The sequence below is a fragment of the Symphalangus syndactylus genome, chromosome 11 (assembly GCF_028878055.3).
Source record: "Symphalangus syndactylus isolate Jambi chromosome 11, NHGRI_mSymSyn1-v2.1_pri, whole genome shotgun sequence".
NCBI lineage: Eukaryota > Metazoa > Chordata > Mammalia > Primates > Hylobatidae > Symphalangus > Symphalangus syndactylus.
This window is the reverse complement of record NC_072433.2, coordinates 49,885,240-50,029,418: the sequence shown is the minus strand read 5'-3', so window position 1 is coordinate 50,029,418 and position 144,179 is coordinate 49,885,240. Positions and strand designations below refer to the sequence as shown.

Sequence of the window (144,179 nt, the reverse complement as noted above, 5' to 3'; positions counted from 1 at the left end):
GAACAGAGCCCTCAGAAATGATGCCGCATATCTACAACTATCTGATCTTTGACAAACCTGACAAAAACAAGAAATGGGGAAAGGATTCCCTATTTAATAAATGGTGCTGGGAAAACTGGCTAGCCATATGTAGAAAGCTGAAACTGGATCCCTTCCTTACACCTTATACAAAAATTAATTCAAGATGGATTAAAGACTTATATGTTAGACCTAAAACCATTAAATTCCTACAAGAAAACCTAGGCAATACCATTCAGGACATAGGCGTGGGCAAGGACTTCATGTCTACAACACCAAAAGCAGTGGCAACAAAAGCCAAAATTGACAAATGGGATCTCATTAAACTAAAGAGCTTCTGCACAGGGAAAGAAACTATCATCAGAGTGAACAGGCAACCTACAGAATGGGAGAAAATTTTAGCAACCTACTCATCTGACAAAGGGCTAATATCCAGAATCTACAATGAACTCAAACAAATTTACAAGGAAAAAACAAACAACCCCATCAAAAAGTGGGCAAAGGACATGAACAGACACTTCTCAAAAGAAGACATTTATGAAGCCAAAAAACACATGAAGAAATGCTCATCATCACTGGCCATCAGAGAAATGAAAATCAAAACCACAATGAGATACCATCTCACACCAGTTAGAATGGCCATCATTTAAAAAGCAGGAAACAACAGGTGCTGGAGAGGATGTGGAGAAATAGGAAAACTTTTACACTGTTGGTGGGACTGTAAACTAGTTCAACCATTGTGGAAGTCAGTGTGGCGATTCCTCAGGGATCTAGAACTAGAAATACCATTTGACCCAGCCATCCCATTACTGGGTATATACCCAAAGGACTATAAATCATGCTGCTATAAAGACACATGCACACGTATGTTTATTGCGGCACTATTCACAATAGCAAAGAGTTGGAACCAACCCAAATGTCCAACAACGATAGACTGGATTAAGAAAATGTGGCACATATACACCATGGTATACTATGCAGCCATAAAAAATGATGAGTTCGTGTCCTTTGTAGGGACATGGATGAAACTGGAAAACATCATTCTCAGTAAACTATTGCAAGGACAAAAAACCAAACACCGCATGTTCTCACTCATAGGTGGGAATTGAACAATGAGAACTCATGGACACAGGAAGGGGAACATCACACTCCGGTGACTGTTGTGGGGTGGGGGGAGGGGGGAGGGACAGCATTAGGAGATACACCTAATGCTAAATGACGAGTTAATGGGTGCAGGAAATCAACATGGCACATGGATACATATGTAACAAACCTGCACATTGTGCACATGTACCCTAAAACCTAAAGTATAATAAAAAAAAAAACATTTCTGAAAACAAAAAAAAAAAAAAAAAAAGAAATTAGTTTCTATGCCCTTTTATAAATCACAGACTTTTAGAGTCTGGAGAAACTACAGAGATAATCTATTTCTGCCCCTCATTTTATATATGATTAGGACTAAAAGGTTAAGTGATTTGCCCAATGATATAGAGCTGGTTAGTGACAGATCCAGGATGAAAACACATTTCTCTTGACTCCAGTTCAGTGATTTTTCTCACCATACAACTCTGGCTCTCTTTAAAGGATAACTAATCATAAGCTGATTTGTGATAAAGCCAACCAATTGCTTTTCCCCTTCCATAAGCCATTGACACTTCTCTCAACTAATTTTCATTGTTTGTGATTCAGCTTATTACTTAGGCTGCAAAAAAATGGAACAGGAATTTAGTCTCATGAAAATCTGTGGTGCTTTATTGAAACTCTCAGCAACAAAATATTTGGTATTCTCATTTTAATTTTCTAGAGCTGTGACTTAACAATTCCTCTGGAAAAAATGTATTATTCTTTGTTCATATGAGCATACATTAAAATAATATTTTTCACTCCTAAGAAATGCAAGTTTATTGAAGGAACATTAGAAAATAGAGGAAAATGGCATAACCTTCGTAACCCCACTGCTCAGGAAAAATGACCATTAATATGTTGGTGTATAATGATATTATATAATGAATCATATTACACATACTGTTCTGTAACTTACTTTTTAAAATAACTAGTAGCAAACATTTTGCAAGTTAATAATTATATCGACTATAAATTAATAAACTATAAGAAATTTATATCACCAATTTGAGTGGCTCGTTGTTTGAATTAACCCTTATTTATTTAAACTATTCTCATGTTGTAGGACATTTAGATCATTTCCAGTTTTTTTCACCAGAAGGAACAATATGATGATGAGTGCATTATATTTTTGGATTGTATTTCAGTTGGGATCACATATTGTAAGAAACAGAAGTCAATCATGACTAGCTTGAATTTGAAAGGGGATAAGAGGAATTTGTGGGAATGATTGATGTAGCTCACAAACTTACTTGGATCACAAATGGAATAACTAGACATCAAAAAGGAGGTCCTGAAAATCCAATAGCAGAAATAATGGGAAATCTGTTGATGCAACTACCATGCAGCTGTGTCCATTTCAACCATTTTCTGATTGAAGTCCAGGAAGAGGATCCACCAGGTTTATCTTGCATCGACATTCACCATTTGGCCAAGAGGACACATGGCATCTTTATTTAGAGTTCCACCAAAATAAGAAAAAGAAAAAGTCATGGCCAAAATAATAATAATAATAATAAGGGCATCAATGAGAAAAACTGGGAATCCCTCCTAAACAACAAGAAACAACACCAGAATACACTTATTCGGTTATTTCTTAGATTAAATTGCTAGAAATAAAAATGATTAGTCAGGGAGATATAAACTCATTTTTAAAATCTAAATAATGCAAAAAATTATTGGCAGCTGAAGAACTAATAAAGAAAGCTATTGTTCATAATAATAGATTTATAGTAGGTTGTTACAAGAAATCCCTGGAGGTTTGTCTCACTCTGCTTTTCATATTATATTTTAGAGTTACCATAAAAGACAGAGGGAACATGGGAGGGATCTCGTGCCAAAATTCATCATTCTATGGTTTATGAAATATGTAGCTAGTGCCTTAAAGCAGGAAGTTGAAAATAGAGGAATGTGAGTACTTTTATTCTATTGCAGAAAAGAAAAAAAATTGAACCTTTTGTACACATATTCTTATGTTTAAATACAATTATATAAAAGTCAGGAAAGCATAGTGGTTAAGAACTAAGGCTTTGGGTCCAAACATACCTAGTTTGAGTTCAGGCTTTGCTACTTTCTAGCTTTTTTTTTTTTTTTTTTTTTTTGAGATGGAGTCTTGCTCTGTAGCCCAGGCTGGAGTACAGTGGCACAATCTCGGCTCACTGCAAGCTCCGCCTCCCAGGTTCAGGCCATTCTCCTGCCTCAGCCTCCCGAGTAGCTGGGACTACAGGCACCTGCTACCATGCCCGGCTCATTTTTTGTACTTTTAGTAGAAACGGGGTTTCACCGTGTTAGCCAGGATGGTCTCGATCTCCTGACCTCATGATCCGCCCGCCTCGGCCTCCCAAAGTGCTAGGATTACAGGCATGAGCCACCGCGCCCAGCCAACTTTCTAGCTTTTTTACTTTAAAAAAATATTGATATATTTGAGATTCAGTTTTCTCATCGGTAAAATATGTCTAATATTAGAACCTAGCCTTATAAGGGTATTGTAAAGGTGAAATTAAATAATTCTTATAAAGAGACTTAGGAGAAATGACTGGACTATAATGTGATCAGCTAATATTCAACACTTAAAAAAATAAAAAATACATCATGTTTTGGTTTATTACTAGTGGAGTGAAGTGGCTTCAGTCTTTCCTAAAAGAATGCAGAATTCTTTCTCATTCCCCACCACTATCTGCAAACATAATTGTGAAAGAATGGCTGGAGGATCATACAACATTGTGGGATGAGCCTTTCCTAGTCCATCCTCTCCTGAAGGGAATTTTTGAGCCATCTCCTTCCTTAGTAGTACTCTACAACAGCCATTTTCATAATAGCTTGGAAAGGGTCTTACTGCCTTATAACTACTTCACTTTTTTTTTTTTTTTTTAAGACAGAGTCTCACTCTGTTGCCCAGGCTGGAGTGCAGTGGTGCAATCTTGGCTCACTGCAACCTCCACCTACCAGGTTCAAGTGATCCTCCTACCTCAGCCTCCTGAGTAGCTGGGATTATAGGCGTGCACCACCCTGCCCAGCTAATTTTTGTATTTTTAGTAGTGACAGGGTTTCACCATGTTGGTCAGACTGGTCTCGAACTTCTGATCTCAGGTAATCCACCTGCCTTGGCCTCCCAAAGTGCTAGGATTACAGGCGTGAGCCACTGCGCCCAGCCACTACTTCACTTTAAAATTATTTTTTATTTATTATTTAAAATATATCTTAGTATATGAATATATAAAAAATATGTGCAGTCTCTTAAACAAATGTTATTGGGAAAACTAGATCTCCACATGCAAAAGAATAAAGTTGGACCCTTATTTTACACCACAGATTTAAAAAACCCTCAAAAAGAATAAAGTTGGACCCTTATTTTACACCATAGGTTAATGTCCTAAATGAAGACCCCAAACTATAAAACTTCTAGAAGAAAACATAAGGGAAAATCTTCATGACGTTGGATTTGGGAATGACTTTTTGTGTATGACACCAAAAGCACAGGCAAGAAAAGTAAAAATAGAAAAATGCATCTACATCAAACTTAAAAACTTTCACGCATCACATTCTACAATCAACAGCATGAAAAGGCAACCTAGGGAAAGGGAGAAGGATATTTGCAGATCATATATCTCATAATGGACTAATATCCAGAGTATATAAAGAACTCCTACAACCTAACAACAAAAAGTCAAATAACTTTAAGGTGACCACCTATAGCTTGGACTAATGGTCATCTGTAATTCTTTCACTTTGAAAAATGAGTGACTCCACATACCCTCCCATGGCCTAAGCCTCTTCCAACCTGCTTCCAAAATATGGTTGAATCTTCACACACCAAATGGCTAAATTGTTCAAATGTTTCTTAACTACTAACTCTATAATGAGCCTTTGTGTATGTATATTTGTGTGTAATGTTTGCCCATGTTCCAGTATCCACCATGATGTTGTGGGAATTACAGATGATAAGGCTGTTAGTGAATTACACAGAATGGCTCTGCTGATTACAAACCATTTTGCTTCAGGATGGAGTACTGACCTGCACATAACACTTAGGGCCTAGACGTTACTTAGAATTATGGCCCATTTGAGAACTGACAACATGATCTTAGAGCAGCAGGCAAGAGTGCAATTGTGATCTGTCAATCTGAGAGGATGCTTTGGCTTTATTTATGTAGTTGGTTAGAGACATCAGATTTTAAAAAATCGCCAAGCTGGAAGCAGTGTCTTAATTGCAATTGTCATAAAGGAGCTCAAATAAGAGAGGTTGTCAGGATTAAGAGTGGCATTCAACCAAAAGTCTATTTGACCAAGAAGGCCTTAATTACTGTGATTTACTCTAAAGTTGCCTGTATCTGCAAGTCAAACTCCTTTATTTCCTCAATTCTGCACAGAATAATATATACCATCCTTTCTGTAGGACTTCCAATTAATGACCAGCTATATTGGTAGTAGAACATACATGTGGAAACATAAAGCTGGCATAGGACTCCTTCCATTGATTGAGCCTGGTTCACAGTCCGCTCACCTCTTCCCTGGCCATTTGCTCCTTTTATTTTTATTTCTTTTATTTATTTTTATTTTTTATTTTTATTGAAACAGAGTCTCGCCCTGTTGCCCAGGCTAGATTGCAGTGGCACGATCTTGGCTCACTGCAACCTCCACCTCCTGGGTTCAAGCAATTCTCCTGCCTCAGCCTCCTGAGTAGCTGGGGTTACAGGCACCCACCACCACACCTGGCTAATTTTTGTATTTTTAGTAGAGACAGGGTTTCACCATGTTGGCCAGGCTGGTCTCAAACCCCTGACCTCATGATCCACCCGCCTTGGTCTCCCAAAGTACTGGGATTACAGGCGTGAGCCACTGCGCCTGGCCTGCTACTCTTTTTTTAGGCTTAATCTGAAAGCTGTTTCCTCATGGAAGGGTTTTATAAGCCCCTTGGTCAGGCAGATTCACTTGTTTTATGCTGTCTTAGCATCATATATTTGTCCTAATACAACCCTTCTCTTCTTTGAAATTGCTAGATTATTGTTTGTCTTTCCTTTGCGAAGAGCAGACAGCGAGTCTGTCTTGGGCTCTACTGTATCCCCAGGGTCTAGATCAGTGAATGGAACCTAGTATATGTTGAATTAACGGGTGTTGAGTGACAGAATGAGTAAATGAGTGACTGAAGGGTCAGGACTAAATATAGAAATGAAGTCTCCTGATTTCCAGGGTCAAGACACTTCTTTTCCATCCACTGGGCTTATTTTAAGACTCCAGGCTCTTCTAAGGGAGTCCCAGAAGATGCCATAATTCCTCCCCATGCTTGTGCCTTTCGCAAAGCATTTCTAGGTAAATTTCCCAAATGTCCATTGCCTACATTGGGCCATGTCCTATGCTCGGATTGAGGAACAAGGGGTGTGTAAACACCACTCTTGAAGTGCTTTTTGTTTAATGGAGGTAGAATACAAGTTCTAGAGCCAGGCTGCTTGGATTTGAAGTTCAACTCTTTCATTTCCCAGCAATAAGACCTTGAGGAAGCTGTTTAATTTCTCTCTGCCTCCGTTTTCTTATCAGATAATAGCAGTATCTATCTCATAGTGTTACCATAAAGATTAAACGGTCAATAATTGCACAACACTTAGAATAATGCCTAGCTCATAGTGAACACTAAGCATTAACTGTTATTATTATTATTTTTGCAAATAGGTCTTGGACAGAAATTTAATTCTGGGGAAAAATACCTTTTCTCTAGCACCATTTTCTTACCTTTTTATGGGTAGTCAAATAAAAAAACAACCACTGTATTTTGTTGTCATCCTGTCTCCCTACTTGCTGGCTGTGTGAACTTGGGCATATCCTTTATCTTCTCTAAGTCTCACTGTCCCCACCAGCAATATGGGACCAGTAATAATACCTCCCTCCTAGGCTGTTTTAAGAGCTAAAACAGAAAGTAAAACACCCAATACTTCCTGGTCCATGATAAGAGCTCAGTAAAGGGTAGCCGTCCATAGGAGCGGTACCTAAGAAACAGGGATATGTCCCAGTTGCTGGAAAAACTGGGCCACCATCAGTCCTTTGTCCACGAAGTAGCCTTCTCTAGAAAACCAGTGACTTTCTTGATGTCACAAAGACGTATGTCTAATTTCAGCACTAACAGTTGATAGGCAACAAGGCTTAGTTGCTCTCCTGTCCATCCAGTTTTCAATGGATTTTAAATTAGCTGAGCATCTTACTGTTTCTCAAGGCAATTCACTAGGTGTTACGGAGGAGACAGTAATGAATCTGACTTCCCTTCTTCAAGTCAATTAGAAAGTATAAGGAATTCACAAACAGATCAAAGGTCAAAAGAGAGTAAAAATAGAAAACATGCTTTGTAGACATCTTATATAAATGGTATCATACAATATGAACTCTCTCTCATTCATGTGTGTGTGTGTGTGTGTGTGTCTGGCTTCTTTCACTTCACGTTTTATTTTCATGGTTCATCTATGCCATAGAATGTATCGGTATTGTCTCCATTTTTATTCCTGTATAGTCTTTTGTTGTTTGGATACACCATGGGTCTGGGAGTGGGGATGGGAATTCACTGTAACCAGGCGTAAAGAATATTATTGGGGTGATGAAACTGTTCTAGAACTGGATTATGTTGACGGTTGCACAACTCTTATTCAAATGATTAGATTATATACTTAAAACGGATCCATTTTATGGTAGATAAATACCTCGATAAAACCATTAATCAAAAATTAATTGCAAACATAACTGAGAGTGGAGAAATCATTTCTGGTTTTGGACATTAGGAAAGGCTTCCTGGAGGAGGTGGCATACATGGTGGGCTTGATAAGTTGAACTGGCCCAAATACTAATAATGTCCAGAATTGCCTGCTATGAGCCCTTCATAAGACATCTCACTTAATTCTCAGAACAACTGCATTGTACAGATGAGGTAACCTAGAAGCAGATGTTGAGTGGCCAACTAAAAGCTACACAAGTAATACGTAATGGAACTGAGCCTGCAGCTCATATCCCTTCAGCATCAAAGCCCATGCCTATAACCACTCTAGAATCCCACATCTGGTCACTGCTCTTAAATCTCTACAACTACAGGGATGCAGTGGTTTTTTTTGGAACAATGTGTCATAATCTCGTTTGCCGAAAGACGGCCTAATTTGCCACTATCTAACCAAATTCAAACCTTATGGCAAGGTAACGTAATAAAACCACCCTCCTAATAGCGCACCTGCTTAAGGCAAATGAATTGCTCAGACATAAAATTAGAATTGCGCTCTCAAAGTGCATGAGAACTGGAGGATACATTGTGCTTTAACATTGATTTCAATTACGTCTTAACCTTCAGCATGATGATGTGACATTATACTCCTCTCTCACTGACTGCTGCTGTACTCTTTCTTTTATTTCTCTTGTTAAATATGAGCTTTGCTGTGCTCCATCGATCTCTGCAAATATTCTGCTGTTTACAACTTTGATAATCTTTGTGTAATCTGTAGGAGTAATTGGATTCCTGCAAACGTGGCTGAATTTTCAATGGCACTGAGATGGGGAAAAATGGGGAACCCGACACAATGGAAGCATCCCGGGTTCAGAAACCACTTTTGTTCTCTAGTTAAAGTTGACCTTTTCTCTCAGGTTTGAAAGGTTATGTCCTAATAAGTTTGGATGCTGTAACAGAAAGGATGTGGTTTCTTTAAAAGAAGCAAGGCTGTAAAAGTCACAGCTCTGTGGCCCCTTAGATTCTATTACTGCTGTGGCTGGTTATTATCTTATTCAATAAAATAAGGATGAAGCGGTTCTCATCTGTTAAAAAACATCACTCTCTTCTGGCAAACAGACACACACACGCACGCACACACACACGCACACACACACGCACGCACACACACACGCACACACAAAACTTTTGAGTCCTTAGTTTTGTTACTTTTTGTGCAATTAGCCCTTCCTAGGGCTCTTTTCCATCAACAAAAGAAACATGGAAGGGAAAGTGGCCAGTGCTGGTTTCTTACCTTTTAAAAATTTCTTCTTGTTTTAATTTTTAATTTTCATCAGTACATAGTAGGTGTATACTGGTTTCTGATCTTGACTCTGCTACTTGCTAGCTGGGTGACCTTGGGCAAAGTAACCTCTCTATGCTTTACTCCCCTGTATTTAAAATAGGAAATAATAGCAATATTTACATTATAGAGTTGTTAGGAGGATACATTAGTTAATTTTTCAAATGCTTAGACCATTGGCATAGAGCAAGCATGACGAATTTGTTAGCTAAATGGAATAAAAGGAGAAAAATGTCACATGGATACTATTTTGCTGGAGTTTAGGTTATGGAGGGGCTTGGTATTTTTATATCAGGCTCAGAAAAGTACCTTGAAAAGAAGGGAGCCGCATCAAGGAGGGTGACCTCGGGGCCTGTGAGACAGAGAGCTGATGGTGTAGAAGAGATCATATGTGACAGACAGCATTCCCACAGCCTGGCCTCCACCTGCAACACCCAGCACTGTCCATCATCACTGTCCCATTACCAATGAATTATTTTTACTCTTTTTAAATAAGTGAAGTATTAGCTTTAATGTTTTCTGATCATGACAATATTTTTAGATATGAATATTTTAAACATTCAACAGTAAGAGACTATTGAAAATAAATGAAATTCATTGAATAGAAGTAATTAAAATAATAATGTAACTCTTTAAGCATTGCAATGGAAAGATGTTAATGATACATTGTATGAGCCCATTATTGGGAAAAATGTATTTAGGAATAAGTATGGATGGATATATGATAATTTGGCATTTTATTTGGGTTGTAAAATAGTGGCTGATTTTTTTCCCTTTCTTTATTTTTACCCTTTTTTTGGTAAATTTCTTTATTGTTTGTCCCATCCTTCTCAATTCATGTAAAAGCTTATGCATCGTTTAAATTTACGCCAACTGTTGTACCATCTTGTCCACCCACCACTTCATTGCTATCTGACCTTTAGACATTCTCTACGATGAATAAAGACTTTGGCATCTTAGTTACAGTCTTCAACTTCATCCCAATTACTACCACTTTTTCTGGGACTTCAATATGCAAAGGTGGCTCAAGCCAGCATCCTGTCCTCACAAGACCTTGACTTCCTGAGAGCCAAGGAGGAAGTCTTCTGTATCCCACCAACTCAGCCAGCCACACCCACCCAGAACCACTCCCTGCATGGTCCTCATTAGAAGCTGCTCCTCTCTGGAATTACTGATTCAAACACCTCAGGCTGACCACCCCCTTCTATCCCTCCAATTCTCTATGGGATATATCTCTGTCGATGTGTCACAGATACCTCCAACATACAATGACTGAAACTGAGAGGAGTCAGATGTACACCCATAGATTTAAACTTTAATCAAATTTGCTGATGTCAGAAGATTGGGGCTCCCTTTCCTGTGAGCAGTTTTGAGGTTGAAAGGAGCTGCAAAGACTCATGCCAAAGTAGACTTGTGTCAATAATTCTTCATGGATCAGGGCATTTTAATAACTGCAAGATAAGTACATTCTTAAATAGGTGGCTGAGCTTGGGTTTTTTGTACACTACCGTAAACACATGTATTAGAGTGATGAGCCTCTAGTTGTTGTTGCTGTGAGTCTTGTTGCTTCAGATGTAAGTGATCAGATACGCAAGAATGGCAGCAAGGACACCACATGTGGACACTGCAATTGTCTTTTGAGCCAGTTATAACATCTATCCATTCTCTCACGAGTTGAATGGAATATTTTAAGACATGTTCGTTTTATATCTGTATGCCTGGCCATGATTTTAACTTGTCTTAAAATATCCTTTACTTCTTTTAGATTTCACAACATGCTGAATGGATTTACCTACCATAGCTAGGTAAATATTGTTGACAGAGAAGTGTACCTCATGCATGCTTCAAGCCCAGGAGTGTTTTTTGTTTTTTGTTTGTTTGTTTTTGACTCCTCTTAATTGAATCCAAAACACCAACAGAACTTTGTTGATGTTTCGTTTTTCTATATTTAATTTTCCTCTCAAATAAATTTATATTATTCTTTGGTTTTTGGTATATTTATAGCAGATAAATTATTCCCAATTTTTGGCAGCAGTGGTTGGGAATTTATTTTTATGGTCTGATCATTGGCGATCTTTGGAAATAGATTAATGGTTTATAGAAATCTAGTCTATATTGGGTGAGAGACACAAAGAACTGGTTTGTCATTTTTGGGGTCTTTTTAGTTCAAGTCAATTAAGAATTTCATGCCTTCCAGGAGGAGAACAACTCTTTCACGTGTGGACCAGTGAGTTTTTCTCTTTCTGTGTTTACTCTTGATCTATGGACGAAGTTGTAGAATTGAAGATATAAGCTCTATTTCTCTGTACCTGTATGTCTATGTGTCTGAAATTCAGAAATGCCTTTACTTCTGATGGTGTGCATAATGTTTTCCTACCTCTGCATAGTATTAAAACATGGGCATATAAAATCTCTTAAAGGAGCTGTTTTTATTGGCATATATATGCTTTTATAAATGTAATATTTTTAAAATTACATGAAAATAAGGATATCATATTATGGATATTTTAAATATGCTAGATTTTAAAATCTTCCACAAACTATTTTAATGATTCAAATTCACATAATTTAGGTAAATCCTTGGCAAAGAAAACAAGGTTAATCTTTACAGTTTAATAAAAACAACGATTTCTTCTTTGATCTATCAATATTAAATATATTACAAATGCACCTTTAAAAATTGGGTATATTTTTCCTAAACTTATATGTGTACATTGATTACATAGATTAGCATTACTTCTAGTTATTAACATTATGAAAAACATAAATGTAGGTTTAACCAAATTGAATCATTTTTCTGATGAACTTATATGTCCGTAGTAACAAGGGTTTTGCTTCAGATTTTGAGACTCTGTTGCTAGGTGCATATATGTTTATAATTCTTATATATTCTGGATGGATTGACACTTTTATTAATTTATAAGGTCCTTCTTTGTCTCTTAAAACAATTTTTGAATTGATGTCTGTTTTGTGTGATGTCAGTATAGCCACCTCAGGTATCTTTTCTTTGCCATATGAATGGAATATATTTTTCCATTCTCTCACTTTCAACATATTTGTGTCTTTGAAACTAAAGTAAGTCTCTTGCATAGACATCATATAGTTAGGTTGTTTTTAAGAAAAAAAATCATTCTTCCAATTAATGCCTTTTAATTAAATATTTTAATCCATGGCATTAAATATAGTTAGTGATAAGAAAGGACTTACCTTTATGATGTTAAAATGTATTTTCTTTAGGTATTATATCTTTTTTCCCTTAATTCCTTTATTTATACCTTATTTTGTGATTAACTGATTTTTTACTAGTAAACCATTTTGATTCCCTTCTCATTTATTTTCCTTCTCATTCATTTCAGGTTTTCTACCTGTTAGTGGTTACATGGGGGATTACAATTAACATCTATATTTTATAACAATCAAGTTTGAATTAATACTAACTTACTCTCAGTAGTATGCCAAAAAATACTCTTTTACAAACTGTACTCTCAAGTTGTTATTATCAAATATACAACTTAATACATTTTGTGCCAATCAACATATATTTAGAGTTATTGTTTCAAGTATTTGTCTTTTAAATTATACAGGAAAAACTCATTTTTCTTATTTGTATTACCTTATTCTACTACTTTTAAATATCTTTAGTAGAATCAACAGATAATCAAAAGATAATCAAACCTTTAAAAATTCTAGTCTTCAAAAACATTGTGAATAGAGTGAAAAAAGCAGCTACAGAGTAGAAGAAAATATTTGTAGATGATTTATCTGATAAAAAAATTCAATGCCCAGCTAATTTTTTTTTTTTTTTTGTATTTTTAGTAGAGATGGGGTTTTACCATGTTAGCCAGGATGGTCTCGATCTCCTGACCTCATGATCTGCCCTCCTTGGCCTCCCAAAGTGCTGGGATTACAGGTGTGAGCCACCGCGCCCGGCCAAAAATTCAAAATATGTATATATATTTTAGAAACATCTCAAAATTCAATGATAAGATAATAAGCCATCCAATAAAAAACCAGTAAACATATTTGAACATTCATTAATGAAAGAAAATATGAAGATTGCATATAAGCACACAGAAAGATTCTGAAAATCATTAGTCATAGGAAAATGCAATGAGATGTCACAATGAGATACACCTACCAACCAATTAGCATGGCTAAAAAAATTGACAATACTCAGTGCTGGTGAAGTGAGGAGCATATGGAACGCTCATGTATTGCTGGTAGGAAAACAAAATAGGCCACTTTGCAAAAGGATTTACAAGTTTCTTATAAAATTAATCGTATACCTACTGGTCAGTAGTCCATTCCCATGTATTTACTAAGTAAAACGAAAACTTATGTTTTTTTTAAAAAAAAACCTCTCCCAGTACTTTGGGAGACTGAGGAGGGAGGATCTCTTGAGGACAGGAGTTTGAGGCCAGCATAGAAAACATAGAAAGACCCCATTTCTACAAAAGCTTAAAAAACAAAAGCCATACTTGGTGGTTCATGTTTATAGTGCCAGCTATTCGGGAGGCTGAGGCGGAAGGATTGCTTGTGTCCAAGAGTTTGAGGCTGCAGTGAGCCATGATTGTGCCACTGCACTCTAGCCTGGGCAACAAAGTGAGACCCTGTCTCTAAACAACAAAAGAAAAAAAAACTCTATGAGAATATTTATGATGCCTTTATTTGTAATTTCCCACACTGAAAATAACTCAAATGTCCTTCAACAGATGAATGCATAAATAAACTGTAGTCAATTCCCTCCAATGGAATACTACTCAGTAATAAAAAGGAATGAACTATACACGTAACAGCATAGATAAATCTCAAATTCATTATGCCAAGTGAAAGAAGTCAAAATTAAAGGCTGCATTCTATATGACTCCATGTATATATAATTCCAGAAAATGCTTAATTATAAAGACTTGTGTTTGCCAGGGGCTGTGGGCTGGGGAAGAAGCTGACAAGGAAGACACACAGGGAAATTTGGGGGAAGAGATGAAGTGTTGTATATTTTGATTGCAGTAGTGATTACATGGCTGTGTACATTTATCCACACTCAAAGAACTACACACTAAATCGGTTGAATTCTACAGTATGTAATAATACATTAATAAAAAAATGAAAATAATGCTGGGCATTGTCCTGTAAGTCTAACTAACTAAATAGTCAGTCATCCTATGCTGTAAATACCATAGTTGTTCCCAGTTTTTTTTTTTATATTTAGTCAAATTGCCTACAAGAAGAAACTGAGGCAAAAGGAAGTCTTTCCCTGGATCATCAGCCATTAAGTAGGACACGGGCATTATGCCTTTGTTCTTCACCTCAAGGATTTGCCATCAGACAGATTCATGTGAGTCTGTTGCAGCCACTATTTTACAGAGACAATAAATTCCTAAGGACCAGAATGCCACAGCCTCTATCCAAGGCATGATCTTTTATTTACTATGATGCCTAAATAGTTACAGTATCAAAAATGGGCAGAGGTGTGAGAAGAATAGATGAAGTTTGAAGAAGTTTAATTCCAAACTGTGGAAAAAGATGATGACATGAATTCTCATAAAGTAGAAAATCTTTCTTAATTATTGTATTGTTTTGCCACTCAAATCTAAAGGTTAGCACTGCTAAATTCACACTGTTTAGTTTTGTTGAGCTCCTTTTTTCTTCTATGTTGAAGACAACTGATTAATTAATGGCTATAAATAAGAATATGTATGTGGATATAAATAACTCCTATTTATCCCACTGTTTAGAGTATACCAAATCCCTCTTAGAAGTCCGGGAGAAATGATCTCCTCTATCTATGTATATAAATTTACATAAATGCATGCATATAGCTTTCTTAAGACAAATTCAAACCCAGAAAATTGCAGACAGTCTCACCAAGGGAGGTGTTCACCCTCAAGTTCTCTCCAATGAATACTGTCCCATTAATTTGAGATGGTTCATCCATTAGCAATCATAGTTTTAAGAGCTGGCACAACACAGAACTCTACGGTTGGATTATACACAAAGGGATGATTTCATTTTATCTTCCAGAATACAGATTCAAAAAATATCAAACTATTTATTTTTATGTCAATGTAAAAATCATCCAAATAGTTACTTCATGAAGGTTGGCATATCAATTTATTTAAAAGAGCACTGTCATCTCCTTTTCAAATTCTAGAAACCTCTCACCTTATTTGAGAATTTAAAAGATAACTACCAATTTGGGGAGAAATAGACTCTGCATATAGCCAAATAGAAGGTGAATTATTTGTCGAATAAAAGCCTGTTTTTATACAGATATAAAAAAATTGTACAGATAAAACATATTCATTGTTTTATCTACACAGAATACAAAAAAAATCTATAATCTTACACCACAGACAGAACATATTTTACAAAATTAAGATCATAGAACACATAATATATCCCAGCTTACATTCAGATTATTTTGCTTAATAGAATACCATATGCGTTGTCTTGTGTCATTAAATATTCTTCTGCAACATGATTTTAATGGCCTTATAATCTTTCATTTTATGACCATATCATAATTTATTTTGCAAATCTTCTATTGTGAATACTTATGTCTTTGTAATTTATCACTATTATAAATAATACTGTGATAACACCCCATGTGCATTTCTGAGTATTTCCTTTGGATAAATTCCTGGAAGTAGAATTACTAGGGGAGAGGATATAAGCACTTTTATGAACTTTTGGATACATCTTGCCAAATTACTCTCAAAAAAAGATAAAATAACTTATTCTCCTATCATCAGTGACTGTAAGTATTATCCCACCACACCCTTGACAACAGGAGATTTTCCATATGTAATTTTATTCTTTGTCAATTTGATAGATGAATAATAGTATTTCATTGTTTTAATTTGCATCTATTTGATTACAAAATAGGCTGATTCTGTTAGGTCTATATTATCCATATGTATACTTGTGAATTTCAATTTATGTCTCTTGCATCTTTTTTTGTTAGATGTTCCTCTTTTTTATTGATCCACTAAGGTTATTTAAATATTAAATATATTAGCTTTGGAAGAAAAGCTGGTGATAAGAATGTGCATAGAAAACATTCTGATAGCATAAACCCCTGATGATTAATGCTGGCTATTTTATCTCTGGGGATGAGGATAAGTGGCAAGAAAGAAATGATGGTTATTCTCAGTAGACCGTTTCAACCTGACCCATTCTCCAGCCTCTCCTGTTCACTATGCCCCAGGAGGCTGACCTCTATGTATTAAATTGCTAAGGCCCCTCTTGCCCTGTATTTTCCCATTGGTTTTGCCTAATGGGCATCCATGAAAATAGATGAGAGGGCAAGAACAGAGAGAGGAGGGGTATTTATATCCTCTCCCACTCTCTGCATGTTCTTTCTTTCTTTTTCTTTCTTTTTCTCTCTCCTTCCTTCCTTCCTTCCTTCCTTCCTTCCTTCCTTCCTTCCTTCCTTCCTCCCTCCCTCCGTTGTGCCCTCCCTCCCTCTCTTTCTCTTTCTTTCTTTCTTCTTTCTTTCTCTTTCTTTCTTTCTTTCTTTCTTTCTTTCTTTCTTTCTTTCTTTCTTTCTTTCTTTCTTTCTTTTTTCTTTCTTTCTTTTCTTTCTCTTTCTTTCTTTCTTTCTTTCTTTCTTTCTTTCTTTCTTTCTTTCTTTCTTTCTTTCTTTCTTTCGTTCTCTTTCTTTCTTCTTTCTTTCTTTCTTTTTTCCTTTTTTTGTTTCAAAATCTTCCTCTGTGGCCCAGGCTGGAGTGCAGTGACATGATGTTGGCTCACTGCAACTTCCATCTCCCAGGTTCAAGTGATTCTCCCACCTCAACCTCCTGAGTAGGTAAGATTACAGGCACTCACCACCAACCCTGGCTAATTTTTGTATTTTTAGTAGAGACGGGGTTTCACCATGTTGACCAGGCTGGTCTCGAACTCCTGACATCAGGTGAACCACCTGCCCCTGCCTCCCAAAGTACTGGGATTACAGGCATGAGCCACCACACCCAGCCCTCTGCCTGTTTTTCTGTGATTCTGGTCTATCCTGCATTCCTCTGTGCTCATAGCTTCTGTCAGATGTGGATCCAACTGTTGGTCTAGAAACTCACCTCCTTTCTTATGGCCACTGTCAACCTGGGTGACACCAACTTCCGGCTGCTGCTGGTCCTTAGGATGCCACCATTCTCTGTTGATTCCCTTCTTGGTGCCACCATCTCTGCATATTGCACCTTTATTTAGCTTTCTGTTTAAAGTGTGTCCATTGAGTGTGTCACCTGCTTCTGGCAGGAACCTCTCACACAGCAGGTGATTAATTTTTCACCTTAAATATTCCTGTAGTGTTTGTTGATTTCATTTTTTCACAATTATGTAGGAATTTTGTAATTAATTGTAATTTCCCTGGCCACTGAGATTTGTTTTTCTGCCATTTGATAAACATTGTTCATTTTTCTATTGAGTTATTGGCCTCTTTATTGTCAGTTTGTAAGAGTTCGTTGGCTATTACTGATTTTTAGCCATTGCATGTTATCTACACTATAAATATAAATTTTCCCCCAAGTCTAACATTTATATTTTGATTTTGTTTAAAATACGTTTGGACATACAAACATAAAATTATATTTAGTCAAATTGCCTACATATTCTTCTGTAGCCTCTGGGTATGCTGTCCTGATTAATAAACTTCATTATCCTAAATATATATAGCCTAAATATATATATAGTTTCCTTCTCGTTGATGCACATTTAGGCTATTTCCAATTTTTGGTTATTTTGAATAATGTTAAGAATACTTGTGTGCAACTCTTTGTGTGAATATAAAGTTATTCTTTTATGTAATGTAAGGTAACAGTCATTCGTAGTCAGGAATATTAAACTAATGCAGCAATTGGAGGAGAAGCAAGATGGCAGAATAGATGGCTCCACCAATTGCCCTCCAATAAGGACCCCAATTTAACAACTATCTACAAAGAAAAATCACCTTCATAAGAACCCCAAATCAGGCAAGTCCTCATCATATCTGGTTTTAACTACGCATGCCTGAAAGAGGCACTGAAGAGATAGAAAAAGCAATCTTGAATGACAGACACCACCTTTCACCCACCAGCAGCAACAGCATGGTGCAGAGAGCATCTCTGGGCACTGGGGCAAGGAGAACACAGCAATTGTAAGGCACTGAACTCAGTGCTGTCCTGTTAGAGCAGAAAGGAGAACTGGACCAGACTCAACTGAGGCCCACCCACGGAGGGAGCATTTAAACCCGCCCTAGCCAGGGGGGAATCACACATCCCAGGGATTAGAATGTCAGTCCCTGCAAACCTCACCACTGCAGGCTACAGCACTCTGTGTCTCTAAGCAAACCTGAAAGGCAGTCTAGGTCATAAGGACTGTAACTCTAAGGTGAGTCCTAGGGCTGAACTGGGCTCAAAGAAAGTGGAGTGGGGGAGAATGCAACCTACTGAGACAGCAGCTGGGGTGGTTAAGGGAGTGCTGGCATCGCCCCTCCCCTAACGCCAGGCTGCACAGCTTGCAGTTCTAAAAGAGACCCCTTCCTTCCACTTGAGAAGAGGAGAGGGAAGAGTGGGGGAAATACTTTGTTTTGCATCTTAGATACCAGCTCAGCCATAGCAGGATAGGGCACTGGTCAGAGTTGTGAGGTCCCTGTTCTATGCCCTAGCTCCTGGACAACATTTCTGGACACACTCTGGGCCAGAAGAAAATCCACGGCCTTGAAGGGAAGGCCCCAGTCCTGGCAGCATTTATCACCTGCTGACTGAAGAGCCCTTGGTCCCTGAAAAACCATCAGTGACACCCAGATACTACATCAAGGGCCTTGGGTGAGTCTCTGAGACTTGCTGGCTTCAGGTGAGATTCAGCACATTACTAGCAGTAGTGGCTATTGGGCCAAAATTCTTCTACTTGAGAAAAACAAAGGAAAAAGTAAAGAGAACTTGGTCTTTACCCTTAGGTACCAGCATGGCCACAGTGGGGTAGAGCACCAAGCAGGCTCCTGGACTTGACTTAGATGGCATCTCTAAGTGCCTTCTAAGTGCATCCCAGAAGGGAGCCCACTGCCTTGAAGGGTGAGTCCCAGCCAGGTAGCATTCTTCACAAGTTGTCTTAAGAGCCCTTATGCCTTAAGGGAACGTCAGTGGTAGTCTGGCAGAACTCCTCAGGGCCTGTGGTGGCAGTGGCTATGGGGTAGGCTCCTCTGCCTTTCGAAAGGGAAGGGAAGAGTGGGAACAATTGCATCTTGTGTGTTGAGTGCCAGCTCAGCTGCAGTATAATAAAACACAAGGTAGACTTCTAAGGATTTTCACTCTAGTCTCTGACTCCTGGGTGGCACCTCTGGACCACCTGGGCCTGAGGGAACTTGCCACTCTGAAGGGAAGGATGCATGTCTGTCTGGCTTTACCACCTGCTGATTATAGAGACCCAGGGCCTTGAGCAAACATAGGTAGTTGCTAGGGAATGGTTATAGCAGGCCTTGGGTGAGATCTAGTGCTGTGCTGGCTTCAGGTCTGATCCAGCACAGTCATAGTGGTGGTGGCCACAGGGGTACTTTTGTCACTCCATCCCCAGCTTTAGGTGGCTCAGAACAGAGAGAGAGACTTTGTTTGTTTGTGAGAAAGTAAGGGAAGAGAACAAGAGTCTCGGCCTGGTAATCCAGAGAATTATCCTGGATCTTGCCCAAGACCATCAAGGTGGTACCTCTAAGAATCTGCAAAAACCATAGCATTATTGGGGTTGGGGGTGCCCATAAAGCAGTTACAGCTTAGACCACAACATCCAAGTCTTTTCAAATATCTGGAAAGCCTTTCCAAGAAGGACAGGCACAAACAAGCTTAGATAGTAAAGACTATAATAAATATCAAACTCATCAATGCCCGGACAGCAAAGAACATCTACTAGCATCAACACCATCCAGGAAAACATGACTTCTCAAATGAACTAAATAAGCCACCACGGACCAATCCTGGAGAAAGAGAGATATGTGACCTCTCAGACAGAGAATTCCAAATAGCTGTGTTGGGGAAACTCAAAGAAATTAAAGATAACACAGAAAAGGAAATCAGAACTGTATAAGCTAAATTTAACAAAGAGATTGAAATAATTAAAAAGAAGCAAGCAGAAATTCTGGAGCTGAAAGATGCAATTGGCATATTGGAGAATGCATTTGAGTCTTTTAATAGCAGAATTGATCAAGCAGAAGAAAGAGTTAGTGAGCTTGAAGAGAGGCTATTTAAAAATACACATTCAGAGGAGACAAAAGAAAAAAGAATAAAAAACAATGAAGCGCACCTACTGGATCTAGAAAAGAGCCTCGAAAGGGCAAATCTAAGAGTTATTTTCCTTAAAGAGGAGGTAGAGAAAGAGATAGAGGTAGAAAGTTTATTCAAAAGGATAATAATAGAGAACATCTCAAACTTAGAGAAAGATATCAGTATCCAAATACAAGAAAGTTATAGAAAACCAAGCAGATTTAACCCAAAGAGGACTATCTTAAGGCATTTAGTAATCAAATTCCCAGATATCAAATATAAAGAAAAGATCCTAAAAAGCAACAAGAGAAAAGAAACAAATTACATCAAACGGAGCTTTAATATGTCTGACCACAGCAGACTTTTCAGTGGGTACCTTACAGGCCAGAGTGGCATGACATATTTAAAGTGCTGAGGAAAAAAAAAAAGAAAAACTCTTACCCTAGAATAGTATATGTGGCAAAAATATCCTGGAGAAATAAAGACATTCCCAGACAAAACAAAATCTGAGGGATTTTATCAACACCAGACCTGTCCTATAAGAAATGCTAAAGGGAGTACTTCAATCAGAAAGAAAAAGACATTGATGAGCAATAAGTAATCACATGAAGGTACAAAAGTCACTGGTAATAGTATGTACAGATAAAACACAGAATATTACAACATTGTAACTGTGGTGTGTAAGCTACTCTTATCCTAAGTAGAAAGACTAAAAGATAAACCTATCAAAAATAATAACTACAACAACTTTTCAAGACACAGATAGTGTCTTGAAATATAATAAGATATAAATAGAAACAACAAAGTTGAAAAGCAGGAGGATAAAATTAAGGTGCAGAATTTTTATTAGTTTTCTTTGCATTGCTTTGTTTTTGCAAACAGTGTTAAGTCTGTATTAGGTTAAGATAATGTTTTATAAGGTAGTATTTGCCAGCCTAATGGTAACCTCAAGCCAAAAAAACATACAATGGATACACAAAAAATAAAAAGCAAGAAACTAAACCATATCACCAGAGAAAATCACCTTCACTAAAGTAAGACAGGAAGGAAAGAAAGAAAGAGAACACCAGAAAATAACCAGATAACAAATAACAAAATGGCAGGAGTAAGTCCATACCTATGAATAATAACATTGAATGTAAATGTACTAGACTATCCCATAAAATGACATGGAATAGCTGAACGGATGAAAATATGAAACCCATTAATCTGTTGTCTAAAAGAAACACACCTCACCTATAAAGGCATACATAGACTAAAAATAAAGGGATGGAGAAAGATATTCCATGCCAACAGAAACCAAAAAAGATCAGGCAGGAGTTGTTATATCATACAAAATAGATTTCAAGACAAAAACTATAAGAGGAGACAAAGAAGGTCACTATATAATGATAAGAGGGTCAATTCAGAAAAGGAATATAACAATTTTAAATATATATGCACCCACACTGGAGCACTCAGATATATAAAGGAAATATTATTTGAGCTACAAAGAGAGATAGGTCCCAATACAATAATAGCTGGAGATTTCCGCATCCCAATTACAGCATTGAACAGATCTTCGAGACAAAGAAACTGCAGACGTAATCAGAACTATAGACCAAATGGATCCAATAGATAGTTACAGAACATTTTATCCAAGAGTTGCAGAATACATATTCTTTTCCTCAGTACCTGGATCATTCTAAAGGATAGACTATGTTAGGTCACAAAATAAGTTTTAAAACATTCAAAATAATTGAAATAATATCAAGCATCTTCTCTGATCACAATGTAATAAAACTAGAAATTAACAACAAGAGGAATTTAGAAAACTATACAAATACATGGAACTTAAACAATATGCTCCTGAATGACCAGTGGGTCAATGAAGAAATTAAGAAAGAAATTGAAAAATTTTTTGAAACAAATCATAATGAAAATAGAACATATCAAAACCTATGGGATACAGTAAAAGCAGTACTAAGAGGGAAGAATATAGCTATAAGGGTCTATGTCAAAAAAGAGAAAAAACTTTCAAATAAACAATCTAACAGTGCATTTTAAAAAACTAGAAAAGCAAAAGCAAACCAAATCCAAAATTAGTAGAAAAAAATAATAATAAAGATAAGAACAGAAATACATGAATTTAAAACAAAAAAACACAGATCAATGAAATAAAAATTGTTTTTTAAAAAAGTTAAACAAAATTGGAAAACCTTTAGCCATCCTAACTAAGAGAAAAAGAGAAGATACAAATAAGTAAAATCGGAAATGAAAAAGGAGACATTACCACTGATACTGCAGAAATTCAAAGAGTCAGAGTCATTAGCATTAGTGGCTACCATGAGCAACTATATACCAATAAATTGGACAATCTAGAAGAAATGAATACATTTCTAGACACATACAAGCGATGAAGATTGAACCAGGAAGAAATAAAACACCTGAACAGACTGACAAGATTGAAGCCATAATAAAAAGTGCCCCAATAAAGAAAAGTCCAGGACCCTAAGTCTTCACTGCTGAATTCTACCAAACATTTAAAGAAGAACTAATACCAATCCTACTCAACCTATTCTGAAACAATAGAGAAGGAAATACTTTCCAACTCATTCTACACAGCTAGTATTACCCTGTACCAAAACTAAAGACACATCAAAAAAAAGAAAACTACTGACCAATATCTTTCATGAATATTGGTGCAAAAATCCTCAATGAATTTGCAAAACAAATTCAACAATACATTAGAAATACCATTCATCATAACCAAGTGGGATTTATTCCTCAGATGCAAGGATGGTTCAACATAGGCAAATCAATCAATGTGATACATCATAGCAACAGAATGAAGGGTAAAATTCATATCATCATTTCAACTGATGCCAAAAAGGCATTTGATAAAATTCAACATCCTTTCATGATGAAAACCCTAAAAAGGTTATGGAAGGAACATAGCTCAATCTAATAAAAGCCATATATGACAGACCCACAGCTAGTATTATACTGAATGGGGGAATCCAAAAGTCTTTCCTCTAAGATCTAGAACACAACAAGGATGTCCACTTTCATCACTGTTATTCAACATAGTACTGGAAGTGCTAGCTAGGGCAATCAGAGAACAGAAAGAAATAAAGGGCACCCAAATTGGAATGGAAAGGTGAAATTATTCTTGTTTTCAGATGACATGATCTTATATTTGGAAAAACCCACAGACTCCACACAAAAAACTATTAGAACCGATACATTTAGTAAAGCTGCAGGATACAAAATCAACACACAAAAAATCAGTAGCATATATGCCAACAGTGAGCAATCTAAAAAATAGATGAAACAGTAATTCCATTTATAAAAGACACAAATAAAATTAAATACCTGGGAATTAACATAACCAAAGAAATAAACAAAAAAAAAGCTCTATAATGAAAATGACAAAACACTGATGAAATTGAAGAGGACACCAAAAAAAAAAATGGAAAAAATATTCCATATTTGTGGAATAGAAGAATTGATATTGTTAAAATGTCTATATTCCCCAAAGCAATCCATAGATTCAATGTAATCTCTATCAAAGTACTAATGATGTTCTTCATAGAAATTAAAAAAAAATTCTAAAATTTATATGAAACCACAAAAGACCCAGAATAGCCAAAGCTATCCTGAGCAAAAAGAACAAAACTGGAAGAATCACATTACCTGACTTCAAATTATACTGCAGAGCTATACTTACCAAAATAGCATGGTACTGGCATGAAAACAGACACATAGACCAACGGAACAGACTAGAGAAACAAGAAATAAATCCACACACCTACAGTGAACTCATTTTCAACAAAGGTGCCAAGAACACACACAGGGGCAAAGACAGTCTCTTCAATAAATGGTGCTGAGGAAACTGGATATCCATATCCCTGTCTCTCACCATATACAAAATTAAAATCAAAATGGACTAAAGACTTAAAGCTAAGATCTCAAACTATGAAACTACTACAAGAAAACCCTGGGGAAAATCTGCTGGACATTGGTCTGAGCAAAAAATTTTTGAGCGATACCCCACAAGCACAGGCAACCAAAGCAAAAATGAACAAACTGGATCACATCAAGTTAGAAAGCTTCTGCACAGGAAAGAAAACAACCAACACAGTGCAGAGACAACCCCCAACAGGGAGAAAATATTTACAAATTACCTTTCTGACTAGGGATTAATAACTTGAATTTATAAGGAACTTGAACAACTCTATAGGAAAAAAAAATCCAATAATCCAATAAAAAATGGGCAAAATATTGGAATAGACATTTTTCAAAAGAAGACATGCAAATGGCAAACAGGCATATCTGATTATCAACATCATTGATCATCACGGAAATGCAAATCAAAACTATAATGAGGTATCATCTCACCCCGGTTAAAAGGGCTCATCCAAAAGACAGAAATAACAAATGGCTGGGGAAGATGTGGAGAAAAGGGTACTCCTGTACACCGTTGGTGGGAATGTAAATTAGTACAACCACTATGGAGAATAGTTTGGAGGTTCCTCAGAAAACTAAAAATAGAGCTACCATATTATCCAGCAATCCCACTGCTGGGTGTATACCCCAAAGAAAGAAAATCAGTGTATCAAAGAGATATCTGCACTTTCCTGTTTGTTGCAGCACTGTTTACGATAGCTAAGATTTGGAAGCAACCTACATGTCCATCAACAGATAAATGGGTAAGGAAAATGTGGTATGTATATGCAATGGAATACTATTCAGCCATAAAAAAGAAGGGAATCCTGTCATTTGCAAGAATGTAAATGGAACTGGAGATCATTATGTTAAGTGAAATAAGCCAGGCACAGAAAAACAAGCATCACATGTTTTTAATTATTTGTTGGAGCTAAAATTTAAAACAATTGCCTGGACATAGAGAGGAGAGGAAGGCTGGGAAGAGCAGTGGGAGGTTTGGAGGGAGGTGAGGATGGTTAGTAGCCACAAAAAAAAAAAATAATAGAAAGAAGGAATAAAATATTGACTGCACAACAGAGTGACTATAGTCACAAATAACTTAATTGTGCATTTTAAAATAACTAAAAGAGTATAATTGGATTGTTTGTAACACAAAATATAAATGTTTGAGGGTATGGATACCCTATTCCTTATGATGTGATTATTTCACATTGCATGCCTGTATCAAAACACTCTTGTACCTCACAAATATGTACCTACTATGTATCCACAAAAATTTTAACATCAAAAATAGAAAAAAAATGCAGTGACAAAATATGACTTTAATTTCAAGAGTCCGGAGAAAATTGAAAATTATAAAACTTATTCCTGGTGGACATAATGGGAAAAATGTTGTCTCAAAAGTTACTGGAGAAAGTATAAATTTTTATAGTCTTTTTGGAAAGTAAAATGGCAACAGCTCTTCACATTAAAAGTACACATGCTGTTCAACCCAGCAATTCCACTTCTGGGAATCCAACCCATAGTAATAAAAGCATCAATATAGTACGAGACATATACCAGGATGTTCGTTGCAGCATTGCTTGTAGTAGCAAAAATAAATGCCGATGACAAAGACAGGCTTGAAAAATCCATGTAATGGAATAGTTTGAAGCCACTTTAAAGAATGAATTATAGCTGTAACAGTTAGAAGAATTTCTATGAGGTATTGTTGAATAAGAAAAGAAAGGTAAAGAAATATATTTGATATAACATTTTTGTTAAGGTAACAATGATAAAAATGTGTATGTATGCACAGGTATGCATAAATTTGCAAATAGTTACATGAAAATGAAGAAAAGTGGAGAAGAACTTACAACTGTTTTGTTAGCACAGTTAATTGGTTATTGGATTTGGAAGTGGGGCAAGAAAAACACTGTAATAGAAAAATAAAACTCACCACCTATGATATGATCCCTTATTTGTTTATTATAGTAAAATGAAAGTCTTCTTCATCTACTCACAACACTTCTGACACTAAATGTGTGGGTTTTCTACACCAAGCAATTTAATTCTCTGCAAGCACCAGCTGGATGTCCTACAATTAAATTCAATTTGACACCAATTACCTGAGCTAGCACAGACCCTGCAAATTAAAGGCTCAATCTCACAAGGCTGCCCCCGACCTCAGATACCAATTTCAAGTAGTGTGTCCCCAGGATATCCACACATCTGTCTGACTTGGCTACAAATTGTGGGTTCCCCATGACCCTCTTCTCGGGCTTGATAAATTGCTGTAATACCTCACAGAACCCAGGGAAAACAGCTCACTATTAGCAGTTTATTATTAAAATTATTATACAGAATACAAATGAAGCCAGATGAAGAGGTACACAGGGCAAGGTCTGGAAGGGTCTCAAGCTCAGGAGCTTCTGTCTCCCTAGAGTTATGTATATGCCACCCTCATGGCATGGGGATGTGTTTACCAGTCTGAAAGCTCCTGAACTCTGTAGTTTAGGGTTTTTGCACAGGTTCCATTATGTAGGCATGATTTATTACACCATTGGCCACTGGTGACTGAACTCAATCTCCAGCCTCCCTCCCCTCAGAAGTCAAGGGATGGGGCTGAAAGTTCTAACCCTCTGATCACATGGTTTGTTCTCCTCATGACCAGCCCCCATTCTCCATGAGCCAACTCATTAGCATAAACTAGGGTTTATTATGAAAGGAGCTCATTATGAGTAACCAAAAATGCTCCTTTCACCCCTATTACTCAGGAAATTACAAGAGTTTCAGAAGCTCCATGCCAGGAGCTTCTACATATGAAGAATATATTCCTTCCTTTTATGGGGAGAAAAACAAAATACATACTCATTATCTCCCAATGGAAATATGCATATGTACCTATAAATAAATTAGTAAAAGGACTAGATTTGTATCTATTGACTTATAGCTGAGCAGATGCCAACATCATGCTTCCTGTACAGCCTCAGAACTGTGAACCAATTAAACCTCTTTTCTTTATAAATTACCCAGTCTAAGGCGAATGAATTTAGCATATCCATATTTCTGCTCATGCCAGTCCATCCTATTGAATCTGTCTCTTTCTTTCTTCACTTCCTTCTCCAAAAATTATTTAAGTTCTGTATCCTAGGCACTGAGTTTGAAATATGAACCAGAATGCAATTTGTGATTTTGAGAGATTCACAAGTGGAACAGATAGAATATTGGGGCATTGTAATATAGTGTTATAAGCACCATAGACTTGGAACCCAGAAAAGGAATCTTCAACTCTGCCCTAGGATGGGCAGAGAAAGAAGGCTTTCCTGAGGAGGTGAAATGTGAGGCAGATCTTCACAGATGAGAGGGAGGAGAAAAAGAATTCCAGGCTATTCCTTTATAGGGCTTCTCTCCTTTTTCCATTCCAGGTATTTATAGCAATATGAGAATGGCCTAATATAGGAGGCTATCTGAAGCAGAGCTTGGAAGGACAGAAAACATTCCTCAGGTAGAGAAGTAAGTAAGTCATTCCAAGAAAAGCAAACAGCATGTGCAAAGACACAAAGATATGAAAAAAAGTGTCTTAAAATTAAATGAGACTGGAGAGAAAAAAAGTAATTTGGGACTCTATCATGGCATACTGAGAAGCTTGGGTTTTTATACGGTATCTCTGGGTATCTCAGACTCAGCTTCATTGACATTTTGGGTCTATGCATGATAGGATGTTTAGCAGCATCTCCATTAGATGCCAGTAGCAACCTTCTCCCCTCAACTCCCTGGCCAGTTGCAAGAACCAAACCAAAAATATCTCCAGACATAGTGAAATGTAACCTTGGGGACACAATGCCCCATTCACCTCCTTGAGAACCACTGCTATGGTTAATAGGGAGTACGTTTTTTAAAGCAGTTGAGCAGCTGGATCCATACTGATTCTTACCATGGCCTTTCTGGTGGAAGACAGATTGGAGGAGGAGGGGGGCAGTTAGAATGGTGATTATTAAAAAGTCAGGAAACAACAGGTGCTGGAGAGGATGTGGAGAAATAGGAACATTTTACACTGTTGGTGGGACTGTAAACTAGTTCAACCATTGTGGAAGTCAGTGTGGCAATTCCTCAGGGATCTAGATCTAGAAATACCATTTGAGCCAGCCATCCCATTACTGGGTATATACCCAAAGCACTATAAATCATGCTGCTATAAAGACACATGCACACGTATGTTTATTGCGACACTATTCACAATAGCAAAGACTTGGAACCAACCCAAATGTCCAACAACGATAGACTGGATTAAGAAAATGTGGCACATATACACCATGGAATACTATGCAGCCATAAAAAATGATGAGTTCGTGTCCTTTGTAGGGACATGGATGAAACTGGAAACCATCATTCTCAGTAAACTATCACAAGGACAAAAAACCAAACACCGCATGTTCTCACTCATGGGTGGGAATTGAACAATGAGAACACATGGACACAGGAAGGGGAACATCACACTCCGGGGATGATTGTGGGGTGGGTGGAGGGGTGAGGGACAGCATTAGGAGATATACCTAATGCTAAATGATGAGTTAATGGGTGCAGCACACCAACATGGCACATGGATACATATGTAACAAATCTGCACATTGTGCACATGTGCCCTAAAACTTAAAGTATAATAATAATAAAAACAACAACAACAACAAAAAGAACAGAAAATTTCAGTGTAAGATAAGGTACAACACTACATAGTTGCAACAAATCAAAACATTTCCATAATCACAATAAATATAAATCAATGTAATTCACCATTAAAAAAAAAAGAAAAAAAAGAAAATCACCTCAGGGCTGGTAAAAAGAGGTTTAGCCTGTGTTTTTAGATTTACAGTCTAATGCTCTACTCAGCCATTTTACCTCTTCCCCACTGATGTTCACTGACCGCTGGCTATTCTCCACAAACCATAAAGATACTGGAACACTATACTTATTATTTGGTGCATGAGCTGGAGTCCTAGGCACAGCCTTAAGTCTCCTCATCCGGGCTGAATTAGGCCAGCCCGGCAACCTCTTAGGCAGTGACCACATCTACAACGTCATCGTCACAGCCCACGCGTTCGTCATAATCTTTTTCATAGTAATGCCTGTCATAATTGGAGGTTTTGGTAATTGATTAGTCCCCCTAATAATTGGCGCCCCCGACATAGCATTTCCTCGCATAAACAATATAAGCTTCTGACTTCTCCCTCCTTCCTTCCTACTACTGCTCGCATCTGCTATAGTAGAAGCTGGCGCCGGGACAGGCTGGACAGTTTATCCCCCCCTTAGCAGGAATCTATTCCCACCCAGGAGCCTCTGTAGACCTAACTACTTTTTCTCTACACCTGGCAGGCATCTCCTCCATTCTAGGGGCTATTAATTTCATTACTGCAATTATTAATATAAAACCCCCTGCCATGTCTCAATACCAAACACCCCTCTTTGTCTGATCTGTCCTAATCACAGTAGTCCTGCTTCTCCTCTCCCCACCAGTCCTAGCCGCTGGCATTACCATGTTATTAACAGACCGCAACCTCAATACCACTTTCTTCAACCCAGCCAGAGGAAGAGACCCTATCCTATACCAACACTTTTGATTCTCTGGTCACCCTGAAGTCTATATTCTCATCCTGCCAGGCTTTGGAATAATTTCCCATATCGTAACATACTACTCTGGAAAAAAAGAACCATTTGGATATATAGGTATGGTTTGAGCCATGATATCAATTGGCTTCCTGGGGTTTATTGTATGAGCTCATCACATATTCACAGTAGGCATAGACGTAGATACACGAGCCTACTTCACCTCCGCTACTATAATTATTGCTATTCCCACTGGCGTCAAAGTGTTTAAATGTTGGCCCTGGAGCACCCTATGTGTCAGTGTCTGTCTTTGATTCCTGCCTCATCCCATTATTAATCGCACCTACGTTCAATATTCTGGAGAAGCATACCTACCACAAAGTGTTAATTAATTCATGCTCTTGGACATAACAATAACTAGTCAACACACCCACAAGCACTTCCCACACCAACCCTACAATAAAAATTTCGCAACCCCCCCATCTCTGACACTATTACCCGAAAACATCTTTGCCAAATCCCAAAAACAAAGAGCCTTAACCTAACCAACCCAACCAAAGCCCAAATTTCATCTTTTGGTGATATGCATTTTTAACAGTTACCCCTCAACTAGCACATCTTTTTTCCCCTTACCCTCACCTCACCAACACTACAAATTTAATTACCTCTACAGCCACCTTATCCAACACGGATCCACTACTAGACCCACATCCCAAATTAGCCCAACCCCAAAGGCAGTCCCCCCCATTTATGTAGCTTAACAACTTAAAACACTGAAAATGTCAAATGGGCCCGCCTGCTCCGTAAACACTTAAAATTGGAGCACCCAGATTTACAAAATGACTTTTTCTTTGCCCACAAAAAGGCTTAGACAACATCACACTAGTAGTAAGAGACTTCAACACCCTACTTACAGCATTAGACATATCATTGAGGCAAAAAATAAAAAAACTAACAGGAAAACTCTGGAGTTATAATCAACAACACTTGACCAATTGGACCTAATAGACATCTATTGAAAACTCCATCAAACATCCACAGAATGTACATTTTTCTCATCTGCACAAAAAAACATATTCTAAGATCAACCACATGCTCAGTGATAAATAGAGCCTCAATAGATTAAGAAAAATTGAAATCTCACCAAGCACACTGTTGGAGCACAGTACAATAAAAAATACAAATGAATACCAAGATCTCTCAAAACTACAGAAATACATGAAAATTAAACAACTTACTCCTGAATAAATCCTTTGTAAACATGAAAGTAAGGCAGAAATATAAAAATTATTTGAAATTGATGAAAATAGGAACACAACTTACCAAAATTTCTAAGATGCAGCCAAAGCAGTGTTAAGAGGAAACTTTACAGCCCTAAATGCCTTTATCAAGAAGTTAGAAATGTCTCAAATTAACGATGTAACTTTGCACCTAAAGGAACTTGAAAAAAAGAACAAACCAACCCTAAAGCTAGCATGAGAGAAGACATAACAGCAATTAGAGAAGAATTTAATGAAGTTGAGATGCAAAAATGTATACAACAGTCCAAGAAAACAAAAAATTGGTTCTTTAAAAAAAATTGATAAGCTCCTAGCCAAATTAACAAATATAAAAAAGAAAGAGAAGATCCAAATAAGCACAATAAAAATGACAGAAGTTATATTAGAATGGATCACATCAAGATACAAAAGATCCTCAGGGAGTGCTATGAACAGCTCTGCACACAAATTAGAAAATCTGGAGAAAATGAATAAATTCCAGGAAGCACACAATCTCCCAAGATGGAATCAGAAAGAGATCAAAACTCCAAGTAGACTAATATCAACTTCTGACATTGAATCAGTACTAAAGAACCTACCAACAATAACAACAACAAAAAGGCCTGAAATAGATTCGCTGCTGAGTTTTACCAGATATACTAAGAAGAAATGCTATCAATCCTACTAAAATTATTTCAAAATATTGAGGAGGTGGGGCTCCTTCCTAACTCATTCTTTGAAACCAGCAGTAGCATGATACAAAAATCTGGCAGAGACACCGTGAAAAAACAAAACTTCAGACGAAGATCCCTCATGAACAAAAAATGTAAAAATCCTCAGGAAAATACTAGCAAACCAAATTCAGCACCACATCAGAAAGGTAATACACCATGGTCAAGTAGGCTTTATTCCTGGGATGCAAGCTAGTTCAACATATGCAAACCAATAAATGTGATTCACCAGCTAAATAGAATCCAAAGTAAAAACCATATGATTTTCTAAATAGATACACAAAGGTCTTCTTAATAAAATCCAACATTACTTCACGATAAAAATCCTCAATAGACTAGGCATCCAAGGAACATACCTTAAAATAATAAGAGTCATCTATGGGAAACCCACAGTCAACATCATACTCAATAGGTTAAAAACTTAAACTATTTCTATGAGAACTGAAACAAGACAAGGATGCTCACTCACAGCACTCCTGTTCAGCTTAGTACTGGAAGTCCCATGCAGAACAAGCAGGCAAGAGAAAGAAAAAGCAACCAAATATGAAAAGAAGTCAAACTATCTCTCTTCGCTGAAAATATGATCCTATGCCTAGAAAATCCTAAAGATTCTGCCAGAAGGCTCCTAGAATTGATAACTTTAGTATAGTCTCAGGATACAAAATCGGTGTAAACAGTACTGATTATGGTGAAACAAATAGCATTTCCATACACCAACAATGTCCAGGCCAAGAGTGAAATCAAGAACACAATTCCACCTAAAATAGCCACAAAAAGAGAAATACCTAGGAATACAGATAACCAAGGAAATGAAAGATCTCTTCAAGGAGAACTACAAAACACTGCGGAAAGTCACACACCTACAACCATATGATATTTGACAAGGCTGGCAATAACAAGCAATGGGGAAAGGACTCCCTAGTCAATACATTCTGAGATAACTGGCTTGCCATATGCAGAAGATTGAACCTAGACCATTACCTTTCAACATGCCCCAAAAGTAACTTTAAATGGATTAAAAATTTCAGTGTAAGACCTCAAACTATAAAAATTTTGGAAGATAACCTAGGAAATACTTTTTTGACATCAGCCTTGGCAAGTCGTTTTTGGCTAAGTCCCCAAAAGCAATTGCAACCAAAACAAAAATAGACAAGTAGGACTTAATTTGACTAAACAGCTTCTGCACAGCAAAATAAACTATCAACAGGGGAAAGAGGCATCCTCCAGAATGGGAGGAGATATTCACAAACTATGAGTCTAACAAAAGCCTAATATACAGACTCTATAGGGAACTCAAATCAACAAGCCAAAAAAATAAAAAATGGGCAAATGAGATGAACAGATATGCCTGAACAGAAGACATACAAGTGGCCAACAAACATGAAAAATTGCTCAGCATCAGTAATTATCAGATAAATGCAAATCAGAACCACAAGGAGATACCATCTCATGTTAGTCAGAATGGCCATTACTAAAAAGTCAATAAATAACATGCTGACAAAGCTGTGGAGAAAAGGAAACACTTATACGTGGGCAAAAACACTTATACGGGGGCAAAAAGCCGCCAAAGTCCGCGGCGACGGGGGCAAAAAGCCACAAAAGGCCCCGGCGACAGGGGTCAAAAGCCGCAGCGGTAAAAAGCTGCGATGGCGGCAAAAGGCCGCGGCGGTAAAAGCCGCGGCCGCCGGCTGCCGGAAGCAAAAAGCGGCGGCGGCGGCGGAGGCAAAAAGCCGCGGCGGCGGGAATAAAAAGCTGCGGCGCAAAAACCCCTGCGGCGGGGGGGCAAAAAGCCACAAAAAGCCGCAGCGGCGGGGGCAAAAAGGCCGAGCGCAAAAAGCCTCGGCGGCGGGGATAAAAAGCCGCTGCGGCAAAAAGCCGCGGCGCGTGGGGGCAAAAAGCCCCGAGGGCAGGGACAAAAAGCCATGGCGGCGGGGGCAAAAATGCAAGCTACAACAGAAATGAAACCCAAAAACATTAGGCTAAGTGAAAGAAACCAGTCCCAAAAGACCACATAATCCATGATCCTGGCTATTAGAAACTCTGAGAGACATAAAATTGATTGTTGTCTAGATTTGACATGGCAAAGGTGAATGCAAATAGGATGCATTTTCCTCTTAAGGGATACAAATATTCTAAACTTAGGTGGTAATTAAGCTCGCATGGCTCTATAAATATACTAAATAGCCTGGTGTTGTACTTAAAATATGTGATTATTTAAAGTATACGTCAGTAAAGCATTTTAAGAAATTAACATGTCAGCATATACTGAGGTTAAGATTTTCAGAAACCCAAGTCACAGATTGTAAAAATGAAATCTATTTCTTGTCCATTTCAAAACATTATAAAGAAAAGGGAGGCAGCAAGCGAACACGCAAAGATCTGGCTACTGATGCAGGGGTATTAATGGGCAGGAACCATGTGATTCTTTTAACCAGGTCAGAAAAGCAAAGGAAATGATTGTAATTTATTGAAGACCACTCTGACTCAGAGTGACTCAGATTGTTAGGAATGTGAAAGCTGTACTCCTAGGGTTGGGCATATTTCTTATCAAACACAGATCAAAAGAGATAATTCACAGCAAGGTTATCAACGACTCTCCTATCTGCAGCTGTCTAGAGTTTTACAGTTGTCTACCGCCAGTCCTAAAACTGCACTGTAGTCACTCATTCTGAACCCAGTGTAACACTCAAATCTAATACGAAACTCCACATTTCATGACTACCACATTCAATCATTTGCCTTTTTTTCTTTTCATTTTTTTGGCCAGCCCTCCGCATTCCCTCTGTTTGTAGCCCTACCTGTCGCCGCTCGCTCTGGAGCAAAATTGTCCACCTCCGGAGTTCGGGCTGCGGGTCCGCGTTCTGCACCGGGCGCCGGTGTTGGCTGGCTCAGGAGCTGTGGGGCAGGCTTGGAGCTCACAGGGCACAGATGTCCCCTGACAGTCTCCGGAGCCTGGGGCCGCCCCCTGCACCAGGCTGCGCTCCCCTCAGTAGGCGGAGCGTGATCCCAGGGGCTTGATCCCAGGGGCTTGGATCTGCGCTGGAAACTGCCCCTGGCAGAGAAGGAGCAGAGGGAGCACCAACCTCACCCTCCGCTCCGCAGCGTCGGCCAAGTAAACCCAATTCCAATTCCGTAATAAAAGGATGCAGAGGTGCGCGACTAGCTCCGTCCTTTCCTGCTGCCGGCCCTTAAGGGGTGGCCCCGCTGTCCCCAAGGCTGGAGGAGGTTCCCTGCCCAGGAGCACCGCGACTCCCCTGAACTGAGTTTGCCAAGTGCCACGTGTGCCAGGCGGGAGCCCCGGCCTCCTGGCCGCCTCCACCTGGCGGGGCGGAGGGCAAAGCCCTTCCTTCGGGACCCAGAAAGGTCTGACGCCGGGAAAATACCCCGCCCCGGGTAGGCGCGACCCTAGAGGCCCCATGGATCTACCTCACAGACGCCCTACAGAAGGTCCCTGCAGGACCTAACTTGCTGAGGCCCCTTCCTTCCACACTTTACCCCTCGGGGGAGCCATCATTCCCCTGCGAGCCGCCCTAGATTATTCCTGCGCACCCCGCATTGACCTCTGCCCTTGGAGCACCCTCGAATTTCCCCCGCCCACCGGGATCGTGGGGACTCCACAATTATTCCCATCCAAAGACCCCTCTCAAACCTGTCTCCTGGCATCAGCGACACTGACACAGCGCAGCAACTGCCCAGGCTGCCCTCTTCCCCGTCCCAAACACCTCGGAGTCTCCACAATGACTTCCCAGGTCAAGGGCTGTACTGAGACCCTGCACAGCGACCCCGAAACACAGGCGACCCTCCAGCACTCCCTACAGGGGTGACATCCCGCCCACCCTACAGGGGTGACCAGGTCCCACCCTCCACTCAGGCGATGGCTTCCCCCCACCACCCCTAAAAAGATGCTTTCCCGGAGACCCCGCAAGGGGCGCCTCTGTCACACAGGGGCGACCCTATGAATCCCTCCCCAGACATCCTCGCTCCCTCTCCAGAGGGAGACCTCACAAGCGGAGGACTCCCCTGGAAAGGATCCTCAGAAACCATTCTCAAAGCCACCACCCACAACCAGAAAGACCCAAGGGAGAATCGTGGCCACGAAACGCATCTCCACACACACACTCCTCCCCGCACTCACGGCCGCCTCACCCCATGGCGACCTCAAAACACTCTCCCCATGTTGCAGGGAAAAGAAAGGGAGAGTCCAGCAGAACTTCCCACAGGGGAATCCATTTTCCTTTTATTAATTATGCAGTGGAGCTAAAGTGCAGGCCACGAAGGATTTTACACAAAATTTTAAGTTCTTATATAGAGGTTTTCATGGAAATTTAAACATTTAACAATGATAGGGATAATAATAAACCCATCCTAAGTACATTATCACTAGGTTTCAGCAATTCTTATTTTGCCATTTATTTTCAACTATCAATCTAAATATCCTAGTAGTATTTTAAACAAAATATAAGATACAATATCATTAATTTTGGAAAAATTTAAGTAACTATATCTAACAAGTGAAGATAAAAAAGAAAACATCATTATCACAACTAATACAATTTTTAATATATAAAATAGATAAATTTGTGTATTCACCAAAGAGTAGACTCTACAACCACTGAAGTTTTGCATGAAATGTTTTAACATGTTTAGTCTAATATTTTATCTTCAGACACAAAATATCAATACATGAAAATATTCAGTTACATATAAAGGGCCATAGATTATGGTTGGAGGAGGAAATCACAAATCAACAGTGGGATATTCCAAACCACTGCATTGTGAAAATAAAAGCAAGAAAATAGGGATTGCTATTGTTCCCGATAAAAGGAAAGGAAAGGTAACTCCTAGAAAGCCACTCCCTCACTTTGCCATATTCAAATGTCTAGAACAAGGCACAGGCCTGGCCATACCCAAGGAAAGATTCAGGGTGTAACAAAAGACAGCAGAGATAATAACGGCATCTTAGGATTCTGCCCCCCACATCCACCCTTGCACAAAAACTTGATCCAACGTCTCACATTGGTGGGGATCTGGTCTTGTAAGAAAAAAGAAAGTCTCAGAAAGTGTTTCCCTTGTAGACTCTGGGGCAGTTGATCCTCAGCGCCTTCTAGTTTGGATGCCAGAAAATTCTTTCTTGATTGAGAAGGGGGGCAGTCCTGTGCACCATAGGAGTCCCATTGTTGACTGCATGTCAGTGGGCGCCACCAGTTATTACAACCAGAACCGTGTGGGCAAACTTCCTCAGGATGCAGAAGTCGCTCCTGTGAGAACCGCTGCTCCTCTCCATATGTGAACAGACTGACAGGTGCAGGCAGCACCAGCAATCTCTTGAACCACTGAGGTGCACTGGAAAATGTGAGTTGTGGTGTGACCCTGTGTTAGAATTATTGAGAGGCTTTTGTTTTGTTGACAAGTCCGAGACCATACAATGCACCAGGGCAAGATTAGCTGGGAAAATGATCTTCTGATAATGTTTTGAACCCAGATGTTCCTCCTTTGTTGTTTTCCCGGAACTGGGTAAATTCAGTTTTCACTTCCGTAGCTCCCCTAACAATCCCAAGGCCAGGTCTTCTACTGCTTCCCTAGGTGGTGTGACCATTATCAGCCTGGGGGAAGATGAGCTGATTTCATCTCTTCCTTTAGAACCATGATGTAGGGGCCTCATTTCACATGCACAGATTCCCTCCAAAGACTAGATGTGCAGGCCTGAGCCACCCTGGTGCTTGGAGTAATGACAGCCTCGCCCCGATGCCACTCTCTCCCAGCCATTGGGGAGTTGTGGGCCATCATGTATTCAGTGCCTCAGTGACAGAGAACCAAACCCAGGTGCTCTCACAAATCTGGAGCCAATTCTAAAGTTTTTTGAGTCACCTGCTAGGGACTGTGGGTGACTGTGGACATGACTGGCACCTGCTTGAGACTGTGGGTGACTGTGGACTCTGAGCTGGGATGTGCCGTGTCCATGTGACACTGCTTCTCCCCAAGAGTTGTTCAAGGTGGTGCCCTAGGAATGCCATCTGGACCCAGTGGAAGAGGAAGGGCAGGAAGCACCTGGCACCCACTGTTCATACCACCATCACCAGTTCCACAATGTGGCTGACTGGAAGATGCTTCCTCTCGATGAAAATCCTAAACACTAACAACAACAACAACAAAAACTATTTACAAAACAAATAACAAAACAAAGAAAAAAAAGAAAATCCTAATTTTGTTGTTTCTTTCAGCAGAAGTGATATTTTCTACTCTTTACAGTTGAGAAGCTCAGGGTCTTTTAAGGCTAATTTCTCTCTTTAAGATAAGATGGCATTAGAGCACCGAATACCAATGAAGTTCATGCTGACAGCCCTTTTCATTGCAGCGGCATCTCGATGCAAGTCTTTGTATTCACAAGGCCGTGACAGCCTAGGAAAGTAAATCAAAGAGAAAACAGGTATAATTTTAAAAAGGGCTCCAACTTATTTTTTTTTTTTGAGACGGAGTCTCACTCTGTCGCCAGGCTGGAGGCAGTGGTGCGATCTGCACTCACTGCAAGCTCCGACTCCTGAGTTCACGCCATTCTCCTGCCTCAGCCTCCCGAGTAGTTGGGACTACAGGCACCCGCCACTGCACCCAGCTGATTTTTTGTATTTTTAGTAGAGATGGGGTTTCACCGTGTTAGCTAGGATGGTCTCAATCTCCTGACCTCGTGACCCACCCGCCTTGGCCTCCCAAAGTGCTGGAATTACAGGTGTGAGCCACCGCACCCGGCCGGGCTCCAGCATTTTTTAAAAGGCACCACTGATGACAAGCCACACATACAGATTCCTTTAGATGGTTCCTTTGCAGCTGCTTTGGCTGAGGTTTACAGGGCCAGGTTCTGAGGATGCTACTCCCTGCCCATTCACTAAGGTGTTCTCCTTTAAGGGATATGAATAGATTGCCAGAGCCAAGAGGAACTTACTTATTAAGGTATTGTAAAATTGGGCTCATCGCTTAATGATACAGTTACATAAAAAATAAAATAGGACTCCCAAAGATTTCAAGAGTATTGTGACAAGATCCTAACAACAATATCATCTGTTACCTGTGCATCTGTTCCTTCAACATAATAAACATGCACTTGTGCCAGAAAATCAATTTACTCAGCGATTCAAATTCTACCCTATCTTTATTAGTTACTACGTACTCAAAGCAAATTTTAATGAGACAGGTGTGTGCTGGGCTATTTTGGAACATCCAAGAAGTCTAATGACTGAAGCAGCATAAGGTGCTACTTTACTTGCACATTGTGGTAGAAAAACGTATTATTCTAAAGTATCACCAAGATACCAGAAAAAGTGCCAATTTTATATGTGTCTATTTCAGTTGTAATTTTCCTGTATACCCACCAAGGGTCATAAGCCAGAAATCTTACGTTGCCCCATGAAAGTTACCATTTTCATTAAAAACCCATGTCCTTCCTACAGACAGTACTTGAAACACTGGCACCTTATGCAGTCTAAGTACAAGTCTCTCAGCCACTGCTGCTTTGTCTAATAAACTCATGGGACTGCACTGTGTTATATACAGTACACAATGACATAAATTTCCAAACTGTAAGTAAAAGACAGTCAAGAGTGGTAAGTGCATTGTGTATACAGATATAATTAGGAATACAATTGCATTTATTCACGTATTTTTGTCTGAATGGATAGAGGTTAAAGACAAAACCCATTAAAATCAGATTAAATGTAATTAAAAATATTCTGAATTATGGTCATAGCAGAAAGAATATCAAAAATTTTTTAAGAATATGGATCACTGGCTGGCACGGTGGCTCATGCCTGTAAGTCCAGCACTTTGGGAGGCCAAGGTGGGAGGATCACCTGAGGTCAGGAGTTCGAGACCAGCCTGACCAACATGGCGAAACCCCGTCTCTACTAAAAATATAAAATTAGCCAGGCATGGTGGCGCATGCCTGCAATCCCAGCTACTCGGGAGGTTGAGGCAGAAGAATTGCTTGAACCCGGGAGGCAGAGGTTGCAGTGGGCCAAGATCGTGCCATTGCACTCCAGCCTGGGCAACAAGAGTGAAACTCCATCCCAGAAAAAAAAAAAAGTATATGGAGGATCATTGACTGTGGCTCACACCTATAATCCCAGCACTTTGGGAGGCCGAGGAGGGTGGATCTCCTGAGGTCGGAAGTTCAAGACCAGCCTGACCAACATGGAGAAACTCCATCTCTACTAAAAATACAAAATTAGCTGGTGTGGTGGCACGTGCCTGTAATCCCAGCTACTCAGGCAGCTGAGGAAGGAGAATTGCTTGAACCCAGGAGGCGGGAGTTGCCATGAGCCAAGATCACACCATTGCACTCCAGCCTGGGCAACAAGAGCTAAACTCTGTCTCAAAAAAACAAAAAATTAATTAATTAATTAATTAAGAATATGGATCCTTCTATAAACTGTAACAGATAAGAAATATGATGCCAAAGAAATAAGCTCTTTGGTCTGTTAATTTTAAGGTTTTCATTTTCCAAATCACTACTTAATATGATTTTGTAACAGATGTTGGCTTTTGTGGCCGATGGAAAATTCCACTAAGTGACTTCACATCCTTACCTCCAGTTTCTGTGCTTTATCTTTGTGAAGAGAACCAAATAGAAAATACAGGTCATGGCCATATGCCAAGGCATGCAGATCGAAGTAATATTTTGTATAGACACTGGCAGATATATGAATATTAAACTCAAGTAGCTCTAAGAAATCCTTCTCCATCTTGCCCCTAGGGGAGGAGAAACACAATAAAACCAACATAGGACAATTCTAGTCAAGTGGGTTATCTTTAAAAATACCATTCTGAGCTACTAGGATGCTCTAAATTCTGTTTTGAAACAAATAAAGGCTGCCTGGTCGGGTTCCTACACTAATGTCCAAACAAGACACAGCTGCTTGGGGTCTCTTCTGCATCCCAGCACCCCAAGTTTGGGATGAGGGAAAGGTGGAAGCCTCTTCTGCACTCCTGCTGTGGACTTGGGGCTCATTCTTCAGAGTTCCCTTAGGGCAGCTGCACAACTCAAACTCCATGCTCACTCACAAGCCCCGCAATAGCAATCACATCACGGGAATGATGGGTGCCATTTATTAGCTCTGAAGGACCTCCAGGCATTTTTACCAGGATGATAACAGGAAGGGGCTAACTGAAGTAGAGAAGCACCAACAGGAGGACTGGGCACATCACCACGGCAACAGATGGACCCATGGAGAGCCACCGTATTATCTCAGAGGAGGAAAAACTCTAAGGCTACAAGAAGGATTCATCCCAAATAAATACTTACAAGCAAGCTACATTCCATGGCAAAAAGATCCCCTTCCCTCTGCTCCAGCCCGCAAGGCTATGTCAAGGGGGCATAATGCAAGTTTCTGCTCACCTTAGTGTTGTGAAGAGTTGAAACTGCCACTATGACAGGGCAAGGATATTCTTTAAAGTTTGAAAGGCAGAAAAATCAAGGAGAGACATTTTGGCTAGACTAAACCCATTTTATGATGTGATTTCCAGTAGGGCCCTGGCCTTATACACGCAGTCTTGCTCCTGAGTTGGGAATGCAACCCTGAAGTGCTCAGCATCTGTCACCCCTGGCCAGAACGGGATTTGGGGGAGTTGAATACAGTGGGAGATGAAAGGGCTGGGAGCTGTCCTCTGCCACATGGTCATCCAGCCGCCCTCACCAAGGCTAAATTAATAGGTACACAGAGTAAATCTGGCTGTTTTCAGAGTAACCTCTGTAATGAGTTAATTGCTTAAAAATGAGCAGTATCTGAACAATACATTTGGTTTCTTGGTTTGAAAGTTTTTAATATTTTATTGAAAGTTTTTAATATTTTACCCAGTGGCTAAGTCAACAAATGCTTGATATTCTCCTGTAAGGGGGACGGTTAGACCACGAGCCAAGATGTGGTGATCTAATTTGCTGAACTTAAAACCCAGCTGAACCTACTTCCAAAAGTAATTTTCTGTTCACATGTCGGTAAGTCTATAGAAATTTAAATATATATATATATATTTGAATTATATATATATATATATATAACTTGAATTATTGAATTAACTTCTAACCTCCAAGCTGTCCTTGTTGATTCCTAGGCAGAGGCCAAACTAACTTTGGGATGAACTTAGTTTATAGTTTAACTTTGAAACAAAGACGGTAGCAGCCCTTTCCCACAAGAAACCTGCTTCCTGCCTGGGGACTGGACTGCCTTTCTAGGACTAACAAATTAGCCACAAGATTAGAAATTATGGTTTAGGAGTCATGCGGCTGAAGTCTGCAAGAGTCTGAAGCTCCCCCATATTGCTCCTGGGAATAATATCACTATTGTAAAACCTAAGATCAGTGCTTGAGATATTTTGCAGGCCCTGTACTGGGATCAGGTGGCACCACTCCAATCAACAAACTTGGCTCATCTGGTTTTGTGGCCCCCACCCATAAGCCAACTCAGTGCAGGAGGACAGCTTCAACGCTCTCTGATTCCATCTGTGATGCGACCAACAGCACTCCCCACTTTCTGACCCTCTACCCACCAAATTATTCTTTAAAAAACCATCCCAGAGTTTTTGGAGAGGCTAATTTGAGTAATAGTAAAACTGGTCTCCCGTACAGCTGCCTCTGCATGAACTAAATCTTTCTCTATTGCAATTCCCCTGTCTTAATAAATCAGCTCTGGCTAGGCAGCAGGCAAGAAGTAGTCAGGCAGTCACAAACCTTGCTTCCTTCAAGGGACCAGTTTTCAAATGGATGAGTATGATCAAGGCCACTTTAGTGTTTGCAACGTCCAAAGCACTTCCGTTAGTTTCAGATTCATTTGCGGTCACACTCTTTGCTAAAATGGCTACCAGGAATACCACCACGATCACTTGGTTTATACTGTTAGCAAAGTGGTGGCAAAAATAGATTTTTGTTTTTGTTTTCGAGACAGGGTCTGGCTCCATCACCCAGGGCTGGTGTGCAGTGATGTGATCACAGTTCACTACAGCCTCAACTTCCCAGGCTCGGGCAATTCTCCCACCTCAGACTCCCAGGTAGCTGGGATTACTACAGTTGCCTGCCACCATGCCCAGATAACTTTTTAAAAAAAATTTGTACAGACGGGGTTCGCTGTGTTACTCAGCAGGTCTTCAACTCCTGAGCTCAAGCGATCCACTCACCTCAGCTTCCTGAAGTGCTGGGATAACAGGCATGAGCCACTGAGCTCAGCCGCAAAGGGGTCATTTTTAAATGTAGATATACACTGAGGTATATCTACAATAGACACTGTATCTTCAATTGCAGACATACACTGAGGTGATTCAGAATGATAGTATTATCTGGAGTCATGGAGAAAGGTCACAAAACTAACTTGTGCCACTGCCTGGAATGATCTTGATGGGCTGCTGCTGCTCAATGTGAAAAAGAGCTGCTCCCTTGTCTTGCACAGATGCAGCCTGCACAGCTGTCCTCACTGTCCAGCGGGCACCCAGGAAGGCTCTTCTGGAAATACCTCCCTGCTCACCCTGCCTGCCAGCTCCAGGGCCCACCCCTTCACAGCAGTCATGAGGCCGGATTGGAAGGCAGTCCTGGTGAAGCTGTGTGGTGTTGGTGCATCTGGGAGGAACCCTATGCCTCTGCAAGGCTCCTTGCACTGTCATGGGCAACTCCAGACCCCAGAGTGCTGCCGCGGATGTCTGAGTACCCATGGAGCCTTGAGTGTGGTGGGCATGGGGAGCTGCCCCAGAAATGCTTTTCACACCACAGGCGAACGTTGGAGGTTCTAACTCATCAGGCTGATTTCCAAGCACACGCAACACTCCCAGTGGGGAGGGGCCAGGGCACAGGAATCTATGGCTATTTAACTTCATATCTCAAGGTTCCTATAAAAAAAGATCTTCAGATAAAAGGGGGAGGAAAGGACCAGCAAAAGCAACTACACAATGGGGGACTTAAGTTGAAGCTAAAACTTCTCCACAGTCCAGAATCCTTAAGACCTTAACAGTGTGGCCAATTATTTCAAAGGCCAGATGTTTGCCCTTTAAAAAGGGACTGAAACTGGCAGATAGCTTCTAAAAACCTATAAAGATATTTACTGTACTGTGCCATTCTCATAGGACACTTGTAAGAGATTTGCCAAAAAACAATCAGAAAAATACTTTTCAGTTTATCCAGGAGGTTATTACAACAATAACACATCAAGACCTACCCATGAATGCCGGAAAATATAAACTGTTACACTAAAGCCGGGTAGAGAGAAGTCTGTTGTCTTATGCCTATTTCCTTTATCTGCACAATGAAACCTATAAAGATATTTTTTACAACGTTAACTTGGAGAGCAAATGAGTTATGGAAATTGGTTACACTGTTCGCCAAAACCTTACAAACTCACATGTTCTCAACTGCAATGTCCTTGGGATTCTGGCTGTCATCCACACTCCACAGACCACCATTTCTCCAAACCTTGGAGGCAAGAAGCACAGCTCCAAGGACAATCTTTTTCCAATTAGTAGGACAAAGATCGATGTTAGCATTAGTTAGAAGTCGTTCAATGTACACCTGCAAAATAGAGCACTGCTCTTTGATTTCAGTTCAGTTTAAGTGTGGTGATACGAACATTTAAGAATGAAAGATTTCTTCTGGTTTTGACCAGAAAGTAAGTGTCTTTTATTCTTATGCTCTGCAGAGACTTTGCTCAAAGCAAGAGGCCAAATCACAGTCATATTGAGATACCTCTGCAGGCTACTCTGCCCATAGACATTTCCAGCCCAATTTCGGTCACAGGGATGACTGGACATCCCTGTGGGCATGAAGAGAGGCACCATTAGCACCTTCACACTCATGAAAGGCAGCACAAACTCAGGCCCAGTGCGGATTAAGGTTGTTCAGGAAACACTCCAGTGCCGTCCGTGTGCAGCGTCACACCTGGCTGGCAGGTAGGAATTTTACAGGTGTGCCATGCTTGAAAATGTAACGCCCAAGTGATACTGAGAACACTGCTGTCTTCTCCTTTTCACAATAACTAACCCACTCTTGGGACACCAGCTGAGGAACTGCGGGCCAAGAGCACTTCCCAATGCCTGCCGTGCAGACAGCATGACAAGTGCAGGTCTCTGTGGCTCAGAAATAATCTCCATATTCAGTGCCTTCTTAAGGAACACAGGTGCGTGAAAGGAGGGTCCTGCTCACAGCCCCTATTTTCCATGTCTCCACAATCACTTCATGAAAACTCGTTTCTTGTCCTACAGTATCTGCATTCAGTCAATTCGGTTGGTTTTTAGGTACAGACAGCTGTCGGCCTCTGTATCCCTGGGGTTCCTCTCAACCTGCCAAGCAGTTTGTGAGACAATCTCAGAAAGTATTTTCTATCTTTCCAATCTCTATCCTATAAAGAAATGGGTGAAGGACCAGCTGAGTGAAGGTTACAGACATGAGCTGTGAGGCGTTGCCACCCCAGAGGGTGCTCTGCAGAAGAGTATGTCTCTATGCTACTTGAAGTCTTTGTATCAAGACCAAAGGAGAACAGTTCATTTTAAGAGAGTTCATTTATCATCCGAAGGTGATAAATCGGTGGCTCAGATCTGGCAATGTTCTCCAAACTCAACTGTGTTTCCAAACTCAAATGGCTGTGGAACGTGATATGTTCTTATGAGAGATTCTGCTCCCTGAAACCCTAACTCTGCACTATCGAGTATCCTAGGAATGACCCTCCCTCCCAGGGTTCAACTCCACAGCATTCATTAGAGAGCACTTGAACAGCATTGGTGAGCCCTCAACTTCCTGTCACCTTTACTGGTAAGCTGGAGCTGCTGACACTCACTGATGCCACTTGCCCTCCTGGGTCAGTGAGAAATCTCCTTTTTTAACACCAACTCTTCTGTCAGCACGGTGGATCCCATCCCACAGTTACAGAATACTTTTGTCCAAATTACCTCTTCTTGAAGACTTTCTCCCTCTCTGCCAGAGATTTCCCCCAATACAAATGTGTTTCCTGTTCCCATCCTGCTCCCCACAGCTCCCCAGGTGCATCCTCTCATTTGCTTACAGCATCAGGCCCTGTTGCCAGCTCCTCACCTCCCATCTCTCATTAACCCACCTCACCCATCCCCATCACTTGCCGAGACTCCTCTTGCCAAGGTCCTTGGAGTCTTGACGCCTACAAACCAGAGCCCTTCACCCTAAGGCTCCACTCCCCAAGCTGGCCTTAATCTTGTCCAGGGAATGGCCATTGGCCTAGCTCCTGGGGACTAATACTTACGTGTGAGTTACCCTGTTCCAATCTGTGTGCAATCCCTCTATGCCTGCCTTCACGGGTAGGCTGCCTGCTTCAGATTCTGAGCCACCATGGGTAATGGCTCACCTATATCACCCTAGTTGCTTCTTGGTCCTCTTCTCTGCCCTAACCTTCCTCCCAGCTGTGGTCTGCTTTCCCCAAAGCAGTCGCCATAACCTCTTAAATTAAGAACACTGCACTCCCCTGCTCAAGATCTACCATGAGTGCCCCCATCAAACTGGTTGAACTCCTTCTTATGGCCTGCAAGCCAAAGGGCTCTGTGAGCTGTGGCACTGCCTGTGCAGCCTCATCTCTTCTGTTCTTTCCTTCATTCCTCTCACCACACGGGGCCCTGCTGTTTGTTCCTTGAACACACATGAAATGTGTTCCTGTCTCAGTCCTTGCACTCATCCCACTACCTGTCATGCCAGCACTCCTTATCGTCCTCGCTTTATAGTCAGGTCACTGTTCAAATGTGACCTCTCTAGAGAGGCTCTTACTGATCATCCTTTCTGAAATAGTGAGCCCCTCCCGTCACTCTGTCTTTATCCCGCTTTATCGTTTTGCTATTTTCCATAACCTAAAAAAATGCTTTCCTCATTACAACATAAGCTCATAAAGACAAGGACTGTGTTCAACCTGTCCTCTTCTCTTCCCCAGCACTTAGAAGAGTGGGACGGGGTCGGCATCCAGGGGGTGTTTATGGAACAGACAACTTCTTGCAACATTTAGCACAGTGACCACAGCCTTTCCCATCCTTTGTTCTTCTTTTATTATCCTCTCCTGCTCTTCCTCCTCCCACTCTAGCCACTTTACTGGAGGCTTGTCCCTTACATGCTGGTAGTCCTTACAGAGCTATCTTCTGTCCTCCTTTTCTTTTCCTTTTTAGAGATGGGGACTTGCAATGCTGCGCAGGGTGGACAGAAACTCCTGATCTCAAGGGATTCTCCTGCCTCGGCCTCCTGAGTAGATGGGACTATAGGTGTGTTCCACCATGCCTGGCTTCTCCACTTTCATTCTAAACACTTTCTCTGCATTTGTTTCTTTGAGACAGTTTCGCTCCCGTTGCCCAGGCTGGAGAGCAGGGGTGCGATCTCGGCTTACTGCAACCTCCGTCTCCCGCGTTCAAGCGATTCTCCTGCCTCAGCCTCCTGAATAGCTGGGATTACAGGTGCCCACCACCACACCCAGCTAATTTTTTGTATTTTTTAGTAGACAGGGTTTCAGCATGTTGGCCAGGCTGCTCTTGAACTCCTGACCTCAGGTGATCCATCTACCTCAGGTGATCTGCCTTCCTCAGCCTCCCAAGGTGCTGGGATTCCAGGTGTGAGCCACTGTGCCCAGCCTTGAGTAGGTGCTCTTAGTCTTCATTCCTTATTTCTAGTTCAGATTCATGCTGCAGTCCCAATGATCCAAATATTGACTGCACACAGCCACTCTGCTATCTTACAGGAACACCAAATTTAGCCTGTCTACAGTGAACACCCCCTTCTTCCAATCCAGCTTTCCCCCCAGCATCAGCTCTCTCTCTCTCTCCCTCCAGCTGCAAGTTCCACTCCTGCTTCCTGCCAGCAGGTGCTGAGCATTCCAAACGGCCTGCAGCTCGATGAAGAGGCCTGCATCTCATCCAGTGCCCACGGAGGGGTTTCTATGCAGGTGCCCAGCAAAAGCCTTCTCTTCTAAGCTCTAGCCAGATGCTAAAGGAGAGGGTACTGCTCTAAGTATCTTTTCTCTCCTGGCTGTGTGGTTGACATTCCTCTACAGGTCAGTGTAGGGAGGGGTAAACCAATCCCAGCCATCTGAAGAGGACTTGCTATTCAGAATGAGTCTCACCACAGTGATTCTTTGAGAATGATGTAGAGGTAAGGACACAGCTGCAGCTTAACAGGCTATCTAGCAAAGCCTGTGTCCAAGTCTTACTGGTACCACATTCCTGGGCAATTTACGGAGCAGGCACAAGAGGTCAGCAGGAACAACAAAGCATTCAGAGCAGCAGCTCCCAGTCACAGCATGCATCAGAAGTGCCCAGGGAATATGGCCTGGGACTCAGCTGAGATCTACATTGGAATCTGTTGAAGGAGAAACCAGAAATCTCTCCTGCTGCCTTTAATAGCAATTATTCTGTGATAAGAAAAGCAATGGCATCATTTTAAACCATAATGAAGATTAAATTCAAATATGTGTATTTACTTTGCTTGCACAGGTTTCTCTTAAAAGATCTGATGATAATTCCAGGAATCTACTTTTAGTTAGAAATACGGCCATACCCTGTGTAGGAGACCAGTTGTTAAAGATGCTTTATAGATAAGAAATATCTTACCAAAGCTACGATTGCACATGGAGCTGTTAGTTTCATGAGTTGAAAAAGAGTATGGAAATATCTGAAAATACAGTTGCATTTGGGATCATGCTCGAAGGATTTCCCTGGAGCCTTCTCTTCCTGAAAGAAGGAAAAAAGGCAACATAAATATCCACTCAAGAAAACTTTTTAAGAACTCTTAAGATGGCAATGTTCACATTTGTGCCCACGTGTCCCTTACAACAATTCTGATGGGATGTCTTTTAATTTTAAAAATATAAACAGCAGGACCTTAAAATATTTTTGGTTTTCTGCAAACATAGGCCCTATGGTAGCCCTGTGGCTATCATATGTGAAGAAGGAAGTTTTTAACTTTTTATAGCATTTAAACTGATTTAAATTTAAATTGTTTTCTAGTTCTATTCACAGAGATTGTGCATATTTGTCAGGACTATTTACAAATATTTATATTGTTTGGTGCTACAGAAAATTATTTTTTTAAATGACACATTTTGTTATTTGGATGGTATATTTACTCCCCTGAGTGCACTAATTAAACCGAGCTGCAAGTCAGCTCTTACTCCAGCATGCCCACTGGACAACACTCCTTATATAAGATGATTAGACACAACAGAGGGAAGACTTAAAGGTGGGTGATTTTGACTTCAGCATCAACTAAATACAACTCTATGAGACAAAAATAGAACCTCAAAGAAAGTGACACTTACTGAAAGTGGATGTATTGGCTCTTCCAAAATAGCCAGAGATCTATTTGCAGATCTATAAAATAAGAACGTGCATTTACGAAATTAATTCGGGAATTGTTAACATCTCAGTAAAGTACCTGCTGGGAGTAGGGCATGGAGGGTGGAGGGAGATACACCTTGTTTGCTTTGCTAAAATTTGTTCACCAAAACAGTTTTTGCAAATTTTTCTCTTGGATCCTGGCCTTCAGAGGGTTTCTTGACCTCTTTTTCCTTCAGCACATAATGTCCTGAACTGTGAAGTCTTTTCTACATTGATGAGCCAGACTTGTCTTTAAATATTGACCCCACACTAACAGTCAATGGTAATAAATTATATCTATTTTCACTCCTCTGACCTCATGCTGGAACACAAGAACAATTTATGAAGCAGTGGTGGTTGCCAAAAAAGTTTTTAGAACTTTTAATAAATGTGAATGAGATTCAGATTTCCCCAATCTTCCTGTAATATACATCTATCATATTTGTTTAAGTCGTTTGAGTTACAAACTTAATTGCCTTTTTATTTTAAAAGAGGCCAGTCTTTAATGGACTTTAAAAAACTAACACACTGTGTGCTCATTTAGGAAACCAGTGGTTCTTCAAATGTGGTTTGTGGACCCCTGAGATCCCCTAGAAGGCCCGTGATGTCACAACTTTTTTTTTTTTTTTTTTTTTGAGACAGGGTTTTTTTCTTTCACCCAGGATGGAGCACAGTGGTACAAACATGGCTCACTGCAGGCTTGACTCCTGGGCTCAAGCGATCCTCCTGCCTCAGCCTCCCAAGTAGCTGGGATGAAATGTGCACACCACCATGCTCAGCTAATTTTTAATTCTTTTTTAGTATAGATGGGGTCTTGCCACATTACTCAGGCTAGTCTCAAACTCCTGGTCCCAAGTAATTCTCCCACCTTGGCCTCCCCAAGTGCTGGGATTACAGATGTCAACCACCACCTATGGCGCTAAATGTTCTTATAAGAATACTAATTCAACCTGACAAACTGATTGAAAATGAAACATAAGAATAATTTATTACTTTCTAAAAGTATTAAGACATTGCTTGCTTTCTCACTGTTCAACACTTTTAATGATTGCATAAAAGCAAAAGTGGGTAAAACTGCTGGTTTCTCAGTATGAATAAAGGCTGTAGTACCAAATTATACTAGTATTCATTCCACTCTTCACTGTCCCTTGCAGTTTTTGTTAAAGTAGCCAGCTTCACTTAAGAATGTCCTTGATGAAACAGTAAAAATTCATGGTGTTATTAAATCCTGAAATCTCTTTTTAGTATTCTAACTAGGAAGTTCACATAAAGCACTTCTGCATACTGAAGTATGGTCGTATTAAAGAAAAGCACTTGTGATTTAATTGTGAGCTGAACAAGCCAATTTTTCACAGAACACCATTTCTATCTGAAAGTATGACTGACTATCATTCTCAAAAAGAAGTCAAGTGAGTCTGTCATTTCAAGGAAAATAACAAGTATTTGTTGTGTATAATAAAGCTAACGCTTTCAAGCTAAAATCAGGACTTGGAAAACTCATATCTACTACTGTGAGCTTGACAGCATCTCAATATTTGAAGACATTTTTATAATCATGGTGATACTAATGAAAGTGAGTTTTTGACACTAGAGATGAACATGAATTAATATTTTCCAAATAGCCAATGCATAATATTATAAAAGCTGGTAAGGGGAAAGATCCATTTATTGTACAAGAAAGATCAGTGAGTATTAGTGGAAGAAATTCATTGATATGTACAATCCCATTATAACTACTTTAATAAATCAGCACTTGTGAAGTTTTGGTGTGGCTAAAGAATACCCACAATTACCTGAAAGCTTTAAAAATACACATTTTTTCTACTATATATTTGCATGAGGCTAGTTCATCTTTTTCTTTCTTCTTTACAATAAATTGCAAACAAGACATTAAAAAATACACTTTGAGACCCTCGATAATTTAAGAGGTAAAAGAGTCTTACAAAAACCCACAAATGATTCACTTTAATACTGTAAAATAAGCACTCTACAGCTTATGTCTATAGTTATGACCTAACAGCGTGTGTCCTATTATACAAAGTGATGAGCTAGAGTAACAAGGCAGGTTTTCAAAGAGCTCACCTGTGCTTTATGCTGTAATATATTGCCAAAGTCACACTGTGGAGGGAAAAATATATTTGTAAGAACTGATTTTATCATTTGTTTGGCCTGAAGATATGTTTTTAAAAGGGGGAGGAGGGAACCCTCTCAGTGGCCCTGAAATCATCTTGTTCGAAACAGTACTGTATGAGCACTTTTCTTTTGTTTTAGCTCTCTGGCTTTATAGTGAAAATAGGAGAACCAAAATGCTAGGCAATATGCTGTTAGAAGAAGTTTCTGCTGATGGTTAGTATATATAAATAATTACATATTTTCCCTGTCATTTGCTCTTCTATCCATAGAACCTTTCATCCTGTGCAAGTCACTTACATCTATGTGTACATATGCTTCTATTTAGGCCATATAGTAATGTTTTGCTTTATAAGTGGCTAAGCCCTGCATTTCAGCTGATTTAGTTCACCATCACCTACTCACCCATTTGTCATTATTTCCATAAAAGCACATAATGAATGTGCTTTATACCAAATAAAGTAATTTAAAATCACCTATGCATAATTATTAGCAGAAAATTAGTAAACATAATGCACACAAAATTAATGACACTTTTAGCTATCCTGATATAAGCAGCACTAAACACACAGTGTAACACTGCACCATACAATGTTCATGACAGGTATTTCCACATTCGTTTAAACAAAATATTAGTGAACAAATACAACTCTTCAGATGTATGTTACTGTGGTCCTAAGTCATCCTCAGATGTTGTGTGGCAGCAAACAGGGGCTTCTCTTGGATAAGTTCTGTGCTTCCATTTGCCCTCAGCATTTAAAATGAGGCTCAGAATAATTTGAGAAGGCAAATTTGAGTTGTAAAAAGTAGGCCTTAGAACATTATTAGTATCTAAGATGGATATTTCCATAGTGCCTCAAACAGTTTCATCTCCAAATTGATTTCAAAATCACAGAATTTGAAGTTACATGCTGAAAAGACCACTGAACCTTACATGACACTCCATGAACCACCCATTTTACAAATAAGAGAACCAAGGCTTCAAACTGATTTAATGCCCAAAGTCTCCACATAGTGCTTTTGTGAACTGCAGGTGTTCACGAAACACTATGGTACGGTTTAAATTTAAGCATATGCACACATACGTAGAAATGACTTGCACAGACGAAAGGCTCTATGGGTAGACAGGAGAGCAAATGACAGGGAAAACGTGTAATTTATACGTGAGAACCATCAATCCTCCACGCAAAGGAAGCAGTGGCCCCCATGTTTGCTGCACACTGGATCACCCAAGGAGCTTTAAAAACAGCCTTACTGCCAGCTGGAGACATTCTGATTTAATTTGCACTGGGTACGATTTGGGCATCAGGGTTGTTGGCAAAGTTCCCCAGGTGATTCCAATGTGCAGCAAAGTTTGGGAATGACTGAGTTAGGGTTAAGGTCAGAATCATCTGGGATGCTTTTATCCATATAATGATGCCTCACGTACTTAAACGTTTTTCTAAAAGGCTTCTGAGTGCCCAGAGATGGAGGGAATGTGGAGCTGGGAAGATGCATGTGTTTGCAGACATATATTTTGAAGAAACATGTATATGTGATTCTAATATGGCTCACTCATCCCTTTGAGAACAATGGACTACTAACCATGAAAAACATTTTTCAAAATCTTTCCAAAAAGCCAATTTGCTGTATTAATTTGCTCAATAAACCTTCATTTCATCAAAAGTAAATATACCAAATGATCCCTTCTAAGATTTGAGAGCAAATTAAAACTAACTGTACTTCAAAAACAAACTTCTAGGCCGGGCGTGGTAGCTCCTGCCTGTAATCATAGCACTTTGGGAGGCGGAGCTGGGTGGATTGCTTGAGCCCAGGAGTTTGAAACCAGCCTGGCCAACACAGGAAAACTCCATCTCTAAAAAGGAAAAAAAATCCTATTTAAAAAAAAACTTATAAGAATTAGACTATGCTGGAAGAAAAAGCAGAATCTCTACTTGTTTAAGCAAGGTGAAGCTTAAAAACTACTTTTGAATTGCATACTGAAACATCAGAATCTTTTGAAATCAGAAGAAACCAGGGACTCTAGCCAAAACAGAGTGGCTTTTTACTTAGGGCTGAATACAAACATTAGGTGATGACTCCATAGAGGCCAAACCTCAGGGCTTTAGACATAGGTGGAGTCCAGTTCCTGCTGAAACAGAATTTGATCTCAATAATTGTTATACATGAGAGAGGAAAGTAACATTATTATGATCATAAATTTACCATTGTTTTTATTATTGTACTTTTAAGTTTCAGGGTACACGTGCACAATGTGCAGGTTTGTTACATATGTATCCATGTGCCATGTTGGTGTGCTGCACCCATTAACTTGTCATTTAGCATCCCTCCCCCCACCCCCAATTTTAATTAAAGTGGAAATTACTGACAAATTAGCTATCCCTCCCCCCTCCCCCCACCCCCCAATTTTAATCAAAGTGGAAATTACTGACAAATTAGCTTAAAAAGCTAGTACATTAGAAACAAAATAAAGCCTGTAAGCTAGTCATGTTTATAGACTGGAAAGTTAAGTTAGGGATAAGGACATTAACAGGCTAAGGTAGTAGTTCTCAAACCGTTTTCCCAAAAATCAACACTCATAATCTAAGGAGATGTTAATAATATTCCCTGGACACCTCCAATGGAACTGGGCTTTGTTGTGACTTTTTAAATACACTTGAACCCATCATTCAAGGGTGTTTTGAAAAGGCATCTATGATTGTGGCCTATGACGTGCTCATGCATGATGGGAAAATTTAAATGCAGATACACTATGGTACCACTGGAGGACAAGCTGTTCCTTCATCCAAGAGTAGTTTCCAAAGTAGTACCCATCATCTTGGGCCTGTAGCCCATAAAGAACTAATAATTTTTCCCAGAAACACCCCAATAAAAAGCACCTCTCCTTCCCATTAGGTTCAACACTATCATAACATGAATGCATGTGCTTTTTCTGGGATTGCTTATTTGCTATCTGGCTTTTCCTTCTACCACACAGCATCTAAAGTTAAAAGAGAAACAGAAAATTCATATTTAGGTCCCAGAAATCCATATATAATTGACATCAATTTCTGAAACGGCTTGCTGAAAAGGGCAACCAAATGGCTGAAATGACAGAAGATGGCCGGGATGCTTTTAGCATACGGGGGTCTGTCACTCAGCCCTTGGCAGCCTCGTTGTACTCACTTTTCTAGTGTGTGTCTAAGATCAGGCTGGCTGACTGTGCTGTTATCTAGCAATATGGTCGAACGTGAGCTGTAGTTTCTAGCAAGAAGCCATGGAGGTATCTGAAGGAGAAGGAAGATAGAGAAAAATGTCACAATAGGCTGAACCAACAGAAGTATGGGCTTTTTTCCTTAGTCAAAACGTCAAACAATAAAGCATTAAGGTATTTCTTATGCCCCGTGACCTGCCTGAGTGTGGTATAGTGAGCAGCTCTATGGGAAACTCATTGGAGGCGCTTAACTTCCGCAGATGATGTTTGAGGAATGGGTTATAAAATGCTGCCCTTGCTATGATACCAATCATCAAACCTGGCAAGCCTCTATTATGAACTCCCTTTTTAAATAATGGGAAAAGTTTAAAATAACATTTCATGGTTTTTTATTATGCAGTAAAAAGCAGCTGAGATTTTCTATTTCTTATTCACTAACTACAACAAAATGTCATACATTAAATAATATTGGCACAAGAGGCATTTTTATTGCAGTAAGTAAAGACCTAATACTACATTCACTAAGTTACTAATCCTAAGTGTACTCATTCAAGAGACAGTATGATGGAACCAGCGTTTTAGAGTCAGAGACCCTGTGTGCCAGGGCGGCCCAGTGACCAAACAAGTGAGGGGCCATAGGTCTCTCTGGGCCTGTTTCCTTGGGGGAAGATAGAAAAACTACTGCTTTAAGACTCTCTCACATCTAGAAATCAGATGATGAAAACAACTTCGGGAATTTAACTTTCACTTCATGTTTACATAAGACTGCTATTACATTACTCAAATGAGAACTTCCGAGAATACATTCATTTCAAAAGTTGATTGATTTTATTCTGTAAGTTATTTCACACACATCATGGCACTGTCCTGCTTCACTCATGCTGCTCTCTGCCTGGAATACCTATTTCTTTCCCCCTTGTCCCAGCAAGCTTCACCTCCTCTGCCTTCTGGGATCCCTCTGCCAGCAACCACACCACAAAATATTTCCGGTTTTGTGTACTCGTCAGTCTAATTCACCGTGTGTTACATGATGGCAACTGCCTGCAGAGCATCCCCCTGGTGAGAAAGTAAGCCTCTCCAGGGGAGGGAGGGCCCTTCCTCTCCTAACCGCAGCTGCTGAGCACAGAATGTGGGAGAAATTCAGGAGTTCAATAAATGCTTGACAAGTTATTTAAATCAGTTACAATTTGGAAGATAAATCTTCCTACAGTTATAAATCGGTGAAAATTTATCTGCAGTGCTATCAGAGAGGTGACAGTGAACCTTTTGAGCCCTGTAGAAAATAAAGTATCTCTAAAACACTTTAAAAGTATCTATTCATTTGTCGAGAGTGCAACAGTCAATATGGAAACTGCTTCATCTGTGTTTAAAAAAATGCTCTTCCTGGCCGGGCGCGGTGGCTCACTCCGGTAATCCCAGCACTTTGGGAGGCTGAGGCGGGTGGATGATGAGGTCTGGAGTTGAAGACCAGCCTGGCCAAGATGGTGAAACCCCATCTCTACTAAAAATACAAAAATTAGCTGTGTGTGGTGGCACGCATGCCTGTAATCCCAGCTACTCAGGAGGCTGAGGCAGAGAATTGCTAGAACCCGGGAGGTGGAGGTTGCAGTGAGCTGAGCTCATGCCACCGCATTCCAGCCTGCGTGACAGAACAAGACTTCGTCTAAATGAAAGAAAAATGCTCTTTCTGAAAAATAATGGCAGTAACCAAATCCTAGTTACCAAATAGTTGAAGAGATCAACAGCATTATTTAAAACCACAAAATACCAATTACTGTAGCTTTAAAAAAATAACTCAGATGAGCCTTCCTTCCTCCTATTGGGATATGCTTGTCTACATCATGTTATCACACTCTTCCATCAGGGTCTCCCACAAGTACGTGAAAGACAGGGTAGGGAGAAGATCTAATGGTAGTTTATAAAAGTACAGAGTATTTAAAAATTGCCTGTAGCCAATAATCAGAAATATCCATAATTTCTTAACAACATTTGGCTTGTTTCAGATGCCTTTTACTATAAATTCACTTACTACTTAACAAAAATCCCAGATGTTTTTGAACAATATTACTATTTGAAGGACCAAATTCTCCTTCAAGGCAGAAATGTTTTAACTCTAGCTGAACTCTTATGTCTCTTAAGCTATTCTATTAACGTATATACTTTACATTAACAGTGTATGTGTGTCAATGTACATACTATTATTGCCTCAAAAAACAAATATAGCATGAAAAATGAAAATGGACTCATTGAGATACTTTCATTCAAAGTCAAAGAAGGTATCCCTTAAAGTCACTACTATTAGGGGTGATACAGCATAATACTACGCCATAACAAAAGTTGTTTCTGAGGAAACATCCATATATGAGACTAAAAAGAACAGAAAAAAGATGCACCAAAACATAGACTAGTTGGTACAGCTTTAGGTGATAGCTGTCCCCATTTTGTTCTATTTAAAATTTCATATAAGGAACATATATTGGTCTGTGGTTTTTTTTTTTTTTTTTTTGGAAGTCTTGCTCTGTTTCCCACCCTGGAGTGCAGTGGCCTGAACTCAGCTCACTGCAACCTCCGCCTCCCAAGTTCAACCAATTCTCCCACCTCAGCCTCCTGTGTAGCTGGAAATACAAGTGAGCACCATCATGCCAGGCTAATTTTGGCCAGGCTGTTCTCGAACTCCTGGCCTCAAGTAATCTGCGTGCCTCAGCCTCTCAAAGTGCTGGGACACAGGTGTGAGTTACCATGCTCAACTCTCAAGATCACTTTTTTCTCCCCATTTTTTTACAAGACATGTTTCAGCTACTTTTTAGATAATGACTTTCAGCTGACTTAAAAATTTCTAACACCTTGTGTGCTAACAAAAACAGCTCCATCTATGTTGCACAGCAATGGGACCACATGGCATGTATGGAGTTTGAATAGAATTCTTACACAAAGGCCTGAGTGGAAAAGTGTAATATGCTTATTGGAGGTATAAATAGAAATTGTCTGAATTAATGTCATAATTATGTTGAATTTAAACTTAGATTTACGCTTACATATGGGTTCTAAATTTGGATTAAGTATGATGGATTCACCAGAAATTTATTTTCTCTTCCTTCTGAAATCTCATTAGTATTAGTCATAAAATAAAACATTATACACAGGACCAGGAGACAGGATTGATGGCAGATGATCCTGAGTCAATGCTGCAAGGTGAAAAGCAGATAGAGGAGCGGCAACCGCCATGGAAGCACAACTTTGGAGCTGACAGGGAGTGACCTGGACAGAAACAAGCAATCTTCTTTGTTTTGAAGAACCCAACCCAGGCTCCAAAATCAGAAGCACAGGGTACCTGGGAAGGTAGGGTGAAATATACAACAGAAGCCAGCAAGGTCAACTGTAAAGCTGTGCTTAGAGCCCCAAGGCCACCTCCCCTCCCATCTTATAAGGAATATGTATGCGCATTCTCTGGATATATTATACCTGAGGGTTTCTGGGCTCAGAGCTACTAGGGCTGAAACCTAGGAAATGGGATTAAATTGCACACACAAAGGGAAACTCCACCTTCCTTCTCAACCCTGCTTCTAGAAAGCCAGCAGCCATGCTTGCACTGCCCAGGCAGAACACTGGGAGACCCTTCTTGGAAGAGAACTGAACCATTGTAAAGAAAATACGCTCAAACCCTCATATAATACACTGATGTCCCCCAAATGAAAAGCTGGCTTGACCTCCAAATCCCCACAATGAGACCCCTTAGTGAACAAAGGTCCTGCTTCCAAACAGAAAAACCCTAAGACCACCACACGTCGGAGAGAAGCCTTCAATGAGAGATCAAAACAACAGGAAAATGGAAGTCTTGGGACCAGTAAAAATTCAGGAGCAAAACTTTAAAAAAAAAAAAATCTTAAAATACACTTAAGGAGATAAAAAAAAATCAATAGAAGGATTATCACAGAAAGTCAAAGAATCTCTAAGAAGCAGAATAAAAGACAAACTGGAAAATAGGAGGGGAAGAAATTAAAGATCAATGCAGAAATACTGGTCTAAGAGGCCCAACATCTGAATCATAAGAATACTAAGATAATAATAATAAAACAGAGAAAATAAGAAAATTCTCTAAAAGAGATAGTCTGCAGGCTTAATGGCCGCAATAAAATAAAAGGTCTCCACGAAGCTGTATTGTACAATTTCAGAATCCCAGGAATAGAGAAGATCCTAAAAAGCTCAAGAAATGTAAAAAATGGTTACATATGATGCATCACACAAAGGCAATAGTTTCAAGAACAGTATAATGAAAACACAATAGAGAAATGTCTTCAGAGCCATGAAACTTAGTTTTCACTCTAGAATTTTATACTCTTTAACAAAGGAGGGGTTTTGAGAGAGGCTAGATCTCTATACATATGTGTCCATGAGCCTTTCCTCGGAAACTGTGCTCCAGCACCACTGGGGAGTAACACAAGGCAGAGGGCAATGCACAGTCTAGGAGTCAGGGATCCAACGTGAGTGAGCGCAGAAGAGTTCAGAGAGGGCTCCCAGGAAAACAGGCCCAGGACAGCCTAGGGAAACATAATCTATCCTGGAGGAGGAAAACCAAAGGCCAAGGAAAGTTGCTCCAAGAGAAAAACATGCTACATATGTTTTAGTAGATAAAACATTATTTCTGTTAGGCATGTGACAAATGTTACAACACTTGGGGAAGAATAGCTGTCAAAAAAGAGGCAAAGGAACATAGTCAGAAAATTAATTCCATACACAAAATAATGAAGGATATGAAAACAAAGAGGCCAGCTGGGGGGTAATGGTCGCATTTGGCTTTATGAGCTATCACGGGCTAGGAAAAGGGGGGGTTATCTGGTAGAAGTACAGAAGCGTTCAGATTTCAGAAATATTTAAGAGAAAAAAATGAAGGATGTACAAAGAGGAGGCACAGTCAGAATATTATATGACTCAGCAGTGAATAATATGTGCATACCCATAGTCATGTAAATATCAATTAGTGATTTAATTAAAAATGTGTTACAGGTGGAAGAAACAGAGAGAAATAAGGTCACAGTGGAGTGAGGAAGCTACGCTTTCACCTGCTATGACAGGAAGTCAGCAGAAAGTGTTGAAGAAAGTGGACTTAGCTATTTTTAATTTTATTTGAATACAAAAGATTAAATATTTAAGGCAGATACATCACAACCAAATTGTGTAACTTAAATGTCAGACACCCTTAAAAATGGGCACAGTAAGCTAAAGACTTTCCTGCATAAATCCGATACTTAGGAAAATAGAAGAAATTCAGAAATTCCACCAAAAAAGGATCATGCTGACAGCACTGGCTCCCTGTTAAATATTTAAAGAATCATGACAGATAGACTTTTAATTCAAACAATTAATTTCTTAACTTTTCAAAAGCTTACTTACATAATATAGGTGAGAGCTCCTCCTCTCTTCTTGCACTAAGAATGAAAAAATAACTAATCAATTCTGGTATAAATACCATAGAATAAAAGTAGTTGCTGATTATCTGATTATCACTATATAAAATGAGATAAAATTCCTTTTTTAAAAATTCTTACCAACAGAATTTATAATTTAAATAATCTGGCATGATGAATCTCGTAAAGTAAAATCTAAAAATATAGTTTTACTTTTTGACCTAACAGATATTTTATTACACAAATATGAAAGAATCCCCACGTACATAAGGAAAGGCAAAACAAATTAGGCAAGTGTGTGCCCTGCAAATCTCATGTTGAAATGTAGTGCCCAGTGTTGGAGCTGGGGAAGTGTTTGGATCACAGGGGCAGATCCCTCATGAATGGCTTAGCACCATCCCCCTGGTAATGAGTGAGTTCCTGCTCTGAGTTCATGCATAATCTTCTTGGCTTTTTGTTGTTGTTGTTGTTCTGAGATGGGGTCTCACTCTGATGCTCGGGCTGGAGTACAGTGCCGTGATTATGGTTCACTGTAATCTTGACCTCCTAGGCTCAACTGATCCTCCCACCTAAGCCTGCGGAGTAGCTGGGGCTGCAAGCACGCACCATCACACCTGGCTAATTTTTAAATTTTTTGTAGAGTCAGGGCCTCACTATGTTGGCCAAGGCGGGTCTCAGACTCTGGCCTCAAGTGATTTGCCTGCCTCAGCCTCCCAAAGTGCTGGAGTTAGGGACATGAGCCACCACACCTGGCCTGACCTGCTTGTTTAAAAGCAGGCGGCACCTCTCACTCTCTCTTGCTCCTTCTCTCACCATGTGAGAGGTGACTTCACCTTCCACCATGATTATTAGGTTCTTGAAGCCCTTGCCAGAAGCAGATGCAGCACCACACTTCCTGTGCAGCCTGCAGAACCGTGAGTCAATAAAGCCTCTTTTCTTTATAAATTATCCAGTCTCAGGTATTCCTTCATAGAAATGCCAAAATACAGGACAGATGAGAAATTTAGCTAATAAAAAATTTACCTATTGTATATCTGAACCCCTAGGCTGTAGTGTTTTCTGATTCTACATTTACACATAGCTTACTTTCATTACCAGGATCTAATAGAGCTGACAGCTCTAAGAACCAATTTCTGGCCAGGAGCCAATCTCTAGATGCACTACAATCCCTGCAAGCATCCCAAAGGACTTATCGGTCATCTACTAATATGTTACTGAAAAAACAAATGGGTCTTTACACAACTGAAAAGTAGCCTCTCTTAAACTCAGATGTTAAAATGAGTGTCTAACATAATTGAACATGGTATCCTCAGCACAGAAAATCATTTTGTTCTAACACAGGTCCAAAGAATAAAAGCTACAAGGGGGACTTGGGCCACACTTTGTTCTCCACAATGCCTCCTCCTTTGAAGTTGAACTGGTCTCACTGACACACATTTCTCACTGCTGAAGAGACGAGGACACGGGGTAGGTTTTCTTCCACTTCCATGCACTCTATGTGTGAGAAGCCCATGGTTCTGGAAGAAACTGAGAAATATAACAATCCTAACCAGAAGTTACCAGCTCAAGACAGGCAAAGTCCACACAAACTATGAAAACGCAGGGGAGAAACCCACTTTTTATTGTGCTGCATTACTTCAGATGTTATTATAGAATCCCCACTTCTTGTATTCTTGCTGTTGAAAATAACTAAACATGGTGTATGGCTTTTTTTTGAAAATAAAGTAAGATTTAGCAGAATGTTACAAAAAATAAGCAGGAGTACAGAAAACTCCTACAGTTTTAATTCTCATCCTTAAACAAGCAGGATGTGGAAAATTTACACTAGTTTCACACACTAAGGCTAATCTGGAAAATGGCACAGGCCATATTTACATTTCCATTACATTTGAATGAATAAGTTCTGAGAATGGATGTGATAGGCTCTCTGAACATGGATGTGATAGGCTCATGTGGTTAGAGCACTGTGTAAAAAAGAGGCCAAAATCACAGATCCAATCTAGAACAATGGATTCTTTTCATTTGTTCAAGTGAAATCCAACCTGTAGCCTAAATCCTATCACTCATCATTAAAATGGACTCTTTGGAGCAAGGGAAAAATGGCAAAGACGTATGAAGAAAAAGGCCTAAGTCCATGACTACTACATTAAATCATGTGGCCAATTAATTGCATTGATAACAATGTCACCAATTGCGTAAACACAAAGTCTGCATGTTCATGAACAGTGACAACTAAAGGAAATTATGTCACACATTAAAATAAGACAAGTAAATGTATGAAAAGTTGAAACATTTTTAACTAATATCTGAGTTCCTCTAAATATGTTCTGTAATACGCAAAACAGAAAGTTTGTAGTTTTTTGCTTGGAGGAAGAAACCATATTGTCTTACCACTCATTTGATATTTTCTCAGGAAGAGTGTGCTTTCCCTTGGATGGTCAGAGGCAAAATCTGCAGAGGAAGAAGAAGGAAAAATGTAATAATTTAGATGAGTAGAAAAGACTCTTTTTAAAGCTACACATCCATTTTAATCACTCTTAACAGTCTTGAGAAAAGTTTTTAGCAATAAATGTAAAGAAAATAAAGGCCACAATGTCCCAATTCTGCTGAAGAATGCGAAAATCACAGAAGTTCTCCACGTACGTGGAATAAAACCAGGCTGTGTCTGGGACTTCTTTCTAAAACTTGCACCTAAATAAACTGATGCAACTTGTAGATGAATCATATACATGCCCTCCTCCTTCTACTTATCAAATAGAACCACCCTCCTCTATGCTGCTATTTCAGCACATTTCAGGGAAAGTCTCAAGCAGCAAGTGATGCTGTGGCCAATTAGTGTCAGACACTGGCTCCATATATCAAATATATAAAAACAAAGAGCTGTTTTCGGCAAAAAACAATTTGGTAAAGAGACAGGGTCACACTCTGTTGCCCGGGCTGGAGTGGTGCAGTGGTGCCATGGAGCCAGCATAGCTCACTGAAGCCTCAAACTCCTGGGCTCAAGTGATCCTCTTGCAGCTGAGACTATAGGTGCAAGCCACCATAGCTGGTTAGGTTTTAACCTTTTTTTTTTTTTTTTTGTAGACAGGGTGATACATGAGACATACATGAAAATGTGTTATAAATCCTAAAGAATGATATAAAGAGTCTATTTTGGGCTCTCTTCCAACACTGCCCATCTACTACCTAGTGTGTAACACCACTCAGAGGCTTACCTTACACCACCAAACAAGGAAAAACTTTCACAAGTACTTGCATGCTTTGTGTATAAAGGTACAACTCATTCACATACTATCTTTGTTCATTCTTTCACGATTTTTGAATATTCCAAGAGTACAGTACTTTCCAGTTACAAAGGCACATTCATCATGAAGCTTAATTATTCTAACGTTTAAATAAATCAAGAGGCCAACCAAAGTTTAAACAGAAGAGCTGTAAGACACTTCCACCATAGGAATGAAATCTGTAGCGTACATTTGCTATTTTGAAAACTTAGTTTTTGGCCAGCCTGGGGAGATGAGAAAGGGGCCAGAACTGGGCACTGGGGCAGGGAGGAGGAGAGAAACCACCAGATGCTGCAGGGAAAAAGAATGAGGGGTGGGGGCAGGCAGGCATGAAGCAAGGCCAGTCCTCCTGCCTGGTCCGGTCCCTGGGCCTAGGAAAGCTGGCTAGGGGCAGCAGGAAGGAACCCAAGGCTGTGGATGCCTCTAGGGGGGACCTTGGGTCAGTGGCGGCCAGAGGCGCGCCTGAGGGAAAACAGTATCAGCTGCCTCCTTACATTTGGGCATCTCCTGGTCGCTGATGTGCTGCAGGTCATGGCCCTCTTGGGCTCCGAAATCCGACGGGGCAGGCTCCACAGCAGTGGGGTGTGGTGCTACTGCCACCTCCACCTCCCTGATGTTACAGCTGCAGAGTGGTTCCGCCCACCGCACCCTGCGCTGTCTTTGCTTGGGGCTGGCATTAGGGAGCAGCATGTTCCATCTGTGGCGGCTACACTCCTCTCTGCCTTGGCCTGCACCTTTGCTTGATGCTGCCTCATAGATGTCAGCGCTGCAGGACAGCTCCCCAGACCTCCTGTGCTGGCCCCGCTTGGGGCTGGCGTTGGTGCACAAGCAACAGCTCAGCGTGTTCCCCATGGGGTAGCTCGGCTCCTCTCCAGCAGCTTTGGCCCTCCCTTGCTTCCAAGTCTGCAGAGCTCAGCACTTCCTCCACCTCTTCCCAGGAAAGGTACGCTGGCAGGCCAGCCCCTGGCAATGGGGCTGCACCCCACTAGCAGCCTGCACCTCGCCTCAGATGCCTCCCCTCAGCTGACTTGTCTGCAAGGGTCCCTTGGGAACCTGCTTGGTTTATTTAGAATGGGTCTAGATGTAACAAGCTGTAATTGCGAGGAAGAGAGCACAGAGGGAGCTCCTCCTCCTTCCACTGCTTCCCACCAACTGAAGGAGGTTGCCCTGACAACCGGCAGAGCTCCCTCCTCCTTCCCAGGAACCAATCAGGCCCAGAGTCCCTTCCACGCGCCCCCGCCCCCATTGTGATGTGGGAGCCCAGTCACGTGGCTCACCAGGCCCCGCCCTGCTGGCAGCCCTGTCCACACCTTTCATTCATTGCTGGCTGCTGGGAGCTTTCAGGATTCTCCACTGTGAGGAAAATCTTATGGTTTCAACAAAGGAAGAGGCTTATGTAAAAGAAAACCAGGCCAGGCGCGGTGGTTCACATCTGTAATCCTAACACTTTGGGAGGCCGAGGCAGGGGAGTCATGAGGTCAGGAGATCGAGACCATCCTGGCAAACATGGTGAAACCCCATCCCTACTAAAAATACAAAAAAAGATAAAAATAGCCGGGTGTGGCAGCACGCACATGTAGTTCCAGCTACTCAAGAGCTGAGGCAGGAGAATCGCCTGAACCCGGGAGGCAGAGGTTGCGGTGAGCCAAGATCACACCACTGCACTCCAGCCTGGGCGACAGAGCAAGACTATGTCTCAAAAAAAAAAAAAAGAGAATAGAAGAGAGGGGAGGGGAAAGGAGGAGAGGAGAGGAGAGGAGAGAAAACCACCGCATAATAAGATTTTAAATGTGGTCCTAATGGCTTTTTTTTTTTTTTTTGGATGGAATGTCGCTCTTGTTGCCCAGGGTGGAGTGCAATAGCGCGATCTCGGCTCACGATAACCTCCACCTCCTGGGTTCAAGCGATTCTCCTGCCTCAGCCTCCCAAAGTGCTGGGATTACAGGCGTGAGCCACCGTGCCCAGCCTGTGATTTTTTTTTTTTATTTTAAGAGACAGGGCCTCACTTTGTCACCCAGGCTGGAGTGCAGTGGTGCAATCATAGGTCACTGTAGCCTTTTAACTCGTGGGTTCAAGCAATCCTCCTACTTCTACCTCCTGAGTAGCTGGAACCACAGATGTGTGCCACCATGCCTTCCTAATTTCTAAAATTTTTTATAGATGAGGTCTTGCTATGTTGCTCTAGCTGGTCTCAAACTTCTAGCCCTAAGCGATCTTCCCACCTCAGCCTCCCAAAGTGCTGGGATTACAGGCAGGAGCCACTACATCCAGCCTAAAACTTTTAAGAAGCAGCTTACAACTTCCATTAACCCATGGAAAGTAAACATTGGAAATATGGCTGCCCAGAAATCTGCAAATGTGATAATGGCTAAAGGCTATTCTGTCAGACACAGCCACCGTTGATATCACACATCCACCCTCATTGAAAGCTAAGTATGATAAGAAGGGAACTACACAGAAACCACAACATCAAGACTTTGAATGACAGTTGAACTAGTTGACCTTGAAAGTTTCTTTCACATTCTATAATGTTATGGCTTTATCAACCTTCTCTCTCTCCATGCCCAAGCATATCCCAACAACCTTTTCGAAGGAAGAGAGGAAGACTCAGATCCTTAATCAGCATTTAATGCTGAAATAAATTATGTCTGGTTTTTATGTTAAAAATTACTAAATATAACATACCTCAGTTCCATCTTTAGCATTTTCTTGCAGGTCAGAGAAGACTGTAGGTTTCACCGAGACAGCACCATAACCTTCATTATTATGTATTATATGATTCACCGTGGATATCTTGGGAATGTCACAATGTTCATCTAAGAAGTCCTGTGGCAATGAAAACAAATGTTCTAGGAACTGTCATATTCAACATTTCCTGCTTTAAAAATCTTCTGTATTCACACTATTCTAAAAATAAAGGGGAAAAGCTATGCTTAGTTCCATGTTGTAGCACAGTTTGAGCCCTTAGTGACACAGCTTTCCTCTGTCATTTCTGCAGATCTATAGGTAACAAAGCATTATCACAAGAGATTCCAATCACTGACTACAGATATTATCAAAAGGTGTATACTGTTCATGTTTTTCAAAACCAGAAAATAGAACCCAACAATTTAATAGAGCATAATTTGTAAGTGAAGCCATTCTATCCATTGAAAAGTGGGTGTTTTGGCCAATGCTCACCTTAATGAAGACCCCTTCCTTGCAGTGGTGGATCCCATTGTCACTCAGGGTGCACTGACTCCCAGGGTAGATTTCTATACGGGCACCCTATGAGTCACAGTTTGAGAAAATGACAATCAGTTTTTAAAAGGCAAGACTATAAGAGTTTATTATAATTACTTCTTAGCCTTTAACACAGTACAAATATACAGCACAAAGATAAAGTATTTTACAGATAAGTTTTATCAGCCATTTTTAATCAACATTTCCATTTGTTCCATTTCTAGCAAGTTGTTGACAATTTATCACTTTCAAAACCACACACACACACACACACACACACACACTTGCCTAAGTGCCAACAGTTAATTCTTGTTCTACCTTTTCATTCTAGATAAATGTTTTCTGATTCTGCCAAAGAAAGGTCATTTAACAATTTTGTCAAAAGATGCACTTATTCAAAATGACCATTCTCTCAGATACTCAATTAGTTGGAGAAAAGTATTTCAATTAAGTAAAATATTGTAATTTGAGGATAGAAACAAGACCCCACATTTTCCAAAACGTGCCAGTTTTAAAATACCCCACCCAAATTAAAAATCATTTCTATGAGTGAAACAATGGCTTTCCCTACCACACACGTTAACGTTAGCAGCCAGTACAATGTCATTCAAACAGAGTAACCAGAAGGATCAAACATAACACTATTCTCTCACACCTCATGGCACCAAAAAACATAAAAGTAATAAGAATTTCTTTCCTAATGCTATGCAAGGCACTCTGGGAAGCAAAAATAATTCACTCAAACCTCTATAGTTATTTCAGCAACCATTTGGGAATAATTTAATACACAACAGCATTGATGAAGAACAGTTGCTATAATCATTGATGACACATCTACTGCATGTATGTTCAGTTAATTTTCTAGTAGCAGTAGTATTCCATGAGAAAACATTTATGATTACTTAACCCTGTACATATGCCCGAACCATATGTATACACCAATCTAACTCTCTGTAGAGAGGATTTTAAAAATGTGCTAATTGGGCCTTCTTCTAAGAGATTTTCAATTTGGGGTTGTGTGTAAAAAAAAGGTTTAGGGGTGATTACATTAAAAATTATCTACAGCAAGATAGTTAAAATTAAATATCAAACTATCAAGAATCACATAAAATTTGTAAAGGAGAACAATTAAAACCAGCAGTCATGTAGCAAATGAAAGTCATATTCAAAATATGTTATGAAAATGTACAGATAATTTGTCAATTAAAAAGTAACTGAGGAGCCTGCCACTCCTGGGATGATGGAGCAGATGTCCCTATTCCTCCTGCTAGGTACGACCAAAAACCGTGGGCATTATATATAAAACAAGCATAAGACAGAAAAGTGGAGAGAAGAAGGCAGACCAGCTAGGGACCTCAGGACCCAAGAAACAACACCAACACAGTGGTTAAATTCCTTTCTTTTTGCTTCATAATCCCTAGACTTGGAGCTGAAGAAGCCAGCAATCCAGTACACCAACAGACATACACCTAAAACAAAGCTGCCCTAATGAAAGGACTAAGCAACCTAGAAAGACAGAAAACTTTTAGATAATAATAGCTCTATTCCAGGTAAACACTACAGCATAAAACAGTGGCCCAAATCTCACCCATGCCAGCAAAGATCAAGAGAAAAACCTAAACTTTTGCTCCCTCAAGGATGTAACCAGGTACCACACCTTGACTGGGGCAGTACCAGAGAAGATCAAGCAAGGAGCCAGGACTTTCATCCCCACCAACCACAGTTACAAGGCCCTCCCTGCAGCAGTGTCAGTGAAAACTATACGAGGAGCCTGGACTTGTACTCCGACCTGGCAGTGCCAAGACAACCACTCCCTCCCTACTGGGGCAGAGTCAGAGCAGGCCTAGTGGAGATTCCAGACTTTCACCATTGCCCAGTGGTAACAAGACCACTCCCATATATCACAGTGCCAGTGGAGACCATGTAGGAAGCTAGACCTCCCACCCCTACATAGCAGTAATGAGGAGCTCCTCCACCCAACTTGGGTATCAATGGAGGCCAAGTGGGAACCATGACTTCTACCTCCACCAGTAACAAGATGATGCCCATCTACCCCCAACCCTGTCCCTTCATGTAGTAGTATCAGAGAAGCCAAGTTAAAATAGAAGACCCAGAGTCTCACAACACAATACAAAAATATCCAACTTTCACTTGAAAATCCCTTGTCATACCAAGAATGAGGAAAATGTCAAAAACAATAAGACAATCAACAGATGCAAAAACAAAGATGTCAGAAATGATAGAATTAACTGGCAGTGATTTTAAAGCAGCCATGATAAAAATGCTTCGATAAGGAATTATGAACGCACATAAAACCACCGAAAAATGAAAGTCTCAGCAAAGAAGTAGATGATATAAAAAACCAAATGGAAATTTTAGAACTGAAAAACACAATAACGAAAATAGAAACTCAGTGGATGTGCTCAACAGCAGACTGAAAACAACAGAGGAAAGAATCAGTGAACTGGAAGATAGAACAATAAAATTTACCCAATAGCAGAGAAAACATACTGAAAAAGAAAAGTAAACAGAGCTCCAAAGTTCTGCTGGAACATAATGAAAGATCCAATATTCATGTCATCAGAGTTCTGGAAAGAGAAGAGAAAGAGGGTGAGGCTAAAAACACACCTGAAGAAATAATGACTAAAAGCTTGCAAATTTGGCAGGATTTGGATAACAAGCCTACAGGTTCAAGAAGCTGAGCAGACCCCAAACAGGATAAACTCAAAGAAATCCATGCCAAAATACATCATAATTAAACTAGTGTAAGCTAAAAACAAAAATCTGAAAGCATCAATGAAAATTTTATGCCTTACCTATAGGAGAGAAAATGTGATTGACAGCATCAGAGACCATGGATGCCAGATGAAAGAGACACAGTATTGTTCAAGGGCTAAAAGAAAAACATTGTCAACCCAGAATCCTATAACCAGTGAAAATATTCTTCAGGAATGAAGAGGAAATCAAGATATTCTCAGAAGAAGGGAAAAGAAGAAAATTTGTCACCAGCAGACCTATCTTCATAGAATGACTAAAGGAAGTTATCTAAACAAAAAAGAAATGATAAAAGAGAGGATCTTGGAACATCAAAAAGAAAAAAAACTCATTAAGCAAAGATATAGGTAAATACAATAAGGTTTCCTTCTCTTGAGTGTTCTAAATTATGTTGGACATTTGAATCAAAAATCATAAAATTGTCTAATATGGTTCTAGATGTATGTATGTAAAGGAAAAGTTTAAGACAATTATAAAAAGGAGATGGTAAAGAATAAGAAAGGGAGGCAAGGTTTCTACACTTTACTTGAAATGGTGACACCAGTAAACTGTGATGTTATGTACATATCATATATACAACCTAGAGCAACCACTAAAAACGCTATACAAAGAGATATTCTCAAAAACAAATGCAATTCTGAAAAATGTTCGGGTATCCACAGGATGGCAGAAAAAAAGCAAATCAACAAATGAAAAGCAGAACAAACAGAAAACATAAAATAGTAGACTAAAGACTTAACATCAATAATTAAATGTGAGTGGTCTAAATACAATTAAAAGACAAAGATTGCCAAATTGGATTAAAAACATGACTCAACTGTATGTTGTCTACAACTCACTTCAAACAGAATATAGGCAAGTTGAAATTAATAGAAAAAGACATATCGTGGAAACAATAATCAAAGGAAAGCAGGTGTGGCTATATTAATATCAGATAAAGTAGACTTTAGAGCAAAAACAATTACCAGAGACAGACATAAAGTAATCATAAACATGCTGACTCACCAAAAAGACATAGCAATCCTGAAAGAGCATACACCAAATAACAGAACTGCAAAATATGTGAAGCAAAAACTAATAGTACTGAAAAGGCAAACAAACAAATTCAGTTATAATTAGAGGTTTTGACACCCCTCTCTCAACAATTCACAGAAGAAGAAAATCAGAAAGAATACAAAAGAACTCAACATCACCAACCAATTTGATCTAGTTGACATTGTATAGAATATACCACGCAATGACAGCAGACAGAATGTGAGAATGACTCACTTTCTTTTCATTTGCTCACAGAATATGTATCAAGATAGACCATATCTTGAGCCATAAAAGAAACCTCTAGAAATTTAAAAGAATTAAAATCATATAGTATGTTTTTTGACCACAATGGAATGAAACTGGAAATCAACAACAGAAAGGTAATAGTAAAATTCCAAATATTTAGAAACTAAACAACACACTTCTGAATTCTGCATGAATCAAAGCATAAAAATAAAAAATATCAAAATTTACAAAACAGCTAGAGCAATGCTGAGAGACAAGTTTATAGCATTAAATGCTTACATTAGAAAAGAGAAAAAGTCTCAAATCAATCATCTAATCTCTCAGGTGGAAAACCCAAAACAAGTAAAAGAAACCCAAAAGAAGCAGAAGGAACAAAATCGTAAAAAGAACATAAAAAAGTAAAAATTAATGTTAAAATTAAACTTAAGAAAAGAACTAAAATAAATAAAATTGAAAACAGAACAATTATCTAAAAGAAAAAAAATACACAGAACAATAAAACAAAGAATTGGCTCTTAGAAGACACAAACTACCAATATCAAATATGAAACAGGGATCATTACTATACACCCTGCAGATATCAGAAGAATAAGGAAATGCTACAAACAATTCTATAAATATAAACCTGACAACTTAGAAGTAGTGGTCCAATACCACAAAAAGCACAAACTACCAAAATATACTCAATATGAAATAGGTCATTTGAATACACTTTTAACTATTAATGAAATTGAATTCATAATTTAAAAATTCCGAAAGAGAAATCTCCAGGCCCAGGTGATTGCGCTGGAGAAATCCATCAAACATCCAAAGAATGAACAGCAATTCTACACAAGCTCATCTACAAAATAGAAGAGAAGGGAACACTTCTGTATTCATTTTATGAAGCTATTATTATCGATAAAACCAGACAAAGACAGTGGCACAGAAAACCAAAACTAGAGTCCAATATTCATGAATATAGATGCAAAATTTCCTAACAAAAGATTAGCAAATATAATTCAGAAATATATAAAAAGAATTATATACCATGACCAAGTGGGGTTTATGCCAGAGAGGCAAGGCTGGCTCAAAATTTGAAAATCAACCATTGTAACCCACCATTTTCTGTTTTCCAATAAGAAAAATCATGTGATCATATCAATCTATCCAGAAAAAAACATTAAAAGTCAGCCTATTCCTGAGAAAGGAACTCAGAAATAAAGTAAACATCCACTTATGATAAAAATTCTCAAAAAAAAAAAAAGAAAAAGAAATAGAGCAGAAGTTCTTCAACTTGATAAAGAATATGTAAAATCCTGGTCAACCTTATTATTTTCGATGGAATACTAAACATATTCTCCCTAATATCAAAACCAAGGTGAGGAGGTCTGCTTTCATAGTGCCGGAAATTCTAGCCAGTGCAATAAGGCAAGGGGGGGAAAGAGGCATAAAGATTAGAAAAGAAAAAAGAGAACCTGCCCTTATTTGCAGATAACAATACTCTCTATATAGAAAATCCCAAGGAATCTACAAAAACATTCCTATAAGTACGGTTTAACAAAGTTATAAGGATATAGGATAAACATATAAAAATAAATTATGTTTCTATATACTAGCAATGAACATATGGACATTGAAAAGTATCACAATCACTCAAAAAAGTGAAATAATTAGGTACAAATCTAACAAAACACATATAACATTTGTATGCTGAAGAGTATATGATGCTGATGAAAGAAAACAAAGATTTGGCTGGGTGTGGTGGCTCATGCTTGTAATCCCATCACTTCGGGAGACTGAAGCAGGAGGACTGCTTGAGCCTAGAAGTTGGAGAACAGCCTGGGCAACATGTCAAGACCCCATCTCTACGAAAAATAAAGTAAAAAATATTTGCTCAGTGTAGTGGCATGCACCTGTGGTCCCAGCTACTTGAGAGGCAGAGGTGGAAAGATGGTTGACCCCAGGAGACTGAAGCTATGCCATGAGCCATGTTCATGCCACTGCACTCCAGCCTGGGTGACAGAACAAGACCCTATCTCAAAAAAAGGAAATCAGAGATTTTAAGTAAATGGAGAAATACATTGTGTTCAAAGAATGGAAGGTGTTAATCCTTCCCAAATTGACATATGGGTTTATTAAAGTTCCTATCAAAATCTCAGCATGATCTTTTGTGGATATAGACAAAATTATTTTCACATTTGTATTGAAAAGCAAAGGAACTAGAGTAACTGAAACGATTTTGAAAAAAAAAAGTAGGAGAAATCACTCTACCTGACGTTAAGACTTAATGTATAGCTACAGGTACTGGTGGAGGGATGGCTACACAGATTAGTGAAACAGAATAGGAAAAGAAATGAACCGTGACCTAAACCTCACACCTTACACCAAAATTAAGTAGAAAATGGATCACAACCTTATGTAAAATACAAAGCTATAAAAATTTTTTTTTAACATAGGAGAAAATCAGGATCTATGGCTAGGCAAACAGTTGTTATCACCAAAACCTCGACTCATAAAAGGAAAAACTGATACACTGGACTTCATCAAAATTAAATACTTTGCTCCATAAAAACCCATATGAAGAAGGTGAAAAGACAAGCTACAGAGTGGCAAAAAATGTCTCCAAACCACACACCTGACAACGGACTAGTATCTAGAATATACAGAGAACTCTCAAACCTCTACAGTAAAGAAGAACAAACAATCCAATTAGAAAATGGGGCAAAAGTCACAGATATTTCACTAAAGAGGATATAAGGGTGGCAAATAAGCATATGAGAAAATGCCTGACATCATTAACAACTGGGGAAATGACAATTAAAACCACAATGAGATATCACTACAGACTTAATCAGAATAGTGAAAACAAAAAATAGTCAAAACACCAAATGCTCTTGAGGACATGGAGAAACTGGACCACTCAAACATTGCTAGTGGGAATGTAAAATGGTACAACTACTCTGAAAAACATTTTAGCGATTTCTTTAAAAAAAAAAAAACAACAAAACACTAAGCATGGAACTACCATATGACCTACAATTGCATCCGTGGGCATTTACTCCTTAAAAAATGAAAAATGTGTTCACACAAAAACCTGTACCTGAATATTTACAGCAGCTTTACTGACAACAGACAAAAACTGGAGACAATCTAGACATCCTCCCACAAGTGACTAAACAAACTGTGGAACAACCACACATTGGACTATTCCTCCACAGTAAAAAGGAGCAAGCTATTGGTACATACAACGACCCAGGTGAAGCTCCACAGAACCACACGAAGTGAGAAAAGCCAATCCCAAAAAGCCACATACTGTGTGATTCCATTTCTACATTTGTGAAATGAAATCAATAGAAGTGAAAAACAGCTTAAGGTGTGCCTGCAGTTAAGGAAGTGGTTGGTGGGAGAGGCAGGTGAGTTTGGCTCTAGGAGGGCAGCATGAGGGTCCTTGTGGTGATGGGAATATTCTTCCACTTGACTGGATCGATGTCAGTATTCTGGCTGTGATGTTGCACGACAGTTAAACAAGACGTTACCCTTAGGGGACACTGGTGAAGGGCATAATGCAGGATCTCTCCCTGTTATTTCTTACAACACTGTGTGAATCTACAATTACAAACATAATTTTAAGGACCTAAACCTCTCTTAAAGCTATATAAAGTAATAGTGAGATTTATTACTTTTCTTCTATCATTTGAAAATGCTTCATGAGAAGACCCTTGCACAGTTGAGTCTGACTGACTTGGTAGAGATGACTGTCTGAAGACTGTGGGAGTACACACATACATCTTGGCCCATATTTCATATATTCGTTTACAACTTCAACCCAAACTACTTCCCCAAGAGGACAAGAGCTTTTACCTTGGCTCCATATAAACTGAGTTCTTCATTAGAAACTCTGGCGATGTCAGCGCTGTGACTCTGGTCGTCTCACACTGCAGCACACAGTTTTCCAGCGTAGTCTTACCACGGTGAACAACTGGGATGAAAACACACGCTGACTGTTTTAAGAAGGGGCAAAAAGCCATGGCGGGAAAAAGCCTCGGCGGCAGAGGCAAAAAGCCGCGGCGGCCGGGGGGGAAAAGCCGCGGAGGCTGGGGCAAAAAGCCGCAGGGGCCGGGGGAAAATGCTGCAAAAAGCCGCAGCGGCAGAAAGCCGCGGCTGCAAGAGGCCGCGGCGGCGGCGGCGAGAGGCGGCGGCGGCGGCGAGAGGCGGCGAGAGGCGGCGGCAAGAGGCGGCGGCGGCGGCATGAGGCGGCGGCAAGGAGGCGGCGGCGAGAGGCGGCGGCAAGAGGAGGCGGCGGCAAGAGGCGGCGGCGGCAAGAGGCGGCGGCGGCAAGAGGCGGCGGCAAGGAGGCGGCGGCGAGAGGCGGCGAGAGGCGGCGGCGAGAGGCGGCGGCGGCGGCGGCAAGAGGCGGCGGCGGCGAGAGGCGGCGGCGGCGGCAAGGAGGCGGCGGCAAGAGGCGGCGGCGGCAAGAGACGGCGGCGGCGGTAAGAGGCGGCAAGAGGCGGCGGCGGCGGCGAGAGGCGGCGGCGGCGGCGAGAGGCGGCGGCGGCGGCGAGAGGCGGCGGCAAGGCGGCGGCGGCGGCGGCAAGGCGGCGGCGGCAAGAGGCGGCAAGAGACGGCGGCGGCGGTAAGAGGCGGCAAGAGACGGCGGCGGCGGTAAGAGGCGGCAAGAGACGGCGGCGGCGGCGAGAGGCGGCGGTAAGAAGCCGCGGCGGCGGGGGCAAAAAGCCGCAAAAGGTCGCGGCGATGGGGGCAAAAAGCCGCGACGGCGGGGAGCAAAATGCCGCGGTGGCGGGGAGCAAAAGGCCTTGGCGGCGGGTAGCAAAAGGCCTTGGCGGCGAGGGCAAAAAGCCGCGGCGGCGGGGAGCAAAAAGCCACGGCGGTAAAAAGCCGCGGTGGCGGGGGCAAAAAGCACCACTGCACTCCAGCCTGGGCCACAGAGCAATACCCTGTGTAAAAAAAAAAAAAAAAAAAAAAAGGTATAGGCAGTATTTGCACGCTGATCATTCTGATCACAAAGCTCCCTCTTAGAATCATTTTACTAGGTTCCCTTGGAAACATTTTTTCTTTTTGAGACAGAGTCTTGCTCTGTCGCCAGGCTGGAGTGCAGTGGCTCAATCTCGGCTCACTGCAACCTCTACCTTCTGGGTTCACGCGATTCTACTGCCTCAGTCTGCTGAGTAGCTGGGACTACAGGCATGCGCCACCACACCCAGCTAATTTTTGTATTTTTAGTAGAGATGGGGCTTTACCATGTTGGCCAGGATGGTCTCTATCTCTTGACTTCGTGATCCACCCGCCTTGGCCTCACAAAATGCTGGGATTACAGGCGTGAGCCACCGTGCTTGGCCCGGTAACATTTTAATAGGGAACCAGCTGTTAGGTTGAAGAAACTACTTTCTGGCCGCTTTCTGGCAGTGTGTTAGGGACATTTCCAATGAGATGATTCAAATAATGTACATATTTGAAGAATTTTGGAAACAGAAAAAAATGGACATGTTTGCTATTTTGTTTAATGTCTTGACTGTTAGAAAAATTAATATAACAATTATTATCTTCCTAATATGTTAAAGGTAATATCTATCTTGTATGTATACAGTATATGTCTCTGTGTGTGTGTGTGTGTGTGTGTATGTATGTGTATGTATGAGAGTGAATATATAGATAGTGTTTTTAGAGGGCAGTCAGCGGTTATATTTTAAATCAGATATTTTCCTTATCATGCAGGAGAAAACAACATGGTTCCTGTCTTGTTTATTTAATGTTTTGTTCAAAGTGTTTGGAAATAATCAAATTCTTGATTTGAATATTTTATTTCTAATCAGCATTTCTTCATAATTCTCCTAGTTACCTTTTGATCACAGTTGGAGTTGTATATGTCAAGTCATTTCCTCAGTCCAGGAAGGACATTTTGAAAGATTTGGTAGAAATGTGCCCTGGTGTGCAGCATCCCTTGAGGGGTTTGTTTCTTCAAAATTACTTTCTTCAGTGTACCAGAAATATCTTACCTGATGAAGGAGAGCCAACAGAGTAAGTGATTTTCTTTCTTGATTTTGTTGCAATATTTCTTTCATTGCAGAATGTATAAAAGTGTGGAAACATGTACAGAAATATAGTAAGTATGAATAATTCTTCCACCCAGTCAGCCATTTAGGCAACATTTGTATATATAGATTTCCTTTGTCATATAGAACTCCTCAGTATATGTGGTATGATCTAAAATGTACTCTTATGCAAAGTTGATCTTTGGATTATTAGAACCTGCTTTTTTTATTTCATGTAATTGAGCATTTTTCCACTACATTAAATATTCTTTGAAAATACAACTTTTTAAAGGGGGTTATGTTTGGAAATTGAATTTGTAATGAAATATGAAGTGTGAGCCAGCTGGATTTCATAATTGTTCCTTTAATGTCTATCAGCTTTTATAATTTATAGACTGCTAGTTACCTTGGAATATAAGTGATTTGAACTATCTGTTACAAGTTAGCTATTAACTCCAGAAAAGAAAAAATAAAAGCTTTTCGGAGACACTCCTGTCTCTTGTGTAATCAGTATTCTAGAATCGAAGTCTACTGTACTTTTATCCCACAGCAGGGGCAGGTGGGCAGCCAACTGTGGTCTTCAGTGGGGTGAGCTGTTCACATGACAGGTCCCCAGATTAAAGAACTTCATTCCTTTTTTTTTTTAAAGTTTATTCATTTATTTTCTTTCTTTAATTTTTAATCTTTTTTCAGTTTGCCCCAACAGATTTTGTTTTTTTCTTTTTAATATTTTCATTTATTTCTAAGGTGTACAATTCAATGTTTTTTAATATATCTGCATCAATTTCTTTTTTAATCAGTACAGAAAAGATAAAAAATTTAACAATGTAGAGAAATTGATAAAGTTATTTGCTTTATTACATTTTGACTGTCCATTTTGAGCGTTTAATTAGGCAATCAATAAAATTTTTTGAAAGCTACTGAGGTCTCCATCCTAGGAGATGTAGAAAAATAAAGCAGGAAATCCATGGTCTCTTCCCTCACAAAGCTTACATTCCAATTAGAAACAAAATATTCAACAGTAAAATGATGTAGTTAGCAGTACACCCTAAGTGTTAATTTTTTAGCCTTTTGTTTTTGTTTTTGGTTTGTAGGGATGGGGTCTCATTATGTTGCCTAGGCCAGTTTTAAACTCCTGGCCTAAAGCGATCTTCCTGCCTTGGCCTCCCAAAGCATTGGGATGACAGACATGAGCCACCATGCCCACCCTTCTAGCCTTTTTGAATTAAGGAAGTTGCCGTAAGAGCAAGTCCACTTGGCCCAGGATAGGGAGTTGGGGAAAGTAATTTGCCCTTTAAATTTATACTGTCCTCTCCAGGTACTTTTTTCCCTAGATTCTGTTCCCTTTGAAATTTAACACTAAGCCAATGAAATTGAAAGTGGTTTTTTATAAACCATTGGGGTACTACAGAGGTAAGTAGGAAATGCACAAAGGAGAGGGATAGCAGTAAGTTGGTCCTGTAAATACTGTGTAAAGGCTTTTCTGTTTCTTTGCAGTGAAGAAACAACAGGAGATATCAGTGATTCCATGGATTTTGTGCTGCTCAACTTTGCAGGAATGAACAAGCTCTGGGTGCAAATGCAGCATCAGGGACGTAGCTGAGATAGAGAAAAAAGAGAATGAGAAAGACAAGAACTGAGAATTTTAGTGGAAACAAATTTGGTGCGCCTCAGTCAGTTGGAAGGTGTAAATGTGGAACTTTACAAACAGGTTTGTATATTTTTGTTACCTCTTCTTATGTTCTGAGATAAACTGAAATCTGATGTTTAAAATCAGAATATTTTTGTTATATAATATTACATTGAAAAAATCTTAAAATGGCTTTTACTGAAGAAGACTTAAATAAACAGAAAGATATATATGCAATGTTTGTGGATTGGAAGATTTAATATTGTCAAGATAGCATCTTTTTTAAAAAATGATCTGTAGATCCGATGTAATCTCAGTCAAAATCCCAGCAGACTTTTGTAGAAATTAAGAAGCTGATTCTAAAGTTTATGTGAAGAAACAGAGAACTTGGAACAGCTGCAACAAATTTGAAAAGGAAGAACAAAGTTGAGACCCAAACAACCCGAATTCATGATTTACTCTAAAGCCACAGTGAGAGCCTGTGTGGTATTGGTGAAAAGCACAGACACACAAATCAATGGAGGGGAATAAAACAGGGAATGGCAAACTTTACCTGTGAGGGACCAGATAATAAATGCTTTTTGGCTTTGCAAGACATATGCTGTACAACAAGCTTGTCCAACCTGTGGCTCAGGACAGCTTTGAACATGGCCCAACATAAGTTTGTAAACTTTAAAACATGAGATTTTTTGCTTTTTTTAAAAAAGCTCAGCAGCTATTCTTAGTGTATTTTATGTGTGGCCCAAGATAATTCTTCTTCTAATTCTTCTTCAAGCCAAAAGGTTGAACACCCCAGTCTACAACTACTAACACTGCAGATAATGGTGCAAAAGCAGCCACAGACAATATGGAAGTGAATGGGCATGGCTGTGTTCCAGAAACACTTTATTTGTAAAAACAAGCAGCAGCTCAGTTTACCGATCTCTGACTAGACAATCCATAACAGACCCAGATATTTATGATCAGTTATTTTTGATAAAAGTACAAAGGCAACCTTTTCAGCAAGTGATTCTGGAACAATTGGATGTTTATATGCAAACAAGCAAAAAACCCTGAACCTTGACCATCCCTCATACCATATAGAAAAAACACAAAAATTGATCAGAGACCTAAATATAGAACCTAAAACTGTTAGAAAACACAGAGGAAATCTTTATGACCTAGGATTACACAAAGGTTTCTGAGGATACACAAAAAAGCACAAGCCATGGAGAAAAAAGCTTACTTTTGAGAGGCCAAGGCAGATGGATCACTTGAGTCCAGGAGTTTGAGACAAGCCTGGGCAACATAGGGAGACCCCATCTCTACAAAAATTACCAAAATTAGCTGGGCATGGTGGAATGTACCTGTAGTCCCAGCTACTCAGGAGGCTTGAGGTGGGAGGATGGCTTGAGCCCAGGAGGTGGACATTGCATTGAGTGGAGAGTGTGTCACTGCACCCCAGCCGGGGCAACAGAACAAGACCTTATCTCAAAAAGAAAATAGCTTTTAAAGTTTAGAAGTGAAGTCTTGGTGAGAAAAATCTCAATACGATGTTCAAGCTAGTAGTTCAAATGTGTTACTATGGGAATAGCTTAAGATTTTGAAAACAGGTTTTAACCCTTACATGTATTTCTTTTTTTTCTCTTTTAGATTGTTTTGACCGGCATATTGGAGCAAGTTGTAAACTGTAGGGATGCTTTGGCTCAAGAATATCTCATGGAGTGTGTTATTCAGGTAGGTGGGAACATTTATTTCATTTTTTAAGGGCCTATTTTATTTTTCATTAAATTTAATTGTTTTGAAAAAATGTTGATGGAATAGGAAATAAGCTTTCCTGAATAAAGAATTTTCCTTGCTGGGTGTGGTGACTCACACCTGTAATCCCAGCACTTTGGGAGTTCAAGGTGGGAGGATCTCTTGAGACCAGGAGTTCAAAACCAGCCTGGGCAACATAGCAAGATGTCATTTCTATAAAAAATTAAAATCATTTTTAATGCTCCTTTTTGTTCATGTAATCTTGCTTCTTCTGAAAATAATTTAGAAACAGGAATTTTCTGTTTCTAACTTATAACTTGGTCTTTGTATCAATGTGGTTTGTTTTCCTCCAAGATGTAGGAATGAGTAATCTGAGTTTTCTAGATCTCTGTAGCCTTAGTTTAATTGTAGGCACACTTTGTTTATTGGAATATTTCTGTCTGAGCTTATGTTTAGTAGAGAGCTTCAGAAGTAATGTGTTTGAATTTAGTTGTATAAGATTACAGTGTTTTTTTCCCACAAATGTGAACTTTACCATATGTGAGTTCAGAATATTATGCGAAATACTTTTACTTGTATTGATCATTTGTTTTTCAGGTTTTCTCTGATGAATTTCACCTCCAGACTTTGAATCCTTTTCTTCGAGCCTGTGCTGAGTTACACCAGAGTGTCAACGTGAAAAACATAATCATTGCTTTAATTGATAGGTAAGACCTTCCAACACTGGAGGATAAATGCTCTGACTTGGGAATAATGAATTTTAAACATTTTTTTCAATTATTTGTTTCTGTTACATCTTTATCATACCAATGATCTTAATTTAATTATACTATAAATAATTTAGCTTTAAGAGTATGAGTACTAGGTACTTGCCTAGGTTAGACAAGAAAGAAGCTTAACTTAAATGTGCAGGAGACATGACGATAATGAATATCTTTATTCTGTGTGTTTAATTGACATTTAAAGATGTTGTACAGACTTATTTTTTAAATCATACAAATCCAAAGATCATATTGAAGAACAAAATTTGTTTTTTACCATGATGTAAGTATCTTGCAGTGGGAACTCATTTGATTTAGACTAGCCGTAAGATACAGATGATTGAAAATGTTCAAGTAATCCCTCTATCATCACATTTTCTTAAAGAAAAAATTTTAAGTATCACATATGTTTAGTACATCCACTTGAAGTTTTATTTTCTTAGTTTTTTTTTTTTTTTTTTCCCAGACAGAATCTCACTCTGTCACCCAAGCTAGAGTGGCACTATCTCGGCTCACTGCAACCTCCGACTCCTGGGTTCAAGTGATTCTGGTGTCTCAGCCTCTGGAGTAGCTGGGATTACAGACATGCCCCACCATGCCCGGCTAATTTTTGTATTTTTAGTAGAGATGGGGTTTTGCCAGGTTGGCCAGGCTGGTCTCAAACTCCTGAGCTCAAATGATCTGCCTGCCTCAGCTTCCCAAAGTGCTGGGATTACAGATGTGAACCACCGCGCTTGGCCAATGGGTGACTTTTTTGCAGCCATGTTGTGTAGTAGTACATAATGTCTGTCCTACTACTTGTAAGCATTGTCATGAAACCAGAAACCTAAGTGAAGATTTATTTCTGCAGATACCTTTTGTATGTTTTTTTAAAAAAACTAAGGTGTTCATTTTAAAGTCTGAGAATTTAGATAACAAAATTTTCCAAATTATCAGCTCAATGCTGGGCAGCAAAAATTCCATACTTATTGGGCTCACTCTTAAAGGAAGCTAGTAACTGGATTTTCCTGTGTTGCCTGTAATGTCACTTACCCATCTCTGTCAGTAGTGATGTTTCTGGGCATAACAAAATGTGGATGTAGTTGTGACTCTGACAAACAGATAATGATAATGAAACAGACATTATTTTGAGTAAGTTAAGATGTGGGAAATAAAAGTCAATTTTATGAATTTTAGACTTAGTTCTATTTCAAACTTCAGTAAAAATGCAGTATCTTAAAATAGTCTATGTACTTTTATTTTTTAAAGATCATTTATTTAAATCATGGTTGTTGAATACATTTGTCACTTTAATGCATTTCTGTCCATATCTACTTAATTATGCTTCTCATTACTGGGTATATACCCAAAGGACTATAAATCATGCTGCTATAAAGACACATGCACACGTATGTTTACTGCGGCACTATTCACAATAGCAAAGACTTGGAACCAACCCAAATGTCCAACAACGATAGACTGGATTAAGAAAATGTGGCACATATACACCATAGAATACTATGAAGCCATAAAAAATGATGAGTTCATGTCCTTTGTAGGGACATGGATGAAACTGGAAACCATCATTCTCAGTAAACTATCACAAGGACAAAAAACCAAACACCGCATGTTCTCACTCATAGGTGGGAATTGAACAATGAGAACACATGGACACAGGAAGGGGAACATCACACTCCGGGGACTGTTGTGGGGTGGGGGGAGGGGGGGGGAGGGACAGCATTAGGAGATATACCTAATGCTAAATGAGGAGTTAATGGGTGCAGCACACCAACATGGCACATGGATACATATGTAACAAACCTTCACATTGTGCACATGTACCCTAAAACTTAAAGTATAATAATAATAATAATAAATAAAAATAAATAAAAAAGACTTTGAGAGAATTATCTTGTTGAAAATCTACTTAGTATGGTATGAAATAAGAATGCTGATGAAAAGACCGGGCGTGGTGGCTCACGTCTGTAATCCCAGCACTTTGGGAGGCCAAGATAGGCAGTTCACGAGGTCAGGAGATCGAGACCATCCTGGCTATCATGGTGAAACCCCGTCTCTACTAAAAATACAAAAAATTAGCCGGGCGTGGTGGTGGGCGCCTTTAGTCCCAGCTACTTGGGAGGCTGAGGCAGGAGAATGGCATGAACCCAGGAGGTGGAGCTTGCAGTGAGCCGAGATCACACCACTGCCCTCCAGCCTGGGTGACAGAGGGAGACTCCATTTCAAAAAAAAAGAATGCTGATGGAAAAAGGTTTCATTGGCAAAACTGTTTAGTTAAAAATGAATGTTCCCCTTCCTGTGTCCATGTGTTCTCATTGTTCAATTCCCACCTATGAGTGGTGGAGTGGGGGTAGGAGGGAGGTATAGCATTAGGAGATATACCATATGTTAAATGATGAGTTGATGATGGGTGCAGCACACCAACATGGCACATGTATACATATGTAACTAACCTGCACGTTGTGCACATGTACTCTAAAACTTAAAGTATAATAATAAAAAAATGAATTGAGGAGGCTGGGCGCAGTGGCTCACATCTGTAATCCCAGCACTTTGGGAGGCCAAGGAGGGAGGTTTGCTTGAGTCCAGGTCAATACCACCCTGGGCAACATGGCAAAACCCCATCACTACAGAAAACACAAAAATTACCTGGGCGTGGTGGCACAAGCTGTTAGCCCCAGCTACTCAGGAGGCTGAGGTGGGAGGATAGCTTGAGCCCAGCAGGTGGAGGTTTCATTGAGTGGAGAGTGCATGACTGCACTCCAGCCTGGGTGAGAGAGGGAGACTGTCTCAAAGCATTGAGGGAATGATCGACTTAAAAACATTTTGGGCTCATACAAAATATAGAAAAGCAATAAAGAATAAGATGTCATCCGTGATCTCACTACCCAAACCCTGTATCTTTTAAAATAAAGGGTTTTGGGGTTTTTTTTAGATTAGCTTTATTTGCTCACTGTGAAGATGGACCTGGAATCCCAGCAGATATTAAACTTTTTGATATGTTTTCACAGCAGGTGGCTACAGTGATACAGGTTTGTATAGTTTTTCTCCTAAGTTCTGAAAACTTTGAAACTTCTCTGCCTTCCTTTTACCATTGTTTAAAATAAATTGTATGGTTTTCTAAACATTCCAGTCTAGACAAGACATGCCTTCAGAGGATGTTGTGTCTTTACAAGTTTCTCTCATTAATCTTGCCATGAAATGTTACCCTGATCACGCGGACTATGTTGATAAAGTTCAAGAAACAACAGCAGAGATATTCAATAAGCTCAGCCTTGAACAGTAAGTTACATTTTTATAAAAATCCTCATAAAGACATTTTTGTCCCAGATTTGCTTCTGTTTCTCAATTGTTTTTTGAACTGCTGGCATTTTTCTTGTTTTAATTGTGCATTAAGATTGTCATGCTTAGCACTACTAGGGGCAGAAAGTGGTGACCAATTACTTGGTTGTGTATGTTAATGAAATTGTCGTACCTATGGACCATAGGCAGTCTTCAGGGACCAGTCTCTCCAATTTGGATCCCTTTCTGTGTATCAGGAGCATCCAGTCTTTTGGCTTCCCTTGGCGGCATTGGAAGAAGCATTTTCTTGGGCCACACATAAAATACACAAACACTAGCAATAGGTGATGAGCTTAAAAAAAAAATCGCAAAAAACTCATAATGTTTTAAGAAAGTTTACAAATTTGTGTTGGGCTGCATTCAAAGCCATCCTGGGCTGCATGCGGCCTGTGGGCTGTGGGTTGGACAAGCTTGCTGTATTGAGTATGAAATGAGTTTGTGTGATGAGTTTGTTCTTAAACTGGTAAGGAAACTTTGTCAGCCAGTATTTATTTCCATAAGAGGTGTTTTCCTACGAAAGAGTACATGGTGAAAAATGAGGGGCGTATACATATTTAAAGTGCAGAATTAAATTGGTTTAAATATCTTTTCTATTTTGAGCTTTGATTTTGATTCCATCAAAGAACATATCAACAGTACTGTTTCCAACTTGAAGCCGCCTCAGCTGTTCTGTCCTAGACCTATGGCGTCCTCTAGTGGGCACTGTGGGCAGCTCTGATCCTGTTACCCTCCCCAGCAGTTCCCTTCCTGCCCCATTCGCCATTGCTCTGGACTCGGGTTAAGCCAGACCCGCCTCCCCCGCCCATATTCTTCAGAATTTTACCTCATGTAATCTTCCCCCTTTCTATCTCCCTTCCAGTGGTTTACGTGCATCAAGAAAATTTCTTCTTTTTTTCCCCTTTGTATTACCCTTTTTCTTTTGGTCATTTTTGGGTTTGTGTGTGTGTGTGAACTGAAAACAAGTCCAGATACGGAATGCTAAGTGTGAGAGAAAATTAAATGATGTGCCAGGTGTGGTGGCTTGCACCTGTAGTCCCAGCTATTCAGGAGGCTGAGTTAGGAGAATCACTTGAGCCCAGGAGTTTGAGAACAGCCTGGGCAACCTAGCAAGACCCCATCTCTAATAAAAAATAAAATTAAAAATTAAAAAATTTTAAATCAAAAAAACTAAATGATGTATCTATGTCTTTCCCCCCAAGTGAATTTTAAAGTAAAAATAGACAAAATAATTAGAAATAACAACCTCTAAAGAGGTCATAATAAATGTCCCAATATGCCTCAGTATCTACAGAGCTTTTACTAACCACTACCTAAAAGTCAGTCAGCCTGCTTTTCCTGAATCACCAAAATCTGATGCAGAGGAAATAGTTTATATATTTTTCTATTGTGTCGAATTGCTGGTTTTGCATGGATTTTTTTCCTACTTGTTTTCATCGTGAATATACAATACTCGTTGGCTGCCCCCTGGGAACAAAACTACCACTTAAAATACTTCCCTTAGAAATGTCATCAAATTCTAGACAGTCATGTTAACTCCAGCTATACCATCTGTTCATGAGTTGGAAACTGTATCTAGTTTTGTATCAACAGAAAAATAATAGATGAATTTATGTTTGTGTTTAGATAAGCATTTTTATCCCCTTGAAAGGAGGTCGTTATAGTCTTCTGGTGGTATCAGTCACTTGACCCATTTCCTTTAACGTGTAATGAAAAATTTCTAATTCTTATGGAACAAGTTCTATTTGTGTATATAGAAAGTTAATATTATTCATTAAGACTTCTGTTTTTCTTTTCGTAGTATTGCTACCAGCAGTGCAGTTTCAAAGGAATTCACCAGACTTTTGAAGATACCAGTTGACACTAACAAAAATATTTTAACAGTCTTGAAATTAAAACATTTTCACCCACTCTTTGAGTATTTTGACTATGAGTCCAGAAAGAGCATCAGTTGTTTCTGGACTTTGTCTCTCAAGACCAGGTAAGAGAATATCTACGTGCTATTTTAGGGAAACAGTGTTACAATTTTAGACTTTGGACCTAGATACCTGAGATGGGAAGGGAGGGTAATTCAATATTAAAGAAAATTTACAAGTAACTTATTCATTATATAAATTAGAAAATTGGGGATGTATAAAGAATTATAAAACATTTACAATTCCACCAGATAGAGAATAACCACTGTTAATTAACATTTTGTGCATATCTTTCCAGACTTTTGTCTGTATATGTGTGTATGACATACATGTGTATCGACTTCCTAACCAAAAAAAGGACTATCTTGTTGATACTGTATTGTAATTTGATGACTGGAAACACTTTTTACAGTGGCTTTATATGTCAATGGTTTCACCTCAGTGGGTTTCTTGTGTCTCGCATGTTACAGGTGGATTCCATAATGAATTTGGTATCCACATTGATTCAAGATCAGCCAGATCTACCTGTAGAAGACCCTGATCCAGAAGACTGCTGATGAGCAGAGCCTCGTGGGCCCTTCATCTGCTGCGCTCTGAGGACCGTGACCAGCAGTACTTGGTATGAGTTTACTCTTACTATAACCCTGTATCAGCTCCTAGTGAAATCACATGTCGAAGTGCTTAAAATGGTTTAATTCACCTTCTGGTCTTAGATGGTTTTGAAAGAATTGCAACTGAATTAAAGATTCACTTGAACCTGGGACGCAGAGGTTGCAGTGAGCTGAGATTGTGCCACTGCACTCCAGCCTGGGCAACAGAGTGAGACCCCGTCTCAAAAAAAAAAAAAAAAACGATTCATGGCATCCATGGGCTTTTACTTTATATATAAACACATAATTGTTTGTAAACTTCTGAAGCATGTAACAATTCAGTTGCTCTGATTTCTTTTGAAGACTATCTGAGAATTACAAAAAAGTCTGTCTTCTTTTACTTGAGTGCCCATAATTATTCCATGTTCATTTTTTTCTGAATTGTTTATTGCTTATAATAAACTTTATAAGAAATACAATTCTTATATTGAATTTTACTTTTCCAAATTTGCAAGTATAAGTTATATTTGTCACATTGAAAATGTGAGTTTTTGTTTTTTGATGAAAGATTTAAAAATTCATTTTGCCTTTTTCTTAACTTTTTTTTTCTGATAAAGAACAGTCACACGAGGTTCTCTCTTTATTATTAGTCCACAGGGAATCTTTGTGAAATGGATAAAACATGCTGCCTGAGTAGGGGTATCAGTGACCGATACTAGATAATTTATTTTAGTGAAGGGTTAGCATGGTTGGCTGCTTAATTATTGTTTGGGCAAAGTAGTTTAACCATCCTTGGATGCATAAGGCTGTTAGGCTGCTATGATGAAAAAGACATTTGCTTGAGGATGTCGTGTCTCAGCTCCTTCTGTTGACTTTCTTCATTGTAGTTGACACTCCTGTACTTCTTCATAATCAGTGTGAAATAAGAGGCTGACTTCTGTTGGTAGTGTGATGGTCTTCGTCATGGCTTAGTGACAAACATTCCAGGACTGTGGTATCGTGCTCTGTGAGCTATGTGATCTGTACAGAGGGACTGTCAGAGTATTTTAACGGATTCCCTTATGTTTCTGTGTGAGATTGTGTGTGTCTGTGTGTTTTCATTTTCTATTGCATACCAAATGTAGTAGTTAGAAAGTATGCCTTTTGGCTGGGCATGGTGGCTCACGCCTGTAATCCCAGCACTTTGGGAAGCCGAGGTGAGTGGATCACCTGAAGTCAAGAGTTTGAGACCAGTGTGGCCAATGCGATGAAACCCCATCTCTACTGCAAATGCAAAAAATTAGCTGGGCATGGTGGTGGGCGCCTGTAATCCCAGCTGCTCGGGAAACTGAGGCAGGAGAATCACTTGAACCTGGGAGATGGAGGTTGCAGTGAGTGGATATCACGCCATTGCACTCCAGCCTGGGCAACAAGAATGAAACTCTGTCTCAAAAACAAAACAAAAACAACAACAACAACAACAACAAGGAAAGTATGCCTTCTGCATGTGGCTGATTGGTTATTCACATGTATAGAGATCTTTACTGATAGGGTCATTAGCTCTGACTGCCCCTAGGGGAAATGCGTTCTCTTATTCATCTACCATATCAGAGAATTTCACAAAACCTGGATGTCACTGTGTCACACATATTAAAAATATTTTATAAATTCTGTGTACTTTTCATAGCTAGAGAGAAGTCAGTGCTTGGCTTCACAGTTTCAAAGGACAGCTGACTCTCTCATTCGGAGCGAATGTAACTGGTGACTTTAAGTTGAAGCCAGTGCTCATTTACCATTCTGAAAATCCTAGAGCACTTAAGAATTACGGCATATCTACTCTGCCTGTGCCCTAGAAATGGAACAACAAAGCCTGAATGGTAGCGCATCTGTTTATATCGTGGTTTACTGAATATTTTAGGCCCATTATTGAGATTTACTGCTGAAAAAAAAGATTCCTTTAAAAATACGATTGCTTATTGACAATGTACCTGGTCATCTGAGAGCTATAATGGAGGTGTATCGGGAGATTAATGTTGTTTTCATGCCTGCTGATAACATCCATTCTGCAGCCCACGGATGAAGGAGTAATTTCAACTTTCAAGTCTTACATTTAAGAAATACACTTCATAAGGCTATACGAGCTATTGATAGTGATGGGTCTGGGCAAAGTCAATTGAAGACTTTCTGGGAAGGAGTCATCATTCTAGATGTCACTAAGAACATTTATGATTCATGGGAGGAGGTTAAAATCTCAACATTAACAGGGATTCTGGAGAAGTTGATTCCAGCCGTCATGGATGATTGAGGGGTTCAAGACTCAAATGGAGGAAGTAACTGCAGATGTGGTGGAAATAGCAAGAGAACTAGAGCCTGATGATAGCAAGGAAAACCTCAAGATGTGACTGAATTGCTACAATCTTATAACAAAATTGGAACAGATTAGGAGTTGCTTCTTACGGATGAGCGAAGAAGGTGGTTTCTTGAGATGGAATCTCCTGGGGAGGATGCTGTGAACATGGTTGGATGACAACAAATGATTTAGAATATTATGTAAACTTGGTAAAGCAGGGGCAGATTTTCATGGGATCAACTCCAATTTTGAAAAACCTTCTACTGTGGGTAAAGTGCTATCAAACAAGATCACATGCTACAGAGAAATCCTTTCATGAAAGGAAGAGTCAATCAATGTGGCAGACTTCATTGTTGTCTTATTTTTTAAAATTGCCACAGCCACCTTAACCTTCAGCAAACACCATTCTGATCAGTAAGCAGCCATCAACATTGAGGTGACCTTCCACCAGCAAAAAAAATTGTGTCTTGCTGAAGGCTCAGAGGATTGTTAGCATGTTTTAGCAAAATAAAGTATTTTAAATTAAGATGTATACATTGTTAAAAACCATAATGCTTTCGTACACTTAATAGATGCATTATAAACATAGTACTCATTAGTATAAACTCATATGCTCATTTGTATAAACATAAGTTTTATTTATTTTTTGTTTTTAGAGACAGTCTCACTCATCTAGGCTAGAGTGCAATAGCATGATCACAGCTCACTGTAGCCTCAAACTCCTGGGCTCAAGCAATTCTGCCCAGCCAAGTAGCTGGGACTACAGGCGTGTGCCACCACATCTGGCTAATTTTTGTTATTTTTTAGAGATGGGGTCTTGCCGTGTTGCCCAGGCTGGTCTCAGACTCCTGGCCTCAAGCCATCCACCCTCCACAGACTCCCATAAACATAACTTTATATGCACTGGGAAACCAAAACAATTGTGTGACTCACTTTAATTGTGATATTTCCTTTGTTGTGGTGGTTTGGAACTCAACCTGCAATATCTCTGGGATATGCGTGTGTATGGAAGGCTGATTATTTATGAGGCTGGGTGTGGTGGCTCACGCCTGCAATCCCAGCACTTTGGGAGGCCGAGGAGGGTGGATCACCTGAGGTCAGGAGTTTGAAACCAGCCTGGTGACCATGGTGGAACCCCGTCTCTACTAAAAATACAAAAATTAGCCAGGTGTAGTGGTACATGCCTGTGATCCCATGTACTCGGGAGGCTGAGGCAGGAGAATCCCCTTGAACCCAGGAAGCAGAGGTTGCAGTGAGCCGAGATCGTACCACTGCACTCCAGCCCAGGCAACAGAGCAAGGCTCTGTCTCAAAAAAAAAAAAAAAAAATTCATTTAGGCTGGGCGCAGTGGCTTATGCTTGTAATCCCAGCACTTTGGGAAGCCTAGGCGTGTAGATCACCTGAGGTCAGGAGTTCGAGACCAGCCTGGCCAACATGATGAAACCCCGTCTCTACTAAAAAATACAAAAATTAACCGGGCATGATGGCAGGCGCCTGTAATCCCAGCTACTCAGGAGGCTGAGGCAGGAGAATCGCTTGAACCCAGGAGGCAGAGGTCTTGCTCTGTTGCCCAGGCTGGAGTACAGTGGAGTGATCTCAGCTCACTGCAAGTTCTGCCTTTCAGGTTCAAGTGATTCCCCGGCCTCAGCCTCCCAAGTAGCTGGGATTACAGGTACCCACCACCACGCCTGGCTAATTTTTGTATTTTTTAGTAGAGACAGGGTTTCACCATGTTGGCTAGGTTGTTCTTGAACTCCTGACCTTGAGTGATCCACCCCCCTTGGCCTCTCAAAGTGCTGAGATTACAGGTGTGAGCCACTGCATGCGGCCTAAAAAATTATTTTTTTATGTACCTAGTGTGACGACTTAGCAATCTTAACCCTGAAGTGAAATATAGCCTATTCATTATAACTTGTTTAATATTAGTTTCTTTTCTGTGTAGTGATTTTTTTCTTTTAAAACTTACCAGTGTTGTGGTCTGTGTTCTGTGTATTCCAGATAGCACTAGACGGAAGTTATCTTCACGTGGGATTTGTTTGCTGGAATCTTTGTATCCTCTTTCTTGAATCAAGGTTTTTTTCTTCCGAGATACTCAGAAAAATTGCTCTCTGATACTTTTCTTGTCTTCTGGTAATGGAAAGTGCTTTTGTATCTGAGGTCAAGTCATTCTTTTTAAAGAATGGTGCTTTTAGATTGTAGAAAATAACTCAAAATAGTCATTGTTTTATATTTTATGAATTTGTAAATTAGGCAAGAAAATTTAAATGGTAGCCATTGAGAAATATTTAGACCATAGCTAATGTCAGCGCCAGGCTATCTCTAACATTGGAAAAGGCACATTACTTCTTTTTTTTTTTTTTTTTTTTTTTTTATTATACTTTAGGGTTTTAGGGTACATGTGCACAATGTGCAGGTTTGTTACATATGTATCCATGTGCCATGTTGATTTCCTGCACCCATTAACTCGTCATTTAGCATTAGGTGTATCTCCTAATGCTGTCCCTCCCCCCTCCCCCCACCCCACAACAGTCCCCGGAGTGTGATGTTCCCCTTCCTGTGTCCGTGAGTTCTCATTGTTCAATTCCCACCTATGAGTGAGAACATGCGGTGTTTGGTTTTTTGTCCTTGCGATAGTTTACTGAGAATGATGTTTTCCAGTTTCATCCATGTCCCTACAAAGGACACGAACTCATCATTTTTTATGGCTGCATAGTATTCCATGGTGTATATGTGCCACATTTTCTTAATCCAGTCTATCGTTGTTGGACATTTGGGTTGGTTCCAACTCTTTGCTATTGTGAATAGTGCCGCAATAAACATACGTGTGCATGTGTCTTTATAGCAGCATGATTTATAGTCCTTTGGGTATATACCCAGTAATGGGATGGCTGGGTCAAATGGTATTTCTAGTTCTAGATCCCTGAGGAATCGCCACACTGACTTCCACAATGGTTGAACTAGTTTACAGTCCCACCAACAGTGTAAAAGTGTTCCTATTTCTCCACATCCTCTCCAGCACCTGTTGTTTCCTGATTTTTTAATGATGGCCATTCTAACTGGTGTGAGATGGTATCTCACTGTGGTTTTGATTTGCATTTCTCTGATGGCCAGTGATGAGGAGCATTTCTTCATGTGTTTTTTGGCTGCATAAATGTCTTCTTTTGAGAAGTGTCTGTTCATGTCCTCTGCCCACTTTTTGATGGGGTTGTTTGTTTTTTTCTTGTAAATTTGTTTGAATTCATTGTAGATTCTGGATATTAGCCCTTTGTCAGATAAGTAGGTTGCAAAAATTTTCTCCCATTGTGTAGGTTGCCTGTTCACTCTGATGGTAGTTTCTTTTGCTGTGCAGAAGCTCTTTAGTTTAATGAGATCCCATTTGTCGATTTTGGCTTTTGTTGCCATTGCTTTTGGTGTTTTAGACATGAAGTCCTTGCCCACGCCTATGTCCTGAATGGTATTGCCTAGGTTTTCTTGTAGGATTTTAATGGTTTTAGGTCTAACATGTAAGTCTTTAATCCATCTTGAATTAATTTTTGTATAAGGTGTAAGGAAGGGATCCAGTTGCAGCTTTCTACATATGGCTAGCCAGTTTTCCCAGCACCATTTATTAAATAGGGAATCCTTTCCCCATTTCTTGTTTTTGTCAGGTTTGTCAAAGATCAGATAGTTGTAGCTATGCGGCATCATTTCTGAGGGCTCTGTTCTGTTCCATTGATCTATGTCTCTGTTGTGGTACCAGTACCATGCTGTTTTGGTTACTGTAGCCTTGTAGTATAGTTTAAAGTCAGGTAGCGTGATGCCTCCAGCTTTGTTCTTTTGGCTTAGGATTGACTTGGCGATGCGGGCTCTTTTTTGGTTCCATATGAACTTTAAAGTAGTTTTTTCCAATTCTGTGAAGAAAGTCATTGGTAGCTTGATGGGGATGGCATTGAATCTATAAATGACCTTGGGCAGTATGGCCATTTTCACGATATTGATTCTTCCAACCCATGAGCATGGAATGTTCTTCCATTTGTTTGTATCCTCTTTTATTTCATTGAGCAGTGGTTTGTAGTTCTCCTTGAAGAGGTCCTTCACATCCCTTGTAAGTTGGATTCCTAGGTATTTTATTCTCTTTGAAGCAATTGTGAATGGGAGTTCACTCATGATTTGGCTCTGTGTCTGTGATTGGTGTACAAGAATGCTTGTGATTTTTGTACATTAATTTTGTATCCTGAGACTTTGCTGAAGTTGCTAATCAGCTTAAGGAGATTTTGGGCCGAGACAATGGGGTTTTCTAGATATACAATCATGTCATCTGCAAACAGGGACAATTTGACTTCCTCTTTTCCTAATTGAATACCCTTTATTTCCTTCTCCTGCCTGATTGCTCTGGCCAGAACTTCCAGCACTATGTTGAATAGGAGCGGTGAGAGAGGGCATCCCTGTCTTGTGCCAGTTTCCAGAGGGAATGCTTCCAGTTTTTGCCCATTCAGTATGATATTGGCTGTGGGTTTGTTGTAGATAGCTCTTATTATTTTGAGATACGTCCCATCAATACCTAATTTATTGAGAGTTTTTAGCATGAAGGGTTGTTGAATTTTGTCAAAGGCCTTTTCTGCATCTATTGAGATAATCATGTGGTTTTTGTCTTTGGTTCTGTTTATATGCTGGATTACATTTATTGATTTGCGTATGTTGAACCAGCCTTGCATCCCAGGGATGAAGCCCACTTGATCATGGTGGATAAGCTTTTTGATGTGCTGCTGGATTCGGTTTGCCAGTATTTTATTGAGGATTTTTGCATCAATGTTCATCAAGGATATTGGTCTGAAATTCTCTTTTTTGGTTATGTCTCTGCCAGGTTTTGGTATCAGGACGATGCTGGCTTCGTAAAATGTGTTAGGGAGGATTCCCTCTTTTTCTATCAATTGGAATAGTTTCAAAAGGAATGGTACCAGTTCCTCCTTGTACCTCTGGTAGAATTCAGCTGTGAATCCATCAGGTCCTGGACTCTTTTTGGTTGGTAAGCTATTGATTATTGCCACAATTTCAGAACCTGTTATTGGTCTATTCAGAGATTCAACTTCTTCCTGGTTTAGTCTTGGGAGGGTGTATTTGTCGAGGAATTTATCCATTTCTTCTAGATTTTCTAGTTTATTTGCATAGAGGTGTTTGTAGTATTCTCTGATGGTAGATTGTATTTCTGTGGGATCGGTGGTGATATCCCCTTTTTCGTTTTTTATTGCATCTATTTGATTCTTCTCTCTTTTCTTCTTTATTAGTCTTGCTAGCGGTCTATCAATTTTGTTGATCTTTTCAAAAAACCAGCTCCTGGATTCATTAATTTTTTGAAGGGTTTTTTGTGTCTCTATTTCCTTCAGTTCTGCTCTGATTTTAGTTATTTCTAGCCTTCTGCTAGCTTTTGAATGTGTTTGCTCTTGCTTTTCTAGTTCTTTTAATTGTGATGTTAGGGTGTCAATTTTGGATCTTTCCTGCTTTCTCTTGTGGGCATTTAGTGCTATAAATTTCCCTCTACACACTGCTTTGAACGTGTCCCAGAGATTCTGGTATGTTGTGTCTTTGTTCTCGTTGGTTTCAAAGAACATCTTTATTTCTGCCTTCATTTCATTATGTACCCAATAGTCATTCAGGAGCAGGTTGTTCAGTTTCCATGTAGTTGAGCGGTTTTGGCTGAGTTTCTTAATCCTGAGTTCTAGTTTGATTGCACTGTGGTCTGAGAGACAGTTTGTTATAATCTCTGTTCTTTTACATTTGCTGAGAAGAGCTTTACTTCCAACTATGTGGTCAATTTTGGAATAGGTGTGGTGTGGTGCTGAAAAAAATGTATATTCTGTTGATTTGGGGTGGAGAGTTCTGTAGATGTCTATTAGGTCCACTTCGTGTAGAGCTGAGTTCAATTCCTGGATATCCTTGTTAACTTTCTGTCTCGTTGATCTGTCTAATGCTGACAGTGGGGTGTTAAAATCTCCCATTATTATTGTGTGGGAGTTTAAGTCCCTTTGTAGGTCACTGAGGACTTGCTTTATGAATCTGGGTGCTCCTGTGTTGGGTGCATATATATTTAGGATAGTTAGCTCTTCTTGTTGAATTGATCCCTTTACCATTATGTAATGGCCTTCTTTGTCTCTTTTGATCTTTGTTGGTTTAAAGTCTATTTTATCAGAGACTAGGATTGCAACCCCTGCCTTTTTTTGTTTTCCAGTTGCTTGATAGATCTTCCTCCATCCCTTTATTTTGAGTCTGTGTGTGTCTCTGCACGTGAGATGGGTTTCCTGAATACAGCACACTGATGGGTCCTGACTCCTTATCCAGTTTGCCAGTCTGTGTCTTTTGATTGGAGCATTTAGCCCATTTACATTTAACGTGAATATTGTTATGTGTGAATCTGATCCTGTCATTATGATGTTAGTTGGTTATTTTGCTCGTTAGTTGCTATAGTTTCTTCCTAGCCTCGATGGTCTTTACAATTTGGCATGTTTTTGCAGGGGCTGGTACCGGTTGTTCCTTTCCATGTTTAGTGCTTCCTTCAGGAGCTCTTTTAGGGCAGGCCTGGTGGTGACAAAATCACTCAGCGTTGCTTGTCTGTAAAGTATTTTATTTCTCCTTCACTTATGAAGCTTAGTTTGGCGGGATAGGAAATTCTGGGTTGAAAATTCTTTTCTTTAAGAATGTTGAATATCGGCCCCCACTCTCTTCTGGCTTGTAGAGTTTCTGCTGAGAGATCAGCTGTTAGTCTGATGGGCTTCCCTTTGTGGGTAACCCGACCTTTCTCTCTGGCTGCCCTTAACATTTTTTCCTTCATTTCAACTTTGGTGAATCTGACAATTATGTGTCTTGGAGTTGCTCTTCTCAAGGAGTATCTTTGTGGCGTTCTCTGTATTTCCTGAATCTGAATGTTGGCCTGCCTTGCTAGATTGGGGAAGTTCTCCTGGATAATATCTTGCAGAGTGTTTTCCAACTTGGTTCCATTCTCCCCGTCATTTTCAGGTACACCAATCAGATGTAGGTTTGGTCTTTTCACATAGACCCAAATTTCTTGGAGGCTTTGTTCATTTCTTTTTATTCTTTTTTCTCTAAACTTCCCTTCTCTCTTCATTTCATTCATTTCATCTTCTATCAGCGATACCCTTTCTTCCGGTTGATCGCATCTGCTACTGAGGCTTCTGCATTCTTCGCGTAGTTCTCGAAACTGGGCTTTCAGCTCCATCATCTCCTTTAAGCCCTTCTCTCCATTGGTTATTCTAGTTATCCATTCTTCTAATTTTTTTTCAAAGTTTTTAACTTCTTTGCTATTGTTTTGAATTTCCTCTCGTAGCTCATAGTAGTTTGATTGTCCGAAGCCTTCTTCTCTCAACTCATCAAAGTCATCCTCCATCCAGCTTTGTTCCGTTGCTGGTGAGGAACTGCGTTCCTTTGGAGGAGGAGAGGTGCTCTGTTTTTTAGAGTTTCCAGTTTTTTTGGTCTGTTTTTTCCCCATCTTTGTGGTTTTGTCTACTTTTTGTCTTCGATGATGGTGATGTACAGATGGGTTTTTGGTGTGGATGTCCTTTCTGTTTGTTAATTTTCCTTGTACCAGACAAGACCCTCAGCTGCAGGTCTGTTGGAGTTTACTAGAGGTCCACTCCAGACCCTGTTTGGCTGGGTGTCAGCACCGGTGGCTGCAGAACAGCGGATTTTCGTGAGACCACAAATTCAGCTGTCTGATAGTTCCTCTGAAAGTTTTGTCCGGTTGAATGAGGTGTCAGTCTGTCCCTACTGGGGGGGTGCCTCCCAGTTAGGCTGCTCAGGGGTGAGGGACCCACTTTAGGAGGCAGTCTGTCCGTTCTCAGATCTCCAGCTGTGTGCTGGGAGAACCACTACTCTCTTCAAAGCTGTCAGTCAGACAGGGACATTTAAGGCTGTGGAGGTTCTCGCTGAGTTTTTGTTTGTCTGTGTCCTGCCCCCAGAGGTGGAGCCTACAGAGGCAGGCAGGCCTCCTTGAGCTGTGGTGGGCTCCACCCAGTTCGAGCTTCCTGGCTGGTTTGTTTACCTAAGCAAGCCTGGGCAATGGCGGGCGCCCCTCCCCCAGCCTCGTTGCAGCCTTGCAGCGTGATCTCAGACTGCTGTGCTAGCAATCAGCAAGACTCTGTGGGCATAGGACCCTCCGAGCCAGGTGCGGGACACAATCTCTTAGTGTGCCGTTTTCCAGGCCCATTGGAAAAGCGCAGTATTAGGACGGGACTGACCCGATATTCCAGGTGCCTTCTGTTTCCCCTTTCTTTGACTAGGAAAGGGAACTCCCTGACCCCTTGAGCTTCCCGAGTGAGGCAATGCCTCACCCTGCTTCGGCTCGCGCACAGTGCGCTTCACCGACTGTCCTGAACCCACTGTTAGGCACTCCCTAGTGAGATGAAACCAGTACCTCAAGCAGAAATGCAGAAATCACCCGTCTTCTGTGTCGCTGGGGCTGGGAGCTGGAGACCGGAGCTGTTCCTATTCGGCCATCTTGGCTCCACCCCTGGCACATTACTTCTTAAAACAGTCAGCGTGTGTTTTCATCCCAGTTGTTCACCGTGGTAAGACTACGCTGGAAAACTGTGTGCTGCAGTGTGAGACGACCAGAGTCACAGCGCGGACATCGCCAGAGTTTCTAATGAAGAACTCAGTTATATGGAGCCAAGGTAAAAGCTCTTGTCCTCTTGGAGAAGTAGTTTGGGTTTAAGTTGTGAATGAATATATGAAATATGGGACCAAGATGTATGTGTGTACTCCCACGGTCTTCAGACAGTCATCTCTACCAAGTCAGTCAGACTCAACTGTGCAAGGGTCTTCTCATGAAGCATTTTCAAATGATAGAAGAAAAGTAAATCTCACAATTACTTTATATAGCTTTAAGAGAGGTTTAGGTCCTTAAAATTATGTTTGTAATTGTAGATTCACACAGTGTTGTAAGAAATAACAGGGAGAGATCCTGCATTATGCCCTTCACCAGTGTCCCCTAAGGGTAACGTCTTGTTTAACTGTCGTGCAACATCACAGCCAGAATACTGACATCGATCCAGTCAAGTGGAAGAATATTCCCATCACCACAAGGACCCTCATGCTGCCCTCCTAGAGCCAAACTCACCTGCCTCTCCCACCAACCACTTCCTTAACTGCAGGCACACCTTAAGCTGTTTTTCACTTCTATTGATTTCATTTCACAAATGTAGAAATGGAATCACACAGTATGTGGCTTTTTGGGATTGGCTTTTCTCACTTAGTGTGGTTCTGTGGAGCTTCACCTGGGTCGTTGTATGTACCAATAGCTTGCTCCTTTTTACTGTGGAGGAATAGTCCAATGTGTGGTTGTTCCACAGTTTGTTTAGTCACTTGTGGGAGGATGTCTAGATTGTCTCCAGTTTTTGCCTGTTGTCAGTAAAGCTGCTGTAAACATTCAGGTACAGGTTTTTGTGTGAACACATTTTTCATTTTTTAAGGAGTAAATGCCCACGGATGCAATTGTAGGTCATATGGTAGTTCCATGTTTAGTGTTGTTTTTTTTTTAAAGAAATCGCTAAAATGTTTTTCAGAGTAGTTGTACCATTTTACATTCCCACTAGCAATGTTTGAGTGGTCCAGTTTCTCCATGTCCTCAAGAGCATTTGGTGTTTTGACTATTTTTTGTTTTCACCATTCTGATTCTAAGTCTGTAGTGATATCTCATTGTGGTTTTAATTGTCATTTCCCCAGTTGTTAATGATGTCAGGCATTTTCTCATATGCTTATTTGCCACCCTTATATCCTCTTTAGTGAAATATCTGTGACTTTTGCCCCATTTTCTAATTGGATTGTTTGTTCTTCTTTACTGTAGAGGTTTGAGAGTTCTCTGTATATTCTAGATACTAGTCCGTTGTCAGGTATGTGGTTTGGAGACATTTTTTGCCACTCTGTAGCTTGTCTTTTCACCTTCTTCATATGGGTTTTTATGGGTGGGTTTTTATGGAGCAAAGTATTTAATTTTGATGAAGTCCAGTGTATCAGTTTTTCCTTTTATGAGTCGAGGTTTTGGTGATAACAACTGTTTGCCTAGCCATAGATCCTGATTTTCTCCTATGTTAAAAAAAAAATTTTATAGCTTTATATTTTACATAAGGTTGTGATCCATTTTCTACTTAATTTTGATGTAAGGTGTGAGGTTTAGGTCACGGTTCATTTCTTTTCCTATTCTGTTTCACTAATCTGTGTAGCCATCCCTCCACCAGTACCTGTAGCTATACATTAAGTCTTAACGTCAGGTAGAGTGATTTCTCCTACTATTTTTTTTCAAAATTGTTTCAGCTACTCAAGTTCCTTTGCTTTTCAATACAAATGTGAAAAAAATTTTGTCTATATCCACAAAAGATCATGCTGAGATTTTGATAGGAACTTTAATAAACCCATATGTCAAGTTGGGAAGGATTAACGCCTTCCAATTTGTGAACACAATGTATTTCTCCATTTACTTAAAATCTCTGATTTCTTTTTTTTGAGATAAGATCTTGTTCTGTCACCCAGGCTGGAGTACAGTGGCATGAATATGGCTCATGGCATAGCTTCAGTCTCCTGGGCTCAAGCCATCTTCCCACCTCTGCCTCTCAAGTAGCTGGGATCACAGGTGCATGCCACTACACCGAGCTAATATTTTTTACTTTATTTTTTTGTAGAGATGGGGTCTTGACATGTTGCCCAGGCTGTTCTCCAACTCCTAGGCTCAAACAGTCCTCCTGCTTCCATCTCCCGAAGTGATGGGATTATAAGCATGAGCCACCACACCCAGCCAAATCTTTGTTTTCTTTCATCAGCATCATATACTCTTCAGCATACAAATGTTATATGTGTTTTGTTAGATTTGTACCTAATGATTTCACTTTTTTGAGTGATTGTGATATTTTTCATTTCAATGTCCATATGTTCATTGCTAGTATATAGAAACATAATTTATTTTTATATGTTTATCCTATATCCTATGACTTTGTTAAACTGTACTTATAGGAATGTTTTTGTAGATTCCTTGGGATTTTCTATATAGAGAGTATTGTTTTCTGCAAATAAGGGCAGGTTCTCTTTTTTCTTTTCTAATCTTTATGCCTTTTTCCCCCCTTGCCTTATTGCACTGGCTAGAATTTCCGGCACTATGAAAGCAGACCTCCTCACCTTGGTTTTGATATTAGGGAGAATATGTTTAGTATTCCATCAAAAAATAAGGTTGACCAGGTTTTTAGATACTCTTTATCAAGTTGAAGAATTTCTGCTCTATTTCTTTTTCTTTTTTTGAGTATTTTTATCATAAGTGGATGTTGACTACTTTATTTCTGAGTTCCTTTCTCAGGAATAGGCTGACTTTTAATGTTTTTTCTGGATAGATTGATATGATCACATGATTTTTCTTATTGGAAAACAGAAAATGGTGGGTTACAATGGTTGATTTTCAAATTTTGAGCCAGCCTTGCCTCTCTGGCATAAACCCCACTTGGTCATGGTATATAATTCTTTTTATATATTTCTGAATTATATTTGCTAATCTTTTGTTAGGAAATTTTGCATCTATATTCATGAATATTGGACTCTAGTTTTGGTTTTCTGTGCCACTGTCTTTGTCTGGTTTTATCGATAATAATAGCTTCATAAAATGAATACAGAAGTGTTCTCTTCTCTTCTATTTTGTAGATGAGCTTGTGTGGAATTGCTGTTCATTCTTTAGATGTTTGATGGATTTCTCCAGCGCAATCACCTGGGCCTGGAGATTTCTCTTTCAGAATTTTTAAATTGTGAATTCAATTTCATTAATAGTTAAAAGTGTATTCAAATGACCTATTTCATATTGAGTATATTTTGGTAGTTTGTGCTTTTTGTGGTATTGGACCACTACTTCTAAGTTGTCAGGTTTATATTTATAGAATTGTTTGTAGTATTTCCTTATTCTTCTGATATCTGCAGGGTGTATAGTAATGATCCCTGTTTCATATTTGATATTGGTGGTTTGTGTCTTCTCTCTTTTAAGAGCCAATTCTTTGTTTCATTGTTCTGTGTATTTTTTTTCTTTTTGATAATTGTTCTGTTTTCAATTTCATTTATTTTAGTTCTTTTTTTAAATTTAATTTTAACGTTAATTTTTACTTTTTATGTTCTTTTTACGATTTCGTTCCTTCTGCTTCTTTTGGGTTTATTTTGCTTGTTTTGGGTTTTCCACCTGAGAGATTAGATGATTGATTTGAGACTTTTTCTCTTTTCTAATGTAAGCATTTAATGCTATAAACTTGTCTCTCAGCATTGCTCTAGCTGTTTTGTAAATTTTGATATTTTTTATTTTTATACTTTGATTCATGCAGAATTTAGAAGTGTGTTGTTTAGTGTCTAAATATTTGGAGTTTTACTATTACCTTTCTGTTGTTGATTTCCAGTTTCATTCCATTGTGGTCAAAAAACATACTGTATGATTTTAATTCTTTTAAATTTCTAGAGGTTTCTTTTATGGCTCAAGATATGGTCTATCATATTCTGTGAGCAAATGAAAAGAAAGTGAGTCATTCTCACATTCTGTCTGCTGTCATTGCGTGGTATATTCTATACAATGTCAACTAGATCAAATTGGTTGGTGATGTTGATTTCTTTTTATTCTTTCTGATTTTTTTCTTCTGTGAATTGTTGAGAGAGGGGTGTTGAAATCTCTAATTATAACTGAATTTGTTTGTTTGCCTTTTCAGTACTATTAGTTTTTGCTTCACATATTTTTCAGTTCTGTTATTTGGTGTATGCTCTTTCAGGATTGCTATGTCTTTTTGGTGAGTCAGCATGTTTATGATTACTTTATGTCTGTCTCTGATAATTGTTTTTGCTCTAAAGTCTACTTTATCTGATAGTAATATAGCCACACCTGCTTTCCTTTGATTATTGTTTACATGATATGTCTTTTTCTATTGTTTTGATTTCAACTTGCCTATATTCTGTTTGAAGTGAGTTGTAGACAACATACAGTTGAGTCATGTTTTTAATCCAATTTGGCAATCTTTGTCTTTTAATTGTATTTAGACCACTCACATTTAATTATTGATGTTAAGTCTTTAGTCTGCTATTTTATGTTTTCTGTTTGTTCTGCTTTTCATTTGTTGATTTGCTTTTTTTCTGCCATCCTGTGGATACCCGAACATTTTTCAGAATTGCATTTGTTTTTGAGAATATCTCTTTGTATAGCTTTTTTAGTCATTGCTCTAGGTTGTATATATGATATGTACATAGCATCACAGTTTACTGGTGTCACCATTTCAAGTGAAGTGTAGAAACCTTGCCTCCCTTTCTTATTCTTTACCATCTCTTTTTTATAATTGTCTTAAACTTTTCCTTTACATACATACATCTAGAACCATATTAGACAATTTTATGATTTTTGATTCAAATGTCAAACATAATTTAGAGCACTCAAGAGAAGGAAAGCTTATTGTATTTACCTATATCTTTGCTTATTGAGTTTTTTTCTTTTCGATGTTCCAATATCCTCTCTTTTATCATTTCTTTTTTGTTTAGATAACTTCCTTTAGTCATTCTATGAAGATAGGTCTGCTGGTGACAAATTTTCTTCTTTTCCCTTCTTCTGAGAATATCTTGATTTCCTCTTCATTCCTGAAGAATATTTTCACTGGTTATAGGATTCTGGGTTGACAATGTTTTTCTTTTAGCCCTTGAACAATACTGTGTCTCTTTCATCTGGCATCCATGGTCTCTGATGCTGTCAATCACATTTTCTCTCCTATAGGTAAGGCATAAAATTTTCACTGATGCTTTCAAATTTTTGTTTTTAGCTTACACTAGTTTAATTATGATGTATTTTGGCATGGATTTCTTTGAGTTTATCCTGTTTGGGGTCTGCTCAGCTTCTTGAACCTGTAGGCTTGTTATCCAAATCCTGCCAAACTTGCAAGCTTCTAGTCATTATTTCTTCAGGTGTGTTTTTACCCTACCCTCTTTCTCTTCTCTTTCCAGAACTCTGATGACATGAATATTGGATCTTTTGTTATGTTCCAGCAGAACTTTGGAACTCTGTTTACTTTTCTTTTTCAGTATGTTTTCTCTGCTATTGGGTAAATTTTATTGTTCTATCTTCCAGTTCACTGATTCTTTCCTCTGTTGTTTTCATTCTGCTGTTGAGCACATCCACTGAGTTTCTATTTTCGTTGTTGTGTTTTTCAGTTCTAAAATTTCCATTTGGTTTTTTATATCATCTACTTCTTTGCTGAGACTTTCATTTTTCGGTGGTTTTATGTGCATTCATAATTCCTTATTGAAGCATTTTTATCATGGCTGCTTTAAAATCACTGCCAGTTAATTCTATCATCTCTGACATCTTGGTTTTGGCGTCTGTTGATTGTCTTATTGTTTTTGACATTTTCCTCATTCTTGGTATGACAAGGGATTTTCAAGTGAAAGTTGGATATTTTTGTATTGTGTTGTGAGACTCTGGATCTTCTGTTTTAACTTGGCTTCTCTGATCCTACTACAAGAAGGGACAGGTAAGATAATAAGAAAATTGAGTGAAATTTTGTAACAACATTAACGTATAAAGAAGCTTATAATCATGGTGAAAGATGAAATAGGAGCAGGCATACATGGTAGAAGTGGGAACAGGAAAGGTGGGGGAGAGATATACCTCACTTTTAAACCACTAGAACTTGTGAGTACTTCTTATGACAAGGGCAGCACAGAGCCTGAGGAATCCATCCCCATAAATCAACCACCTCCCACCAGGCCCACCTGTAACATTAGGAATTAAAATTCAATATGAGATTTGGAGAGGACATCTAAACTATATCATATGTCCATTAGAAAAACAGATGAAACAGATTCATGCTTTCTACTGTCCAGATACTTTCATTCCAGAGCAAATGGCTAAATAATTGAATTCAACATTCTGTGGTCAGAAGAGAGAAAGGAGGTGTACAGGGGACTTTGGCTACATTTGTTCCACTTCCCTTATGCTGTTGTTGTGAGTTCTGATGTCATCACCTGAAGGGCTATTCATGGACAGAAGAATTATTGCTATTGTTGAGATTATACCCATTTCTTTAACCTAAGTAAAAATAATTTTTTTAGTTTCTCATATAATATTCCTAAAAAACTCTAAGAATTTTGGTTAGCTTTCTTGTTACTGTGTTATAAAAAATGACAGGGAAATGGCTAAATAGATTGAAATTACACAAACTCTAGGAGTCAAGTTTGTCTTGGGCAGGATTAGGAAAGACAGAACTGGAAATATTCCACCAGCATAGGCATCAGATGCATGGGGCCCACTTTCTGTTGCATCCCTGCTCAGATCCACCCTCTTCTAAGGCCTCATCCAGGTCTGGCCTCACCCTAGAATCTCCTTTCACAAAACTAGTTAAAGGAGACCAGAAATTTGACAGATGGATCCTGCTGCCTCTCCTGAGCTGGTGCCCACAGTTTCCTGAAAATAAAAAGCAGATAAATGGGAGCAAATAATTATCTATTTGTGGACCACAATTTCTTTTTCACTGAAGGCAGTTCTTCTACAGATATCCCACCAAGTAACCTGTTTTTTTTATTTCTGCAAATCCAGTAGTTGCTCTACAAGGCACAAGAAAGGCAATATAAATACCAAAAATCCCTCTGAACAGTCCACCCTTTCTCTATCCCTCTCAAGTGTCTATATAGTTTTTTTCTACATATTTTCTTCTTAAGGTAAATAATTTTAAAAATGAAAGAAAAAATGGAAATACTGGGCCCTTCATTTAAATCCTGGAAATTGCAGAACACTTGGCACCCAACTCCCAGGGAGCCATGAGGATTTGCTCATGTCACTTGATATTTCCAGCACAGTGCTCTGTACACACTTCTAAACACATAGTACATGCTAAATATACATTGTATTAACTCATGTGTACATGGTTTCCAAATGCAGACCTACTCAAACATTGATGCCTTCTCTAGCCTCTGTAAACTTTACAGAGCCAGCTGAGAATAACATGTTTCTGAATGGTGATTGGTGGTTTCCACTTTGGGCCAAAAGTATTTATGTTGTGGTAAGAGTGTTGGGTGTCAGGAACTCTGTGTGCTGTGCCTACTTTCTCTAGCTAGTGCCACTACAATGGATGTACTGGAAGAAACATCAGCATTAAGAGGAGACTTTTTAAAGAAGTCAATTCATGGACCCCTTCCAAACCTGCAGAATCACATTACTAAGAGAGAGGCCTGGAATTGGAAATGATTTATGTGTACATTGAAACTAGAGAGGCAATTCTTAGCTAAGTGTCTCTCAGCCTAGGCATCCAACCATAGTCACATGACCACTTTAAAGATAATACCATCACCTCTGCCCTCCCCACAGATTTTGTCTGTTGATCTTGGTGGGCAATGCATATGATTTTAACTAGGAAGTCAAATTGTTCCTCTTTGATGATTACATAATATTATATCTAGAAAAATCTAAAGACCACCAAAAAACTTTTAGATTTCATAAAAGATTTAATAATGTTTCAGGATACAAAAATCAATGTAAAAAAAGTAGTAGCATTTTTATACACTTTTTTATAGCATTTTATGCGGCATGATATACATAATAATGAACAACCTGAGAACCAAATTAAAAAGTCAGTTCCTTTTACAATAGCTAGAAAAAAGGTGAAATAACTAGAAATACAATTGATCGCATAGGCTAAAGATATCCACAAGGAAAACTACAAAATATTGATGAAATCAATTGTACATGACACAAACAAATAAGAAAAACATCCTATGCTTATGGATTGGAAGAATTATTATCATCAAAATGACCATACTTCCCCAAACAATCTATATATTAAATGCAATTCCTACCAAAATGCCAATGTTATTTGTCATAGAATTAGCAAAAGTTAAATTCATATAGAATCATATACTAGAAGGCTTTAATAACCAAAACAGCATGGTACTGATATAAACAGAGGCCTAGATCAATGCAACAGAATAGATGACCTAGAAATAAAGTCACAAACCTACACAAAACTGATCTTTTACAAAGTCAGCAAAAACATACACTGGGAAAATGACATCCTATTCAACAAATTGCGCTGGAAAATTTATATTGCCATATGCAGTAGTACGAAATGGGACCTGTTGCTCTCACCATATACAAAAATCAGCTCAGTATGAATTAAAAGACTAAAATGAAGACCTAAAATTATAAAAATTCTAGAAGAAACCCTATGATAAACTCTTCTGGACATTGGCCTGGACAAAGAATTCATGACTAAGATCTCAAAACCAGATGCAACAATAAAAAAAATAGACGAATGGAACTTAATTAAACTAAAAATCTTCTAAAAGGAGCTTTCAATTAACATGTGAGCGGACAACTTATGGGATAAGAAAAATGTTTGTGAACTATGCATGTGACAAAGAGCTAATGTGCAAAATATACAAGGAAATCAATCAACTCAACAAGAATAAAACAAGTACCCTCATTTAAAAGGAGGCAAAGTATGGGAACAGATATTTTTCAAAAAGAAGACAATAATAGCCAACAAGCATGTAAAAAATGTTCAACGTTGCCAATGATCAAAGAAATGACAATTAAAAACCACAATGAAATACCATTTTACACCATTCATAATGGCTAATTATTCAAAAGCAAAAAAATGAAAGATATTGGCAAGGATACAGAGAAAAGGGAACACTTACACATTGTTTGTGGGAATGTAAATTTCTACAACCTCTGTGGAAAACAGTATGGAGATTTCTCAAAAAGCTAAAAATAGAACTTTAGAGCTCTATTTTTAGAGTGATTCAACACTCTCTTTACTGGATATCAATCCAAAAGAAAATAATTTGTTACTTAAAGAAGATACCCATACTCATATGTTTATTGCAGCACTATTCACAATAGCAAGGATATGGAGTCAATTTAAATTTATCAATCAATGTGCTATGCATTTATACATTTCTGGAATACTATTCAGCCGTAAAGAAGAAAAGCATTTCTTTTGCAGCAACATGAATGGAACTGGAGGCCATTGTTGTAAGTGAAATAAATCAAAACAGAAAATCAAATACTACAGTGTAAAATAAATAACACAAAGATTCATAGCAATGACAAATTAACATATTTTCAATCATATTAGATATTAAAACCATTATAAAATTTGCTGTTTTGTATCATAATAAAGAATCATAAATGTTAACTTCATTAAAAAGTTTGACTAGGCATACAGATACATGAGCAGCACGTTTACCAGTAAACAGAGGATATACAGTATTTTCAAAGACCAAAATTATTTGATGTATATTTATTTATTTATTTATTTATTTTGGTGGGGGGAGCAGCTTTATTTGCTGGGGATATAGTGGGGTCTTCTCTCTGGAAGGTGGGGTCTTCCACTGATCACCCCCGGCAGTGGTCCAGGAGGCGCCATGCAATTTAGTGCTGGGGTCAGTTGTGGGCTGGGCCTTGGAGAAGGCGAACTGTGCAGGGAAGCAGTAGCTGTGGGTCCTCACCGCCCGCTCCGTCTGGATGCACTGGGTCTCCTGGTACTCCTCAGACTCCCGCCAAGCCTGCGTCTCTATAGGACAGTGACCCATCCGGCACGGAACCTTATCCTCGGAGCCCAGTTTGATGCAGGCCAGGCATTTCCGCTTCCTCCCCTGGGCTGGACTTTGCACTAGGGTTTCATCCATTCCTTATTCTGGCCGCTTGTCTGCCTGAGCTTAAATTCCAGCCTCGCAAATGTTCCAGCTGGGAAGGGCTTGTCCACGGCGTCGTCCACACTTGTCTCCCGGAAGACACGGGCGGGTGATTCCTCCAGGGCCACCTGCAGGCCCCAGACGCTGGGCCCTGTGAGCTCCGCCCAGCTTAGGCCCCCCAGCACCTACCCACCGGGCCAGAGGCATCTGCAGCCGTCTTTGCTTCCGCCGTCATCCTGGCCCTGCAAAGCGGGTGTGCACCTCTCAGCTCTCCGAGCCCGCCAGGAGCCGCCTCCTCCCCTGCCCTGCCCCTGGGGGGACCATGCCCCCAGAACGTTGGGCAGAGGCGAAGGAACTGGGAAATGTTCCTTCCTCCAAATTGACCTTGAGGTCCGCCTGGTCCTCTCCACTCCCTCCCACCCTGCCCACACTGTTCACTGGGCCCTGCAGTTTCAGCAAAATTCCCTGCCCCCTGCCTGTACCAAGAAGCAGTCCTGTTGCCCACTCTCACCTTTAACCTCTTTTCTGGCCCATTCTCTCTCCCCACTGGATCTCCGACACGACCCCTCTCCTCCCTACTGTCCCCAGAGCCCCTCTCTTTTTCTCTCGCTCAGCCTCCTCCCTGCTTGCTTCTTCCTCCCCATGTGGAATCTCCCAGCTCCCATGGGGTGCCCTTCATCCTGGGGCCCAGACAAAACAGGTAAAATTATTTTAAATGGGAGCATGTGAATTACGTTGAATTCATGACAGCAGTAATTCATCTGGTCATATTTTAAAGAATTATGAAATAATAATAGCAACTATCAATTTAAAGTGTTAACTAGGGTTAAAAATGCCCACCATTTCACCACCACCACCACCACCAACAGCAACAAACCCTGTTATAGCTAAGAAACTAGTAAAGTTGCAGGATACAAAATTAACATTGAAAATCAGTTGCAATTTGATACAGTAACAGCAAAATATTCTGAAAAAGGAATAAACAAAACAATTTCATTTATAGTATTATCAAATAGAATGAAATAATTCATTAAATAGAATGAGTTTAACCAAGAATATTAAAGATCTGCATACTGAAAACTATAAAAGGTTGATAAAAGAAATTGAAGAATACAAAATGGGAACTATATCGTGTGTTCATGGATTCTAAAAATTAATATTGTTAAAATATCTGTACTACACATAGTTATCTACACAGTTAAATAAATTTCTTTTTCTATTTTTATACTTTAAGTTCTAGGGTTAAATTTCTATCAAAATTTTAATGCCATTAAAATAAATGTAGAGCAAACAACTGTAAATGAGTAAGGAGCCACAACAGAATCCAAATAGCCAAATACTGAGAAGAACAAACAGGCTGAAAGCCTCAAATGTCCTGATTTCAAACTATAGTACAAAACTATAGTCATCAAAATAGTATGGTACGTACATAAAAACCAATGGAACAGAATGTAGGAGCCAGAAATAGACTCACACATATACAGTCAACTGTTACCATGGAATTAGAGAAGAAACAGAAAATGACATCAAGAAATGGTGTACAAAAAACTAGATATGCGCTCACAGAAAGTGAGTTCTTCTCTTATATCATCCCAAAAATGAGTTTAAAATAAATTAAGGATTTCTACAAAAGAACTGAAATCATGAATTTTCTATAAAAAACAGGAAAAAGCTCCTTGACACTGGTCATAGCAGTGATGTTTTTGATTCGACATAAAGAACACAAGCAACAAAAGCAAAAATAAAAAAGTGGAACTATACCAAAGTAAAAAGTTCCTGCACAATAAATAAAACAATCAACAAAATACAGAGATAGTATATTGGATGAGAGAGAATATTTGTAATCCATATGTGGGATAATATGATACTATCCAAATTATATGTCACACTAATCAGTATGAAAAAAAAACCCACAGCAGAACAAAACAAAAAACAATTTTATTATTGATTGGGCAAAATATCTAAATAGCTATTTTCCATAGACTTAAAAATGGACAGCAGATCTGTAAAAGCATTCTCAACATCACTATTTATCAGAGTAATTAAAATCAAAATCACAATGAGATATTACCTTATCATGGTGTTAAGATAGCTATTATAAAAAATTCAAAAGATAAAAAGTGTTAGAGTGCAAAGAAAAGAGAATATTTGTACATTGTTGCTGAGCATGACCATTGGTGCAGACATTGTTAAAAAAAACCGTATGGAGATACCTTAAAATTTGTAAATTAGAAGTACTATTAATCTCAATTTGGAGTATGTAGCCAAAGGACATAGAAACAGTATCGCCAAGGGTATCTGCACTCTTCTGATACAAATAAATGGATAAACTGTGTGAGAGGTAATTTCAGCTGTAATAAATTATTTCATTTACAACAATATTGATAAATCTTGAAGACATTATGCTAAGTGAAATAAGTGAAATAGGAGAAAGACAAATACTGCATGCTTTTATTTGTGGAATCCGAGAGAGAGAGAGTGAGAAAGAAAAAGAAAGAATAAAAGAAAGAAAGAGAAAAAGAAAGAAAAAGAGAAAGAGAAAGAAAGAAAAAGAAAGAAAGAGAGAAAGAAAAAGAAAACAGAGAGTCGAATGTTAGTTACCATGGGCTAGGAAGTGGGGAAAAGTGGGAAGATATACACATCTCAAAGCACTCTATTTTACACCCTAAATGTATACACTTTTCAATGCGTAAATCATAGCTCAATAAATGTGGAAAAAATTTAAGAGTAATCAGCAGGTCCTATCTAGCCACATGTAAACTTTATTTAAAACTCTCTTGTCCACTGTTTCTGGCTCAAGCCAGGAAGGACCCGAGCGCTTCTGGCCCCTTGACTTCTCCTACACTCCTCCTGCTGTTGCTAATAGCTGAGGAAGATGTAATAGTTCCCAGGAGTTTTCTGGTTTCCAGGCCTTGCAGATCGGGGAGGGCCATCAGCCGTCCCCTCGCTTGTTGCCCACAGCCCCGTTTGGCTCCAGGCAACCGTGTCAGGGCATCCTGGTGGGGGCCACAGCAGCCATCCTGGCGAGGCTGCCTTTCGATGCCTGCATTCCCATGGCCTCTTGGTTCCACAAGCATCCATTATGGCCCCAGCGCAGCCCTCCGCACATTACCAGTGAAGGGAATGTAACTGCAGAAGATACTAAGGAGGAAAATGAGAAAAAAAATTTGGCCCTGTGTATTAGAGTAATTGTCATTAGATCACCTGTGTTGTATACAGGGTCACTGTTTATCATTACTGCTGTAAAACCTGCTGCAATTGGAAGAGAAAATGATCCTGAGCATGCTCTTTGAATCCCTGAAGTTGGTGTCAGTAAGTTTCATGCAGAAATTTATTTTGACCATGACTTACAAAGTTATGTCCTTGTAAATCAAGGCAGTCAAAAGGGGACAATTGTCAATGGAAAATGGATTGTTCAACTGGAAATTACTGTGACCCTTATGTACTTGAGCATAGTCATGAAGTGAAAATTGGAGAGACTGTGTTACCGTTTTACACTCACCCTAGCAGTGATACCTGGGCTGGCTGTGAACCACAAGTTAGAGCTCACCCTTGCCTTGATAAGAAAGATGAATTGTTAATTGGACCAACTCTAAGTAAGGAGAAAAAATAGTTGGAAATAAAATAATTAAAGAAAATACAAGTAAAATATGTTTACAGAAACAGACTATGAAGATAAATAGTCATTGAAGAATCTAAAATATAAAAATAGAGGTGGAAAACATAGCAGATTGGAAGTGAAGGAACTTTCCAAAGAGATAATTCTCCTGCCTCTGAAATTACCGACAGTAACAAAAGTAAGATGTTGGAGAAGATGGGTTGGATAAAAGGTGAAGGCCTGGGGAAGGATGGCTAGGAATGAAAACCGATTCAGCTTCAGCTTCAGCAAACACGTGTTGGCTTGGAGACAGGCAATCCATCCTCAACTGAAGATGTTCACCTTCTCCAAAACAAAAACAAACAAACTGGGACAAAGCACGAGATAGATTTGCTGAAAACTTCCCAGAAACTAAACCTTTAAAAAATGACCTAGGGACCATGCCTTGGGTAAAAGGGACTGTAGAGTGCAGGTTAATCATAGAGGAAAACTCAAGCTTTCTTAAAAATAGAGTTTGGAAACTCTTATCTATTTCATTTCATTTTTTGCAGAACTTTTATTCCCCAAAGAGTCTGTGGCACACAGGAACTATGTCAGAGTTTAACCTTTCCTGATTCAGAAATGTGTAATAAAGTTTGGTTTGCAGCTCTTAAAAATGATTTTTTAAACCAATAAATAGTAACTGAATCAAGATATGCAGTTAGTGGACTAAAGTTTACAGGGCACAGATGAGTTTATCAAACTTCATTATTTTATTTTATCTTGTCATTTATGACATCCATAGAAGCAAAAAACCATATAGGCAAAACTCATGTAACCACTAATAAATGTACATTTGTCTTTTTCTCCATATATTCACAGTAAGATGCACAGCAAGAGAAACATCAAAAGTTTATAAAAATAAATCTGACTATATGCATCCTTGTTTATGCCCTTTGGAACCCAGGTAAAAGAACCTCTTATACTTGATATAACCTAAATAATATTATTGAAGAGCTAATAAACTAGTGACATATCGTAGAAAATTAGTGTTCTACTGTCGTCTTCTGTGAAGAAGCTGTTTATTGGTACTACATATTCAGCATTTATATTTGGCTTGCTTCATAGCTAACAAGATATTTAGATATGAACAACTGAGTATTGAAACAGTGTGCTGGCATTTGTAGTTTTCATAAATATTATGGCAGGCAATGGAGTTGCACCAGAGAAATCTGATTTCTAGTTCAAAAGGAATACTTAGTGAGGGTCTCCATTTAAGATATTTATTGAAAATGTCCTCAATTGCAATACAAACATCATAAAAAATTTTAAAACACTCTTTTCAATAAATTACGAATTAAACAAAAAATTTAAATGATAGTTTTTATAGAGGTAGGTAAATGCTAATGAGGTAGAATGGCAATTAAAGCCAAAAGACCTGAATTCAGGTAAACAATTTTGCCCATATTAGTTTTATGTTAAAGGAAACAATGATTCTGACCATATACTATTTACTGCAGTAAAGTATTTCAGAAATATGTGCATAATACTTAATTAATTTTCTAATGGTAAAAAGGGAAACACATCCTACAAATTACTACAATACTGTCTATTGAAGAGAGTGGTATTTCAAATGAAGAAACTTGGAATTTCTCATGAGGTGGTGATCTATGCCATAGAAAATCCATGTAAAATATTTTATTCATGTATGCAAATGTTGATATTTCTGCTTTTCAGGAAAATGAAGTGCTCTAAAAACTTAATGCAGATAACTAAAATTACCAATAAGTTGCAAGAATTCACAAAATGCCTAATATAGTTGAAAGAAAAATATGGAAACTTCTCAGGACCAGAAGAAAATAATGGTAATGATCCAAAGAAGTATCAACGAAAGAGGTCAGTGCTCCATTCAGATGGATCTGATCACAAGGATGTCACATCTATGTGGGTTGTTCAGCTTCTGACAAGGCAAATGGAATAAACATAGATCAATTGCCTGCTGGCATCTGGAGTGTGCTGTCTTCCACATGTGAGAACTAAATTATAAATTATGTTGCAGAAAAGGATATACACTACTAGCGTGAAGGATTAGATAAATTATATGGCACATAAAACTCAGATATGAGGTTTATATTTAAATGTTTGCCAATATCATTAATAAACAAGAAACCATAATAATGCGGAAAAAACCTATGAGCTTGTCAAATCATATTTGGAAAAGAGGCAAATGGAAAATGAAGTATTGAAAATGTAATAAATAATTTACGGCATACAAATTACATTATTAAAATAGACTGTGCTGAGAAGACTAGTAAACTTGAATGCTGGGTACAATTAATGTAGTCATATACTCTATAGAAGGCAAATTAATACAAAATAGAAATATATTTATACATTAAGACTAAATGAGAAGAAATAAAAAAACATTTAATTGTTTTACTAGACTTTATAAACAGGAATGCAATATTCAATGAATTGGTGGCTCATAAGTTTCAGAAATTAGAAACAAAGCATGAATCCTATCAAAGTTTAGAGTGTAATGAGTCAAAAACATTAAGAAATACTTAAATAATGGTTTTGGTTATTGTGAATACTGCTTCAATAACCATGGGAGTGCAATTATCTTTCGAACGCACAGATTTTATTTACGTTTGATATATACTAAGTGGTGAGATTGCTGGATCTTATATATGGTAGTTCTATTTATAAGTTCTTGAAAAACCTCCATGCTGTTTTCCCTAATGGTTGTACCAATTTACATTCTCACCAATAGTGTATAAGTGCCCATTTACAGACGAATGAAGAAAATGTTACAGACACACACACACAGGAATAATGTTCAGTAATAAAACAATAAAATTCTGTCGTTTATGTCAGTGTGGATGAACCCAGAGGACATTATGTTAAGTGAAATAAGCCAGTCACAGAAAGAAAAAGAGCACATGATGTCACTCATATGTGAAATCTAAAAAAGTTGATCTCATAGAAGGAGAGAGTAGAATGGTGGTTACCAGATGCTAGGGAGAATAAAGGGATGAAGGAATGGGGAGAGGTTTGTCAAAGTTACAAAGTTACTGTTAGGAAGAATAAAGTCTGATCTATTACACAGGAACTACAGCTAATAATAAAGTACTATTTATTCTAGCAGCTAGAAGAGAGATTTTGAATTTTATTAGCACAAATAAATAATAAATGTTTAAAGTGCTAATTATGCAAATTACCCGTATTGGGTCATTGTACAGAATACACATGCATTGGAACATCACACTGTACTCCATAAACATGTACAATGATTATGCACCAATTATAAATAAAATACATCTTGAAAAAAGAAGAATGATCAAACTGCATGACACCGAAAAGAAGAAAAACTCTTAAAAGCAGTGAGATAGAACACAGATAACCTGTGAAGCTGAGGGAAAACTCTTACCTTTGTATCAAGTTAGAGAACAGAAAAATTAATATCAATAAAATATTAAAATAAAAGCTTTGGACAGCATACAATCTGTTAACAGAGTGATAAGACAGCCTATAAAATAATAGAAAATATGTGCATCTGACAAGGAGTTAATAGCCAAAATATATGAGACTCAACTCAACAGCAATAAAAATTCAACTAAAGAGTGAGCATAAGACGTGAATAGACATTTTTCCAAAGAAGACACAAGGAAATGCTCAACATCACTAATTATCTGAAAAATGCAGTCCAAAACCACATAAGATAGTACTTCATTCCATTTAGAATGACCATTGTCAAGAAGACAAAAGATAACAAAGTTAGATGAGGATGTGGAGAAAATGGAACACTTATACACAGTTGGCACGAATGTAAATTTAGTACATTTTTAGATGTATTTATTTTTTATTAGACACCATGAAAAACTATGCAGGTTTCTCAAAACGAAAACAGAAACAAAACAAAACAAAAATGAAAAAGCTAAAAATGAAACTATGATCTAATCCAGTAATTCCACTATTGAGTGTATATTAAGAGAAAATAAAATCAGTATATTGAAGAGATATCTGCGTCATCTTTATCATGGCTCCATTGACAGTAGCCCAAATATGGAATCAATCTTAGTGTCCATCAACGGATAAACAGATAAAGCCAATGTTGTGTACATACACAATGGAATAGGATTTAACCACAGAAACAATGAAATCCGGCGCTGCGGGTTGACGCTGGTCTCTGACGTATGCGACCCGCCCGCCCGGGCTTCCGGCTTGGCGGAATACCCGACAGCTGGGTGTCCTGCCGCAGGCCCTGCTTCAGGACCACCCACCCTCTGCCTCCCGATAAGCTCAGGCTTTTGCGGTGGACGCCGCTGCTGCTCCTACTACCGCAACTTGGAATCAAAAACGCTTCGTCGTGCTCTCCGGACAGAACCGTGAACCCAGCGCAGCTGCGGTGCGTGAAGCCCCTCTTCCGCCGCCGGGCGCCGCCTGCAGAGCCTGTTGCGTCCTCCTTGGCCTGAGCCCGCTCGCAGCGCAGCGCCGAGTTGCTCCTGCTGGCCGCAGCCTGGGAGGGATTGGAGGGCCGGACACCTTCCGGGAGCGTGCAAAGGGGGAGCCGCAGCCGTCACCTCCTCTCTCTCCTCCGGGGATGTGCAAAATTACCATGAAATTACGACTTGTCATCCTGCGAGTTACCAGTTGGAAAATTGGAGTCTAGAAAATGTTGCCACCATTTTAGCCCACCGGTTCCCCAATAGCTATATTTGGGTGATAAAGTGCTCCCGAACGCATTTGCGCAAATGCAGCTGCCATGATAGTTTTCTGAAAAGTAACATATTTAGTTGTCCAGAACACAATACTACATGTATTAATTTTATAACGTTATATACTCTATTATATATGCACTATTGAACAACTACAATGGGTCAAGCACTGCTATAAGAACTTTGTATTCATTATCTCTCATGAACTCTCTTTGAGGTAGATTTCAGTATCTTCAATTAAGAGGCTAGTTATAAACAATACATATATTTGAATAAGAAACTAAAACATGAAAGGCTTTTAAAATTACAATGTTGAATAAGGAAAGAGCATTGTAGAAGTATATACAGCATGCATCTTTACAGAAAGTTTTAAAACTTACAAAGTTAAATAATGTATTATTTAGAGACACCTACATATGTAGTATAATTAATAACAAAAGTCAAAGGAATTATACTTTCTGAAGACTGAGGATGAATGATGATTTTCTGAGGTAGAGAGGCAAAGAGTTGTATTTGGGAAAGACTGTGTAGACAATACAGACAGCTTCAGATGTAGGAATGAAGTTTTATTAAGTAATTGGTAGGTTAAGGGTGTTGAATTTATTTGTATACAATCCCCCCCCCCCCCACACACACACACGATTTGGCCCTGTATATTCATGAATACCACATCTGTGAATTCAAACCAACCTTGAATAAAATGTAGTAAAGCATACAATGTTTACTTTTTACTGAACATGTGCAGACATTATTGTCATTATTCCCTCAGCAATACGAAACTATTTAAATAGTATTTATGTTGCATTAAATATAGTAAGTAATGTAGAGATGAATCAAATAATATACAAGAGATTGTGCATAGGTTATATGAAAATAATCCTTCTCTTTATATAAGAGACTTAAGCATCTAGGATTTTGGCATCCCAAGGGGGTCCTGGAACTAATCCCCTATGGGTACATGTTTATGCATAAGGACAACCATATAAAGGACAACTGTGTGTGTTTATTTATATGTATAATTTTACACATACAATTATATACACTAGTGCTTAATATAATTTTTTATTATAAGTGCTTGATATAAACAAGCATTAAGTTTCTATGGCATACAGTACAATGTTTCACTTAGTCATTTTCCATCTGTACAACAACCCCCCATGATACAAGTTTTAACAAATCTGCACTTTTACACCTGAACTTAAAATAATAGTTTAAAAAATGTTATTTTTCAAGATCCTGTTGATGACATTAAGTGGACACTTACCGAAAATGTATTTTAGTGATGTTTAATATAAACTAGTTATGTATAGATTTATGCAGTCTCCTTTTACTTTTTTGTTGTTGTTGCTTATGCTTTTTATGTTATATCCAAGAAAGTATTGTCAAGATGAAAGTAATAATTATCTCACCTTGTAAAACATATTTGGAACATTTTATTCAAAAAATTTTATAATTATAGTTTTTACATTGAAATATTTAAGATAGTTTTATATACAGTGCAAAAAAAGGCATCCTACATTGTTATTTTTGGTTTGGTGGATAGTCAGTTTTCCAACATCATTTGTTGAAAAGACTATTCTTTCTCCATTGTGTGGTCATAGCAACCCATGTGCAGGTCATCTGATTATGTTCACAAGGGTTTATTTTGGGGTTTTCTATTCTATTTCATTACCTCTTTGTCTTTATACTAGTACCTTACTGTTTTTATTTCTGTAACTTTGTGCTATGTTTTGAAATCAGAACATATGATGCCTTTAACTTTATACTTCTTTTCTAAAGCTATGGTGGCTATTCATGGTGGCTTGAGATTTCATATACATTTTAGATTTTTTTTTATGATTCGGCAAAAACATACCATTGTAATTTTCCTAGGGATTACATTGAACTTGCATGTCATTGTGGGCAGTATTAACATTTTAACAATATGAAGCCGTCTGACTCTTGAACAAGAGTGGGTTCAAGGGTGTATTGCTTAAGTTCTGCATATTTTGGGATAGACAATTTTCCTTCTGCTTTTAGTTACTAGTTTCATTTTGTTGTGGCCAGAAAGATGTATAGTCTCAGTCTTTTTAGATTTAATAACACTTGTTTTGTGTCCTAATGTATTGTCTATCCTTAAGTGTGTGTCATGTGATTGGGAATATTGTTTATTCTTCTATGGTTGACTGTAAAGCTCTATATATGCCTATTAGGTCTAATTGGTCTTTAATGTTGTTCAAGTTTTCTTTTGTGTTGATCTTTTACCTGTTTTTTCTATTTATTATTAAGAGTGGGGTATTAAAGCCTCCTACGATTATTGTGTTGATGTATACTTCTTGCTTTGCTTCTGTCAATATTTACATATTTGGGAACCCCTATATTATGTGCCTATTTAGATTTATACATGCTGGAGATTCCTGGCAAATAGACTCTTTTATCATTACATAATATTATTCCTTGTCTCTTTTGACAGTTTTAATCTAAGGAGTATTTGGGTTAAAATAAATATGGTGACCCTGTCCTATTTTGGTACTATTCATGTGGATTATCCTTTTTCATCTTATTTGTTTCAGCCTATTTAGTTTCTTAGACCTAAAGTGAGTCTCTTAAAAACGGCATATTTTTGGATATTATTTATTGTGAATCCATTTATGCATTTTATGCCTTTTGTATAGAAAGTTTAATTGATTTATCTTTAAAGTAATTACTGAGTAAAAAGAATTTACATTTCCATTCAATTATTTTCTGTTTCTTTTAGTTACTTTTTTTCTCCTTTTCCCTCTTACTGCCTTTTTTGGTCATTGTTGATTTTGTAAGGACATAGTTTGATTTCTTTTTTATTTTCTTTTGTGCACCTTTCATAGATAATCTTTTGTGATCACCAGGAGGAATAGAGAGTATATAAAACACTTTAACATTATATCAGTATATTTTATCTCATAACAACTTAACTTTGTGTACAAAAAACACCTCTTTACATCTTTTCTTTACCTTATTATGTTAATACAATAAAATTTTATCTTATTAATTTTGCAACATAGATTTTTATATTTTGTATTAACAAACATGCAAATTTTTTAATGTTTTTCTCTTTACTATTTTATAGCAGAATTATGTGTATTTTATACACCATCATTATGATAATAGAAAATTCTCTATTTTTTTGCATATTTACCTTTATCAGAGAGTTCTATATTTTTATATGGCTTTATAATTAGCTGTCTAGCATTGTTTTATTTTTCAACATAAAAGTCTCCTTTTAGCATTTCTTGTATGGATGTTCAAGTGATGATGAACATCATGTATGTTTTTTAAATTTTAGTAACAGGTGGACTTACTATGGCTATTGTACTAGTTTTTTTTATAACACTGTTATAAAAACTATATGAATCTGAATAATTTATAAAGAAAATAATTTTAATTGACTGACACTTATACAGGCTTAATGGGAAGCATGACTAGGAGGACTTAGGAAACTTACAATTATGGCAGAAGGGAAAGGGAAAACAAGAATGTCTTCACAATGGTGGAGCAGGAGAGAGAGAGAAAGGGTAAGTGCCACACTTTTCAATCATCAGCTCTTATAAGTAGTCACTCACTATCATGAGAACAGCATGGGGAAATTAACCCCCATGATTCAATCACCTTTCATCAGGTTCCTCTCTTGACACCTGGGGATTACAACGTGACTTGAGATTTGGGTGGAAGCACAGAGCTAAACCGTATCAGTTATATTGTTACTTGTGTTTCTTATTTGTAGCTATTTTTTTCCAGTTTTCTCTCTTACTGCTTTTCTTGTGTCTCATGGATTCTGTTGTGGTAATATGCTGTGGTTCCTTTCACATTGTCTTTACTGTATCTCTACAGGTATTTTTCATTGTAATTAGGATGATTAAATAAAATATCTTGAAGTTAAAATATGTTTTCAGCTGGTAACAAATTAACTTTCATTGCATACAAAATTTTCTCTCTTTGCATCTCTCCTCAAACTTAAATTACATTTTATATTTATGTTTTTATATTTTTATATAACATATCCATTAACAAAGGTTTATGATTGTTTTTATGCTCTAGTCTTTCAGATTCTATAAAAGAAATAGAATGCTTTGTGCACCATCATTATGACGCTAGAGAATTATATATTTGTATATGTATATCTCATTCTTAGGAAGCTATATCTTTATATAATTTTTTTTGTAAAGGCAGGGTCTCACGGTCCCACACGCTGGAGTGCAGCGGTTTGACCACAGCTCACTGAAACCTAGAACTCCCAGGCTCAATTGACCCTCCCACTTTAGCCTTTTGAGTAGCTGGAACCACAGGCCTGCAACACCATGCCCAGCTAATTTTTGAAATTTTTTATACAGACGGAGTCTCAACATGTTGCCCAGGCTTGTCTTGAACTCCTGGGCTCAAGAAATTCTCCTACAGTGCTGGGATTACAAGTGTGAACCACCACACCTGGGCTGATTTTGTGTTTCTGTCTGGCATCAAGACAAACTCTAGGATGTGAACAGGGGTTGTATATTGTATCTGAGTGGAAGTATAAATGGTGAGAAGAAAAGTTAGAAGCAGGTGCCACAGGAAAATATAGAAGGGGACTGAATAGGTGGGGTAAGTTTCCCTGAAGAATGTGATATGTGTTGGGTCCTGGTAGATGGAAAGTGAGCAGGGAAGAACATTCCAGAAAGAGAGAGGAGCCCAGAGACCCAAAGCAGAGAAAAATGGGGGTGTCAGTGGCAAATTTGGTGCCTTTTTTGGTAGTAATAAGATTTCTGCACCTGTCTGGGTGCCTGGTCTTCAATTCTACTTGAAGAATCTTTGCATGTCATTTAAACTTTTTGAGCTCTGGTGTCTCATTTCAGCGTCTTCTTGTTTTGGAGGCAGATCTCAGGTCCAGGAGGCCCATCTCGATGCACTCTTGGACCAAATGAGGCATCAAAACCATGAGGAAATATTAAAGTTTCTTCTAAGAAAGGCCAAAGATTTTCTGAAGAACATGAAATCCAGGTCAGCTGATGAGACCCCAAAAGACAGAAGAGGCTGGCCTGAAATTTATAAAATGGTCACAGGCAGCCCACTCAGGAGCCTAGGAGCTTAGTCAGTAAGCTGGGGACTAACGTTTTGCCTCTAACACAAGGGAGTGTTGTGGTCATTTGCAGTTTTGCTCTGAGCCCATATAGAAGCTTCAAGAGAGAATGTTGAAAAGTTTATGGAGGAAGGTTCTAGGACAATGTACTTTAAAGTGTGACATAAATTGTGTGTTGAAAAAAGTAAAATTGATGAGTCTTTTTATACATAGAAGATAAATTGTTATTATCTTAAGCAAGACTCTTACAATTATGAGGTGTTTATGTAAGTCTGTTGGTAATTACAAGAAAAAAGTTGCAATAGATCCAAAAAAGAAAAAGGATCAAAGCGTGTAACAAGAAAAGCAAAAAAAATTTAACAAAAACACAAAGGAAGACAGGATAAAAAACAAACTACTAAATGATCAGACAGCAATTAACAAATTGGCAGTAATAAGTACTTACCTATCAATAATTTTTTAAATATAAAAGTCTAATTATCCAATAAAAACACATTGTTATGGTATAAATGTCCCCTCCAAAGTTTATGTTAAAATTTAACTCCCACTGTTACAAAATAAGGAAGATAGACATTTAAGAATTTACTGGCCGGTCGCGGTGGCTCACGCCTGTAATCCCGGCACTTTGGGAGACCGAGGTGGGTGAATCACGAGGTCAGGACATTGAGACCATCCTGGCTAACACGGTGAAACCCCGTCCCTAGTAAAAATACAAAAAATTAGCTGGGTGTGGTGGTGGGCGCCTGTAGTCCCAGCTACTCCGGAGGCTGAGGCAAGAGAATGGTGTGAACCTGGGAGGCAGAACTTGCAGTGAGCAGAGATGGGGCCACTGCACTCCAGCATGGGCGACACTGTGAGACTCCGTCTCAAAAACAAAAACAAAAGCCAGGCGCGGTGGCTCACGCCTATAATCCCCGCACTTTGGGAGGCTGAGGTGGGTGTATTACGAGGTCAGGAGATTGAGGCCAGCTTGGTCAACATGGTGAAACCCCATCTCTACTAAAAATACAAAAATGAGCCAGGCGTGGTGGTGAGCGCCTGTAATCCCAGCTACTCGGGAGGCTGAAGCAGGAGAATCGCTTGAACGTGGGAGGCAAAGGTTGCAGTGAGCCGAGATTGCGCCACTGCACTCCAGCCTAGGTGACAGAGCGAGACTCCGTCTCAAAAAAAAAAAAAAAAAAATTTACTAGGCCATGAGGGCTCTACTCTCATGAATGAATTAATGTCATTATTTCCAGAATAAATTAGTTGTCATGAGAGTGGTTCCATTATAAAAGTAAGCTCTCTGGTATACACCTTCTGTCCACCTTATGCCTTTGACCATTTTGTGACGTGGAAATATGATTCTCATCAGATGGCAATGACATGTTCTTGGACTTTCAGCATCTAAGGAAAGGAGCTAAGTAAACTTCTATTCTTTATAATTTACCCACTCTAGGATATTCTGTTATTGAAGCAGAAAATGAACTGAAACATTCACAAATGTCTAAAGAGATTAACAAATTTACCAGTATATTTTACATAAGAAATTTTTTTAGATTAAAGGGCACACATAGGTTACTGGTTAAATAATAAAAAAAGAATATACTATGCCAATACTAACTAAAAGAGTATATTAATGGCTATATCAGACAAAATAGACTTCTAGAAAAAATATGTCAGGAGATACAGAGAAGTTGACTATATAATGATAACAAGCTGATCTTTCAAAAGGCTATAACTATATATGCACCCAACATTGGAGCACATATATATGTGTATATATATAATATAGTAATATTATGTCTATATAATATTTTATATATGACTAGAAAAAAACGACCATTAATATCATAACAGAAGATGTTATTACTCTACTTAAAACAATGTTTTAAGTAGTAAGAAAACAATGTACTTACAAAGCACTGTAGAACAAGTGCACCTAACAGTGATAAACAGAGTATTCCATCCAACAGTATTTGAATACACATTCTTCTCGAGCACACATGGAATATTATCCAGGACATATCATATGTTGGGCCAACAACAACAACAACAAAATCTCTTAAAATTTAAAAAGATTAAAATTACATGAACTTTTAAAATTACAGTTTTTTAAAACCAGAGATCAATAACAGAAAAAAATTTTAAAATTCACAAATATGTGGATATTTAACATCATATTTCTGAAAAACAAATGGTTTAAAGAGGAAAAGAAAAAAGAAATCAGAAAGTATCTTGAGAAAATAGAAATAAAAACACAACATACAACAGCTTCTGGGATGCAAAGAAGCAGTTCCAAGACAAAAGTTTACAGTGATATATTTCTATAAGAAGAGGAAAGAAAGATCTCAAATAAACAAGATGACTTCGATTTGCAAAAACCTTGAAAAAAACTAATTACTCCCAATGTTAACATAACACACAAAATAATAAAAAAAAGAACAGATTCAATAAAAATTTGAAAGACAACAAAAAAGATAAAAGCAGAGAAATAATTTACATATAAAAGTTTTCTAAAATAAACAGGTTCCAAAATTTTATCCTGAACTCATAGACATTCTATTTCCAGTAGGGTTTGCATTTAGGCACCTAAGGTGTGGCCTTGGGTTTGTGAAAGAGGGTTTGTGGAGAAGAAATAAGGAGACTAAGAGAAAGTGATACAAAAAACCCATGGGTAGGGAACAGTGCACAGTTGGTGAAAGGACTGGTTAGTGCTATGGACACTGGCCTACACAGGGTAACTCTGATTTCTAAATGTGTGTATGCCAGCAGATGAGATGGACAGAGGGTCGAGAAGCCTAGGCCACTGGAGAAAATAGGTCACTGCTGCAGATGAAAGATCTGGGCATAGAAGTAAGCCATGAGTCCACTGGGCACTTACATAGCATATTATTGGAAAACTCTAGAAGCAGAGGTTCTGTCAGCACAGTTCCTGAGGGTAAAGCCTTTTCATGGGAGGGGTGTAGCTACATCGTTGCCTAGTGTGCATGTGTGTGAGTGTGCAGGAATCACTTTATAGCAGCAGGGTGGGGAGAGGTGTCTGCCCTCAGAACTCCATCCTTTTTAATCCTCAGTTCCCTCTGACACCTAGATGGGACCCGTTATCACAAGACAATTCACACTGTGACAGCATGTGTGTAAAAGAATAGAGTCTTTGTTCCCCAAGAGACCCACAGTATACCTCCAGCCGAGGCTGCTGTGATATCTTTGTTCTAACGCCAAATACATGGAGTTTGTTGAACACCAGCTAATTCATCAACACCAACTGGGAGTCTAACATCTTAATTCTGACACCACCCAGAGTCGGCATAGACCTCACGAGTTCAGGACTCAGTCCCACAACACTGTCCCCACTGCACATGCCTGTCACAAGCAACAGGAGCACATCTATGCTTCTGAGCATCTAGCTATAAATCATAAGTTCCCATAACCCTCTTCCTCGAGTTTAATAATTAATAAAACTACTCACAGTAGTTGGCAAAACATTTCACCTATGTTTGCCAGATTGTTGTAATAAATACAATTCAGAAAAAGCCAAATGGAAAAAATGGATATGGCAAAGAAAAGTAGAAAAGAAAGACAGGGTGGGTAGTGAGTCCTGGTAAAATAGTGATGTTTAAGAAAACTCTCTAATTCGTTGTGTTCTGTGAGAACAGCTTACTGCAAAGAAACACCTTTACCATTGTTACCTAGTTGCTATATCCTCTTTTAGATACCACAGATTCACAGATTCTCCACATTCCCATTTGTTTCTCATAAACAATTAAATACTTTGTCTTCAGAGTTCAGAAGAAAATACTGTTATGCACATTTTACTTGTTTCTTTTTTCCCCCAGGCCCCTGGCCTCTGCTTCACCTTCAGTCTGAGTAAACATACAACCCCTGTTTATGCCCCTCCCAAGAACAGGCTGATTTCAGGGTGAAATCTTCTCTAATCTTGAATGGATTTTGCCACCCTCCATTGTGCCCTTCCCCTCCCACCCTTCTTTCTAATATACTTTGCTCCCGCATTTCAAAGACAGCTCTTTTCTTCATAATATTTTAGATGTTTGCAGATATTATGCTTGGTGCTTCCACCACTGCAATACTTCTTTAGTTTAAAGTCTCTAAATTTATTTTATTTGAAAATATCTAGAAAGAGCCCCAGGACAATAATTACACCCTCACAGAGAACATCTCGGTCCTCCTCCCATCTCAACTCTCACTGCATCTGCCTGTGGATCTCCACAATTGAGAAGGTGACATACATTTGGGGCCAACTCACAGGCACTATGATAAATCTTATATGTGAGCCAAGCCAAAAGGAGAGATTTTGACTCTTATAGCTAGGCTTCGAGCAATGGGTAAAGTCCTTGGTCTTCTACTTGTATGAAGGTCAGAGGATTATAAAACCCATGCATGTCGAATATACCCCTTGAGTGGTACAGAGAGTGTCATAACAGGACTTGGTACATGGATGAGACATAGAGACCTGTATGGACACAACCAAAAGTAGAAATTGTCACATGCCCACATGTACATAACCTGCAACTGAGGTTCTACACCTCACACCCATGGGCAGTCGGAAGTTGGAGTTGTGACTCTCACAGGTGGATTCAGTCCACAGGTGAAAAGGTGACTCTCCCACCAAGATTCAGCACAGCATTGAGGCTGTGACTCCCTTACCAGGACGCAGCTTGCAGAAGGAATTGGGGCTCTCACGTGAGGATGCAGTCCACTGTTGAGATTGTGACTCATGTACTTGGACCCAACTCACAAGAGTTGCTGACTCTTCTACCTGGAATGGAGACGTGTGGGTTTGGGGGTCTCATTACTGGGCCTTCCCACAGGTATAATTGTGACATACATCTAGAACCTTAGTGATTTGACAGTGCTTCTGGGCTCACCACAGAGATATCTTGTGACTTATACCTGGGATAAACACCTAGGTTATGTGACTATTTTGCCTAGACACTTCCCTCAAAGGAATTGTGATATATCTCTCTACTTTGCACCTAGGTGATATAAATCTTTCCACCTACCTGGACCCTGCTCACAGGTAAGGTTATAACATATTGCTAAGCTTAGTATTTAATGATGTGACTGTCTGATCTTGTTTGTGCCCTGCCCTCAAGAAGCATTGTGACATATCACTGGGCTAAGCAACAAGGTAGTGTGTGTCTTCTGTCTGGGCTATGTGCACAGGGGGCATTGGGAAATATCTCTGGACCAATCACCTAAAAGATGTGACTCTCCTCACTTGCCTGGACTCCGCTCACAATAGAGATTTTGACACATCACTGGGTGCAGCATCTAGGTGATGTGGCTCTTCCTTCTTTCCTGGGCTCTTCATCAGAGAAGACTGTGATGTTTTCTGAGCCCAGCACTCAAGTGAGGTGACTTGTCGCCCTGGGCCCTCCCCACAGAGAGCACTGTGAAATATCTTTGCGATCATCACCTAGGTCATGTGAATCGCCTCTTCTTCATGGGCTTTGCACTCAAAAGGGCTTGTGATTTTCATGGGAAGCAGCACCCAAGTGATTTGATTCTTTTGGGTTGGAGGCTGGGATCTGCCAACAGGAATAATTTTTACATATCGCTTGGCTAAACCCCTAGTTAACAGGACTCTTCTCTCCTACCTGGGTCCTCCTTACAGTGTGTTTTGTGTCATATCTCTGGGCTGAGCATGGAGGAGTTGAGACACTCCTTCCTTGGCACTCCCCAAAGGGAATATTATTACATATCTTTGGGCAAGTCACCTAGGTGATGTGACTCTCCTGTCTTGCCTGGAACCTTTTTTTACTGTTGGGATTGTAACATATTGCTGGGCCCAGCACCAGGTGATGTTATTATTCTCCCAGGGTCCAGCCCACAGATGAAATTGTGGCATATCTCTGGGCCCATCACCTAGGTGATGTGGTTCTGCTCTTCTGCCGAAACACTTTCCACAAGAGGAATTGGGACATATTGTTGGGCCCAGCTCCCATGTGATGTAACTATCCTGCCTTGGCTTTGTGCACAGGGGACATTGTGACATATTTCTTGGCCAAGCAGCTGGGTGATACAACTCTCCTGAACAGACCCTGCTCCCAGAGAGGACTGTGACCCATCACTGGGCCAATCATGTGGGTGATGTTTCTCCTCTGTTGCCTGGACTCTGGCCAAAGTAAGAATTGTGACATATAGCTGACCCAGCACCCAGGTGATGTGACTCTTGTGTCTGGTCCCTGCTCACAGGTGAAATTGTGACATATATATATATATATATATACAGTCATAGGTTAAAGGTGAAATGATGACTCTTATACATGGGATCCAGCTAAGAGAAGAGATTTTGACCCTCACAGCTAGGGTTAGGGCAACAGTCATGATCCTGGGTCTCCTACTTTAACAAACGTCATAGTGTATTATGGCACCAAAGCACATTATATAAAGACCTCAGGTGGTACAGAGAGTGTCACAACAGGACCCAGAAAAGGTGAGGTTGTGACTCTCATACGTACATCCAGGTGACAGTTAGAATTGTTACCCTCACACATGGACAGTACTCAGTGGTGAGGTCCTAAATCTCATGTGCAAACACAATTCAGATTTGGAATTGTGACTGTCATACATAGATGGAGCCACAGTGACTCATTTTTGACCCCATCTCACAGGCACAGCAGTAAAACTTATACCTGGGCCCAGTCAACAAGAGAAATTCACAATCCTGGACATATTCCAGCTAAAGGTATTAGAGTCAACCCCTCTTGGGTTGAGTCCAAGTATGCAAGTTAGTCATAACAGTGGACTAAATCAGTACACAAGAACCCAAATCTCACCTGAAGACTGTTTTAATAGGGGAATTACAGTCCACAGGTGTTCTAAATCCTCGTCTTGGAGTTATCATCCCATCTGTGGATTGGATTGACTTATGAGGTTCACAATTCCAACTTTATGGCCTATTGGCATGTGATTCAGAATCTCAACAGTGGGCTCTGTTCATGTTGGAGGGTGACAATCCTTACATTTGGCTGTGTGTGCATACAACTGCCACAATTTCACCTGTGTGCTGAACTACATTATGACATTTTTTGTAGCACTTGATGGCTTTATAAAATGTGCACGAAGGTCAAAGCACACCATGACCACCCTAAAGTTGAAGACCCAGGACCTTCATTTTTGCCCTAAGACTAACTACAAGAGTCAAAATGTTTTCAGGTATAAGTCATCATCCCACATGTAAGCTGTGCCCATGTATATTTCACAATTCCAATTATGGGGAGAGACAAGGCACCAGAGTCACATCACCTAGATGCTGGCCACAGATATGTCACAATTGCCACTTTGGGTGGGATCTAGGCAGCAGAGGAGAGCCCCATCACCTAGGTGATTGGCCCAGTGAGAGGTCAAAATCCCCCCTGGGAGCAGGGGCAATTCAGGAGGGTCATATGACCTAGGTGCTGGAAACAGCAATGTGTCAAAATGCCCTCTGTGGGCAGGGCCAAGGCAGGACAGTTATATCACCTGGGAGCTGGGCCTGGTGATATGTCACAATGCCTCTTGGGGGCAAGTTCAGGCAGGAAGGCAGAGTTATATCACCTAGGTGATGGGCCCAGAGATATTTTACAATGCCTTCTCTAATTAGAACACAGGCAGAGAAGTTACATCACTTGCATTAAAAGCCCAGTGATATGTCACAATCTCAACTAAGGGCAGGGCCTGGGCAGGAAAGGAGAGTCACTTTACTTTGAGGATTGCCCCAGAGATATATCATAATTTCCCCTGAAGGCAGGGCTCAGGCTGAAGAGGCACATAAATAAAGTGCATGGTCCAGGTATATGTGACAATCTCAACTCTACACTGGGCCCAGGCAAGAAAGTAAAATTAACCAGGTGCTGGGAAAAGGTATATGTCACAATCACACCTGAAGAAATGTTTAGAGATAAGATTCAAAATCCCACTAAAGTCCTGGCTTCACTTACGAGAGTCAATATATCTTGTGAGGTGTGTTCAAGTACTTGAGTCACAACCTCAACAGTGGACTTGATCTGTGCCTGAGAATCTGAAATCGTCTTGCAGACAGTGTCCCAATAGGGGAGTCACAGCCTCATAGGGGTGCTGAATCTTGCTGTGAGAGTCACCATCCTACCTGTGGACTGCATCCATGTATGAGAGTCACAGTTCCAACTTTTGACTGCCTCTGAGTGTGAGTTCAGAATGTCATAAGTAGGCTGGACTTTTGTGGGAGGGTGAGAATTCTTACTGTCAGCCAGGTGTGCATATTAGAGTCACAGTCTCACCTGTTTGCTGGTCCCTGTTATGACACTGTCTGTGCCACCTGATGGTTTTACATGGCATATGTGCACAATCTGCTTTGAGACTTTTGTGCCTTCCCAGGTGTATGTTACAAAGTCAAATGTATAAATATGCTCTCTGTCCTAAGACCAGGCATGGCCATCAACGTCTCTCCTGTTTGTTGGGTCCAGGTATGAGAACCATTTATATTCCTGTGATCTGGGTACAGAAATGGGTCAACATCCCTCCTGTGGTTCAATCCACATGTCGACAGGCACAATTCCAACAGTGGACTATGTCTGTCGGTGAGGCTCAGGAACTCATTATTCTGCTCTGTCCATGTGTATGGGTGACAATTGTAACAGTCAGCTGGGTGTTCATACAATAGTCACAATCTCAGTGTTGTGCTGGGTCCTATTAAGACACTCACTGTACCATCTGAGGGCTTTACACAATACCCGTGTGTGTGGTAATCACCTGTTATTATTATTTTTTTAAAGTAGAAAACCCAGGACTTTATTTTTTGGCCTAAGCCTAGCTATGAGAGTCAACAGCTCTCTTATTGGCTGGGTGCAGTTATAAGAGTCATCACTGGGCCTGTAAGCTGGGTACAGATATGACTCACCCTCCGATCTTTGGCCAGACTCACATTTGACCGTCAATATTCTAACTGTATATTGTGTCCTCATATGAAAGTTAGGACCTTACCAGTAAGTTTTGTCAATTTGTGAGGGAAGCAGTGCTAATTGTCATCTGGGTGTGCCTGTAGAGTCACAATTTTACCCCTGTTCTAGGCCCTGATATGACATGATCTGTATCACCCAAGGACTTTATAAAATATGCATGAGTGTTGTAATGTGTGGCCTTTCTACATGTAGAAGACCAGGATCCTTACCTGTTTCCCTAAGCCTAGCTATAAGAGTCAAAATATCTTCTACTGCCTGGGTCCACATAGAAGAGAGTCTTCATCATACCTGTGGGCTGGACCTAATTATATGTGACAATCCCACCTGTGGGCAAAGACCAGGAGGGAGAGTCGCATCAACTAGGTGCTGGGCCAGAGATATGTCAATATTTTTCCTGTAGGCAGGGTCCTGGCAATAAAAATTGTATCTTCTGGGTGCTGGGCAAAGCAATATGTCACAATCCACCCTGTAAACATGTTCCAGGCAGAAGACAGTCATGTCACCTAGGTGATGGTCCCAGCAATATGTCATCATTCCTCCTGTAAACAAACTCAAGACAAAAAGAGTCACATAACATAACAATGGGCCCAGTGATATCTCACAATGACTCCTGTGGACTGGCCCAGGCAGAAAGGGAGAGTCACATTACCTAGGTGACTGGCCAAGAGATATGTCACTATTTCCCTGGATGGCAGAGTCCAGGCAGGAAAGTCACATTATCTGTGTGCTAAACCTAAGTATATTTTACAATCTGAATTGTAGCCTGGGCCTGAGCAAAGGTGTATGTCACAGTCACAGATGTGTAAAAGTCCAGAGGTAAAACTTGCAATCTTTCATATTCCCCAGCTTCAGATTCAGAGGCAACGGTTCCTGTGAGTTGCACCCAAAAGGCAGGTAACAACCTCAACAGTAGACTAAGCCCATGCATGAGAGTCCCAATCCTGCCTGCACACAGTGTCCCAGTAAAAAATAAAAACATCACAAGGGCTGAATCTTGGTCCAGAGTCGCCATCCTACCTGTGCATAGAATCCACATATGACAGAAACAATGCAAAGTTTTGACTGCCTCTAGATGTGAGATTCAGAACTTTAACAGTGGTCTGTGTTCGTGTGGAAAGTGACAATACTGTTGGCTGGGAGTGCATATAAGAGTAACAATCTCACCGGTATTTTAGGCCCTTTTATGATGCTCTCTGTACCACCTGAGGGAATTATACAATAAGCATAAGAGTCACAATACTCTCTGAAACTTGCATGCTTGGGTTTCTGTGCACGATCTTACACATTGCTTTAAGCCCAGACAGGAGAGTCAACATCTCTCTTATTGGCTGTGTCCAGGAGTGAGATTTATCAATGTGCCTGTGAGTAGGGTCCAGAAATAAATCACCATCATACCTGTGGCCATCACAATGTCAGCTGTGAACTGCATGCACAGAAGTTTTAGGACCTCAGCAGTGGGCACTGTCTGTGTGTGAGGGTGACAATATTAATTTTGACTGGATGTATATATGAAAGTAACAACCTCAACTGTGTGCTGGGCCCTGTTTCTGCATATTCTGTACCACCTGAGGGAATTATGCCATATGCTAGAATTTCATATTCCTCTGTGACCTCTGTACAGATAGGAAACTCAGGACCTTACCCTTTGCCCTATGGCTAGGTACGAGTCAATATATGTCTTATTGGCTTGGTTTAAATATGAGAATCAACACCATGCTTGTAAGCTGGATCCAGATATTAGTCATCATCCAGCCTGAGGGCAGATCCACATATGACAGTCACAATTTCAACTCTGAACTGCATCCATGTGTGAGATTTAGAATCTCACTAGTGGACTCTGTCCATGTATGAAGGTGACATTCCTAATTGTTGGCTACAAGTGTCTTTGAGAGTCACAAGCTCATCTGTTTGCTGGGCTGTGTTATGTGACTCTCTCTATACACCCCAAGGGCTTTATCAAATACATGTGAGTGTCATAATCTTCTGTGACCTTCTTACAATTAGTAGACCATGGACCTTAGTTGTTGCCCTAAGCCTAGCTGTTAGGGTCAAAATTTCTCCTTTTAGCTTGGTCCATGTAAGAAAGCCATCATCATGACGGTTGCCTGGTCCAAGGTATAGGTCACAAGCCCACCCGTGAGCAGAACCGAGAAGGAAAGTCACATCACCAGAATGCTCGGCCAGGGAAATGTCAATATCCCTCTATGGGCAGGACCCACACAGGAAAGTCACGTCACCTTTGTGCTAGGCTCAGTGATTATGTCACAATGCCCACTGTGTGCAGAATCCAGTCAAAAGAGTCACATCACCTAGATGCTGGGTGCAGCAATATGTCACAATCCCCCTCTGTTCTCAGGGCCCAATTATGAGAGGACAGTCATACCACCTAGGTAATATTCCCCTATTTCTGTTACCGGAGGCAGGGCACAGTGGGAAAGCAGAGTCTCATCATCTAGGTGAAGGGCTCAGAGATACATTACAATGCCCCCTGTGGCCAAGGCTCAGGGAAGACAGTCACATCATTTAGCTGTTTGGGTTAGGTATATGTCACAATACCAACTGCTGACAGGGCTTATGCAGGGAGGTAAACTATCAAGTTCTGAGAAAAAATTATATGTCAAAGTCACATGTGCAGGAAGGCCTTGGGATGAGATTCACAGCGCCACATATTTTCTGGCTCAAGGTATGAGACAGCACCTGTGATTTGTGTTAAGGTACACAAATTACAATATCAGTGATGGACAGAGTTCATGCATGAAAGCTCTAACTTCAACTGCAATCATTGTCTAATTAGGGTAGTTACTGCCTCACAGGGGTGCTGATGTTTGGTATAAAAGTCACCATTCTACCTGTGAACTGGTTCTATATTTCAGAGTCACAGTGTCAACTTTCAACTGATCTGGATATGATATTCAGAATTTCAACAATGGACTGTGTCTCTATGGGAAGATGACATACCTCAGTGTATGTTCTGTGTGCACAGAACAGTCACAATATCAACTGTGTGCTGGGTGTTTATAAGACACCCTCTGTGCCACTTAAGAGCTTCATATGGTCTGCATGAGAGTGAAACCTGCTCTGAGACCTTAATGATGGTATAAACCCATGATCTTACATGTTGCCCTCAGTTCAGGTATGAGAGTCATCAATGTACCTGTAATCTGGGTCCAGAAATGAGAAACAATCTCATTTGTGGATGGATCCAGACATGACACTCACAATTCCAACTGTGAATCGTTTCTGTGAGTGAGATCCAGGACCTCATGAGTGGGTTCTGTTCACGTTTAATTCTAACTGTAGGCTGTGTGCGTACAAGAGTCCCAGTAAGAATTTTGAGCTGGGCTCTGTTTTAATACTCTCTGTACCACCTTAGGACATTATACAATATGCATGAGTGTTGTAATTCTTTGAGACATCTGTAAAAGTAGAAAGCCCAGGATCTTATCTGTTGTTGTAGGCCTAGATACAAGAGTCAACATGTCTTCTATTTCCTGGGACTAGGCATGAGAGACATTGACATGCCTATGAGCTGGGTTCAGAAATGAGTCACCTTCCAACATCTGTTATATGTGCCAGATACACATATGACAGTCCCAATTCTAACTCTGGACTGTTTGCACATGTGAGATTTACAACTTCACCAGTGGGCTTTGTCCATGTGTGAGACTGACAATCCCAATTTTTGGATAGTGTGCCTATGAGAGGCAAAATTTTACTTCTGTAATGGACTCTGATAATCCCAAGTATTTTACAAAATAGTCATAAGTGTCATAATCATCTGTAATCTTTATAAAATTAGGAGAACGAGAACCTTACTGATTATTCTAACCTTAACTATGAGAGTGAAAATCTCTTCTATTGGCTGGGCTGTCATATGACAGTCATCATTATTCCTGTGAACTGAACCTAGGTATATGTTACAATCCTACCTGTGGGCAGAACCAGGCAGGAGAGTCACATCACCTGAACACTGAGCCAGATATATATTAGTGTCCCTCCTGTGAGTTGAGTGCTGGCAAAAAATTCATGTCACTATGGTGCTGGGACAAGTGATGTGTCACAATGTCTTCTGTGGGCAGAATCCAAGCTGAAGAATTACATTGTATGAGTGCTGGGCTCAGCAAAATGTTACAATCCCCTTTGGGAATGAGGCCCAGGCAGGAAAGGACCATCCATCGCATGACCTGGAAATTAGGCCAGAGGTATATCACAATGCCATCTGTGAGAAGGGACTAGGCAGGAGGGCCACATTACCAAGGTTATTGACTTAGCTCTATGTCACAGTCAAAACTGCGGGCTTTCTTCGGGCAGTATATTCAAATCAGTCAAGTTCTGGCTGGGCAAAAATATATGTCACAGTCACACCTGTGGGAAGGTCTGTGAATGGAATTTACATTCCTGCACATGTTCTGGGTCCAGGTATTAAAAATATTACACCTTAATATTAAAAAGTATGCACCTAATAAACTTTTACACACCTCATGTGTCCAAGTATGCAAGTCATAATTAATAATAATATTAGATGTGAACTGTTTGGGGTAACTTGGCTTCATTTCTGCTGTCCTTTTATTATTACCTTTGGGGCTTTAGATGTGACTAGGATTCAAATAAAGTTGGTTTGGAATCCAGCAATAGAAAATTCCCCAAAATACTGAGGGAAATAGCTACTGAATAATGCCTTTCAGTGAGATTTATACATGAAACAGAGTTCAATGAAATTCATAAAATTATTGCGAGTTTTCTAAATTTAGAAACTGACTGCAAACAACATATTAGGCACTTGTAGCTTGTCTATAGCATCTGTAGCTATGAAAGACAGCTGAGACAAACAGGAAGTCTGAATTTCAGCCTGAATACTAGGTAATCCTATGGAATTGTTAGCTTTTTCTTTTTTTAAGTGTAATCATGATATTGTGGCTAGAACATAATATTCTTAATTTTAAAGGAGGCATGTTGAAGTACTTAGAGATAAAATGACATGATGTCTTCGACTTACAAATGAAATAATAGGGAGGGAGAGAAAGAAGACGGCTTATGAAAACTAATAATCATTAAATCAAGGTGCAGGCACATGGGTGCTCATGCTGCTGTTTTTCAACTTTTCTGTATGTATGAAAATTTAAAATTTCCATAATACAAAGCTAGGAACGAGAGCATTCCAGCTCTCATGTCTCAGTGCTGGGAGGATACATGAGAACATCTTCCACTGAGGGGAGCTTGGCAAGGGTTCTTAACCCTGTTCATGGCCACACATACACCTTTAGATCTGGCAATCCCACTTTAAGGAACATATCCTAGAGATATAACCACCTCTGTGAAAAAGTGCTGCAGTGGAGGGCGGCTGGCCGCTGGGGGTCACAGAGCAGGACATGGAGGATCTCCATCGCCCCCTTCCCCCACCCCAGGGTACCTGGCATGGTCCCTCCTTTCCTTGTCCTGGGGAGGGGAGGTTCCTTCCTACTCCTGGCCTGTCTATACAGGCCAGTTTCACAAAGGTGAAACTGTCAAACATACATAGCCCAAATCCAGGTGAAACTGTCAAACATACACAGCCCAAATCCAGGTGAAACAACTCAGTCATTGGTTTTATTCTGGATCCTGGAAGCTCCAGTGATGGTCTGAAAAAGAGATACAACAGGGGTGGCGGCCCACAGGGCTGGTGCAGAAAATAGTCTTTGGCTGCTTTGGCCCTGGGAGCCTAAAGGGCAGTGAGGAGAAGGCTTCACAAGAGGCCTAGAGCAGGGGGAGTCAGGTCCCCTGGGAACCCTTCACCCCCAGGGGAAGGAGGAAGATGGCTGGAGAGTCTACTGGGTTCTGCAGCACTACCCCGCAGGAGGGGGCTGGTCATGGGTTACTCCTTGCTCTTCTCAGGGTACTGGGCTCTCAGGGCCACTTGGTAGCCTGCAAGAGCTCAGTCTCAGGGTCCAGCCGTGGTTCTTCCAAGAGCACCTCGCCCTCCAGGTCCAGCTCCTCAAAAGAGGAGCCGCTGGTGCCTGACCCGCTGTAGCTGCACTCACTGCAGGTGTCACCATCCTCCCAGCTGCAGCCGCTCTCTGCAGGTGACACGGTGGCAAATGAAGTCTCCCAGCTGCCAGGGCTCACCTCCAAGCTTCCAGAACTCGTGTCACTCATCATGTCAGCTCCTGTGGTCAGGAAAAGGGAGCCCAGGTTAGCCAGGTCCACTCCGCCTTCTCCTCCAGGAAGAGGCAGCTCCGCACACACAGCACAGTCATCAAGAATGCGGCCACCTGGTCCCAGGGCGCTCACTGCAGCTACCTTCTGCCCTGATGGGGCAATGGGAAAAAGGCAGAGGGAAGGTCAGGCACGGTGATTCATGCCTGTAATCCCAGCACTTTGGGAGGCCAAGACGGGTGGATTATTCGGGGTCAGGAGTTTGAGACCAGCCTGGCCAGCACAGTGAACCCCTGTCTCTACTAAAAATAGAAAAAAATGAGCCGAGCATGGTGGCATGCGCCTGTAATCCCAGATACTCGGGAGGCTGAGGCATGAGAATCGCTTGAACCCAGGAGGCAGAGGTTGCAGTGAGCCGAGATCGTGCACTGCACTCCATCCTTGGTGACAGAGTGACACTCTGTCTCAAAAAAAAAAAAAAGATAAAAAGACGGGGAGGGAGCAAGTGGCTGTGCACTCCTCCTCCCATGCTGAACTAGCTCAGCTCCCTGCACCTCCACAAAGCCTGCTGCTCTTCCCCCATTCCTATTAAGGGCCACTCAGCCCTGCCTTGAGTTGCTGAGGGAGAACAGAGAGACACCCCTACATTCCACCACCCCCATTTCAGGCTTGGAGAGAGCTGAGTCCAGGGCCAGCTACAGAACATCACCCACAGGGCATGAGGACTGCAGAGTGGAGCAGGAGGCCCCTCTCCACCCTCCCCACACAGAGTGCCCCTGCCCTGGCCCAAACCAAGTCCCCGCTTGAGGAGGGACTGAAGCACGAGCAGGTTGGAGAAGTCCCCAGAAACACTCAACCCGCTGCACAGAGGTGGGGGCTGGGATGAACCCAGTCAGGGCTTTCTACCCCTGTGTTTGGGTCGACCCTGAGAAACCCTTTTCCACCCCACCCCCACCGACTGGTGCTTCCTGAGCCACAAGACAGCAAAGGGGACCACTCTGCTGGTGGCTGGGGAGCCCCAAACCAGTGCTGAGCTGGGCTGATGGCCCAAACCCCTTCTAACCTGCTCCTTCCATCCGCAATGCGTCCTCCAGGCAAGCAGCTCCTTCATCTGCCTTGTCCAGGAGCAACCCCTGGGTCCATCTCCCTAGATCAGAGGCACTGAATGCAGTGGGGGTGGCAAGGGGGAACCCAGGCTCAGACACACTGTGTGCAGGAATCCAGATCGGGAGACAGTGGCTGTGCCCCCCTTCCTGTGTGAGGGGGAGAGGGGCAACTGTGGAACATTACAGAAGGTGTCTCCATAGCTGGGTGCAGTGGCTCATGCCTGTAATCCCAGCACTTTGGGAGGCCGAGGCGGGCAGATCATGAGGTCAAGAGATTGAGACCATCCTGGCTAACACAGTGAAACCCCATCTCTACTAGAAATACGAAAAATTAGCCAGGTGTGGTGGCTCTACAGGGCATGGTGGCACGCTCCAGTAGTCCCAGCTACTCAGGAGGCTGAGGCAGGAGAATCGCTTGAAACTGTGAGGCCAAGCTTGCAGTGAGTCAAGATCATGCCACTGCGCTCCAGTCTGGGCGACAGAGCGTGACTTGGTCTCAAAAAAAAAGAAAAGAAAATGTCTCCATGTCAATGGAGCCCAAGCCAGGCACACCTGGGGTCTGCCTGTCACCTGGACTCAGCCTGGGGCTCTCCTTCAGCCTCAGCTGGGGCTTAGGTTGGGGGTGGGAGAATTTGGGGGTGGGGGAATTTGGGGTCTTTCCCTACCACCTCCACACACTCAGCCTCCAGAATATGCCCTCTGGACGCTACTGGCAGAGGCAAGGTGAGTCCTGGAAGCCCAGGCTCCTGGCCCGGGGCCCTCCTCTTCCTGAGGCTCCAGGTGTGGCCCTCAGGGCAGAGGCCTGTGAGTGAGGTGGAGGGGAGCTGGGGGAGATTTGAGTTTGGGTAGTTACCTCTGCAGGGGGCAGAATCCTAGGCTCTCACTGTTCCTTAAACAATCATCAGTGCCCGGGGTGCTGCAGGCCTGAAAAGAGCAGAGGAGAGGGCTCGTTTCTCCATGGCCCTATTAAACTGGATGTTCTGTCTGCCCACCCACCCAGTGGCTCTCCTGGGACCCCGGGTACAGGAATACGCCTGCTTCCCAGCATGCCACTTCCTACCAGCCAGCTCCTAAGCTAGGAGTGTTCAGAGGAAAGAGCCTAGAGATGCCTCCTTCAGGCCAGGACTCAGCCTGATGAGATGAGGACAGCCCCTGGGGACATATGTACACTTCAAGCAAAGGAAGCATAGCCAGGCGTGGCAGCTCATGCTTGTAATCTCAGCACTCTGGGAGGCTAAGGGAGGAGGATTGCCTGAGCTAACGAGTTCCAGACCATCCTGAGCAACATGGTGAAACCCCATGTCTACAAAAAATAGAAAAGTTAGCCAAGCGTGGTGGTGCACCCCTGTAGTCCCAGCTACTCAGGAGGCTGAGGTGGGAGGATGGCTTAAGCTTGGGAGATGAAGGTTGCAGTGAGCGGAGATCTGGCCACTGCACCACTCTAGCCTGGGCAAAAGAGCCAGACCTTGCCTAAAAAGAAAAAAAAAGGGAGGGTGGGGGTGGAGTCCAAGGCAGGGAAGTGGCATCTCTATAGTCCACTAGGATCAACACAAAAATAGACAAAGTCCTGTGCCTGCGTCCCTGGGGAGAAGATACCAGGCAAGGCAGGGCCCCACCTCAATCTCTATGGCCAATGGGGCAGGGAATGAAAAGCTACCACCTTCACCCCAATCCCTCCCTCTCTCCCCCTCTGCCCACAGCCAGGGCAAGAAGAACAAATTTTCACCTCCTTTCTGGAGCTCAATCATACATTCGTGTCATAACAGGCACAAGGCAGCTAATCACCCCCTTTTACCTCCAGCCCAAGCTGGGGCCACACAGGGAGGCAGGCAGGGACAGGCCAAGCCTTGGGCAGTCAGGCACCCTCCATGCACCCACCACCACCTGCTGTGTCGGGGCATGCACCTGGTGGGCAAACACCCAGAGTCCTCCTGCAGTATCGGGACGGGCCCTGTCAGAGGTGGGCAGACTCCTTGGCACCCACATCAGAGCATGGGTGGGTGAACTGGAGGGGAGAAAAACAGGCTGAGGTGTTGGTGAGTGTGGAGCTGCGGCTGCAGCCAGCTGTGGTAGGTGCCAAGTGGTCCTTCCCTGCCCTTGGCAGGTGGTGTTTGGGACAGAAGGAAGCTGGGTGGCTGGGCCAAGGAGGGGGAGGCAGGCAGCAGAGGGAGGTCACAGGAAAGGGAAGGTGCTCGGTCTTCCTGCCCTGGAGGCTGCCTGAACCTGCTGACCTTGTGCCACGTCCTGTGCCCACTGCAGGGGCACTGAAGAGTGTCTTCTGGGCACTGCCAGGCAGATGGGAGCTGTACCCCATGGAGGTCACTAAGGGGCAGATACAGTTAACTGTGTTGGACACAGGCCCCTAGGGAGTAGAGGCTGCTCCCGGTACCCTCCTGCCCAGCCTGGCTGACACATCTCTCCCTAAGGTGACCTTGGCTGTTGAAGACTAGATGGGCAGCAACTGCTAAAGGAGGGGAGGAGGGAGAGCTCCTCTCCCCACAGCCCTGCATCATGCCTAGAAGTCACGGACTCCACCAGGTTGGCCAAGAATAAGGCTCCCTGAGACCCTCTGGGATGGAACTAGCAGACCCCCTGGTGCCTGGGACAGCCTGGGGTCACAGGGATCCTGGCAGAGAGGGGGCAGGCAAGCAGCCTTCCAGCCTGGAACTGGGGCACTGCACTGCCACCTGGAGTGAGGAGTGGCCCTGGTGGAAGGCACAGGGGATGGTCTCCTGGTTCTCCTCTGTAAGCTCCCCGGCTGTTCCCTGGCAGGAAGAAAGCAGCTGGCTCTGCGGAGGGCCCTGTATTGAGTGACAGGAGAACATTCTGCTCCCATCCTTCCCTTCCAGATCCAGTGCCAATCTGACTTCCTGCTGAGCCTCACCCAAGGGACCCCTGTCCTGAGCAGCCTCGGCCCCCTCCCATGAGCATCCATCTGTCTGTGATCTTTGTTTCCAAGAGTCCTCCTGCTGCCTCTAAAGGGAATCCAGGCAGGGTCCTTGTAGCTGTGTTGCCAGGAGGTAATAATGTGTGTGAATCCACATCTATGCAGATCCATGTTTCTGGAAACAGGCAACTCCACAGATGGGTCCTTGGGTAGGCGGATCTCCTTCCTCCCTCTGCCAAGCATAGCCTGACACCCACAGTGCCAACTCAGAGAGGGAAGAGCCTCCTCACCCAAGCCCCCGGAGTCCAGAAGACAGGAGCTCCAGGAGGGCCCCACCCTCACACCCTGCCTTCTGTACCTGTGCCATCCACCTGGGCCTCCCTGGCCTCCACAAGCCCCCACCATGTCTGCTCTGTCTCATCCACCTCAGGTACCTGGATGTCTCCCAGCCACACCAGCGGCACATGAAATGGATCTGGTCTTGCTGGTAGATTTCCAGCAGTGGGTAGACACACAGCTTCTGCTCCTAGTCAGAGAGTTGTAGAATTTAGAATGAGCCCTCCAGGGCCCCTGACTCCCTTGTCCCCTGGATGGCCCCAGGAACTGTCCCTATTCTGTCCCAAGGGCTGGCTCTGCCTCTCAGTCTCTTCCACATTCCAAAGCCCTGCTGAGGGCGGCACCCATAGAGCACCCTAACAGCAGGGTCCCTGACTCCAGAATGCACTAGTCTGAGGACCCAGGATGACACTCTAGGGCAGGTGGGCAAAGCACCCAGGAGCCTGGCACTGCTGTCCTATGTGTAAATCTGAGAGCAAAAGGCTGTTCCAGCAGCCACTGGTCTAACTGAACCATGAAGCTTGGCACCCCTGGACCATCCCACGATAGGGAGACCATGTGCCCAAGCCAAAGTCCGCTGCCAGACTTTCCATCCCAGGACCCCCGGCCCTGACCGCCTCTCCACCCTGGACAATGCTGATTGACCCACGGGTATCAGAAAGCCAGTAGCCCCAATCCTTAAGCTGACATTGTGCTTTCATTCCTGGGGGAGGAGAGGTAGGAGGGGGGAAGCCAGAGAGGCTAAGGAGCAGGTTCCAGTGCCCCAGCCGATGAAGGGGAGAGGCCTGACCTCCTGTGGGTCCCCCTACACCTCCACACCCAAAAGTAGTTCCCTAATGAGAGCTGGGAAAACCAAGCCGTGTTGTGGTGGAAGGATCGCCTTCTGGCTTGGGGGTATCTGGGAAGAAAAAGTCACTGTTACTCTCAGCTAACTCCTGTTATCCTTGTACAGAATTTGGCTATGGGCTCTGGCTCTTCATCCCCATCTCCCAGGTATTCAAGGGTCTTGCTCTGAAGCACAGCCTGGATACTGTGGCTCATCTGCTCAGACGCCCTCAGTTTCTCTCTAGTGCCTGCAGGACCCAGCCTCACCTCTCATGCCCAAGCTCTGCTCGTTCCCTGCACTCCACCCTCACTGGATACACACACCATGATGGCCACCAAGCCAGCACCTTTGCCTCATCTGCCTTCTGTGGGCGGCAAGCCATCCAGGTGCCAAGGCAAGAGACCGAGGGCATGAGCTTTTCCGGTATAATAAAATATATAAAACAACAAGAGTTATACTAGATCTAGATCATAGACATGATTCTATATGAATATCATTAATCATTAGTTTGTAGCAATTACTCTTTATTCCAATATTATAATAACCCTCGCTCTATAATCATAACCTAGGAAAAACCAGGCCATACAGAGATAGGAGCAGAAGAGACACAGTGAGAAGTGACCAGAAGACGAGTGTGAGCCTTCTGTTATGCCCGGACAGGGCCACCAGAGGGCTCCTTGGTCTAGTGGTAACGCCAGTGTCTGGGAAGACACCTGTTGCCAAGCATACTGTGGTCCAGCGGTAGCATCACTGTCAAGGAAAAACAACTGCTACTTAGCAGACTGGGAAAGGGAGTCTCCCTTTCCCTGGGGGAGTTTAGAGGAGACGCTACTTCTCCATGTCTTGTGGAGGGCCTGACATCAGTCAGGCCTGCCCACAGTTATCCAGAGGCCTAGCCGTCTCCCTGTGATGCTATGCTTCAGTGGTCACGCTCCTAGTTCGCTTTCATGTTCCGTCCTATACACCTGGCTCTGCCTTTTAGATAACAGTAGCAAAATTAGTGAAAGTACTAAAAGTCTCTGATATGCAGAAATAATGGCATAAGCTGTCTCTCTCTCTCTCCCTCTCTCTCTCTGACTTGGCTGCTAGGCAGGGAAGGGCCCCCTGTCCAGTGGACATGTGACCCATGTGACCTTACCTATCATTAGAGATGGCTCACACTCTTTACCCTGGCCCTTTTGCTTTGTATCCAATAAATAACAGCGCAGCCAGCCATTCGGGGCCACTACCAGTCTCCGTGTCTTGGGGGTAGTGGTCCCCCGGGCCCAGCTGTCTTTCATCTCTTTGTCTTGTGTATTTATTTCTACAATCTCTCATCTCCGCACACAGAAAGAAAAACCCACTGACCCTGTGGGGCTGGTCCCTACAGCCTTCCACCTGGGACACTGCCCTCCTTATAGGTGTAGCCCAAATGCCCCCATCCTGCAAGGGCTGTTCTGCCTTTCCCAGGGAATCCATCCCTCCCCTCCCCACCCCCAGGCATGGCGAGGCTCTGTGGCTGGAGAAGATGGGGAGGAAAGAGTGCCGGAGGATGGTCACTCAGCTCCAGGTCCCGATGCTGCCAAAAGTGATCTCCTCCCTGTGCAGAGCAGGCCACACAGCAGGGGCAGCCCCAGCAGGTGACCAGCCCTTGAGATCCAGAGGGAAGCCTGGGAATGCAGTCACCTCTGCTTCATTGAGGGTGTGGACATGAGGCATATAAGGTACCTGCAGCAGTTGCTTCCTGTGCCCCAGTAGGTGCCAAGGCCTCCCTAAGGAGTGCCTGCTGGGCAGGTGGGCAGACAGGCTCTCCCTGTGCTCTGCCTCCGGCCCAGCAGTCTCCTAGACCTGAAGCCTCAGCCCCCAATGCTGACTACCAGGGTTGGAGAAAGAAGATCAAGGGGGTGTTGGGCCACAGTGCAGCCATCCCAGGCCCACCTGGCGCACCATCCTGAGCGTATCCCAAATTGGTGACAAATCCTCAGCCTCTTGGATCCAGCCCCACTTATGTACATGACAGAGTGGCATAAGGCAGGTAGCCGGCCAGGCACAGTGGCTCAAGCCTGTAATCCAAGCACTTTGGGAGGCTGAGGTGGGTGGATCACAAGGTTAGGAGTTCAAGACCAGCCTGGCCAATAGAGTGAAACCCTGTCTCTACTAAAAATATAAAAATTAGCTGGGTGTGGTGGTGCATGCCTGTAGTCCCAGCTACTCAGGAAGCTGAGGCAGAAGAATCACTTGAACCCGGGAGGCAGAGGTTGCAGTGAGCCGAGATCGCGCCACTGCACTCCAGCCTGGTGACAGAGCGAGACTCCAACTCAAAAAAATAAAAAATAAAATAAAATAAAATAAAATAAAATAAAGGCAGGTAGCCATCAGAAGGATCCTCAGCCTAGGGGATCCAGTCTGGCCTCAGCCACTGCTCCATCCCTTGACCTCAGGGCACCTTCCTTCTTTAGGCCTCAGTGTCCCACAGTAAAACGATGGGGATGCTGGCTTGGATGAGGACTCTGTGATGCGTCCTTGCTGGTCCCACCATGCACAGAACAATGACACACACAAGAGACCTCAGTAAACTGTGACTGAGTGACTGAGCTGAGATGCCAAGAGGGCCTCCCTTGTTAAGATTAAAGTTTGGAAGCTCCCACATTAGCTCGGCAAAGGTGACAGGCAGGAAGAGGGAAATGACCGAAGATTTCACATTCCTATCGGGCTCCCTCACCTGCCTGTCCCCTGCCATGGCCCACTGGTATTGTGGCCCTGGCGTGGACTCAGACCAACCAAGATCTCGCTTAGGGTCCCTGAGGTAGGCTAAGAGGAAGCACACACGGGGTTCTGCACCCACTGGGCAGAGCACAGGCTGTGACCAGGCTGCCTCGAGCATCCTCCAGCCCACAGCTCAACAGGCTGCCCACTTCCACAGGCACCCTGCTAGGGCCCATAGGCCTTAGTTCCCAGCTGGCTGCCCCTTGGTACTGCCACACCATCATCTGCCACTCAGGAGTCCAGTCACCACCACCCCAGGACATCTCCAAACTACAGCTCCCCAGGGTCCCTCCAGGTCCCCCTTCAATCAGTCATGCTCCCCTCAAAACAATGGCCTCTCC

General features: G+C 40.5%; 2 protein-coding genes and 1 pseudogene across 3 annotated transcripts; 1 reads left to right on the top strand and 2 right to left on the bottom strand.

Annotated features, from left to right (window-relative positions):
• Positions 1-36,102: 36,102 nt before the first annotated feature.
• LOC129492801 (cyclin-Y-like protein 1B) lies at positions 36,103-125,945 on the bottom strand. The gene is made up of 13 exons (XM_063612765.1): positions 125,886-125,945; positions 125,530-125,641; positions 66,422-66,508; positions 65,928-66,067; positions 62,349-62,410; positions 59,944-59,978; positions 54,525-54,625; positions 51,312-51,347; positions 49,172-49,223; positions 48,465-48,584; positions 44,264-44,430; positions 40,472-40,634; positions 36,103-38,294 (listed from the first exon to the last, which is right to left on the bottom strand). Exons 2-13 carry the CDS (start codon positions 125,599-125,601, stop codon positions 38,277-38,279), a joined length of 1,053 nt encoding a protein of 350 aa, XP_063468835.1. The 5' UTR covers positions 125,602-125,641; positions 125,886-125,945; the 3' UTR covers positions 36,103-38,276.
• On the top strand, positions 76,335-86,556 carry LOC129492804 (vacuolar protein sorting-associated protein 35-like; annotated as a pseudogene).
• A 9,717-nt stretch (positions 125,946-135,662) lies between the features above and the next one.
• LOC129492806 (testis-expressed protein 264-like) lies at positions 135,663-140,380 on the bottom strand. Of its 2 annotated transcripts, none has more exons than XM_055298111.2 (4): positions 140,366-140,380; positions 137,898-137,968; positions 137,002-137,085; positions 135,663-135,949 (listed from the first exon to the last, which is right to left on the bottom strand). In XM_055298111.2, the coding sequence occupies exons 3-4, from the start codon at positions 137,012-137,014 to the stop codon at positions 135,690-135,692; spliced, it is 273 nt and encodes a 90-aa protein (XP_055154086.1). In that variant the 5' UTR covers positions 137,015-137,085; positions 137,898-137,968; positions 140,366-140,380; the 3' UTR covers positions 135,663-135,689. The 2 variants fall into 2 exon arrangements, with proteins under 2 accessions (XP_055154086.1, XP_055154087.1); XM_055298112.2 differs by lacking the exon at positions 140,366-140,380 and adding an exon at positions 138,950-138,956 and having other exon boundaries at positions 137,002-137,099.
• Positions 140,381-144,179: the final 3,799 nt, after the last annotated feature.

Bases quoted from the DNA above. Each gene is read 5' to 3' on its own strand.
- LOC129492801 (XM_063612765.1), bottom strand. From the start codon at position 125,601: ATGAGTCACAATCTCAACAGTGGACTGCATCCTCACGTGAGAGCCCCA. The intron at 51,348-54,524 runs GTGAGTACAACG...TTCCCTCCACAG, and splicing joins CTTAGACACACACTAGAAAA to TGTGACTTTGGCAATATATT. The intron at 49,224-51,311 runs GTGAGCTCTTTG...CTTATTTTATAG, and splicing joins TATTACAGCATAAAGCACAG to ATCTGCAAATAGATCTCTGG.